Below are 144,179 nucleotides of genomic sequence, written 5' to 3'. Positions count from 1 at the left end.
GATAGATAGATAGGAGATAGATAGATAGGAGATAGAGAGATAGATAGGAGATAGATAGATAGATAGATAGGAGAGATAGATAAATAGAGAGATAGATAGGAGATAGATAGAAGATAGATAGATAGATAGATAGATAGATAGATAGGAGATAGATAGATAGATAGGAGATAGATAGATAGATAGATAGATAGATAGGAGATAGATAGATAGGTAGGAGATAGATAGATAGATAGGTAGGAGATAGATAGATAGATAGATAGGTAGGAGATAGATAGATAGATAGATAGATAGATAGATAGATAGATAGGAGATAGAGAGATAGATAGGAGATAGATAGATAGGAGATAGATAGAGAGATAGATAGGAGATAGATAGTTAGATAGATAGATAGGAGATAGATAGATAGATAGATAGGAGATAGATAGGAGATAGGAGATAGATAGATAGATAGGTAGGAGATAGATAGATAGATAGATAGATAGATAGATAGATAGATAGGTAGGAGATAGATAGATAGGTAGGAGATAGATAGAGAGATAGATAGGAGATAGATAGAGAGATAGATAGGAGATAGATAGATAGATAGATAGATAGATAGATAGATAGATAGGAGATAGATAGATAGAAGATAGATAGATAGATAGATAGGAGATAGATAGATAGATAGATAGATAGATAGGAGATAGATAGATAGATAGATAGGTAGGAGATAGATAGATAGATAGATAGATAGGAGATAGAGAGATAGATAGGAGATAGATAGATAGATAGATAGATAGATAGATAGGAGATAGATGATAGATAGATAGAGAGATAGATAGAGAGATAGATAGGAGATAGATAGAGAGATAGATAGGAGATAGATAGTTAGATAGATAGATAGGAGATAGATAGATAGATAGATAGATAGATAGATAGATAGATAGATAGATAGATAGATAGGAGATAGATAGGAGATAGGAGATAGATAGATAGGTAGGAGATAGATAGATAGATAGATAGATAGGTAGGAGATAGAGAGATAGATAGATAGAGAGATAGATAGATAGAGAGATAGATAGAGAGATAGATAGAGAGATAGATAGAGAGATAGATAGGAGAGAGATAGATAGGAGATAGATAGAGAGATAGATAGGAGATAGATAGATAGATAGATAGATAGGAGATAGATAGATAGAAGATAGATAGATAGAAGATAGATAGATAGATAGATAGATAGATAGATAGGAGATAGATAGATAGATAGATAGATAGATAGATAGATAGATAGATAGGTAGGAGATAGATAGATAGATAGAGAGAGAGAGGGAGGGAGAGAGATAGGAGCAGCAGGTTCAGGGGAACAAGCCCAGGGGCACTGAGTGCAGGGGAAGGAGGGGGGATAAGCACCATGTACAGCTGGGGGACACCTGACAGAACCCCCAGACACCCCCTCCCCGGAGCACTTACCACTGCTCTTCTCTCCCTGGTGATGCCGGTCATGTGCTCTGCCCCCTTCCTGGACCCCGGCAGCCTCCTCCTCCGGCACCAGCTCTCACTGCCAGGTATTGATACTGTATAGGGCTGGCCTTTGGGGGGTGCGACCTGTGTGGTTGGCACAGGGCACATCACTCCCGGCTAGCTGGGGTGGGGATGTACAGCACACTTAACATACAAATTGAAATTAGATGTGCTGTCTGCCGCTGCTTTGCAACTAGAACCCCCAGCATGCATGGTCAGCCGCTGCTGATATATATGGATGTAGTATACACATATATATATGCTGGATATAGTATACACATACCATACAGCCTGGATATAATATACAGATACCATACAGCATCACCCCTCCAGACTCCATGTCCACAGAAATCAACACACACACACACACATCCTCTTTAATATGACCCACGGATAGAACGCCGCCATCACGGTAAAGCCGATGCCGTGGTATGTTTTTAGAACTGCGGCCCGGTTCCCGTGTACGGCGCAGTTCTATCCACGGGTACCGTGCTAGGTCTGAAGCACAGGAGGCGGGCCGGCTTGCCCCAGTGGACGGAATCCCCCGCCCCCTATGAAGCGGCTCCATTGATTATAATGGAGCCCCGTCATAGAGGGGAGGGAATTCCCTCCCACTGGGGCAAGCCGGCCCGCCTCCTGTGCTTCAGACGCATTGTTGCATTGGTCAAGCACAGCAGAGCCGAGTTGTCGGTTACATTGGTCAAGCACAGCAGAGCCGAGTTGTCGGTTACATTGGTCAGGCACAGCAGAGTTGTCAGTAACATTGGTCAGGCACAGCAGAGCCGAGTTGTCGGTTACATTGGTCAGGCACAGCAGAGCTGAGTTGTCGGTTACATTGGTCAGGCACAGCAGAGTTATCAGTTACATTGGTCAGGCACAGCAGAGCTGAGTTGTCGGTTACATTGGTCAGGCACAGCAGAGTTGTCAGTAACATTGGTCAGGCACAGCAGAGCTGAGTTGTCGGTTACATTGGTCAGGCACAGCAGAGTTATCAGTTACATTGGTCAGGCACAGCAGAGCTGAGTTGTCGGTTACATTGGTCAGGCACAGCAGAGTTGTCAGTTACATTGGTCAGGCACAGCAGATCTGAGTTGTCGGTTACATTGGTCAGGCACAGCAGAGTTGTCAGTTACATTGGTCAGGCACAGCAGAGCTGAGTTGTCAGTTACATTGGTCAGGCACAGCAGAGTTGTCAGTTACATTGGTCAGGCACAGCAGAGCCGAGTTGTCGGTTACATTGGTCAGGCACAGCAGAGTTGTCAGTTACATTGGTCAGGCACAGCAGAGTTGTCAGTTACATTGGTCAGACACAGCAGAGTTGTCGGTTAAATTGGTCAGGCACAGCAGAGCCGAGTTGTCGGTTACATTGGTCAGGCACAGCAGAGCCGAGTTGTCAGTTACATTGGTCAGGCACAGCAGAGCCGAGTTGTCGGTTACATTGGTCAGGCACAGCAGAGCTGAGTTGTCGGTTACATTGGTCAGGCTCAGCAGAGCCGAGTTGTCGGTTACATTGGTCAGGCTCAGCAGAGCTGAGTTGTCGGTTACATTGGTCAGGCTCAGCAGAGCCGAGTTGTCGGTTACATTGGTCAGGCACAGCAGAGCCGAGTTGTCAGTACGGTAGGGCCTGGTTCAGCAGTAGCAGATTTATATACTATACCAGGATGGGGGCACACACACTCTCTCTCTCTCTCTCTCTCTCACACTCACACACTCACACTCACTCTCTCACACACACACTTACTCTATGCAGGGAAGCTCCAGGACCCATTCAGTCTTCAGTGCTCCTCACACAGCGGCTCCTCCCCTCCCCCTCATGTTCCGACCTTGCAGCAGAGACGACGGCAGCCAGAGAAGTTTGTGAGATGGAAGGAGGGAGGGAGGAGAGGAGGAGAGAGGAGGAGAGAGGAGAGGAGGAGAGAGGAGAGAGGAGAGGGGGAGGCAGGAGGGAGGAGAGAGGAGAGAGGAGGGAGGAGAGAGGAGAGAGGAGAGGGGGCCCGCTGCATCTTCCTGTCATCTGGGAGAACACACAGGCCGGAAGTCACCAGCTCCACACGAGCCTGGGAGCTGCTGAGGAGGGGGCCGGTCCATTGTGGAGGGTGGGGGGGGGGATTCTGCAGCCCGGTCCACAGACAGTGCAGGGGGGAGGAGGGCCTAATGATTTTAGTTAAGTAGAAGGGGCCCCTTACATCTGCGGGAGCTCTCCCCTCTCCCTGCACTGTCTGTATACCAGGCTTCTCATAAAAGTGAAGTGTGTGGGAGACGCGGGCCCCCCCATAGGCCGGGCCCCATACACCTGTACTGCCAGTAATGCCCTGTTGGCGGCCCTGGGCAGCGGGACACATGGGGGCTGTATCGGGACGGAGGGACATGACCCCAAAATCGGGACTGTCCCTCCGGATCCAGGACAGTTGGGAGGTATGCTAAGGGTGGGCCGGCCGCCTCCTGTGCTTCAGCCTGGGCCTGGTGGTACAGTCACTTTAAATATTAGTTGAGTGGAGCTAGGCGTTGTTCACACATGACTTTTTTCTCTACTTCTTCTAGAAGGGCCATTACTATTGAATAACTGATGGCTGATAACAGGGACAATAGACTGCACTCAATTCACAGAGTAGACACATACACACTTGTTATAACCACCCGTTCACTAGTTTGACCACTAGGTGGCAGCATCATTCCTACCACAAATACAACTAATAATAATAATAATATTTATTTGTATAGCGCCAACAGATCTCATTTCTTCCAGTACTTATCAGCTGCTGCATATCCTGCAGGAAGTGGTGTATTCTTTCCAGTCCTACTTTCTGAGAACAGTTTATTTAAAAAAAAATATTTTTGGTGAACAACTCCTTTAAATGGAATCTGTCAACTGTAATTCAGATTCCATCACTGACACCTAAGGCTATGTTCGCACACAGAATTTTTGCTCAGTATTTTCGACAGTGTTATTCTTTTTCAATATTTTAGTCTAAGGTCTAAGGGAAATAGTCTAAGGGTGCCTTTACGCGGAGAGTTTATTTGACAGATTTTTGAAGCCAAAGCCAGGAACAGACTATAAACAGGGAACAGGTCATAAAGGAAAGACTGAGATTTCTCCTCTTTTCAAATGCATTCCTGGCTTTGGCTTCATAAATCTCTCTGTGTAAAGGCACCCTTAGCTCCAGCAGATTCCGTGCGTGCCCCGCTTCAACACCCGGCCGTCCCATAGGCTCTATTCTATGCTTAGGCAGATTCCGTCATCTGCCCAAAGAATTGACATATAGAATGGAGCATAGAATGAAGCCTATGGGACGGGCAGATCGTCAAGTGGGAGTGCAGGGGGGCGAGTGCATGGAATCCGCGGATTCTGTAGTGTGAACTTGCCCTTAGGCGGCACTTCTGGTATTAAGGGCGGGTTCACACTACGAAATTCTCGTGGACAATGTCCACGGAATTCCGTCAGCTGTCCGCCCGCACGGGCACGCGCTTTTCCGCCGGCTCCATAGACACCATTCTATGGGCCGGCGTATTCCGCAATCCGCTAAAAGAAGTGACATGACACATCTTTCAGCGTATAGCGGAATACGCCGGCCCATAGAATGGTGTTTATGGGGCCGGCGGAAAGGTGCCCAGATGTGCGGGCGGACAGATGATGGAATTCCGCAGTGTGAACCCGTCCTTAAAGTTTACATATAGCACTGCAGATCCTACTGATCCCTTATTACAAACCAGACGTAATTATTGTGCCTGCTATTCCCACTAGTGGCCGCTAGATGGCGCTGCAGGAGCAGTTCCTCCAGGTTCTGCACACAGCTGGCTGTGATTAGTTTGGGGAACATTTTGAGGACATGATCATGGTGTGTGCACAGGACAGGGAGATGCACATGGCTGCCATACAGGAGCAGAAGCCCAAGGAAGCTGTAAGTCATTACACTAATAGCTGGAGGATATGATACAATGTACCAGGCTGTGTGTGTATAGGAGAACTGCTGGGGTGTGGAGTCCAGCCTACCTGAGCCTCCATGTATACAGCAGGGAGGTGCGCCCAGTGACGGGGGAGCAGCTGCGGGGAGGTGCGCCCAGTGACGGGGGAGCAGCTGCGGGGAGGTGCACCTGGTGGGGGAACAGCTGCGGGGAGGTGCACCTAGTGATGGGGGAGCAGCTGCGGGGAGGTGCACCTAGTGATGGGGGAGCAGCTGCGGGGAAGTGCACCTAGTGATGGGGGAGTAGCTGCGGGGAGGTGCACCTAGTGATGGGGGAGCAGCTGTGGGGAGGTGCACCTGGTGGGGGAGCAGCTGCGGGGAGGTGCACCTAGTGATGGGGGAGCAGCTGCGGGGAGGTGCACCTGGTGGGGGAGCAGCTGCGGGGAGGTGCACCTAGTGATGGGGGAGCAGCTGCGGGGAGGTGCACCTAGTGATGGGGGAGCAGCTGCGGGGAGGTGCACCTGGTGGGGGAGCAGCTGCGGGGAGGTGCACCTGGTGGGGGAGCAGCTGCGGGGAGGTGCACCTAGTGATGGGGGAGCAGCTGCGGGGAGGTGCACCTGGCGGGGGAGCAGCTGCGGGGAGGTGCACCTGGTGGGGGAGCAGCTGCGGGGAGGTGCACCTGGTGGGGGAGCAGCTGCGGGGAGGTGCACCTGGTGGGGGAGCAGCTGCAAGGAGGTCCACTCTGCCCAGTGGCTTCATCGCCCTTCTGTGACTCTCTACTTGATGCAGTGTGGACAATGGTCTCTGCGTAGTCTTTTATATATGCTGTCTGTTCAGCAGGATCTTCTCTGACTGTGACACATGTTCACACTGCCAGTATTTGTTTCTGACATGCAGGGTTATTTTTTTATTTGTCTTATTTGTGGTCGTTGAGATCTGAGAATTCCCCAATTAAAACATTTTTTAAAGGGGAATTAACTAGTGTCAGAAAGTGCTAGAAATGTATCATGTACTTCTATTTTAAAATCTCCAGTCTTCCAGTACTTATCAGCTGCTGCATATCCTGCAGGAATTGGTGTTATTCTTTCCAGTCTGACACAGTGCTCTCTGCTGCCGCCTCTGTCCATGTCAGGAACTGTCCACAGCAGGAGAGGTTTTCTATGGGGATTTGCTTCTATGGACAGTTCCTGACATGGACAGAGGTGGCAGCAGAGAGAACTGTGTCAGACTGGAAAGAATACAGCACTTCATGCAGGACATACAGCAGCTGATAAGTACTAGAAGACTGCAGATAAATTTAAATAGAAGTAAATGACATATCTGTATAATTTTCTGAAACCAGTTGATTTGAAAGAAAAAATGGCCTCCGCTGGCTGACCTCCCCTGTGCACGCAGCCTTACAGGAGGTCTATTGGCTGTCCATATACTACACAGACATATTGGATCCTCCAGAGCAGCCATCACTCCGGCGTCCCCCATAGCCTCCATATTGTAATAAGCCTCAGTATACATGTATCTGATTTCCTGCCTCCCTCTGCATCCTATATCCAGTAACCATGGCGATGGGTGTAACGCCTGACTGATGATGAAGCTCCGACCAGATGTCATATCTGGTGATGGAGACCGGAGGATGTCAGACTGAGAGGCTGGAGACGGGCGCCGTCCTGTCACTGAGATGTCCTAATACATGAGAATGGGATGTTGGGGCATGATGGGAGTTGTAGTCCTGCATCACCTACAGGACCACAGTGAGGCCACATTCACACCTCAGTATATTTTCTGGGAGGAAATTCGTGATCAGCATTTTTTTTTTGTGTAATCCACAAAATATCGTCCGTAGTGCGTCCGTATTTTGCGGATACAAAAAAAAAAAAGGGAAGGAATGGCGTAAAATGATGTCACAAGCCGCCCCGACCAACCAGGAGGAGCTTAAATGGTGATGTCACGGAATGGCGGATGGTTTTGCAGAGTGCTTACGTGTTCCCCACGAAATGCGGAGGCTCCCATAGGCTTCTCCATGGAGTGTCCGTGACCGCATCACAACCAGTTCTCGGGGGGAGGGGGGAGAGGGGGGGGGGTTACGTTGCAGATTGTGGATCCACAAAAATAGAGGATGTGTGAATTTTACCATAGGAATTAATGGGTTACAAAGTACTGCGAATCTGCGGATCCACAAATACTGAGAACTTATGCGGATGTGTGAATAAGGCCATAGAGGCACGGTGTTCCATCTACTGTGTCATATGCATAAATAGAGCAGAGTAGCCCCCATCATTGTCTAGTGGACTAATCTAGTGATAGTAGCAGTCAGTATACAGTCCTGTGAGTGTAACCACTCCTTAGGTAGGTACAATGATAACAAAAACAATATTCTAAACCATTGATGGGGAACCTTTGGCCCTCAAGCTGTTGCAAAACTACAACTCCCATCATGCCTGGCCTGGATAGCCTTCGGCTGTCCAGGCCGTGCATGATGGGGGTTGTAGTTTTGCAACAGATGGAGAGCCAAAGGTTCCCCATCCTTGTTCTAAACAATCCCCCTTCCCAATACCACCCTATGTCTAATATACATGTATAACTTATCTTGCACCCTTTCCCTGTTTTTTTTCTCATTCTTATTGACTTTTGTTGTCTAAAATCTTCTCTGGATCCGCTCAGCTCCCTCTTCCCCCCTCCCTTTGTAGTCACAGGACGTGTGATCTCCTCTTTGGGGGTCATGTTAGCTTGTCTATTGACTTGGTAACCCGACCCCCTGGAGACATTATCTGTATCATCTCCATGCACCTGTGCTGCTTCCATAGACTTACATGTGTCCCTGAGCAAAGGTTTCTGTAATACGAAAAGTTATAGCTCTATTTCTGCTTGCTGTCAATGAATTCAGACCTACATACCTGTATATGTGTCACAGCTCTGCATATTGTAAGTGTTAAAGATGTTCTTAGAGTCTGGATGGAACTAGAATGTTATCATTCACAGTCAGCGAGCAGAGATATAAACCTACCCTCCCCGGTAAACAGATATCTACACCATGCGCGTGCCAACTCTGCTACATGTGATGCAAAATCAGTGGGGAAAAGAACAGTCCTGTGTTTCCTGTGCAATAGTAATGACCGCATTGGGCAGGAAAGAAAGTGAGTACGCAAAAGGGCCAATCAAGGAGATGCATGATGGGAAATGTAGTTTCCAGACTGGTGCCATCTTGGATATAGATCGGCTTTTAGAAAGACTTTTAACTCAGGAATGGCAGCAGCTAGAAAGACAAAAGACGGCTCAAAAAATGAAATGCTAGCTGGACTAAGGGTCCACTTACACAGAAAGATTATCTGCCAAAGATTTAAAGCCAGCAATGGATTTGAAAAGAGGAGAAATCTCAGGCTTTCTTTTATGACCTGATCTCTGTTTATAGTTTGTTCCTGGCTTTGGCTTCAAATCTTTGGCAGATAATATTTCTGTGTAAATGGACCCTTAGTCCAGCTAGCATTTAATTTTTTCGCTCTTAGGTGAATAACCCCTTTAAACTCTGCATTGCCAATATACTGTATTAAATTTTGTAATATATCTTATCAGATTAAAAAAAGAATTCTTTCTCCTGTTATTAAAGCATTGTCCCCCTCCACCCTTATATTTATATCAAGCTATTCCTGTCAGACAGTGTTATGATTCTGCAATCCATATATGTAATGGTGTTTGATATAGAAATCAACCGTGCACCATAGAATGATACTGTGAATAATCTTGGGGGCTCGTCCGGGATCCAAACTGGATTAAGATCCCGGACGAGACCCCAAGACTGTTCTATGGTATGGGATTGAATTCTCTATAAGGTATGTCCATTGGATTGGGGCAGCCAAAGTCTGACATAGGTATGGCCCTTATGGGGTTAAACCTTACAAAACACACCATTCAATATAACCTGTGCTTTATTAATTGTGCTGAACATAAGATGTAAATTACAATAGAGTTAAATAAACACAATTTGTACTTCATATATATATTATATAGGATCACTACTATTATAGGCATATATTGTACAATTTATACCACTTTTTATATATATATATATATATATATATATATATATATATATATAGGCATTGCTTCTTTATTCCTTTTAAAGCAGTGTTCCCCAATATGTGGCTCCAGCTGTTGCAAAGTACTACAACTCCCAGCAATCTCCCAGGATGAGATCATTTATAATTTGGTCCCAAAAATAATGTTCTTCACAGATAAGACATATACTCACGAATATCTATGTAGCGGACAGGGTACAGGAGACTATAAATACACACAGACAGGTCTGCCCCTTAGCTGCTTCTCCAGGAACCCCACCCATCCAATACATGTTAACCAGACCAATAAATTACTCATAGACACAAATACTTAAAGGGCGACTCCACCCAACTCTGAAAAGTCATCTGACTAGACGAAACCCTTAGTAGATTCCTGATGACTGTGCTGTCTTGCTAGTAATATAGTACTAGTTGTTTTTAAAGGAGTCATGCTCCTCCCTTCATTTCCATAAATATAAAGTCCAGGAGGAGGAGTCAGCCCTGAAGCCCCACCTATACATATATGGAGAGCAGCAAGGTACAATTACAGTAAAAACTAGGCTGGATTCAACACTCTATTGGAGGTTTATGTTGGCAATAGGGATGGCAGTCTCCGCTGTATCCATCAACATAGCTTGCTGACAAATTCCCCCGATGAAATGGTAAAACACGGTGTGACTCTATCCTTGTCTTGACGCTTAAAGGGGCTTGCAGAATTTGAATCTTCCAGAAAAAGCGCCTCTTTTGTATTCAGTTTCTATGTGGTATTGCAGCTCAGTTCCATTGAAGTCAATAGAACAGAGTTGTAACACCGCACCCCACCTGAAGCCAAGGGTGGTGCTGTTTGTAGAAGGAAACAGCTACGTTTTACCAATTTCACATAAAGTGGGGTGGAGATCGCCTTAAATAAGATTTTTCCTGTTATCCAATTCTTAAAAATACATAGATGCGTATAGCGTGATATGCAAATAAATACTATATCGATCAGAATGTATAGCGGCAACACATGGAATAACACTGGGTAAAAAATATAAAGTTATAGTGAGATATATGAGTACTGCTGCCTCGGTTAGAATTTTTAAAGGGGATGTCCACTTTTAATAATTCCCATTTTATTAGCATGGTTTCTCGATGATCAGCAGATCACAGGTTGTGTTGCTGCCAGGACCCTCGGCTAACAGCAATGTATGGCAAGAAATCACTATCCCTGCAGCCCCACCACAGGAGAAACAATGAATTTCCATTAAAATCCCTAGGTTATCTGTTTTTTTGTTTTTTTTTCCGAATGGTCTGTTTAAGCCTCTGCCCACATTAACTTAAAGGGGTACTCCAGCAAAAAGAAAAAAATCTTTCAAATATACTGGTGTCAAAAAGTGCCAGAGATTTGTAATTTACTTTTATTAAGAAATCTCCAGTCTTCCAATACTTATCAGCTGCTGTCCGTCCTGCAGGAAGTGGTGTATTCTTCCCAGTCTGACACACTGCTCTCTGCTGCCACCTCTGTCCATGTCAGGAACTGTCCTGAGCAGGAGAGGTTTTCTATGGGGATTTGCTGCTGCTCTGGGCAGTTCCTGACATGGACAGAGGTGGCAGCAGAGAGCACTGTGTCACACTGGAGAGACTACACCACTTCCTGCAGGACATGCAGTAGCTGATAAGTACTGGAAGACTGAAGATTTCTAAATAGAAGTAAATTAAAAATCTCTGGCACTTTCTTTGCCAGAGTACCCCTTTAAAGGGGTTATCCAGGATTTAAAAAATATGGCTGCTTTCTTTCACAGACAGCACCACACCTGTTCTCAGGTTGTTTGTGAAATGACAACTCGACTCCATTCGGTTCAGCAGAACAGAGCTGCAATACCACTCCCAAACTGGTGACAACAGCGGCGCTATTTAAGCAGCTACGCTCTTTTAGTTAATCCTAGAAAATCCCTTTAAGCTTGGCTAAAGACCTGAGTAGACTTGTTGCTTGGGATGTGCTGTCTGACAACCCTGCATAAAAGGTTGTGGTTGTTAGGCAGTGAACCCTTAGCAACCAGACAGACTGTCAGTTCAAAGTTGGAATGACAAAGTACTGGCAACAGGGTGAGGCGGGTGGACGGCGGTGTGTGGCTTACCAGTAAGGACTAGCACCAAATCCATAGAACTTTCTGGGTATTTCAGTATGGAGGGTCTGATCTACGAATAATAGGTGCCAGAGATGACTGACAGCCGCGGATCTGGAGTGACTCTCTATCTGCGATGGCTGTCAGCCATTTCTGGCAGCTATTGTATTGGCAGTCACCGGTAGTCAGCCATCTCTGGCAGCTATTGTATTGGCGTTCACCAGTAGTCAGCCATCTCTGGCAGCTATTGTATTGGCGTTCACCGGTAGTCAGCCATCTCTGGCAGCTCTTGTATTGCCGGTCACCGGTAGTCAGCCATCTCTGGCAGCTCTTGTATTGCCGGTCACCGGTAGCCAGTCTACGTCCGGTCTTTGGTGACTGGCACCATTAGAGATAGGGTTATTCTCTAAGCGGGGGGAACCAATGTAAACACGTCAATGGATGAGGTTGTGCCCCCCGCTGCCGCCTTCCCAATGCACCCATGTTAGTTCTGGAAACACGTAAACCACAAGTACCATAAAACATGACCCGGACGCTGTCCCCATAGAAAGCACATGAACAACAGACTAAGACGACTGAACCGGAGACACACAGACATCGACGGACAGATTTCGGCAGTGGCGCTTCTCTATAGACGACGTTTTTTTTTTTATTTGGCACTAGCATCAACTCTTGATGAGGGTCAAGAATTCTTCTCTGGTTTTGGGGTCCTCTCGGAATACGCCGAGCATGGTGCTGGTTACAGTCTTGCTGTTCATCTTCTGTACCCCCCTCATGACCATACACATGTGACTGAGCCAAACAAAAAGAGACACGGAATTTAGATGAAGGCAGGAAAAGTAACATAACAGTAAATGTTAGTGGTTCCAAACTGTATTGTACTTCAGAGCTGCAATCCTAGTTCTACTAGCAGCTATGTTCTAGCTTTTGTCTGATTAGTTGGTTGTATAGATAGTAAGATTAAAGGGGGAGTTCAGCAAAAAGTTATTTCTTTCAAATCAACTGGTTTCACAAAGTTATATAGATTTGTAATTTACTTCTATATAAAAATCTCCAGTCTTCCAGTACTTATCAGCTGCTGTATGTCCTGCAGGAAGTGGTATATTCTCTCCAGTCTGACACAGTGTTCTCTGCTGCCACCTCTGTCCATTTCAGGAACTGTCCAGAGTAGGAGAGGTTTTCTATGGGGATTTGCTGCTGCTCCGGACAGTTGGCAGCAGAGAGCACTGTTAGACTGGAGAGAATACACCACTTCCTGCAGGACATACAGCAGCTGATAAGGTTTTTTTTTTAATAGAAGTAAATTTCAAATCTTTGGCACCAGTTGAAAGATTTGTTTTTATTGCTGATCTATCCCTTTAATATCCTGGGCTATGATGTAATGTCTGTAACAGCGCCACCCAACTACCATGGCAGCAGAATGCCACTACTACCCCCCACCATCCCTCAAGCTACATGTCTGGGTGATTGTCCCTTTGACCTGTTGGGCCTCATACTTGGCATGTAGCACTATGCTTTGAGACTATGACAACACTTCTCTGCCATCTTTGCGCTGTTTGATATAGTATTGGTTTTATTGAAGTTATTGGAAATGATACGTACGTAGCTTCCACAACCACTCCCACGCCCGCAGGCTGTAAGGCTTCTGTGATTGCAATGGCGATCTGTTTTGTAAGGCGTTCTTGAACTGTGGAAAGACCAAAACATGATGTTATTAAGTTTCCTATTCCAGCTAGATGACAATTACTATTTTTATTGTGTTTGTATTATATATATTATTGGTTAAGGACTGCCTAAGGACAGTACAGGATAAAGGAGTAAGGAGTGATAATGAGCCTAGAATATATTGTTTTCTGTGATTCATTTTCATGCATTTAATACCCAAGGAAAGCCTGCTTCCTGCCCCTAGTCATAGAGAGCCTGTGAGCCCTGCTTCCTGCCCCTAGTCATAGAGAGCCTGTGAGCCCTGCATCCTGCCCCTAGTCATAGAGAGCCTGTGAGCCCTGCTTCCTGCCCCTAGTCATAGAGAGCCTGTGAGCCCTGCGTCCTGCCCCTAGTCATAGAGAGCCTGTGAGGCCTGCGTCCTGCCCCTAGTCATAGAGAGCCTGTGAGCCCTGCTTCCTGCCCCTAGTCATAGAGAGCCTGTGAGGCCTGCTTCCTGCCCCTAGTCATAGAGAGCCTGTGAGCCCTGCTTCCTGCCCCTAGTCATAGAGAGCCTGTGAGGCCTGCGTCCTGCCCCTAGTCATAGAGAGCCTGTGAGCCCTGCTTCCTGCCCCTAGTCATAGAGAGCCTGTGAGGCCTGCGTCCTGCCCCTAGTCATAGAGAGCCTGTGAGCCCTGCGTCCTGCCCCTAGTCATAGAGAGCCTGTGAGGCCTGCGTCCTGCCCCTAGTCATAGAGAGCCTGTGAGGCCTGCGTCCTGCCCCTAGTCATAGAGAGCCTGTGAGGCCTGCATCCTGCCCCTAGTCATAGAGAGCCTGTGAGGCCTGCGTCCTGTCCCTAGTCATAGAGAGCCTGTGAGCCCTGCGTCCTGCCTCTAGTCATAGAGAGCCTGTGAGCCCTGCGTCCTGCCCCTAGTCATAGAGAGCCTGTGAGCCCTGCGTCCTGCCCCTAGTCATAGAGAGCCTGTGAGGCCTGCGTCCTGCCCCTAGTCATAGAGAGCCTGTGAGGCCTGCGTCCTGCCCCTAGTCATAGAGAGCCTGTGAGCCCTGCGTCCTGCCTCTAGTCATAGAGAGCCTGTGAGCCCTGCGTCCTGCCCCTAGTCATAGAGAGCCTGTGAGCCCTGCGTCCTGCCCCTAGTCATAGAGAGCCTGTGAGGCCTGCGTCCTGCCCCTAGTCATAGAGAGCCTGTGAGGCCTGCGTCCTGCCCCTAGTCATAAAGAGCCTGTGAGGCCTGCTTCCTGCCCCTAGTCATAGAGAGCCTGTGAGGCCTGCTTCCTGCCCCTAGTCATAGAGAGCCTGTGAGCCCTGCTTCCTGCCCCTAGTCATAGAGAGCCTGTGAGCCCTGTGTCCTGCCCCTAGTCATAGAGAGTATATAACTATGTATTATCAAGCTCAGTGTCTCCCCCTATGCAGCCCTCAGATATACACCTGACAGATCCCCTTTAAGGGCCCTATTCCACCGGAAAATTATCGTTCGCATAAGCGTTAACGATTAACGATCTCAAACGACCGCTATTGCAAGAGACCTGAAAACGTTACTCATTTCCAAGGAACGATAATCGTTACTTATGATCGTATTTGCGATAGTTTTTTACTTCGCTATTGTGTTCGTATCTACTGCAAACGACCGAACGACGTCCTATACAATGCGAACGTTTTGCGAACGAGCAACGATAAAAATAGGTCCAGGTCTTATAAGGGTCCTATTCCACGGGCCGAGGAGGGCCCGATCAACGATGTAAACGAGCGGCGATCTGCTAGATTTACTGGGCCTATTCCACGGCCCGATGATCGTTGAGCGAGGGCTGCAGGGACATCGTTACCGATGTCCTTGCAGCCCTTGCAGCATCATACATTACCTGTCCAGGCTTCTTCTCCGCGCTGTCTTCCTCCCCGGGTCCCGCGCGCTCTATCTTTAGAATGGCCGGTCAGCTGACAGGCCACACTCAGCCAATCACAGGGTGCGGCGGTCCCGGCCTGTGATTGGCTGAGCGCTCCATCAGTTGACCAGCCATTCTGAAGATAGAGCGCGCGGGACCCGGGGATGAAGACAGAACGGAGAAGAAGCCTGGACGGGTAATGTATGCTGCTGCTGCTTGTCAAAACATCGGTCGCCCGCCACGCACCGCTATTCAACTGTAGCGATTCGCGGTGGGGGAACGATGATTTTAGGTCTGGCCCTAAATGAACGATCAGCCGATGACACGATCATCGGCTGATCGTTCTCTCTATTTCACCGAACGATAATCAGCTGAATCGGGCCAAATGGGGCCGATCCGGCCAATTATCGTTACTGTGGAATACGGCCCTAAAGCGATCAACGATTTCTCTTTCGGTCATTAATCGTTAACTGCATTTCAACCGAACGATTATCGTTTAGATTCGAACAATTTAATGATAATCTGATGATAATAGTCTGGTGGAATAGGGCCCTAAGAGTGTTGTCACTTTAATGTGAGTCAGTGATCCCACCAGGTCTCCCAGCCCATGGCTGGTGGCTGTGTGTTCTCTATAATAAGCTCAATGCAGAAAGACCCCCTTAAGCCACCACTCTGTACATAATCTTTGGTTGACCCCCAACCAAGTCGTTAAATGAATCCAGAAGGAATAAATGACTATGAGAAGTGCGGTGGGATCTGTAATCTCCGGTGTACGCAGCGTCCTGGTCTCATTGTCACCACAATTACTGTCTCTATAAAGGGCAGTCACGTCGCTGTGTCCGGACCACACGGAGAACCTGCTCGGTCATTGTGACCTTTCTAAGCAGCTGCATCACCCTAACCCCTGATGATAACCAGAAAAACTGGCCGGGAGAGAGATGTCAGAAGCAATCAGGATACACCGTGACCCCAGGGGCCTTACCTTGTAGTCTTCTGCTGTATATCTCCACAATCCTTAAGAAAAACAATTCATTCCATTAGTCTGATGCATATAAATGTCTTGTCTGAGATTAGGAAAAACATGAGAAATTCTTTCTAAAACAGCGCCACACTTGTTTACAGGCTGTGTACGGTATTGCAGCTCAGCCCCTATCACCCGGTTCATATGTCTTCATAATGCTACAGGGTTAGGAGTAGCCCAGTGCTAGAAGACTCTTGTGCAGGCAATGCCTTTGTAATAAGGGGGGGGGGGCAAAATTGGGCACCCCAATAACTAGACCCCATAACAGTACAGCAGGTATGTCTGTGAAATTATAGGGTCCTACCATTTAGATGTCAACACGCTAGTTTTCGTCACATGATCCTTGAAGGGGGTTATCCAGGATTAAAAAGAGCGTGGGTACTTTCTTGCAAAAACAGCACCACCCCTGTCCGCAGGCTGTGTGTGGTATTGCAGTTAAGCTTCAATTCACTTCAATGGAAGGGATCTTAAAAACACACACCCATAAGACTATGTGCACACTATGGAATCCTGATGGAAAACCTGTTGCGGACTCCGCAGCTCGCGGTGGTGGCCGCACAAGTTTTCTGTCGGGATTTCATAGTGTGCACATACCCTAACTGATACAAGAGTCATGCTGCTTCTGGAAGAAAGCAGCCATGTTTTACTAAGCCTGGAGAACCCCTTTAACTATGACATAGGTCCAAATAAGTCTTAAATCTAACCTTGTAGGATATGAGAAGATAGAAGAAAGTAACACCTGACTGCGGAATCAGACTACACAGGGTTTGTTTGTAGTCTGTAACTATGGAGACAGAACAATCTGTATAGAAGCTGTACACACTTATCAAGGCTATCTGCAAAGTCGCTTTGTTCTATTCTGGCTCTGGAGTAATAAAAATACTTGCAAAAGTAAACACTCCCTTTAAGGTCAGCCGCTCGTATGTAAAGAGGGATTTGAATGCTCTTCCGTTCCTTATTACGTGTATTTGCGGCCTCGCGGCTACAAGTCTCCGCTGTATTAAATGTCAGATCTAATTGGAAAAAGTCTCGGTAGCGAGAGATGAAGGTGCGGAGGGGAGAGGAGAAATCTTACGCAAATAATCCTCTAGAAACCATAGCAGACGTTTGGGGATGATATCGGTGAAATGGAGAATTGGCTACAGAAGGGTTCATGTAAAGTGTCAGAGGTCGTCTGTGATCCGCCCCAGGAGGGAGATTTATCAAACATGGTGTAAAGTGAGACTGGCTCAGTCGCCCCTAGCAACCAATCAGATTCCACCTTTCATTTTCCAAAGAGTCTGTGAGGAATGAAAGGTGGAATCTGATTGGTTGCTAGGGGCAACTGAGCCAGTTTCACTATACACCATGTTTGATAAATCTCCCCCCAGATGTCTATATACCAGGGATGGGGAACCTTCACCCCCCAGAAAAACTACAATTCCCATCATGCCTGGACAGCCAAAGATTTAGCTTTGGCTGTCCAGGCATGATGGGTATTGTAGTTTGGTTTCAAAGGTGCTAAACTACTGACATCAGCTGACAGGGCAACTTAAAAGGTGGCATAAAGTTAGACTAGACAAGCTTAAAGGGACCCTGTATCATACTCATAGATACCCTGTATCATACTCATAGATACTCTTATTATACATGTAAATGTATAAAATCATGTTTTCCTTCCAAGCTCAGGAGTCATAGAGGCGGGGCTGAGCTGCAGGTTGGATTTTTGGTTGTGGATTCTGCATCCACAGTACGACACAGAACACGTAGCTGGAGTAAAACAGCTGCGGGTATATACACCCGGACACGCTGTCAGCAAGTGCCTGAGACTTATATAATAAGACGCAGTATCATGGCGGTGGTGGGGGATGATGCGTCTGGGGTTTATTCATTACAGTCAGTGCCCGGCCCCATCTCATTGCTCAGGAGCTGTATACATTATATTGATGGATGACCCCGGAGTGTCATGCTTCTCGCTCCACTGCTTCCTCCCTACGCGCCGCACTCATTTATTTCACACATTTTGATTTAAAAATCAATGAAGACACAATGTGAACTCACCTGGCCAGCTTACTGAGGCCCAGCACCTGTTTGTTTGGCAGATATCCTATGTGCACCTGTAGAGATGACAGAACAGACTCCTATGTAGATACATTGGTGGACAAGTGCTTAAAGGGGAACTCCGGAGTTGTTAAAAAAAAAATTTCAAATCAACTGGTGTCAAAAAGTTATATAAATTTGTCATTTACTTCTATTTAAAAACCTCCAGTCTTCCAGTACTTATCAGCTGCTGTATGTCCTGCAGGAAGTGGTGTATTCTCTCCAGTCTGACACAGCGCTCTCTGCTGCCACCTCTGTCCATGTCAGAAACTGTCCAGAGCAGCAGAAAATCCCCATAGAAAACCTTTCCTGCTCTGGACAGAGGTGGCAGCAGAGAGCACTGTTTCAGACTGGAGAGAATACACCATTTCCTGCAGGACATACAGCAGCTGATAAGTACTGGAAGACTAAGTATTTTTAAATAGAAGTAAATTGCAAATCTATATAACTTTCTGACACCAGTTGACCAGCTAGAGTACTCTTTAAACACCAAACACATAATATGGTTATTAGAAGAACACCCCTATTGCATGACCTGAGGAGGCGGAACATGACTGCGCCCCCTCTGACACCATGCTACGCTTTACACACATATAGTATTCCTTCAATATAGCCATTATTACTATAATGGCCTTCATTATAGCTCAGAATCCCCTGCACAGACAAAACCAACAGCATGCAGGCTACACGCAGTCACCACTAGGTGGAGCTCATTGAGTACTGAACACTCATTCAGTTAAATGTACAAGTTGTACACAGGCATTTAACTGTATAACTGCTGGATGTGGAGCCCAGACTGTTATAAATGCAAAATAAGTAATAGAACAGCAATAGTTATAATAATACTGAAACAACAGCTCACCTTCCCAATGAAAGGAACCAGATGGTGTTCACACATGGAAAACATATCAATGTCCTTCACAATCACCATCTCATCATGGTCTTCATCGAAGATGGCGTCATTCAGCACATCTGGAAGAGAAAAGAAATCATTTGTGGACTCTGCAAGCTAAATGAGAGAGAGTGTAATAAATCAAACCGTACCGGGGCAGCATTATAGTAGTTATATTCCTGTATATAGGAGCAGTATTATAGTAGTTATATTCCTGTATATAGGGGGCAGCATTATAGTAGTTATATTCCTGTATATAGGAGCAGTATTATAGTAGTTATATTCCTGTATATAGGAGCAGTATTATAGTAGTTATATAGGAGCAGTATTATAGTAGTTATATTCCTGTATATAGGAGTAGTATTATAGTAGTTATATTCTTGTATATAGGAACAGTATTATAGTAGTTATATTCTTGTATATAGGAGCAGTATTATAGTAGTTATATTCCTGTATATAGGGAGCAGTATTATAGTAGTTATATTCCTGTATATAGGGAGCAGTATTATAGTAGTTATATTCCTGTATATAGGGGCAGTATTATAGTAGTATATTCTTGTATATAGGAGCAGTATTATAGTAGTTATATTCCTGTATGTAGGAGCAGTATTATAGTAGTTATATTCCTGTATATAGGAGCAGTATTATAGTAGTTATATTCCTATATATAGGGGCAGTATTATAGTAGTATATTCTTGTATATAGGAGCAGTATTATAGTAGTTATATTCCTGTATGTAGGAGCAGTATTATAGTAGTTATATTCTTGTATATAGGAGCAGTATTATAGTAGTTATATTCTTGTATATAGGAGCAGTGCTATAGTAGTTATATTCCTGTATATAGGAGCAGTATTATAGTAGGTATATTCCTGTATATAGGAGCAGTATTATAGTAGGTATATCCCTGTATATAGGAGCAGTATTATAGTAGTTATATTCTTGTATATAGGAGGCAGTATTATAGTAGTTATATTCCTGTATATAGGAGCAGTGTTATAGTAGTTATATTCTTGTATATAGGAGCAGTGTTATAGTAGTTATATTCTTGTATATAGGGGCAGTATTATAGTAGGTATATCCCTGTATATAGGAGCAGTATTATAGTAGTTATATTCTTGTATATAGGAGGCAGTATTATAGTAGTTATATTCCTGTATATAGGAGCAGTGTTATAGTAGTTATATTCTTGTTTATAGGGGCAGTATTATAGTAGGTATATCCCTGTATATAGGAGCAGTATTATAGTAGTTACTAGAAAATGTACCCATCGCTGCCCGGGTATAAAGTGTCTTAATTAGATTTGTTCTAAGGTGCCCAAGAGGCCAAGCTAAAGGTATTGTTTCATCTGAGTTAATCAGTGGAATTAGTGTATACCTGTAGTGCATAGTTGGAGGGGTTCCGTATACCCACAATGTATAGTTTTTAGGGGTCTCCCATATCTGTAGTGCATAGTTGGGGGGGCTGTATACCTAAAGTGTATAGTTGGGGGGGGGGTCCTGTATACCTGTAGTGTGTAGTTGGGGGGGCTGTATACCTGTAGTGTATAGTTGAGGGAGGTCCTGTATACCTGCAGTGTACAGTTGGTTAAGGTCCTGTATACCTATACTGGTATAGTTCGGGGGTCCTGTATACCTGTAATGTATAGTTGGTGGAGGTCTTGTATACCTGTAGTTTATAGTTTGAGGGTCCTGGATACCTGTAGTGTATAATTGGTGGAGGTTTTGTATACCTGTATTATATAGTTCGGGGGTCCAGTATACCTGTAGTGCATAGTTTGAGGGTCCTGTATAACTGTAGTATAGAGTTGGTGGAGGTCCTGTATACCTGTAGTGTATAGTTTGGGGTCCTATATACCTGTAGTAAGTATATAGTTGGTGGAGTTCCTGTATACCTGTAGTATATAGCTTTGGGGTCCTGTATACCTGTAGTATAGAGTTGGTGAAGGTGCTGTATATCTGTATTATAGAGTTGGTGTAGGTCCTGTATACCTGTAGTGTATAGTTTTGAGGTCCTGTATACCTGTAGTGTATAGTTTGGGGTCCTATATACCTGTAGTATATAGTTGGTGGAGGTCCTGTGTACCTGAAGTATATAGTTGGTGGAGGTCCTGTATACCTGTAGTGTATAGTTTTGGGGTCCTGTATACCTGTAGTATATAGTTGGTGGAGGTCCCGTGCACCTGTAGTGTATAGTTTTGGGGTCCTGTATACCTGTAGTGTCCTGTATACCTGCAGGGTCGTATTCACCCGTATGGCAGTGTTATTCAGTCACAGTGTGTCGGTATTGGTCATGTCTGGTATAGTGGTGTTATCCAGTCACAGTATGGCGGTATTGGTCAGGTGTGGTATGGCAGTGTTATCCAGTCACAGTATAGCGGTATTGGTCAGGTCTGGTATGACAGTGTTATCCAGCACAGTATGGCGGTATTGGTCAGGTCTTGTATGGCAGTGTTATCCAGTCACAGTATGGTGGTATTGGTCAGGTGTGTTATGACAGTGTTACCCAGTCACAGTATGGTGGTATTGGTCAGGTCTGGTATAGCGGTGTTATCCAGTCACAGTATGGCGGTATTGGTCAGGTCTGATATGATGGTGTTATCCAGTCACAGTATGGCGGTATTGGTCAGGTCTGGTGTGGCGGTGTTACTCAGTCACAGTTTGGCGGTATTGGTCAGGTCTGGTATGGCAGTGCTATCCAGTCACAGTATGGCGGTATTGGTCAGGTCTGGTATGATCGTGTTATCCAGCACAGTATGGTGGTATTGGTCAGGTCTGGTATGACAGTGTTATCCAGCACAGTATGGCGGTATTGGTCAGGTCTGGTATGGCAGTGTTATCCAGCACAGTATGGCGGTATTGGTCAGGTCTGGTATGGCAGTGTTATCCAGTCACAGTATAGCGGTATTGGTCAGGTCTGGTATGACAGTGTTATCCAGCACAGTATGGCGGTATTGGTCAGGTCTGGTGTGGCGGTGTTATCCAGCACAGTATGGCAGTATTGGTCAGGTCTGATATGATGGTGTTATCCAGTCACAGTATGCCGGTATTGGTCAGGTCTGGTATGACAGTGTTATCCAGTCACAGTTTGGTATACCTGTAGTGCCCTGTATATACATGTACTGTATAGATGGAGTAGGGGGCCCTGTATATACATGTACTGTATAGATGGAGTAGGGGGTCCTGTATATACATGTACTGTATAGTTGAAGTAGGGGGCCCTGTATATACATGTACTGTATAGATGGAGTAGGGGGTCCTGTATATACATGTACTGTATAGATGGAGTAGGGGGTCCTGTATATACATGTACTGTATAGATGGAGTAGGGGGTCCTGTATATACATGTCCTGTATAGATGGAGTAGGCGGTCCTGTATATACATGTCCTGTATAGATGGAGTAGGGGGTCCTGTATATACATGTCCTGTATAGATGGAGTAGGGGGTCCTGTATATACATGTACTGTATAGATGGAGTAGGGGGCCCTGTATATACATGTACTGTATGGATGGAGTATGGGGCCCTGTATATACATGTACTGTATAGATGGAGTAGGGGGTCCTGTATATACATGTACTGTATAGATGGAGTATGGGGCCCTGTATATACATGTACTGTATAGATGGAGTAGGGGGTCCTGTGTATACATGTACTGTATAGATGGAGTAGGGGGCCCTGTATATACATGTCCTGTATGAATGGAGTAGGGGGTCCTGTATATACATGTACTGTATAGATGGAGTAGGGGGACCTGTATATACATGTACTGTATAGATGGAGTAGGGGGCCCTGTATATACATGTACTGTATAGATGGAGTAGGGGGCCCTGTATATACATGTTCTGTATAGATGGAGTAGGGGGCCCTGTATATACATGTACTGTATAGTTGGAGTAGGGGGTCCTGTATATACATGTACTGTATAGATGGTGTAGGGGGTCCTGTATATACATGTACTGTATAGTTGGAGTAGGGGGTCCTGTATATACATGTACTGTATAGATGGAGTAGGGGGTCCTGTATATACATGTACTGTATGGATGGAGTAGGGGGTCCTGTATATACATGTCCTGTATAGATGGAGTAGGGGGCCCTGTATATACATGTACTGTATAGATGGAGTAGGGGGTCCTGTATATACATGTCCTGTATAGATGGAGTAGGGGGCCCTGTATATACATGTCCTGTATAGATGGAGTAGGGGGTCCTGTATATACATGTACTGTATAGATGGAGTAGGGGGCCCTGTATATACATGTCCTGTATAGATGGAGTAGGGGGCCCTGTATATACATGTACTGTATAGATGGAGTAGGGGGTCCTGTATATACATGTACTGTATAGATGGAGTAGGGGGCCCTGTATATACATGTACTGTATAGATGGAGTAGGGGGTCCTGTATATACATGTCCTGTATAGATGGAGTAGGGGGTCCTGTACACATGTACTGTATAGATGGAGTAGGGGGTCCTGTATATACATGTACAGTATAGATGGAGTAGGGGGTCCTGTATATACATGTCCTGTATAGATGGAGTAGGGGGTCCTGTATACATGTACTGTATAGATGGAGTAGGGATCTACCAGTTATTACTGTGGATGTTGTGAGGCAGCTTCCCTAGCAACCATTGCTCCCTGTGATAATGAAAGCAGTAATCCTATTGGTTGCTAAGGCTCCAACTGCCGTGTCTGCTGCAGCTAATTATATCACCTGTGTTTGCAGTGAGGAGATTTTCCCATTCATCTCTATGGGGCGCCTCTCTTTCCCCTCCCCCTCCTCTCCTGTACATCTGGCGGGGACGGGACCTTCGCAATAACCTTCCCGGGCACCCAATGTATCTGTTTGCCAAATTTGGGGTCAAACGGTTCAGGCGTTTGGAAGTCTATAGAGGACAGACAGACAGACAGACAGAAGGACAGACAGACACTTTGATTTTTATGATATAGATATCCCTGTATATAAGAGCAGTATTATAGTAGTTATATCCTTGTATATAGGGGTCAGTATTATAGTAGTTATATTCCTGTATATAGGAGCAGTATTATAGTAGTTATATTCCTGTATATAGGAGCAGTATTATAGTAGTATATTCCAGTATATAGGAGCAGTATTATAGTAATTATATCCCTGTATATAGGAGCAGTATTATAGTAGTTATATCCTGTATATAGGAGCAGTATTTATAGTAGTTATATTCCTGTATATAGGAGCAGTATTATAGTAGTTATATTCCTGTATATAGGGAGCAGTATTATAGTAGTTATATTCCTGTATATAGGAGCAGTATTATAGTAGTTATATTCCTGTATATAGGGAGCAGTATTATAGTAGTTATATTCCTGTATATAGGGAGCAGTATTATAGTAGTTATATTCCTGTATATAGGAGCAGTATTATAGTAGTTATATTCCTGTATATAGGAGCAGTATTATAGTAGTTATATCCCTGTATATAGGAGCAATATTATAGTAGTTATATTCCTGTATATAGCAGCAGTATTATAGTAGTTATATTCCTATATATAGGGAGCAGTATTATAGTAGTTATATACCTGTATATAGGTGCAGTATTATAGTAGTTATATCCCTGTATATAGGAGGCAGTATTATAGTAGTTATATCCCTGTATATAGCAGTATTATAGTAGTTATATCCCTGTATATAGGAGCAGTGTTATAGTAGTTATATTCCTGTATATAGGGAGCAGTATTATATTAGTTATATCCCTGTATATAGGAGCAGTGTTATAGTAGTTATATTCTTGTATATAGGAGCAGTATTATAGTAGTTATATTCCTGTATATAGAAGCAGTATTATATTAGTTATATCCCTGTATATAGGAGCAGTATTATAGTAGTTATATCCCTGTATATAGGAGCAGTATTATAGTAGCTATATTCCTGTATATAGGAGCAGTATTATAGTAGTTATATCCTTGTATATAGGGAGCAGTATTATAGTACTGTAGGTATATTCCTGTATATAGGAGCCGTATTATAGTAGTTATATTCCTGTATATAGGAGCAGTATTATAGTAGTTATATCACTGTATATAGGAGCTGTATTATAGTAGTTATATTCCTGTATATAGGAGCAGTATTATAGTAGCTATATTCCTGTATATAGGAGCAGTATTATAGTAGTTATATTCCTGTATATAGGAGCAGTATTATAGTAGTTATATCGCTGTATATAGGAGCAGTATTATAGTAGTTATATTCCTGTATATAGGGGGCAGTATTATAGTAGTTATATTCCTGTATATAGGAGCAGTATTATAGTAGTTATATTCCTGTATATAGGGAGCAGTATTATAGTAGTTATATTCCTGTATATAGGAGCAGTATTATAGTAGTTATATTCCTGTATATAGGGAGCAGTATTATAGTAGTTATATTCCTGTATATAGGAGCAGTATTATAGTAGTTATATTCTAGTATATTGGAGCAGTATTATAGTAGTTATTTTCTTGTATATAGGAGCAGTATTATAGTAGTTATATTCTTGTATATAGGGGGCAGTATTATAGTTGTTATATCCCTGTATATAGGGGGCAGTATTATAGTAGTTATATTCCTGTATATAGGAGCAGTGTTATAGTCTTTATATCACTTTATACAGGAGCAGTATTATAGTAGTTATATTCCTGTATATAGGGGGCAGTATTATAGTAGTTATATTCCTGTATATAGGAGCAGTATTATAGTATTTATATTCCTGTATATAGGAGCAGTATTATAGTATTTATATTCCTGTATATAGGAGCAGTATTATAGTAGTTATATTCCTGTATATAGTAGCAGTATTATAGTAGTTATATTCCTGTATATAGGGGGCAGCATTATAGTAGTTATATTCCTGTATATAGGAGCAGTATTATAGTAGTTATATCCCTGCATATAGGAGCAGTATTATAGTAGTTATATTCCTGTATATAGGAGCAGTATTATCGTGTTATATTCCTGTATATAGGAGCAGTATTATAGTAGTTATATTCCTGTATATAGGAGCAGTATTGTAGTAGGTATTTCACTGTATACAGGAGCAGTATTATAGTAGTTATATTATTGTTGTCATTTCACTTCTTTTTGCTCCTGTAACACATTGGACGGGTTACTAAACCCTTAATATCGGTGTGACTGGTATGGCCCTTTAACAAACCATTGCCTTTTGATATTTTATGGCTATTTGAGCAGCTTGTGATTTCCTTGCTTCTATCTATGAACAGAACAGACCATGATAACAGGACAGTTTAATTTCCTGTGTCCTGGGCGCCTCATACAGGTAACCGTGGTAACACCCGTGTGCGTCATTTTGCTCCTTTCATTAAGTTAATGACACTTTGACTGTTGTTTGGTCATGTTTGCTGTGTATTGTGGCCGCACTGAATGCAGGTGATGAGTTGCGGTGACATCTAACAATTAAACTCAATTAACATTTGTTTGGATAAACTGCGCAAACAGGAACATTGATGTTGCTCATGGCGACCAAATCACCGTCATTTAGGTGCAGGATAGAAAACAATGGAAGCCCCTGACTGGTAGCCACAGGCTCATGATGTATCCCACATCATGGTACAGATCAAGGATAAGGGACCTTTAGCTGTTGCAAAACTACAATTCCCATCATGCCCCGACAGCCAAAGCTAAAGCTTTGGCTGTCGGGGCATTATGGGAATTGTAGTTTTTCCACAGCCGTAAGGTTGAAGGTTCCCCATCCCTGGCTCAGATGTGTTGGTCACATTATATGAGCAGTGTCACATCTGGTTGTTGTGTAACTCTGGGAAAGTTCATTCACACAGAATAACCCATGAGTCACACGAGTGATCGATATTATCAGTGGTGACACAGAGGTGATAGAGGTGATCCCTACATCGTACAACGTCCAGCTGATAATATCCTGAGGGCGCCATACCGCCTCTGTATCAGGATATCGAGCAAACAGCTACAGTGTGTACGGTGATCATAGTTGAATGGGAATACTCTGTGCTGAGTGATATAAGAGGATTTCTGATATTCTTTCTATCTATCTCCTATCTATCTATTTATCTATCACGGCCGATAATCATCCCGTGGAATAGAAGGCATCGATCAGACGACATTGTTCATGTCGGCTGATCGTTGCGTCGTTTGTCTTTCAAATATGTTGAAACACAGACGACTCATGCAGCAACGATCTGCTGCCGTCGCTCCGAGGAATAGAAACGTCTGCAGCAGACAGCTGCTGTATGCTATGGGCTGCCCGGACGATCTAGCGATCACCCGGGCAGTCCCCCCGCAGCTCCCCACAGCCCCTCCTACACTCACCCCCTTGCTGCTGCCATGTGTAATAGTGGTGGCAGCGATCGGGGAACGAGGAGCAAACGAGCGCTAATTGCTCTCGTTTTTCCCTGTCATTCGGCCTGTGGAATACGGCCTTTACCAAGGCAGTGCTGCTTTATCTCTTTTTTCTATCTATCTCCTATGTCCAGGTACGATGGTAGTTGTAGTTTTGCACAAGGTATATAGCCGCATCTATCTATCTATCTATCTATCTATCTATCTATCTATCTATCTATCTATGTATCTATCTATCGTAAATCCAGCTGGTTGTTGGAGTCTAGACACTGTGCTTATATACACCGGCTCTGGGCACATAGAATCTTTTATCCCTTTATCCCGCACTCATTCCTGCTATTTTGCTGAAATATAAAAAGCCCCTTAAACCTGATGCAGCATTTATACAAAGATGCCTTTTGCTTCTACAAAAACGACTATAAACCGCCTCAGATTGCTCTCACAGTCACACTGGCAAACTAAACCAGGCAATATTTTTTAGTGTATAAATTGCAGGATGGCGCACATCAGCAGTTACATTCCGCCTCTGCAGGTGCCGCCCCTTTAATTAGGGATCTCGCTCTATCTATCAGGGAACACAGTTACGAGTGCCAGGTTAATTTTGATTGCAGCCGCACAGATGTGGGGAAGGTAGACGGCTTTTCCCATTATACCAAACAAACACCAGGTGCTGGAAGAGAGAGAGCGCCCAAAGCCTTTTATGTGACCGACACGGAGCCGAGTGACAGCTAGGTGAATGGTGCAAGTGATGGGCTGCGTCCCTGAGACAGGAGATGAAACAGATCGCTATAGAAACGCTGCTCCGCCAGTGAATAAAATATTCCAGCGATAAGGTGATCACATGGGTATAAGATGGAGTCAGGGTCGGCTGAGGCTGCTAGATGGTTATTTCCGTATCCATAAGCGTTAAAGAAACACGTTCCCTTCCAGTAAATTGAAACAAATGGGCTTCTCCACTTCCCAGTGGCGGTCCCATCCCCCGCACTCATCCGACTTCTTCTGGTGTCCACAGATAATCAGAAGTCAAATCAGAATCCTGTGCCTGCTCCTTCACCCCATCCTGTACTATGTATTAGACATATACGCCCATGGCCATGTATGTTTAAGGGCGTATTCGCACACTGCGGATCTATTATTGCACCAGAATAAAATCATTTGCAGATCGGTAGCATGTGAACCCGCCTTAAAGGGGTTATTCCAGCGTTAGCCAATAAATGTTATTCCTTGTATGAATAATAATGACCATTCTCCAGTATATGATCTGTATCCTGTCTTATGGTGTGCAGGATCTCTGCTTGCTGTCATTCAATGGTGCGTCCAGTGGATACAAATCTGCCCCGGCCTTGTGCAGGGACGTTATCGGAGCTCGGATACCTGTGTATCCATCACAGGACCGGGGCAGATATGTATCCACTGGAAGTATCACTGAATGACAGCAAGCAGAGATCTTAAAAAAAACATGAAAAACTGGAATATTATGATAGTGACACAATAACTCATTATACCATGAATTATGTTTTATTCCAGTTTCAGGATTACCATTTACCATATGGCCACAGGTGGTATATATTTGCTTACCTTATAGGGGTAACCCTATTATATTGTAGAGATAGGGGATAACAGGCTGAGCGATGGGGGTCTGATTACTGGGACCCTCATTGTTCCTGAGAGTGGGGGTGTAATAAATGGTGGCCACCCCTCCCTCTATTCTCTATGGGACTGCTGAACCTTTCTGAGTTCAGCACTTGGCGTGTAATAATGAAGTGCACCATTTATTCCAGTCATAGTTGTGTTCTCGGGATCAGTGAGGGTCCCAGCAGTCGAACCCCCACCGGTCAGCTTGTTATCCCCATTGCTGAAATTGGAGGACCCTTTTAGTTCAGAGCAGTAGCAAATGCCTATAGAAAACCTCTCCTGCTCTCCATACTGGAAAGAATACACCACTTCCTGAAGGACATACAGCAGCTGATAAGTACTTTCTTTTTCATGAACTACCCCTCTAAGGGGTTATGTCTGCATCGTGCTAATGGTGCCACATGGGACCCAGACAAACCTGTATTGTGAACCAGTGGGCTGCGCCAGTATATACCCCCCAGAAGCAATGTTATACCTCCATAGTAGTGCATGCAATATGGAGGTACAGTATGGGCCCACGCTGACACTGTGTACTAGGGCAGAGTATGATAGGAGTGGATTTGATGGCATAGATCTGTATAGGAGCTGTATAGGACACAACATGGCAGGAGGCTGTATGTAAAGTTGTTATAAATTTTGTGTTATACACATGCCGGGGATGACACTCCTGCCGCCAGCTCTTCTTCGTTGTTTTTTGTGATACGCTCCTGGCAGCGTCTTTATTATCAGTGTGTCTGAACTAATCTGACCAGTCTTGTCTCCTGTCTGCCATCTGCAACGAGACACGACCCAGAGGGGCCTGAGGTGACACATCAATGTCTGTCCCTCTATTACTAATAACAAAGCCGCCGACAATGTCTGCAAAAGTGACTTCATCTGTTGCTTAGGGTTCGCTTTGTGGCAGGATTGGAAAAGGTAAACTGGCTGAACGGTGTATTGAGGTCCGGCAATAGTGATGACAACTACTTATGATGCTAACTCTAATTCAGGCTTTGACTAGGGCCTAGGCCGAAGATCTGGCCTTGTTTCCTATGGCAACCAATCCTAGCTCCGCTTTCATCTCTTAAACCGCTGTGGAGGAATGAGAGCTGCGCTGTGATTTGTTGGTAAGTGTGCGGGTGTAATAGAATGGTGGCCAACGTCCTACGCCAGGAAATTTATTTTTATTATAAAGTGGAGGACCCCTTTAAAATTATCAAACCTAGTGCAGAGCTTACAGCTTTCATTTTTAAATATGCTTCTGATTGGTTGATATGGACAACTGCTCTGCTCCGCCCCAACTATAATATATATATATATATATATATATATATATATATATATGGTTGATATGGACAACTGCTCTGCTCCGCCCCAACTATAATATATATATATATATATATATATATTTTTTTTTTTTTTTAAATAGTGTGTGTGTGTGTATGTAATGGGGCGTGAAACCTCTTTACGATTGGGAATTGACTTCTGAAACCCCCAAAATCAGACATTCATGGTACATCCTATTGGTACGCTATTCAAATGGTGAAAGGCAATGAGATGGGAGACATGGTTGCCATTTGTAGTCCAGAAGAGGTGGCCCCTCAGCTTTCCTGCTTGGTTAGTTTAGCCGTGATACATCCCCCAGCCCTGGACTGTAGTAATCTGGAAGAGCTGAGTGAGTGAGTGACAACCATCTTGCTGGTCACCCAGCTTTCCCATAAACAGATATGACGGATTCTGAAAGTCCTCGAGCTCTGATACTGAGGACTGTGCAGCAAAAGCAAAAAACACGTACTGACCAATACTGACAATGTGTTTTTTTTTTTAGTCGTCAACAGATTTTTCTACCATATAATATTACAGATAATTTGCAAAAGTTATTGTGTAAGATTTGGGGATATGTGGGGGAATTGATAAGTGGTGTGACTTTTTCGGTGGCTTTGAGCCCTGCGCTGTGATTGGTTGGTGAGCGGAGGCCTGGCGGGTTCACTCCCACCTCTTCAGCCAATCGGTGATGACGTGTATTCCTCTTATAATGCTACAGTACTATTATAGACCGCTATTAACAGTACACAATCTACATACCAGCTCAATTCTATTCAGCCATCTCTTACTGGAAACACTGGTTGACAACCAATATAGTTACCATTACAAATCCAGCTCTCCCAGAATCCTGATCAACAGGTGTCTCTATTTGTCTAATGACTCATCCCTTCCATACAGTTAAGTCACTAAGCAGTTGAGGAGTCTGGAAAAGCACCAGTGATGGTTGTCACCCACCTTCTCTAGAATCCCCCCTTTAAGAATGTTGCCATTTTAGTTCACACCAAGAAACTTGCGTCAATTGAATGGAAGTTGTGGAGGTGTCTGACACTTTCTAGAAGGCATAAGAAACATTTTGGCATGCTGAATCCTGTAGTTCCCCATAGGGAAGCACTTACCTGATATTGTCTCTTGGTAGCCCTTGGTGAAGAACTGCATGGCGGTCGCTGCCCTCCATGGGGTCTTCAGTAGTCCCTGTCTTCCGGGGTCTTCTCCCAGCGCCCTCAGGATGGTGCTGTAAGCCGCTGCCAAGGAAGGAAGGTTCATCTCATTGTCTTCCTCACTGCGAGTCCTTTCTTCCCTCCAGCTCTCCAGGGGTGGGGTGCTCACCTCAGACCTACCCCGATCCCCCCTGCCCAGTGCCGCCGGGGAGTCCTTTTTGTCTTTATCTTCTTGTAGAAATCCATTGCAGTTGACCGGTTTCTTCTCCGGCAATGGCCTTGACTTGACTGGATCCATGTCGGTGCGGTCTCCTAGGTGGAGGAATGATGGGAGTCGCTCTACTTAGAAGCCTTAGTGTTGCTGTAAACTTCAGAGAAGTTCTTAAAGTTCATCACCATACAGGTACTACCTGCTTACCATAAGCATGTGAGAGATAGCGGAGATAGTCACCTGCTCACCAGGTAGCTCCCAGATCAGGAGGTTACAATATAAGGTCTAGGACATATGACATGCAATACACTAGAGTCATACAATCTTACCCTGAACTGACATAGTGGGTATAAGCTGAGGTCTGTGCCCGGGATGGTCTGCGCTGTCAGGTAGCAGAGGCTGGCAGTGGCAGCAAGTTCCCAGAAGCATTAGGGATATGCTCCTTTAGACACGGTGCACCTTGCTCCTTGGTCTCCAGCAGTCCATTCACTTCCAAGTCTTATTCTGGATATACAGGATAGACCGTCGTCTCCGATAGATTGTAAGGCTGGTGGTGCCCACGTGGTTGGCTTGGAGATTCAGGGCACTATTGCACAAGTCTCTGAGCTTTGCTCTTCTCTCAGATCTCCGCAGGTTCCAGCTGCTTTATGTAGCTTACCGGACAGCCCATTCTCTCACACACCCCTTATTGGCTATGGCTTTGTGTGCGTCATGACAGCCTCTAAGAGGATCAGGGAGGAGAATGAGGAGGGAGCTGCAGCTATTGGGGGGGGGGGGGAGATGGAGAAAGTGCCCTGAGCGCAGGAAGGAATTACATCTATATCATAGAACATGTACCCAGGAGATCTGGGCTCTGCGCTGTCCCTTTAAATATCACACCAAGCAATGGTATATTGTACAGTCCGATCTCCTTTAAGCAGATGACTAGTGTGAGGATGATGGATTCTGGAATAATCTACAGATCGGTACAGTGATCAAATCCTGCGTATAAGGAAACCTCATGCACTTTTATTATTGCTTATTTTTTTTCTAAGATCTCTGCTTGCTGTCATCCAGTAGGACCCGTCATTGTTTATTTCCCGTAGATAATACTGCCCAGCTCATGTGATGGACACAAAGGTGCTCGACTCCTTACCAGAATGGGCTCTGATCATTGGGCTCACAGTTTTCAGTATCTCTGCTTGCTGTCATTTGGTAGAACCCGCCATTGTTTATATCCAGAGCAGCATAAGGTATGCAGGTCATGTGATGGACGCAGAGGTGCTCGGCTCCTTATCAGACCCTCCATTGTTTACTACCAGTGGATCATAATCCGCTCTGGTCTGGCGGGTACATGGTTTCTTACGTAGCTGTGATAGCTGCTGTAATGGACTCTGCCCCCCACGCGCCTATCACAGGATCAAGCACTGATTATTAGTCACTGAAAGTAACAATAAAGCAAGCAGAGATCCTAAAGCCTGTGAGGACATGATGCAAAAAGTAAGGATCCTTATACACGGTCCGACATGCGGCCATGCAAGGACGCAAATGACTGGCGACCAGCGAGTGGCCGAGCTGCACCAACCATCCTTGTATCTTGATATGTCTATATCTGTACTGTCAGTTTCCAGATGACATGACAAGCCGTGCGTACTTACCTTCTGCACTGCTGTGTGATCTGGCATCCCACTCTCCTATCTTGCTGTCTGGTCCCGCCTTCTCTGGCTGTCAATCAGTCTGGAGGAAGTTGTGGCCCAAAGGGAGAAACGGATGCCAGATCACACTGCATGTGTGATCTGGAAACTGATAGGATCGGGTGTTTTCCTGCTTCTTGGCTGATCGATGTCCTATCTACCCGGGGCGATGAATCTCTTCTAGCAACGCTCCTGGCCGATAATTGGCCCTTAGTATTTGTCATTAGGAACACTTATTGTACAGTTGATACAACACACCGTGTGAACCACGCCTAGGGATCAGAACAGGAGCCTAATCTGTACCGATTACATAATGTATATGCAGAGTTGGTTGCACATCTTCTATAACATTTTGTCTGTTTGCAGCTACCACTAGAGGGAGCTCAATACATGTGGATTTATACTGCTGGTGTTAGAGGGGTTTTCCGGGCCAAAATAGACTGATGAGCTATATACGGGATAACTGTTGTGTGGTCCGCTATTATGGTAGGTTATTTACATACTGGTTGTTGGTCTTCAAAGACACTTAAAGGTTTTGTTTTTTTTCAGAAATCAATACTACAGGCTATTTTAAGAAATTTTGTAATTGGGTTTACTAGGCAAATATGCCATTATCTGCATTCAAAGACTTTCTCCAGGCCCCCCCCCCCTCCTCCTCTCTCTCATTCACTGCTCATTATCAGGAAATTTTAACTCTTTTACACAGTCAGGCCCTGTGTAACCTATAGAGAGGGAAGGGGGAAGGAGGGAGATTAGTTGCCAGCAGAGAACAAAGGATTACACAGTGGGAGCTGTGGGAAAGACGGTATTCAGAGGTCAGAGAGGTCAGTGCTGACTTCAGAGGAGATAGCCCGGTGATGTAGCTGTAAATTAACTCTATGTTGTCCTGTTTTGGTGCCTCATCTCCCTCCACCCCTCCCCTCTCCATAGAGAACGATAAAGACAGGGGGGGAGCTTCAAACTGCTTTTTCATGATAAAAATGCATTTTTTTTAACCAATAAACCCAATTACAAAGTTTCTTAAAATCGCCTGTACTATTGATTTCTGCATTAAAAAAAAATGGGGGTCTCGGGACCCTTCTCCTTGTGATTGCTGAGGCTCCCAGTGATTGTATTCTTTCTGCCAGCCTTGTGGATAGGAGAGAAGTGTTTTCATGGGAGAAATCCTTCACCACATATTATTATCATATCTCTTATCAGCAGATGGCAGATCTACCTCTATTATACTGGTGACTGATTGCCTGACCTGTCCATGGTGCTGAACCCCATAGAATAGTCATTAGCACCTAGACCAGGGGTGGGGAACCTTTTCCATGTCGAGGGCCGGTCGGGCATTAATAAAATCATTCGAGGGCCGCATACCGTGCGCGGCAGTTAGTAGCGGGGGTTTGCAGCACCCAGGGCAAGGCAAGGTATTGTTCGCCTAGTGCCCCTGCTATTGTAGTTAACCCCCAGCCATGTCCCTGGTAGCCTAGTTAACCCCCCCAGCCATGTCCCTGGTAGCCTAGTTAACCCCCATCAGGCATGTCCCTGGTAGCCTAGTTAACCCCCATCAGGCATGTCCCTGGTAGCCTAGTTAACCCCCCCCCCATCAGTCATGTCCCTGGTAGCCTAGTTATCCCCCCCCATCAGGCATGTCCCTGGTAGCCTATTTAACCCCCAAATAAAAAAAAATAAACATCCCTCTCACCTTACCTCTGCTCCCACGCTGTCCAGGTCCTCTTCTCTCCCAGGTCCTCTGTGCCGGTCTTCTCCTGCAGGCGGCGCGCGATGAAATGACGTCATCGCGCGCGGCCCGCAGGAGACTGAAGACACGCGCCGCTTTGGAGGAGGAAGGAGCCGACACAGACAGCACGGCAGCTGTCACAGAGGATGCTGTGTGCGCCGGCTCCTTCCTTCCTCCAGAGCAGCGCGTGTCACAGGGGAGCCGCGGGCCGCATCGGGAGGTCTCAGGGGCCGGATGCGGCCCGCGGGCCGGAGGTTCCCCACCCCTGACCTAGACCATCTCTTACTACTATAACTATCTCTCTCTATATCCTCTCTATGTAATATGTATTCTCTCTCTCTCTCTCTCTCTCTCTCTCTCTCACATAAGCAATGTTGTGTCCATTTATGTATTAGAGATATATTTACCAAGGCTTCTCATAATAATTTCCTGCACTAGACCACCATATATACTGACATTAGCCCCCAAGGCTGCCATAGACCACTCCAAGATACTTACATTAACCCCTCATTGCCTGGATCCCCAGAAATATGGACTATCTTCCCGAAACAGTAGACCTGCATGTGTTGAATAGTATGTGGTTCTGTGTATGTGGTGGATTCTTGGGGCTTATTCCCACGATCTGTGAAACATGGATAGGGAAGCTCCTCAGTGGATTCTTTACCTGCCCGACATGATATATCAATATCCTGCCAGGTGTGGGGACTGTGTCATTACAGGGCCACAAATATTCAAACACTTTCTCCGCTCCCGGTATGATAAGATTGTGAATCCACTGCTGGGCTTCCCTATCTATGCTGTCCACGGAGCGTGGGAATAAGCCCTTGGTTTGCCGCACATTCTTATTTGATGGCGTTCTGTATTGCCAGCAAAGTAGCTGAAAAGTTATGGGTGGGATGTGGCCCAGGGTGCAAGACTAAAACAGAACCTACTGAGTCCATCATGCTCCCCATCAGTTTTAAAGTGTCACTGTTTTGTTTTGTTTTTACAGAAATTAATAGTACAGGCAATTTTAAGAAACTTTGTAATTGGGTTTATTAGCCGGAAAATGCTTTTTTATCATGAAAAAAAGCAGTTTGAAGCTCTCCCCCCTGTCTTCATGGATCTCTATGGGGAGGGGTGGAGGGAAATGAGGCACCAAAACAGGACAACAAACAGTTAATTTACAGCTACATCCCTGGGCTATCTCCTCTGAAGTCAGCACTGACCTCTGAATACTGGCTTTCACACAGCTCCCACTGTGTAATCCTTTGTTCTCTGCTGGTGACTAATCTCCCTCCACCCCTCTCCATAGGTTACACAGGGCTCGACTGATGTAAAAGAGTCAAGATTTCCTGATAATGAGCAGTGACCGAGAGAGGAGGGGGGGGACCTGGGGAAAGTTTTTTGAATACAGATAATGGCAGATTTGCCTTATAAACCCAATTACAAAGTTTCTTATAATCGCCTGGACTATTGATTTCCGGGGAAAAAAGTAACACTTTAGTGATTTTTTTTTTTTCTTCAAATTTATCAGTTTTTTTTTTTTTACAGTTTTTTGAACATTTGTTTATGTACAATTTTTTTTTCTTTCAAAAGACACAATCGGAAGGTGCTCTTCAGGTTTTTTTTTTTTTTTTTTAACATTATAGTCAATGAGGACGGCTCTAAATAGAAGGTATTTCCATTATCAGTTTTCAGTGCTTTTTTTTTTTCCACTGAGCATACGCAAAAGTGAGAAATCAGCCAGAAAAATAAACTGATGTGTAGACAGATGCCGACTGAAGCAAACTCATGCACAAAAGTCTGATTTTTAAAGCCAAAATGCAAACTGACCATTAACAATTTTGCAATCAGTTTGTGCTTAATCATTCAATTAATATAGATAATTAGTTACCAAATAAGAAAAAGGCTAGTGTGAACCAAGCCAGAGCTGCACCATAATCCATGAGAAATTGTCCCTGGTTCAGACATAAGAATGTTAGTAAAGATCAGAATGCTGAATTTCCATCTTGTTGTTAGCAGATGAATGTCAGCAGAGTGACAAAGTGGAAATTCAGCATTCTGATCCTTACTCCCCCTATTCAATGTCTCAGAGTTTGGGGATTTTACAGAGTTGCAAGATTCTAGGAAAAACCAGCATGTTTATTTGATAGTGTAATACCTATATATAGCCAGCAGATGGCGCTATTCCAGTGAATGGTCATAAGGAACTTCCTGGATTGGATGAATGAACAGACAGATGTAGCAGAGCTGTATTTGTTGTAGATATGGAGATGCTGTAGTCCTGGAGAGATGTAGATACCCGATTGAAGGTGAAAGGCCTTCTCGATGGGTCCGAGTGTCTGTCAAATTTTATAAATGAATAGTAAGACCTTAGAATTGCCAATTACATAGAAGAGTCACCTGAGCAGCAATATGGGGGGGTCCTGCACTTTCCAGCCCCAGAGCTCTAATACGTGAGTCAGCGCCGCCATGTCCCCGCATCTGTTTACTTGTTTATTACGGCCGCCATGAAGTGTTAATCAATAGTGTTGTCTGTACAGGCGATGTGGTATCTTAGCAACACTGTCGGGATCGGTCATTACAACCTGATTGCATCTGTGTAGAAGCGTCTTCGGCCGCCATTGTTTTGCACATATTGATATAGAGATTTGTGATTAAGTGGAGTCTGAGCCGTCTTCACGTCCAGAAGAAATCAAAGTTATTGTCGTAGAGAATGGCGCTGCAATTATACGACCTGCAGACGGCGAGATGGCAGAGGTTGTTTACTGAAGAGCGGAGAAGTGAATGTGCGTCTTTCTAAGCAGGGGGTTGCTATAAGGGTCAGAGCTTGTTTTTCCTGCATCAAGATAGATAAAACGGCATCATTTTATTTTAGTTCACTGCAGTTACCACTAGGGGGAGCTTACAGCACATTGTTCATATATTAATCTCAGTAATAACACAGTATTCAGGGAGCTCCCTCTAGTGGTGGCTGCAGGCGGCAAGAATTCTGTCATTTAAAGGGGTATTCCCCCCAAAAGCAAAAAAAATTTAATGCCCCCAAACCTAGCTATTCTTACTCACCAAGTCTCCCCGAGTATTTTGAGCCGTCTCCTATCTTTCTAGCTGCTGCCGTTCCTGAGTTACAAGTTTTTTTAAAAGATGGTCTATAATCAAGATGGGAAACTACATTTCCCATCATGCAATGCCTACGTCTGATGATGAAGTAGCAGAGTTGAGATGTTGATGGCGTAGCAGAGCTGTGATGGCGTAGCAGAGCTGAGATGGTGATGGCGTAGCAGAGCTGAGATGGTGATGGCGTAGAAGAGCGGTGATGGCGTAGAAGAGCTGAGATGGTGATGGCATAGCAAAGCTGAGATGGTGAGGGCATAGCAGAGCTGAGATGGTGAGGGCATAGCAGAGCTGGTGATGGCGTAGAAGAGCGGTGATGGCGTAGCAGAGCTGAGATGGTGATGGCGTAGCAGAGCTGAGATGGTGATGGCGTAGCAGAGCTGAGATGGTGATGGCGTAGCAGAGCTGAGATGGTAAGGGCATAGCAAAGCTGAGATGGTGAGGGCATAGCAAAGCTGAGATGGTGAGGGCATAGCAGAGCTGAGATGGTGAGGGCATAGCAGAGCTGATACGGTGCAGCAGAATTGAGATGAACGGCATTCGTGAGCTGCGGGGGGGCTGCAGGTGAGAGGGAGGGGGGGTTTCAGTGGTGGGGATGGAGCCGATAAGCAGTGGGTGATGGGGGGACAGTGAGCCGCGGCGCCGCGGGCGCTCGTGGGCTGCGGCTGACAGTAAGAGACGGTTGGGGGGCTGACGGAGCCGCGGGTGACCGAGGCGGGGGGGGGGGGGGTACAGTCAGCCGCGGGTGCCGGTGGGGGGGGGTTGACGGGGCTGCAGGTGATGCCGCCGCCAATCGCGAGTGACAGCGCGGCCCAGCATCGCGAGCCCAGCCGCAGGTGACAGGGGTACAGTGAGCAGCGGGACCGCCGGTAAGTGGGCCAGCATCGCCAGTGACGGTCGGGGGGGGGTTGCCGTTATTGAACAGAGCCGCGCGTGATGGGAGGGACAGTGAGCCGCGGTGGCGCTGGTAAGCGCAGCGGCTGTGCCACGGGCGAGCGGCGCGGGTGATGGGTGCCGCGATTGAGGGGGTGCAGTTATTGAACCCAGCCGCGGGTGACGTTACACTGAGCCACAGGGGGGGCGCTGGTAATTCACCAGTAAGCGCCGCAGGGTGCTGCTGGCGACAAGGGTGACTGGGTGCCGCCAGCTAGGGGTCACAGTCAGGGGGTGAGCTCTGGGGCTGGGGGGGGCACACGCGGTACCGGTGACTGGGGTGGCTGCTGTTAGAGGAGACAGTGACAGCTTCACTGATCACTGTCTCCCTCTCTAACAGCAGCCACCGCCGTCGTCCTTCACTTCAGATTGGCTGGGTTAGAAGCGCTATCCTGGCCCATTGAAGAGAAGGAGGACACGTGATGCCGTCTGGGAGGGTGCGGGCCAGGAGCAGGGAGCGCGTCGGAGTGGACTGAGAGCTGATGATTCTATGCAATACATGGGGGTGAATGTACCTAGATAACAGCAAAACTGTGCAGAATCCATAATAACTTTATATTGGAAAGATGGAAAGCTACGGGTGGGCAGCGTATTAATGCAAAAATAATTTTGGGGGGAATACCCCTTTAAGTCTAGGTTGGAATTTTGCAGGAAACCTCCGGTGTTGCACAATCTGCTAAAGACTGGAAAATGGAAATGCAATTTGCTTTACCCGACTGCTGTATCATGTTTCTTGGAATATTTTAAGAAATTATATTTCCTCTTTCCAGACTGGGATTATTCATGCTCTTAACTCATGGGTTATAACATAGCCGGCATCAGCCTAACCACAATGGATACAGAGCACGCTATAGATGCCATGTAACAATGTGGGGTTAGTTCTCCTAGTGTTTAGCTCACATATAGGAATCTGTAAGTTATTACTCAGGAGCCAAGTAGTATTATTGCCTGTTCTATTACGCTATAGGCCATGGTCACAAAACCAACATCATTGTGTTGTGTCACGTGACCACATTGACAATTTATAGATCTGATGCAACATGGCAGTCTTCACGTTGCATGGCCAAAGTCGATATATAGTCTAGCAAGCTGAGATTTGAGGCGCTGTTTGACGAGTCATAGGTAAATCAGCTCTATAGTCTGGGTGATGGGTGGGGTGTATGTGTGCAGAGGTCCCCACCAAGTCATTAGTCAATGTCACTTTATATAGGGCAAAGGGTCTGAAGACCTCCTGCCTCTATTAAACCACCTGTGATCACTGCGCCAATATGAGTCTACAAACGTTATGTGAATGGACACAAACATGGGGAGTGTTCAGACTCTCAAAAAAAAAAAAAACTTCTGAGATGCTGCTAATACAGGGTTAGGGAACCTTGGTTCTCCAGCTGTTGCAAAACTATACCTCCCACCATGCCCGGACAGCCAAAGCAAAGCTTTGGCTGTCCGGGCATGATGGGAGGTGTAGTTTCCCAACAGCTGGAGAGCCAAGGTTCCCTACCCCTGTTCTAGACTTAGTATAGGTGCCCTTTAAATGTGGGAGTTTTCTCAATCACAGACCTATGACTGGGGACGTTCTGTGACTTTTTCTTATTTTATGAATGGATCCATTGTGACGTCAGCCCCGTCGTCTGTGTTTGATTTATAGATTCAGCATTTGGATGATTGCTCACATTTCTTGCTGTTGATTTCTTCCGCCGGATATTGATGACCTCCAGATACTTGAAATGCGATTATCCTCTTACACCTGCCATATGCATTGATAAGAAGACAGTATGTTTAGCATCCACATTGTGCAGTTTACAAGTCACTGACAGGTGAGTGAGGGGGAGAACGCCAGACATCTCACAGTAGCCTGGCCTCAGGCTGTACGTTATTTCACTAAAAACCTGACAGTATTCGCCTTAAATGGGGTGTCCAGGCTGAGGACAACAGTTACAGAGGATATAATTCAGCCATTTCTCAGGGCTCTATTACACGGGACGATTGTGTGAAAAATCGTTAGGTCGTTCACATTTAAGCAATAATCGTTCTGTGTAATTGCAGGAATCAATTGAAAAATTGTTCGTATGTCACCGATTTAGATCTGAACCCAAAATTATCGTTAATTGTTCGCTGTAATTCCACATTTGTTCCCTAATCGCTCAGTGTAATTGCACATTGTTTTGCTGGGATCAGAAGGAATAAACGATCATAGTAACGATCGCAATAAATATCGTAACTAATGACCATCGTTCTGTGTAATATGGTGAACGATTTCAGGTTAACGATAAACACTCATTCGCAATCGTTTATCGTTAAAAATCGCTCAGTGTAATAGGACCCTCAGTGCATATATTCTTGCCCTCCACACCTTTACACTTGGAGATTGCCCGCTTAGATGCTGCATTCACTTGTTCCATTAATACGGATGACGTGCCATGGAATGGAATTCTCAACATCAATTATGACAAGAGATTTTACTGGAACTGTACAAAACTTTATTTACAACACATTTATACCGTGAGGTATGAAATACATTAACAATAAAACGGACAGACAATCTAGAGAACGTATATAACAGAGAACATGTATACAAAACCTTAAAGGGGTCCTCATGCAAAAAAAATTCTCATGTCAATTGGTAATAGAAACTTACAGATTTATAATTTACTTATATTTCAAAATATGCAGCCTTCCAGTACTTATTAGCTGCTGTATGTCCTGCAGGAAGTGGTGTATTCTCTCCAGTCTGACACAGTGCTCTCTGCTGCCACCTCTGTCCATGTCAGGAACTGTCCAGAGCAGCAGCAAATCCCCATAGAAAACCTCTCCTGCTCTGGACAGTTCCTGACATGGACAGAGGTGGCAGCAGAGAGCACTGTGTCAGACTGGAAAGAATACACCACATCCTGCAGGACATATAGCAGCTGATAAGTATTGGAAGTCTAATTCTGTTGCCAAATGAGGGTGTAACTTAAAGGAATTCTCTAGGTGTAGTACATGAAGCATTTCTAGCTGTAAACCCTTAAAATCTATTATGATTCAGTCCTTGAGAAGGACACTGGTTTGTGTATAAAACTCTATAGCTGTAATCCCAACAAGGGGCAAAATTACAACCAACATCATGACATGTCACTGCAGTTGTGGTGATGGTGGTTGTAGTTACATTCTTGAAGCCCTGCCCTACAGTATGTGTTCTTATTGGACGCATCAAAGGAAGTTTATAGCCCACAGACTCCATAGAGAAATTAGTATGACTGCAGAAATCCCACATCTGCACCATGCTTGGGTATAGGGCATTATTCTAATGTGTTTTTCATTATTTTTAGTGCTATATGTCTTCCTTAACCCAAATGTATTACGCTTGGCATGAGTGAAGGAGGATGGCACCTCTATCCCCGATACAAGATGTTAGCCAGGCTCTAAGGAAGAATTTCACAACACAATGGCCATCTGTAAATGGAGTCAGAGTGGAGCAGCATCTTCCAGACAATGGGCGACCAGCTGTCTCCTCTTTGGAAACAATTCACGGTGCTGATAGTTTTACCTCAGTCTTTCTTAAATGCAAAAGCTGAAAGTTTGTTACTGGACGACTGCTCGAAAGGTTTGCGTTTTTTAGTGGCTGCACTTTGATCCTGCGCTTCCCCATCTGGACCTTCATGCGATTCCCGATTTTCTTGTTCCTCTCGTTTCCTCTTTTTGGGGTCAGAGGACTCGTCTCCTTTGGCTTTTTCTGTCCAGATCTAAAAAAAAGAAAAACAATTAGATAGTTCAGCTTAAGGGCTCAAAATGCAGAACGTAAACACGCTCCTTGCTGAAGGCAGTCAGGGCATGACGGGAGTTGTAGTTCTGCAACAACCGGAGCCTATGGCTGCAGGGGATGGGATATTTGCAGGACGGGTTGTTACACCGCCACAATTCTGCTATGATTCGTGGCTTTTTTTTTTCTTCTTAGCCCATTTTTCCATATTGAACAGTGAAAAGTAGTGAAAAAACACAACATTGTGCAGATGAAAGGAAATGTGTTAGCGGTCTTGTGCAACTTCTGCCAATATGCACCAGGCAGGGAATGACATTCATACCTCTGCTCTGGCATACACCAAGTAGCCTTAGCACCCTGTTCCACCGGATGATTATCGTTCGCATAATCGTTAACGATCTCAAACGACCGCTATTGCGAAAAACATGAAAACATTCACTCATTTTCATTGAACGATAATCGTTACTTATGATCGTATTTGCGATCGTTTTTTCTTCTCTATTGCGTTCGTATCTACTGCGAACGACGTCCTATTCAATGCAAACAATTTGCGAAAGAGCAACGATAAAAATAGGTCCAGGTCTTACAAAGCGATCAACGATTTCTCGTTCGGTCATTAATCGTTAACTGTTATTCAAACGAACGATTATCGTTAAGATTTGATCAATTTAACGATAATCATCCGGTAGAGTAGGGCCCTTAGTGTCCCTACTAAAGAGTCAGAAGGGCGGGATACTACCCTGGCCCTGTCTCTTACTATTAATTGACAGCTCTAGCATCCAGTCAGGGAGCTGTTATTTGCAGGTGAGAGGCAGGGTCGTCGGGGGAACATAGCGACTTCATCAGCCAGTGGTCTGAACATGCACAGAGAGCACAGGGGTGTACGTCCGAGTCCCTTGGCATTTGAATAGTGGCGACTGCTAAAGTAAGATGTAGCGTGTGGGCTGCCTGGAAAACATGGATACAGTCATAGGACAAAGGTTGAGTCCATGTTTTCCAGGACTCTCACTCATCTCTAATGCATTCCTCTTCCTAATGCCTATTTGGCTTGTCTGTAATGTTACGCAGAGTTGATGAACTGTTTAGGTTTGGCAACATTCAGGCACAAACCCGAACGTTTAGCATTTGACTCCTGGAATTTGGAGAAGTTGGATGCCACCTTGAGTCCTGGAAAACATTAATTGTCTTTAGTTTTTTTTCCTCTAGCACAAAACTGCTGACAAATTCCCTTTCATAGCAAATCTTGTTCAAATACAGATTAAAGTACAGGGTAAAGTTGTCCTCAGTCATGGTGATACTACAATGTAGTCAGCGCCATGTGCACAAGTGATGTGCTATATAATACACAAACAGATCATCACTGCACACCATCTGTATACTCCAGGTGCAGAAACAACTGACTGAAGCATGATATCCAAAATATACAATGGATAGCACTATTGTTTCGTTTTTCCTGTTGAATAATAAACTTCATACATACCTGACTCGTTTTCGCTGGTATCTTCCTGCCTTCTGTCCAGTTCCGCAGCCACCACTGGGAGAAGTGCAGAGCCTGAGTGATTGGCTGAGCGGCTCTAAAGTTCTTGTGGCAGCTGTGGGACCGGGCAGAAGGCAGGAAGATACCAGGGAGCAAGGTCAGGTATGAACTTTATTTTCTTTACACAGTTGTCAGATGATTTTAGGTCAGGAACGAAAGACACAATCGTTTTCATCAGCTAATTGTTGGCTTTATCACACAGAGTGAAAATCTGCCCGATTCAGCAGACTATCGCCCCATGTAATAAGACCCTTAGTGTGCTGCCTCCATGTTTGTGTGGATTTCATAACGACATGTTGTGTGTATGAGATAAGGAAATTAGATTGTGAGGCCATCTGGGGACAAGCGTGTGATTCCAATATCTGGACAGCGAGTGGGACATGTCACAATACCACACACATCATCAGATGCTTGTTACACAGCCAAATAGGACTACTTTTAACATTATATTCATACATTTATGAATATAATATTAGCAAAAAGTTGAGCAAACAAATTTATCTGGTTTGTGATTTTTTTTTTTTTTTAATGTGTGAATGATAAATTGGGCATAAAACACAGACTTCTTTCAAATCAACTAATGTCAGAAAGTTATAGAGATTTGTAATTTACTTCTATTTAAAAATCTCCCGTCTTCCAGTACTTATCAGCTGCTGTGTGTCCTACAGGAAGTGATATATTCTCTCCAGTCTGACACAGTGCTCTCTGCTGCCACCCCTGTCCAGGTCAGGAACTGTCCAGAGTAGCAGCAAATCCCCATAGAAAACCTCTCCTGCTCTGGATAGTTCCTGACATGGACAGAGGTGGCAGCAGAGAGCACTGTGTCAGACTGTAAAGAAAACATTTCCAGCAAGACATACAGCAGCTGATAAGTATGGGAAGACTTGAGACTTTTAAATAGAAGTAAATTACAAAGCTATATAACTTTTTGAAAAAATTGAATTGAAAGAAAAAGAGGAATTGAGTTCCCATTTAGCAATGGTTGAGGAATTTTCTTCTTAAGGGCTGTACTGTACACACGATCCCCCATCAATACCCTAAGATGTATTTCACTTACCATCCTCTCTTCATTAGTCAGTGCCCTGAAACGGCTCATGCCCTCCTTAATAATTTCAGACTCATCGAGTTCAGCATTTTCAGACAATATACTCTGACGATTCTCATCCAACCATAGCTGGAAGCCAGTTTTAGATCTGCAAAGTAATATAAGATCATGACATGATGCTTAACATTGTGTACAGAAGTATAAACCTGATGTGAATGTCGCTTGTGATTGGCACTAAATGCAATAGCCATATATTGTTGCTGCAACAACAACAAAAAAAGCATATAGCATCAAAATATTATCCTTATTTAAAAAAAGGTTGTCAAACCTAAACTTGTGTATAGATTGTAGTCTGCTACATAGAAGGTGCACATACAGTATTCTAGCCAGCAGTATACACTGCAAAAACATCTACTAGAGGCCATTAAAGGGGTTGTTCACCAATGTTTTTCTTACAAATCTCTTTCTGGCACCAGTTATATAAATTTTGTAATTTACTTCTATTTAAAAATCTTCAGTCTTCCAGTACTTACTAGCTGCTCCTTGTACTGCAGTAAGTGGTATTTTCTTTCCAGTCTGACAATGCTCTCTGCTGCCACCTCTTTCCATGTCAGGGTCAGGTATGAACTTTTTTATTTTCTTTACACAGTTGTCAGATGATTTTAGGTCAGGACCGAAAGACACAATCGTTTTCATTGGCTAATTGTTGACTTTATTACACAGAGTGAAAATCTGCCCGATACAGCAGACTATTGCCCCATGTAAAATCTTCAGTCTTCCAGTACTTACTAGCTGCTGCATGTCCTGCAGGAAGTGGTATTTTCTTTCCAGTCTGACACAGCGCTCTCTGCTGCAACCTCTGTCCATGTCAGGAACTGTCCAGAGCAGGAGAGGTTTTCTATGGGGATTTGCTTCTGCTCTGGACAGTTCCTGACATGGACAGAGGTGGCAGCAGAGAGCACTGTGTCAGACTGGAGAGAATACACCACTTCCTGCAGGACATACAGCAGCTGATTAGTACCGGAAGAATGGAGCTTTTGTAATAGAAGTAAATTACAAATCTCTGGCACCAGTTGATCTGAAACAACATTTATTGTGAACTACTCCTTTAACATGATGTGAACAGGACTGTAGCGACATCCATGTAAGAGTGGATTGCACATTCCTGCTGATGCAACACATGAAAACGATTCCTAGTATTGGTCTTTGATGTTCCTGTTAGTCAGTATGGAGTGTTGCTCTACAGACAGGGGGTTGTGATTATACGCAAAACATAGCCAAAGACCTGCTTCTTATTAAAGTGAATGCAATTGTCATGTTTATGAGCAGAAGCAGAAGTCGGAGGCAGATTCATGGAAGTGAAGACCACTACCCCCAGAAGCAATGAGGATCTCCTTAACCATCATAGGGAGGGGTGAAGCAGATGCCCAAACAGACATGTTAAACTACTTACATATAATAGAATTATGCAATATATTATAGCTGAACAGGAACAACAAAGCCTTGGAGGCAAAGGTCATGAGGAGGGTCCCTCTGGGGGTGTTGTCTAGCCAATGGGAAGACAGGACTCACATCCTACTGCTTCCGGATAATTGTTCCAAGGCAAACCACATAACTGGTTTATATAGACTCAAGTAATGAACGGAGGCATCAAAGACAGTCCTTACCTTTTAGGTTCGGTTTTCTCTTGAACAGGATTTGGAGGAGTCTGCGGTGTTGGGTTTTCTTTTTCTTGTGTTTTCTTTGTGGAGGATTTAGGTTGGACATTCTGGAATAACGTTGCCTGACCCTGAAATGTACAGATTGCCACATTAAAGAACGTTTTATATACAGTCTAGTATTGCTTTGTTCTGGGTCAATATGGAAAATCGAAGTTTAATAGACACAACTTGGCAATTCAAAATGTATTCAGCATGCAATCTGTGTGTCTTGTATAAAAGTCCCAGTGATCAGCCAATGAAATGTTATTGAAATGTATTGAGTCACCAATGGCTGTGTAAGGCTACCAGGCCTGGTCCCAGAGCAGTTACTTATCACTACCACTGCTGATGCATATAATGAGCCTTATGTCTATAGGATATGGGTCACCATTAGTGCAGATATTACACTGTTTTTATTCGGTGTCAGCTGAGCTGCAGATACGGCAGATTGATAATAATCTTCCTCTCATACTGCGTGGTGCCTGCAGCACTAGTGACACAGACAGCTTCCCCCAGTGTAATATCTATTCTAATGCTAACATGTATTATATAGACATCAGAGGAGGCTGCAGCATTAGTGCAACAGACAGCTCCCCCAGTGTAATGTCTATTCTAATGGTAAGAGGAGGCTCAGTATCTACATGTGATATGTAACACATATAGGGCTTATTCAGCCCTGCAGTTCCCAACACAGTCATTGGCAGCAACAGAGGCCATGTTGCCCCCTTATTGGTGCCACTAAAACATTTTTTGTTAGGAAAAGTGTCTTTAATAAAAAAATTATAAAAAAAAAAACTTGCTGTTATACCCCTTTACCTGAAATTTAACTTTTAAAAAAAAATAAAAATAAAGTTTAAACAATGTAATATAGTATAACTTTGTTAATGAATAAATGTTTGTTTACTCTGAAATAACTATTGGGCTATTTAAAACAAAAACCTAAAAAACGGCTGATCTGGAAAGCTTTTACTGGTTATCGATCTACTCCCTATCAACAGAGACCTCTGTGTAGCCTATGACCTGTACTGGGGATCATTGCAAATTACCTGCTTAGGTTTTGCCCTTGGAGCAAGAGGCTTTATGACCAGAGACTTGCTTGCAGACTGGTTGGCAGAGGTTGGCGTTTTCTTAGTTAACTTAGTCATATTGTCAAGGATGCGGGATGAGCTGCCGGCCAGTGCTGGGCTCCTCTGACTTGCAGATACCTTTAATCAAAGGAGTAACCATGTTAAAGAATCCCTCATTATTATGATCACATCTGCATAGATTTCACGTCTGTAATATAAAACATGGCTTCAGACTAACACGAAAAGGCAGCGGATGGTGTATTTGCCCTACTGACAAGATCAGTGACGTACTTGAGCGCTTCAGTCTGAGATTTCTTTACCATGATAGCATGACTCATCCTTCCTCTGACATTATCTAGGCTAATAACAGGAGGCATTATTCCCTAGCACACAAATCCACAAGCTAAAGTTCACAATATCTGAACTCTGTCGTCTTTCCCTCTCACCCTACAATACAAGAGGAAATATATATGAAAAATTTGGAAAAAGTGATATGACCAGCTCTCATTCATTACATACAATCCCTGAACCTATGTTATGTATGATGGAATAATAATGGATAATGTATCATAAATGCATCAGACTATTGCATACATTTATACAACTTACCTGCTGTGTGTAAAAATGCAAGTACAACTACTCTTGTCTGTAATAAATTTATTGATAAAAATTAAAAGCATCTTGTCATTGGTCATACCTTAAAAGGGTTAACTCTGCCTTGGTTGCTGGAAACTATTGAACCTGTATGAAGAAAAAAAAAATGTTTATATTAAGTAGGTATAGATTATTTTCAACTAGTTCAGTGATGGCATTAAAGGAAAAGTCCAAGCCCCGTTTACAGTCTGTTGCAGCCGAGCACGCGATGTACCAGGACTGGAGCATAATATGACAGCTGGCCAGCATCAGCAGCGCTACGGAGGCACAGGGACAGGTAAGTATCAGGGCTGTGGAGTCAGTGCTAGACTGGTTGGAGTTTGAAAAAAATTTACTGACTCCAGCTTTAAAATAAAAAAATTAAAAATCTTTCAAAAGAATATAGAAGTTTCATATTAATTTTATAAATGCTATTTAGTAACATTATGTTCTATATATCTAAGGACATTTATAAAAAGGCAGATAAACACTTTCTCCTATACGTTTGGTTACATAGGATGAAGCATTTCCTCCATATATCAGTAATAAAGCACTGGCCTTATTAGAGAAGGGTGGTGAGGGGAAAGTGGGCGGTCAATATTTGGCAGTTTGTTCGGGGAGATCTGTGCTGGTCTCTTCCTGGATGCTGGATGACTGTATATGAGCAGCAGTGTAATATGAAGATATCCTATGTAATATAGAGGAGGAGACATAAGTAGTGTAGCAGTAACCTTTGCCCTTTATGTTGTATTTTCTCTCTGGTAGAAGATTGTGTGTTTTAAGCCAGTGTGCTATGGCTGCAGCAGGCTGTGTGCGTGTGCGCACGCCATGGCCGTAGCAGGCTGTGTGTATGCAAGTGTGCGCCATCGCTTCAGCCGCAGCAGGCTGTGTGTATGTGTGCACGCTATGACTTCAGCAGGCTGTGTGTGTGTGCAGGCTGCGTGTGAAAGAGGCAGAAATTAAAGGGGTATTATGGGCAACAGTGAAAATACAGGGTGGACAGGGGGTGTTGGGATCACAGCTCATGGTGTCATAATAGGCTCCTGATCCTGTGATGTCACGGCCTTCACTCAGAAATGCTTGCTCAGCCAATCAGTGAGGCGGGACACAGCTGTAGTCACTGACTGGGTGAGTGGGTAGTTCCTGTGGGGCTGCGATGACTCAGGAGCATGGACGCTAACAGAGAGCTGAAATCTTGGCCTATCACAGGTATCTGGCATTGTTAGCAGTTTTTCTTTGGGTATGGTGAATATTTAGTCTATCTAGTCTAGTTTTTTATTCTTCAGGACACGGTGGCTTTAGACTGGCTGCATCCACTATGCACAGAATTCACAGAAGGGGGTGCACAAACAATATATAAAACCTAACGTTTAATAAATACAAGTAAAAATTATACCCCACGTAAACGGACCAATATACAACACGAAACATGCAAACGTGTAAATCTGCAGTCACTGTTCTTAATGGTATATAGGAGACTTCTACCCTGGTGTTATTATTAACCTATGACCATAACTGAGGCAGTACACCGAGATAACAGTTTATGGTTCTAGGTATATACCATTAAGAACAGTGACTGCAGATTTACACTTTTGCATGTTTCGTGTTGTATATTGGTCCGTTTACGTGGGGTATAATTTTTACTTGTATTTATTAAACGTTAAGTTTTATATATTGTTTGTGTACCCCCTTCTGTGAATTCTATGATATAATTGATGGGGTGCAGCTTAACACACTCCCCGAGTGGATATGTGTACTGTGTATTCACTATGCACAGACACAAATAAGAGAATCTGCTTCATATCTTTGCCATATTCACTCAGAATTAGCTCCAGGAACTGATCTACTTTAGTTTGATAAATAACTACTCCGGTGTCTGACTGGCCACTTGTGAAGGAGCTGTCGACATTGAGAGTCAGAGAAAGCCACGTTAAAGCAAAATAATCAATAAAAATTACTTATACTGAAAAAAAGCAGGAACACTTTTTGGAAGAACATACCCTAAAAGGGGAAATATAAAGGGCCATGCTACTAGGGCACCAGAATTACAATTAAAGGCTACTTACCCAGTTTTGAGGTAGGTTGTTCAGGTGAAGTGATCGTTTTGCTGAAAGGATTTGTAGCTGTGAAAAGGAAAGAATCCAGAAGTGTCAGAGCAAAAAGTACAAAATTATATTCATATTCTATAATAACTCAGGTACCCATGATAAACACGACTGGAGGATTTCTTTTAAGAGCTAAAATAATTAGATGGAAAAACACAACTTTGCCAGGATTAGATGGAAAAACACAACTTTGCCAGGAAAATGTACAGAAGAAGCCCAAGTGTATGCAAGGAGCATGGAGGTCAAGTGTAAGCAAGGTTTTCTACTGCAGCATACAAATGTAACAGCGCTCTCCCACTACTGCCCTGTTCTTACCCATCAAGTATTACTGTCATTTATAAAATTTATATAGTGTCGAGACAAACTATTTTTAGATATAGCCTGGAGAAGTGCTTACTGCAGGAGTCAAACTCCATAGACCTACAATGGAGTCAGTGTCCTGCAGTGAGTGTTAAAGAGACTCTGTACCCACAATCTGACCCCCCCCCCCTAAACCACTTGTACCTTCGAATAGCTGCTTTTAATCCAAGATCTGTCCTGGGGTCCGTTCGTCAGGTGATACAGTTATTGTCCAAAAAAAAATACTTTTAAACTTGTAGCCCGTGCCAAACGGGAGGACCTGTGCCCTAACTTTGCACCCCCCTCCATCCCTCCTCCCCTCTTCATCATTAGGAATGCAACTGGAACATTTTCTTCATTCTGAACATTGCACAGGTCCTTAACGATCCAGCCCATGTTCCGGCCTGCCACAGGTGGGGAATAGGAGGCAATCTGCCTGGAGCATTCCTAATGATGAGGAGGGACGGAGGCGTGGTGCAAAGTTAGGGCACAGATACTCCCGTTTGGCACGGGGCTTCAAGTTTAACAGTATTTTTTTAGGACAATAACTGCATCACCTGCCGAACGGACCACAGGACAGCTCTTGGATTAAAAGCAGCTATCCGAAGGTACAAGCGGTTTGGGGGGGGGGGGGGGGCAGATTGTGCGTACAGAGTAACTTTAAGCATGCTGTTGGGGTTGTCTGGAGTATTATACAGGATGTAACTCAGGATCAGTAATGTAGTGTATGTACACAGTGACCTCACCAGCAGAATAATAAGTGCAGCTCTGGAGTATAATAAAAGATGTAATTCTGTTTATACCTGGAGTATAATAAAAGATGTAATTCTGTTTATACCATGGCACTGTGCTTGAACTTTCTTTGTGTTTAATGTTATATTGTAAAATATGAAATGGAAAAATAAACAGTTAAAAAAAAATGTAACTCAGGATCAGTACAGGATCAGTAATGTAACATATATACACAGTTACATTATGTTATATGGACACATATTAAATGGGTAGTGCAGCTAAAAACTTTTTCTCCCATTCCCTCCCCACATGAAAAGTTATATAGATGCATAATATACATTGGTAGCAAATTAAAGCCCCTTAACCGACTTTTCCTGGTCCTGCTGGCTACCGGAAGTGGCTTACTTCCGGGTTCGGCAAGGACCATGTTACAGCCCATCTGTGGTCGACATGTAGGGCCCATACGTCACAATCTGGGGCGTTCTTGGGGCTCCTGGCACTCCCCCCTGCCTTGGCATGCCTCCCCTGCTCTCTGCTATTGGTTATTCTCTAGCACAGTAATTCCACTACTATTAGTACTACAAGTCCCAGTGCACCCGATGGCCATACACTGAACTGACATGTATCTGGCTATCGGGTGCGCTGGGACTTGCGGTACTAATAGTACTGACATTACTGTAGATAGCGCGGCAGGGTAAAGCAGGTCATACACTGACTAACAGTGTACAACCTGCTTTACCCTGCCGCACATTACCCCATATCCACCTACATGTGCCGCCTTTCCCATACATTATACTGTATCTCCAGTGGGGGAGGGCAGTCCCCAGAGCTGACCCGGTCCTGCTATCCTCCCCCTCTGACCGTCTCCGTAATCCACCCCCAGCAGTGCCACCGGCCCGAACAGCCCAGCAGTGTCCACCCCTCCGCCTCGCTCGGTTATCCACTTCCCGGGAAGAGCAGAGAGCATCAGTGGGACGATCTGAGCTGCGTCGCCGCAATCACAGGGGGTGCAGTGGCCAAAGGCGGGCGGTGAGCAGCGCTGACAGCTACCGAGCCCCGGACACATTGAGCCCATCTGCCGCTCCTGCTGACCGGTAGACGCTGGAACGGCAGATGGGCTCAGTGTGTCCGGGGCTCGGGAGCTTTCAGTGTGCTCACCGCTCGGCTTCGGCCACTGAACCCCCTGTGATTGCGGCACCGCAGCTCAGAGCGTCCCACCGATGCTCTCTGCTCCTCCCGGGAAGTGGATAGCGGAGGGGTAGACGCTGCTGGGCTGTCCGGGCCGGTGACCCTGCTGGGGGTGGCTTACGGAGCCAGTCAGAGCGGGGGATACGGAGCCAGTCAGAGCGGGGGATACGGAGCCGTTCAGAGGGGGATACGGAGCCCGGCAGAGGGGGAGGATAGCACATGTAGGTGGATATGGGGTAATGTGCGTCAGGGTAAAGCAGGTTGTACACTGTTAGTCAGTGTATTACCTGCTTTACCCTGCCACGCTATCTACAGCAATGTCAGTACTATTAGTACTGCAAGTCCCAGCGCACCCGGTAGCCAGACACATGTCAGTTCAGTGTATGGCCATCGGGTGCGCTGGGACTTGCAGTACTAATAGTAGTGGAATTACTGTGCTAGAGGATAACCAATAGCAGAGAGCAGGGGAGGCGTGCCAAGGCAGGGGGGAATTGCCCAGATTGTGACATATGGGCCCTACGTGTCGACCACAGATGGCGGCCCTGGGCTGTAACATGGTCCTTGCCGAACCCGGAAGTAAGCCACTTCCGGTAGCCAGCAGGACCAGGAAAAGTCGGGTAAGGGGCTTAAATTTGCTACCAATGTATATTATGCATCTATATAACTTTTCATGTGGGGAGGGAATGGGAGAAAAAGTTTTTAGCTGCACTACCCCTTTAATGTAAAATTATATTAAAAGTAATCAAATCTTATTTGCACGGATCTTACCATTCTTTTTATTCAGGACAGGCGTTTCAGGTTGCTGAACATCTTCTGTTTCCTCATCCCCATCTTCACAATTCATTTCGACTTCCTGTTCACAAGCCGCTGTTTTGGAGTTCGGCCTTCCCCATTCTGTGTCAGTCCTGCTGTATCTGGAACAAAGCGCACATCATATCACTCCGTCCATCCTCCTCATCTCTTATTGTTTACAGTTATAGAAAAGTATCTATAGTTATAGAAAGTATCTATAGGTGCAAATCCAATCCAATCACAACTAAGCTTTCATTTTAACAGTGCATGTTTAAATCTGATGTTATACGTTTTATCCCCATAGGAAATAACAGTGATGAAAATGAAGTTTAGTCATTTACAGTTTTCTTCTTCACTACTATGCTGAAGCTTTACTGCAGCAATATTGTCTGAATATCATGCATCAAAAGACTGTAAAACATGAGAGCTATCACTCTTATCTGGAAGATAAAGGGTTACATAGGGTGCAAGGATAATGGACAGACAAGGATAAAACAGTCCATAGTGACATTACTGCTGAGGGAATGTGTAGTATGCTTTGAAGACCCAGAATGAAAGATTACTGTCAGGTCTCCAGAGATATACACCGGTGACAGACATATTCGGTATACTGGCTCCACCTAGTGGTGTAATGACAGGACTGCTAGGAGTATAGTGTATAATGTTGGGTCTGTAGCTCTGTTACAGTCTCTATTACAAAGTAAGAATGTATTCAGTATTGTCCTGTGTTCTCAGCCTGCGCTATATTACACTATATAACTGTTAATAAAGCTTATTACTACAATGCTACTAAATGTAAGACACGAGCGATGGATTCCCGGGGATGAAGCCGCTATTGCTTTGATTAAGGAGAATTTAAGTGTCCAGTGTTGACAAGTGAGTACAGATTATTCCTAATCCCCAATCTCCTGAAAGCAGGACCATGACGCCCGTATGCATGCTAAGTGGAACAATACCCTTGCTGATTGTAGATTTAAGAGGAGTTAATCTAATAGCCTAATCTTATCAACCGTATTGGTGGATTTCTGCTGAAATCCTTATAAAACCTACAGATTTTTCAGGAACCAAAGGGGCCTTTTACACGGGTGGATTGTTTTCCCTCCCAACACAGACCCACTATACAGCTGCTTGTCATGTTTTTGTCCTTAGCTTCTAGAAGCCGTAACTTTTACTTTCCATCCTACAGACCCATATACGAGAGTTTTTTTTTTCCTGCATTCTAAGACGAGAAAAAAACCCCCACATACAGTGAAAGAAGAAACTTTACAACTTTGCGGGGCTTTCATGCACTTATCTGCATCTGGGGGGTGTCTGTAAAATTACAATCATACCCAATTTATAGACTTTTTTTTTAATTTTACTCCTTTTACATCTTAAACTTATTTGCTTAAAATTGCCTTTCTTCTGCCTCTTCTAACTGTATATTTTCCACCTATAGGCATAGGTGTAATTTTTATCAGTAGCATCTTGGAGTAGATGAGAGTTTTGACTGCTTTTTAACTTTTTTTTCTGATATTTTTACAGAATGGAGTCTATGGAACGGGCAGAGAACCACACGGGAGAAAGCGACAGAATCCGCAGCGGGTTATCTGCTTGGATTCCATAGTGTGAATGCACCAAATATTTTGATATTATGTGACCAAAATTAGCAATCTTGGCATTTGGATTTTATTTGTACTTATAATTCTGCAATACCAAATGTTTATTTACATATTTTATTTTGAACATCCATAGGGGGGGGGTGTTTTTTTTTTTTAAAACATTTGTATTATTTTTTCCCAGTTTTTAAGTACCCCTAGTACATAGCACTTCTTAGTTAGATTGGTGCTCTGCTGGTACAGACTCACTCAGCACTAGGGCTGGCACAGAGGCCTAATAAACAGTCAGCACCCTCTAGCTGCATCAGTTACAGCTTAACAACGACATCTCCTCCTGGTCACAAGTCGACTTATTGTCTGCTGAGGCTTGGCATCCCAATGTTCCTAAAGAATGGGCCTCAGGTCACTCAGGTTGTGGGGGTACAGAGTTACCAGCCTCTACGTGGTGACTCAGCTTTTCTATCAGATTTAGGTCTGAAGAAAGTAAAGCCACTTCATGTGGGGCCCCCCAGTCTCCAGTCTGTGATCTTTAGGAGATAGAGCATTGTTGTTCATGATTAAATAAGAACTGTGTTGTTCATGCTGTGCCATTAAAAGTTTGGGAACGCTGTGCGACAACCCTATGGAAGGGCTATTGCAGCCGTATTTTTACACAACCTACCCATGTAATTGAGACACGGCAGCACATACTAAAAGCATAATGAATCAGGCAATTATATCTACAGGTTATATCAGCGTTCAGCCCTTATATTCTTAAAAAAGCTAATTGAGTCGTTGCTACGGATAGAAAGTCACTTTTCTTAAAGGTGAAGTCCGGCGAAATTAGTTATTTGCAAGCAGGTGGGGGGGGAACATAATAAACAAGCACTGCTTGCCTCTCCCCGTGCCTCTGCAGCGCCACGCCATGAGCTCTGGCGGGGGACCTGGAGCCTATTTTCCTGAGTTGCAACGTTGTCATGATTCGTGGGGAAAAACACCTGACCCGGCTAATGGATTGCCTGCTCAGCCAATCAGTGACTGCAGTTAAGTCGTGACTTTGGTACAGAATGAGATCCAGCAGTCTGGCGGGAATCCCAGGGACGTAAGACGGAGCTGTGGTGGCACAGGGAGAAGTAGCGCTTGTTTGTTATGTTCCTCCCTGCTTTTAAGATGTTTTTTTTACTTTACTTCCCCTTTAAGATCTGACAAGCTTCTCCACATCTCATCATCAATAGGATAGATGAACAGCAGCAGCAGCAGCTTAGTAAAATGACACTGTATAAATCAGGGTACTCTACAAGGTTAGCAGACCCTTTTATATTTACCCAGCATTCATCCTGCTCCGGAAATCTTCCTCTTCCTCCTCATCTTCCTGCTGTTGGGCAGATGCCAATTCTGCTGCTTTCTCCAGAGCCATTTCACTGAGCCGCTGGGCCAGAATTAGTCTCTTGGAGCGCGAGGCATACTTAATAGCCAGGTTCATCACGTTCTGAGTCATGAGCTCGGCCAGCTCCATGCAGCGGAATTCACGCTCCAGTTTGCAAGACAACTGCACAAGTTATAAAAGAAAAGTAATAACATGTACACGTGTGTATATACCCTTCCCCTCAGTTTTGTCAGCTGCATCTAAATGGATAAATAACACTGAGGAGTTGTTATGTATGGAGCGGGCTCGAGCCTAGAACTCTTCATACCCCCTTACCAGCCCAATGAGGAAAATACACGTCACAGGTCATTAAGTATGCATGTTTTCAAGAATTTCATAGCTTTCTCCTATTTTACTATGTAAACACATATACTCACCGCAAACATCTTCATTAACAATTCCTGCTGCTCCTTTTCGGCGTCAGTCTTGACATTTTCGTCACATTCGTAACCATTCTTAGCTAAATAATCAAGGTGATTGGTGAAGATTTGAGACCTCCAATATTGCTCCTGGGAAACAATGGTTCAGACATCAGCATAAATATACATACAAGCTAACAGGGTATCATACAATGGCCCCAAACTACTTATGCAAGTAACACAAATTAGATTTAGGTTTCAGGGACCAAATCTCAAAAAAAAAAAAATCTCTATTCATTTTATCATCATTAAATCCACTTAAAGAGGACCTGTCATCCCTGTTGCCGGGGTGACAGGCTCCTAACCCCCCGCTAGAGCCCCTCATACTTACTTGATCGCGCTGCTGAGATGAGTCCGACGCTCATAGAGAATGAACAGTGAGTCCGACGCTCCATTCATTCTCTATGAGCGACGGACTCATCTCAGCGGCGCGTGCCGGGCTTCCCGCAGGGATATCTCCGCCAGGGACCGGCCGAAGAAGCTGGACCCGGCGCAATCAAGTAAGTATGAGGGGCTCTAGCGGGGGGTCGGGAGCCTCCAGGGGTGACAGGTCCTCTTTAAGTCTATTCATTAGTGGTAAAAAGTTACATCCAGCATTAAGGTGGCCATACAACTTCAATAACGGACTGAGTCTTGATCAATCGTTCACCTGTGTGTTAATTCTCCCACCCTTTGCCCCATACACAAGTGTGTCCAGCTCGGCAGAGCTTTCCTGCATTCTCTATGGGGAAGAGAGAAGTAAGAGCTTCGGCTTCTCCTTATGAACTAAGGGACTGCCTGTGATTTTCCATTAAGGACGATCCCTTTCATCACCGACTTCTGTCAATAGATGTTCAGGACAGCCGAATCTGCCACAAGCGGTGGGTTCGGCCGACAATAGCCTAAAGTGTATGGGGGCCTTTACACTGATCGCCTTTCGATATATTATATAAGGTATACCCCCACCACTAAACTATTTTTAAGAGCCATGGTGCTCATGTGAGTGCTGCAGCCTCTAGCATGTTTATAAGTACTTTTTCATGCAATCACATTACTATTAGGAGTAAGGACAACATTGCATTACCTTGCATTATCAGTAAAATGCAGCCATACAAGGAGAAACAAAAGTAAACATTCAAAGGGTTGCAGCTCTAGGACCCCTGACGATCTATTATTATATCAATATTAGATTAGTAGGATACCACTTTAATGACTGATCTATAACAGCACACCCCACCTTGTAGCAAATGGTCTGAAGTCAGAATTGCTTACCTCCATCTGTCCTTTCTCTGTGGTAATTTGACAGTAAGGAAGTTTGAAAGGCAAAATTGCCACCGCTGGACGTGGAAGTGTTGGTGGAAATCTTGAACCTTTGCAAGGGATACACCTTTAAATGCAAAATACGTATGAAAATTTTCAACAATTCATCTATGATACTAATACATTTAGCTTATGCAAGATTCAGTGATAGTCAACTCTACCCATATAATTCTTGTATTAGGTAGAACAGCTACCCTCATAATACCATCTAAGGCCAGCAATGATACCCCTTGTTGATTGGCAAGCTGCCAGGGGACCTACAAACACAACCACATGAACATTACGCAAACCCTTCACACAATGCTGGTGCTAACCCAGCCTCATATAATAAACTATTACCAACCTTAACTGCTGAGGGTTCTCATGGACACCAACCACCCAATAGTGATCTGACTTTCCTTTGCAATGTTCCTGGGTGTTGCACACAGGGGTCCAAGTATGTCCAAGTGATCTGTTCAGCAGTCGCACAACCCCCTCTGAATCTACGTAACAGGGGCTCCCTGATAAGAAAATGCACACGTTTCCGTCAAACAGGTCATCGCATTTAGTCGTATGTATAACAGGGTGAGGGTTATCAGGCTTGTAAAACATGGCTGCATTCTTCTAGAAACAGCAATACAACAAGCAACCTGAGGACAGGGGTAGAGCTGTTTTTGCAAGAAAGTAGCTGTTCTTTGTCTAATCCTGGATAACCCCTTCTAACCCAAATAACAAGGCTACATATCACCTTCAGTCAGTTGTCATGGGTAGTGCTTGAGATTTACTTCTCTACACAAACTTGTCATTGTTTCAAGTTGCAGGTCCAGGATGCAGTGAAGCAATTTGTGGTGACTCCCAAACACTAGCTGGAGTGGCTAATATTGCATTTAAGACCACCCTTATAGGAAAGGCACCTAGTTATGTGACTGCTGGCAAATAGGCCTCACAGCAAACACACTGCGTCCTAAAATCGTGACAAAACCCCAATGTGTGAACGCAGCCAAAGGCATCCCATGCCCCCCACCCTACCCCAGCCTTTTCCGGTCAGCCGAATGCTCCTGGCTAATCAAATATATTAATATATCAACATCTGCATCCCTTTCCCACTGAATAAGTATCAGGAAAAAAAACTGTAGGACTAAGGAGGAGATTTATCAAAGGGTGTAAAATTTAGATTGGTGCAAACTGGCCACAGCAGCCAATCACAGCTCAGCTTTCCTTTCACCAGAGCTGGAAGCTGGGCTGTGATTGGTCGCTGTGGCCAGTTTGCACCAGTCTAAATTTTACACCCTTTGATAAATCTCCCCCATAGTGTACATCTCCAGACGGTTTAATGGAAAACTAAAACAGAAGACAAAAGCAACTTTGTAGCAAATAAATAAATAAATAAAAACAAACAACTGATTCATAATCTCTTGCGTTATGATTTCACAATTGTGGTTTTACATGGAAAGCTTCATCACACGTCCATCTATAATTTTAGGTCAAGCTGTTAAAGGATACCTGTCACCCCCCGTGCGGGGGTGACAGGCTCCCGACCCCCCGTTAGACGCCCTATACTTACCTAATCGCGCCAGGTCCCGCTTCCTGATGCGGTCAGGTCACGGAGATTTCAGCTTCCGAAGCCCGGCGCACACGCTGACAGGAGAGTCCGATGCCCATAGAGAATGACGGAGCATCGGACTCCCCCATTCATTCTCTATGAGCGTCGGACTCGGGACGCGGACGCGCGCACCGGGCTTCGGGAGCTGAAATCTTCGTGACCCGACCGCATCAGGAAGCGGGACCCGGCGCGATTAGGTGAGTATAGGGGGATCTAGCAGGGGGTCAGGAGCCTGTCACCCCGGCACGGGGGGTGACAGGTCCTCTTTTAATTCCCTGCATATGCTTATGACATATAAGTGAGACAGGAAACGCTTTAGGTGTGTGAACTGTATCCATGTGCCATCTAGTGACAAAATGCAGAACTGCACTTTTCATGGACATTCATCACTACTATATGAAGATAACTTATGATGCAGTCTGTACCCATGATCGCCAAAATGCTAACAATCTTCTTAACCCCTTAAGGACAGGGCCTGAAATGGCCGTAAGGACCGAGACAAATTTTATGAATATGACCTGTGTCACTTTATTCATTAATAACTTCGGGATGCTTTTACCTATCCAGCTGATTCTGAGATTGTTTTCTTGTGACATATTGTACTTCACATTTCTGGTAAATTTGAGTCGATACTTATAACGAATCTTTATGAAAAAATCCAAAATAACGTGAAAAAATGCAAAAAAAATGCATTTTTCCAACTTTGAAACTTTTCTGCTTATACAGAAAATGGTTATGCCACATAAATTATATATTAAATAGCATTAGCAACGTGTCTACTTTATGTTGGCGGCTTTTATTAAACTATATTTCATTTTTTTAGACAATAGAAAGCTTAAAACATTAGCAGCAATTTTCCAAATTTTCAGTAACATTTCAAAATCAGATATTTTTAGGGACCTTTTTTCAGGTTTATAGTGTATTTGAGGGGACTGTATGTTAGGAAGCCCCACAAAGCACCCCATTTCAGAAACTGCACCCCCCAAACTCTGCAAAAGCAGATCCAGAAAGTTTTAACCCTTTAGGGGAGTCACAGAAATAAAAGCTAAGTGTTTAAGAAATTTGAAAATTTTAATTTTCTTTGCAGAGATTTTATTGTAATCCAATATTTTTCATAATTATAAACCTATTACCAGAGTAATGCCCCCCAATATTGATTGCCCCGTTTCTGCAGTTTATAGAAATACCCCATATGTGGCCCTAATGCGCTATTTGACGCAACCACAAGCCTCAGATATAAGGGAGCACCTAGTGAATTTCAATGGCTCCGTTATATTTGGTCATTTTTGACTGTACCACTTCAGGTTGGCAGAGGCTCTGGGGTGCCAAAACATAAGAAACACCCCTAAAGGGACACCATTTAGAAAACTACACCCCTAGAGGAATGTAACAAGGGGTGCGGGGAGCATTTGGACCCCACAGGTGCTTCACAGATTTTAAGAACAATGTGGTGTAAAAAAGGAAAAATTCTATTTTTCACATTAAATTGTTGATCTAGCCTTCAATTTTTAATTTTTACAAGGGGATAAAATGAAAAAAAAAAAAAAAAAAACACCAAACGTGTAGCGCAGTTTCTCCAGAGTACGGAAATACCCCACATGTGGACATAAAGTGCCAAGCGGGCGCAGGACGAGCCTCCAAAGGGAAGGAGCGCCAATTGGCTTTTGGAAGCTGAATTTCACTGGAATGGATTTCAAGGGCCATGTCGCATTTACAGAGCCCTCGTGCTGCCAAAACACTGGAAACCCCCCACAAGGGACCCCATTCTGGAAACTACACCCCTCAAGGAATCTAACAAGGGGTGCAATGAGGATATGGACCCCACTGGTGACGGGCACAAATGTGGAACAATGTGACGTGAAAGGGAAAACTTTCATTTTTTCACTTTCACGGTACAAATGTGCCTGTTATCAAGGGGTCCATATCCTCACTGCACCCCTTGTTAGGTTCCTTGAGGGGTGTATTTTCCAGAATGGGGTCACTTGTGGGGGGTTTTCACTGTCTTGGCAGCACGAGGGCTCTGTAAATGCGACATGGCGTTCATCACCCATTCTGGCCAAATCCAACCTCCAAAATCCAAATGGCGCTCCTTCCCTTCGGAGGCTTGCCCCGCGCCCACATGGTGCTTTATGTCCACATGTGGGGTATTTACGGGGGAAATTGCTCTACACATTTTGTGTGGTTTTTTTCTCATTTAACCCCTTGTGAAAATGAAAAATTTAAGGCTAAACCAACATTTTAGTGTAAAAAATGTAATATTTCATTTTCACGCCACATTGTTCCACATTTGTGCCCGTCACCAGTGGGGTCCATATGCTCACTACACCCCTTGTTACATTCCTTGAGGGGTGTAGTTTCCATAATGGGGTCACTTGTGGGGGGATTCAATTGTCTTGGCAACACAGGGGTTTTAAATGCAACATGGCCCTCGAAATCTATTTCAGCCAAATCCAGCCTCCAAAAACCAAATGGCGCTCCTTCCCTTTGGAGGCTTACCCTGCACCCGCATGGCGCTTTATGTCAACATGTCGGGTATTTCTGTACTCAGGGGAAATTGCTCTACATATTGTGTTTTTTTTTTATCTTTTAAGCCCTTGTGAAAATGAAAAAATCAAGACAAGATCAATGATTTAGTGTAAAAATTAAAATTTTTTTACAATAAATGTAGATTTTTTTTCCATTTCCACAAGGGGTTAAAAAAGAAAATGAACACAAAACGTGTAGGGTAATTTCCCTCGAGTACGAAAATACCCCACATGTGGACATAATGTGCCATATGGGCAGAGGGAAAGCCACCAAAGGGACAGAGCGCCATTTAGAGGCTGGAATGGAGGATGGAGGCCATGTTGCAATTACAAAGCTCCTGTGCGGCCAGGACAGTAGAAACCCCCCACATGTGACCCCATTCTGGAAATTACACCCCATAAGGAATCCAACAAGGGGGTACAGTGAGCATATGGACCCCACTGGTGACGGGCACATAAGTGGAACATGTGCCGTGAAAATAAAAAATACAATTTCTTTCATTTTCACGTCCCAAATGTGCCCGTCTCCAGGGGGCCATATCCCCACTGCCCGTCTTGTTAAGATTCCTTATGGGGTGTAGTTTCCAGAATGGGGTCACTTGTGGGGGGTTTCTACTGTCCTGGCCGCACAGAGGCTTTGTAATTGCATCATGGCCTCCTCTAATGCGAATGGCGGCCATACCTATTTAGCTGGGGAAAAGGGACAATTCTAATTTATTTGGGGGTATTAGGCCAATTATTAGTTTATAAGGTTGAAAATAACAGGTGTCCATCAAATTCAACCTGTGTTGATCCAGAGGAAGGCAAAAAACCCTCGTGAGGCAGACGACAGTAGCCTCCTCACAGGGAAAAAATTCCTTCCCGACTCCATATTGGCGATCAGAATAATCCCTGGATCAACGTGACCCATGAAATAGGAATAAGGGACAGAATTTAGAAAATGTAGAACCCCAATGAGGTGTGGTGCACCTTGAAGCGATCCTGTATGCAGAGGCCGGGGTGATCAGGACAGGTGTCACACTGGAAATGGTGTCCTTCCTGATCCCCCTGTTACCCCACATTCTGCACTTCTTCTGGGGTCTCCTGTTTTCCATTGTGGGGGACGTCACCTGGAAAATATTGCCCTGGTTCGATACGGGGTCCTTCATATCCAGAAGCGCAGGACAGCACCAATCGCCATTGCTTTCCGGGTCACCGATGACCCGGAAAGCTGTATTCAGCTGCTATCAGCTGATCTGTATTGATCAGCCTATAGCAGCGATCGTTGGCACGGGGAAGGGGGGGGTTAACCACCCCTCGTGCCGACGAGCAGAGATTGCCTGCTATACATTATAGCAGGCCATCTTCCCCGATCGCTGCGTGTGTACACACAGCGATTGGGGAAACCGTGGGCGTACATTTACGCCCTGTTGCCTTAAAGCCCAGGCAGCGGGGGTGTAAATGTACGCCCGCGGTACTTAAGGGGTTAAACTTCATGAAACACAAAAAACAAAACCCAATTCTCTGCATCAGACTTGATCTTACCTTCAGCGCTGAATCCGAGCCAGGAGAGGAAACTTTTCTTCGACAAGGGAAGAGGATTTCCTTGCAGGACTTGCCTCCTTTGTTTACCTAGCTCAAGAAGTTGTACTCCAAGACACTGGTCTCCATCAAAGCCAGTACCTGAAACATAGCAGGCAGGGTGGTTTACTACACCAGTGTATTAGTATTCAAAGAGACCCTTCCCTTTAAAGCCATTTTGCTGGCTCAGTTTCGAATGACTGTGGCAAGGGCTTATTGTAGGTATTGAGGCATTAAGTATTGTTTCTTTTTCTCATTGGATAATGGACCAACCTCTGTGATAGACAATAAGAAGTTGCTCTCCGTGACCTGACATGCAGACAACTGGCCCAAGGAGGCTGAAGATCTCCTTCTGAACTCCGCCCACAGTGAAGATGCGAACTAGCAATGCACTAGTGGCACAGGCTACCCATCCCTGGCCCAGGCACACTGCTTGGATGTCCTCTCCTTTAGGCATGTCCACCATCCATTCTTTGCTGTTGTCCCATGAGCTGAAGTGCATACACTGGAGTTTGCTGTGTGAACAATGAAACTGTTAAGGTATGTTTCAAGTTTTAACTGTATTGATTTACACAGCATAAAAATCTGCAGGGCATACAGGACATGCGAACATGGGCCTTAGAATGACACTCAGAAAAGCTGGTGTGATTGTCCACAATGGGGCCAGTCTGTCATCTATGGAAGAAAAGAGAAGGACCTGGCTCAAGTAGAAAAAAGTGGCCTAACCTAATAGTTGTAATAATTTTTATTTATATAGCGCCAAGTGATTCCGCAGCACTTCACATGCCCGGATTAACCCTCACCTTGCCAGCTCTTCAGTGCTTTCACATGCCAGCAGTACAGCTTCTTGGGACAGGTCTGCTATAACGTAGTTAAGACTATTAGTCAAGTGGATTGCATGATGTATGGATGTGTCATGAAACTCTACATCAATGGCATTGTCTTGTTCATCATTGTAGCAGCGTATAACACCGATGGAGTTCCACATCTACAGAAAAAAAGAGGTTTAGAAAGATGTCACTAAAATAGTAAGATAGTAAAATATACGTAAAAAGTCTTGTGGCCGTCCCCAACGCTCACTTTTACAAGTTTCTGCAGCTAAGACATGCGCTCTAGACACAATTCTTCAATAATACCCTTCCCATCTCCTCCTATCCACTTATTGGCATACTTCGCACCCAAGGACCCAGAGGTCTGATATCTATGCTGTATTCCCATCTGATCAGAGCAAAAGCAGAACACACACCAGTGCCGGCCTAGAAAAATGTAAAGCACTGATACCAGCCATGTCTCTGAGGCATATGAAGAGATGCTGGAATCCCACCTTCATGTATCCCCATCCATTAACAATAAGCTCATTCAGCTTTATTTTCTCCACCAATGTTATCTCACTCGGGTTAGGCTACACTGCATGGGAAAAATACCCACCCCTGCGTGCCCTAAGTGCCTGGCCAAACCGGCTGATTTTTGGCACATGGTGTGCCCTAGAATGGTTACTTTTTGGAATGATATTGTACATTTTCTGTCTACTGTTTGTGGGGTCCAGGTGCCGTTTGACCCGACGGTGTGGACTCACCATGTGCGCATTTTCCTCAGGGAAACTCTTTTCCTAACTAGAAAAGCATTGCAATGGATCGATAGAAGCCCTCCTGACAAACAGCAATGGATGTCTTTAGTTAACACTATTGTTTCCTATGAACGCATTGTATATCTGCATAGGCACTGTCCCACCAAATTTCATAAGATCTGGGACCAATGGTGTAATTCCCCTATCACTACGATCTCCCCAACAGATCTACCCTCCCCTTGAGGGATAAGTACATTGGCTGACTCCACACTTTCCTCTATGACCTATAACGCTATTTCTGGTACTGTTCTATTGGTTTTGATGGTAGAAGTTACGTTACCTCTGCACTATTGTTTATTGAGTGTATCATTATTTGTGATGTGTATTACTCTTGCCGTAAGACTTATTTCCACTTCCTCCTTTTTTTTCACAATTGTATTACTAGCCTTACCCTGTGATGTTTTACACTTTAATAAAACTGAGTTAAAAAAAAAAAGTTTTGTGGCCGTCATAGAGGGGCGTCCATTACAAAGATCCACGTACTGCATGTTCTGTCATGAATTCATTCAACAGGCCATTTGAAATACCACCTTTCATCTATAGATCTTAAGTGAAGACCATAGATATGCACTGATTTCTGCTTTTTTATCAGCATATATCACTACAATGTATCCAATGTTTTTAAATAATTTATAAAGCCGGTTTCTACTGACACTTACCATGAAGCGGTGTAATAGATGTGAGGGGGTAGAGCCAGGCTGGAAAGGCTTTTGTGGAGGGGTTGGCATTGGCCCACTATAAGAAGGTTTGGAAGGATAAGGAATAGCTTGCGCTTTGATGGACTGATCATCCTCTTCTCCTTGTGGTTTCTCTGTATCATTTGCTTTCAAGGATAAAATATCTGAAAACAGTCAGGAAATAGACAGCTATAAGTAGCTATAAGTGGACCTGTCAGCAGGCAGGGTACAAAACGGCTTCTTTCCCCTAATCAGGAGATATAACTCTTATTTCAGTCCTTCACTCCAGTGCTGAGATGTTAGCTGTAGAAATTTAATGCAAAACTAGGAGATCATAGGGCAATACCACCAGCTGCAAAAGACCAACAATGTTTGCTGCACTGAGTCCTGGTAAATTAGCATATACAGTACTGATTGACTATGTTCGGCTACTGAAATGAATGGCATCTGCTACTCTCCGCCACAGTATGTCAGCATCCTGTCCTCAACAGAATGCTGACTGATACCTGTGACAGAGGCACAAAATGCAATGTACACCTAAGATATCTGTTAGGCGTCAAATGGTTTGTTGGCAACTGTCCCTCCCAGCATGCAGTTGTGTCTGTACATGCCTGGTGTCACATTGTGGGAGGGTATATCTGGACAACCCCTTTAAATATGTAAATGTTCCTTCCTTTGGCTGACATGATATATTCTCAGGCCAATCAAAGGCTGCAGCTGTGCCCCGCCTCAGTCACTGATTGGCTTGGCAGACCTGCAACGTTACAGCCCCAGATGCTGCCAAACGACAGGATGGAGCGGTAAGATAGTGATCCAGGAAGATAAGTGAGCTTTATTATTTTTACACAAACCATCCCCAGGTATATCTATAAATAAAGTTAAAAAAAATGTCCCTGGCCTGAAAATATAGTAAGATACCAATGCACACTAAAAAATGCTAATTTAGGGAGAAACTGTTGTTTCTATTTAATGCGTGTCACCTAAAGAATTGTCATCGTCATCCAAGATGGTTCGTTTTTTGGCATGACCGGAAACAGGAGTGAAATTGTCATCGTCATCTTCATTTCCCACAGAAGCCTGATGATCAATCATATCTCCATTTAAGAAGTCTTCATCATCGTCATCACCATCAAAGAGTGCATCGTAGTCTTTTTTTGCAGCACTTTTCGCCTATTGAAAAGAAGGTTAACACAAACATGTTGTAGCTTAGACAGCGCGTAGTATGGCTCAGTGTTTTACATTTTATCCCCATCACAGAAAACGTTTTCTTCACACTAGAAAATTGAAGCAATCTAATACCCCCCTCCCCCCCTTTAATCATTCAACCTGAACAATGTAATTCAGTAACACTTACCTTGGTGCTGGCTGATACAGCATCCTCTTGACAGACATTCTCAAGCACTGCTACGTTGCCCTCGTTGTCAGTGTAGGCGACTTGAGGCTGCGTCGGGTGCCAGCAAAGACAACAGATTGTAAACCCCTTGTCATGTTGTTCCCTAGCATTAAAAAAACAGACAAAACTGAGAAGATGGATACACAGCAGGTATGTACCTATTCAATACCACCACAGCTGTATGTGCCATATTCCTCCCCCCTCCCCTTTTTTTTTTTTAAATTCTTTATTTACTGAGTACGCGGGGGAGGCACGGCAACATGCCCAACCAGACCCAAACATGACATCCAAATGCATTCCTAAGTGCACACTCATACACTCATAACAACCAAACATATGATGGAGTAAAAACATTTTTTCAATAATAACATGAAGGCACAATTTAAGTAAGGCAGAGTAAGTTAGGGATAGATAATGTCTCAGAGGACCGGAATCCAAACAAAGAACTTCGAAATAAGTGAAGGGATTAGGCAGAGTGCGTAGAAAATGGCACAATTGCGCACCTCGCCACGGACCCAGGGGGACAGGGCCTGACAGGTTTTGCAATGTCATAGAGGATACCCACTCGACGTCAGTCAGAAAGGATTCTCTACACTCTACACTCTACACTTAACTGCCTTGACCCAGGCCCAAAAAGTCAGGTCCTCTAGTCTGGGGGCGAACATAGGATTTCCCAGGATAGGGAACGAAGCAGAGTGCGTCGGGAGAAGGTATGATCAGCTAGTAGATTTGGCACATGCCAGTAGAGTGGGGCCTACAGTTGGGTGTGACCGTAACCTGACCAAATGCACCAGATGTATCCAAGGGGCACATTTGAGAGGAGTGCTGGTGAAGGACTGTTCCAGGCCCACCCAGGGCTTAGTTTCTGTGTGATGACACTAGTCAATGGCACGGGTTAACAAAGACGCCGTATGATAGACATGAAGGTCGGGCAGGCCTAAACCACCACTATGTTTAGGGGGATGTAGGACAGATCTCTGAAGACGGGAACATTGGTTGTTCCATACAAACTTAATCTGTAGCAAAGCCAGTGTTTTAGAAAAGGAAGGAGGAATATGGGTTGGGATGCACTGGAAGGAGTACAGCAGCTTTGGGAGAGTGGTCATTTTGAAAATCGAGCATCTCCCGAACCAGAAAAAGTACCCCCGGGTCCACACCACGCTTTGCTCCTGTATTTTGGCTAGAAGGGGAGGGAAATTCAATAAGTACAACTCTTTTAGGTCTGCAGGGAGAGCAATACCCAAGTAACGGATTGTTTTCCCCGCTTTTTAATTCTGTATGACTAAAATAAAAAGAAAAATATTGAAGGATGTCCACTTACTTTACTGGAGAATAACTACAAAATACAGCGGAACAAATTCTTTATGCCTCTATAAACCTGTGTGCATGAGACCTTACAAAGGGGTGTCCGAGCCATCACATTCAAGGATCTGTGTAACATATGGAGATGAGCAAATCCGAGCGTGCAGCATTTGATTACCAGTGGCTGCAGAAACTGGATGCAGTCCTGGAAAACATGAATACAGCTATAGGCTGTATCCACATTTTCCAGGCAGCCTTAGGGCTGCATTCAACTTCGGGCACCAGACATCAAATTGTGCACTCTCCAGTTAGGAGGAACCCAAGCATGCTTAAGATTCACTCATGTCTAGTAATTTACGCTTTTTCATATAAAACAGGACAATTCTTAGTTGCAAAAAAATTATTTTCTTGTATTAGAATAATTATTCCAATTAATATAACAAGCATGATAAGTATAAAGCAAGTCACCACAGTGAACAGGACGTCAGGTATCCAATCTTTGCACCACTGCCGCAAAGCTGGTCGGTATCCTCGGTCCTTAGAGACTCTCACTCTCTAGATCAGTCATGTCAAAATCTGGCCCGTGATACCATTATTTTTGGCCCGCCAGGCAATTCAGAGTTTTAATTACATCTGGCCCGCCATGGCTACTATATGAGACTATTGGGGAGGGCTGGCTACTATATAAGAGACTATGGGGAGGGCTGGCTACTACATGAGACTATTGGGGAGGGGTTTAATCATCTCATAGCAATTTATCATGTCATGTATCATAGTGAATGGGGCTGGGAGACACACACCACTGACCGTGTCATGAACAACGCACGCTGCTCTGACAGTGCCAGCACTCACGCTTCAATGATTATCATGGTTGGCCCGTATCTTTATCTAATTTTTAATTTTGGCCCACTGTGTATTTGAGTTTGACACGCGCTTGACAAAGGGGATTGTCCCCGAAACGGATGTAGCTTACCGACGTCATCCATCTATCTAGAGAGTGAGAGTCTCTAAGGACTGAGGATACCGACCAGCATTGCGTCAGCGGTGCAAAGATTGGATACCTGACGTCCTGTTCACTGTGGTGACTTGCTTTATACTTATCATGCTTGTTATATTCATTGGAATAAATATTCTAATACAAAGAAGGTTTGGAAGGATAAGGAACACAAATAATTATTTTGCAACTGAGAGTATTCTGTCCTGTTTTATATGAAAACATTATAATGGACACTAAGTTGGGCATCTTGGTTACAGGACTGAGTCACACAGTGCATGATACCAGTCATGATACCTTTTCAGTAATTGACTCTGCATATAAAGGCTCAGCAGATGAGATCAGTATTTCAGCCATTACAGCACAGTTACCTTTCCAAGCAGACTTTACTTAACACATTCCAAGCCACAATGCGGCCATCGATACTTCCAGCGATGATGAACTTTCCGCAGGGAGACCAGGTCACCGCATTGAGAGGCTGAGGACACGAAAAGATAGTCTTATCAAGCTAAATCCAATGTGCAAATCACAAGCAGCAAACTGTGCACTTCACACAAGGGGATGTAGAAAGAAAAGTAACATAACGTAGTAACATAGTAAATAAGGTTGAAAGATGACAAGAGTCCATCAGGTTCAACCTAGGGAAACCCTACTGTGTTAAAGGGGTTGTCCGGCGATAAAAAATTATTCACAGAATAACACACATTACAAAGTTATACAACTTTGTAATGTATGTTATGTCTGTGAATGGCCCCCTTCCCCGTGTCCCACCACCCCCACCCGTGTACCCGGAAGTGTGGTGCGCTATACATTACCTGTCGCGTGCCGACCACGGTCTCCGATCGTCAGCAGTGACGTCTTCTTCGGGAGCTTGGCGGATCTTCCCGAGTGCCGGCCGCCCTCTGCAGCGTCATCCGAAGCTCAGCCGCGATTGGCTGAGCATAACTGTGCTCAGCCAATCGCGGCTGAGCAGCTGATGACGTGGCCGCGTCATCAGCCGCGATTGGCTGAGCACAGTTATGCTCAGCCAATCGCGGCTGAGCTTCGGATGACGCTGCAGAGGGTGGCCGGCACTCGGGAAGATCCGCCAAGCTCCCGAAGAAGACGTCACTGCTGACGATCGGAGACCGTGGACGACACGATATGCGGTGAGTATAATGCACCACACTTCCGGGTCTAGCGTGGGTGGGGGGAAACACGGGGAAGGGGGCCATTCACAGACATAACATACATTACAAAGTTGTATAACTTTGTAATGTGTGTTATTCTGTGAATAATTTTTTATCGCCGGACAACCCCTTTAATCCAGGGGAAGACAAAATCCCCTATGAGGCAGATAACAATTGCCCCATCACAGGGAGAAAATTCCTTCCCGACTCCAATGCAATGATTGTAAGGCCTCATTCACACGTTCAATAATTTTTCTGGACCGCAAAACCTCCCTGCTGTTTTTACTCTGTGGTCCGTATAAATTCATCAGTATTTGCATCTGTTTCCATAAAATTTAAATAGTACTAGTTTACATAGATTTGATCCGTGTTTTTTATGGACGTCGCAGATGTGACATACGTAAAAAAAAACAGATCCCGTAGACTTCTATTGGTAATGTGTACCAGAATACGAAACGTATCAAAATTAAAACAGACGGTGTGAATAGCCCAATATAAATCAAAGTGCTCTAAGTTGAACCTTGATTACTGATCTGCAATTACAGACAACTTTACTGAATGTGTGAATAAGGCCTAAGGCCATATTTTATTTTATTTAGCTTCCTGAATGGCCAAAATGCCTAACAATATCTTACCACAAGTTAATGACATAACGGCCATCACTCAGCGAACAATGAATGCTCTTGGTGTAATGATGTGTGAGATGACAGAACACAGCCTATCATTATGCTACAGATACCTTAAAGGAATAAATAGCTGCCCTGGAAAATCTATTTTGACTCCATAAGCACCCACAAAGAAAAGATACATTATGGGGGACTGTCAGTTCCAGCACAATATACAATTTCCTATGGTGCTGCCCATGCACCCATGATGGCAAAAACAACCCTCAGCACACTAATTCACCCCACTGCGCCCCTCCTCATGAATATTTTGGCGGTGCTCTTCAATGACAATGAATATTCATGAGAAAGGAGATGTGAGATTGGTGGACTGATGGTAGTATTCCCCCACCCCCGGTGCACGATCAATACGCATAGTAAATTGAATCAAAATTTGCCGAAAACTGTGCAGAGGATCGAGGTATAAAAATGACCTTCATTCTCAGCATCCTGGGTCTTATGGGTACATACCAGCAGGTGAGTCTTGTAACCTGCAGTTAGTTTCCATTTAATACGGAGATTAAGAGCTCAGCTTACAGACTTACCTGAGTGATGAAGTCATCCGATAAGGAGAAACTCATCATCCAAGCATCCCGCTCATAAAACTGAATTGTTTTATCAACTGGAACAGCAAGCAACTGCGGAGATAGTAATGTGAATACTAAGTAGGAAAGCCACTCTACTTACACACTGCGGTAGAATCAACTATGAAGAGATCAATAATGAAATAACAATTTAATATCTCACTACAAAGAGAACATAAAAAGATCTATGGTCATTTTCTGTCAGCTCACCTTCCCATTCTTTGGTTGCCATGATAGGCGGCAAATGGACTTGGCAGTAATAACATCATTGCATTTTGGTAGAAGGGACAGGTTTACTTCACAAACCTTAAAAAAAAAAAAAGTTAAGTCACAATTTCAGAATTTTTTAGCTGTGAAATAATGATATTCCTGTGGCCTCCAAGCCGACCTGTTCTTCAATGTTCCATATTCTTACTGTTCCATCACATCCTGCAGAGGCCTGTAAAAGAAGAACAACATTCTGAAGTCTAGATCTAAACCATTATATAATACACAGTGGAGCAGCTGCATTTAGTCTCCTACTAAAACAGAATCCACTTCTAGCCATAGTAACAAATATGGATGTAACAGTGATATCTTTCAGAAGCAGCGTCTCCCCTGTCCTCAGTTTGGGTGTGGGTTTTGCAGTTCAGTTACACTGAAGTGAATGTAGTGACTGTAATCCCACACTGTAGACAGGGGTGGCGCTGTTTCTGCAAGAAAGTGTCTGTGCTTTTCTCTAATCCTGGATAACCCCTTTAAATTCTCTGGATGGCTAGAAAGGGGCAGAGGCAGCATGACGTCAGCTTCACGAGGGCTGGAAATTAACAGGTCGTACAGTGCTGGTTTAGTGTGCAGAAAAATAACACAACTTACCAAATACTCATCCTTGGGATCAAACGCAACGCTTAACACAGGAGCGCTATGTCCACGCAGAGTCTTCTGTACGCTACTGTCCTCCACCTGCACAACTTTTACAAGGAAATCCCTGCAATGCAAATACAAGGACAGAGATTTCAGAGCAGGGAAGATTTTTCTATATATGAAGCTCTCTGGCTACAGATGATGGATTGAGGATTAATTTTCTTAAAAAAAATAAAAAAAATAAAAAATCTCAACTTATTAAAGGGGTCTTCAGATATATGTTTAAGCCACCTCCATCTTTTTAGGGGTGTAACTCAGCAACCAGCAGTTCCCCTGACTCAGTAACTGCATCCATTCTTCCCCAATGCCGTATTACTTACCCTGAAGAGTCTGCTAAGAAAATCCTGAGCCCCAGTAGAATGATTGGCTGCAGTGAATTCAGGTCATCAGCAGAGTGGGGTCATGTAAAGATGGGTACTGGGGCAAAGTGCTGGACCAGGCCAGGCCAGGCTGCTATTTTACAGGAATACCCCTTCAGGGTACAAACCCACTTGACGTATTTGCTGCGTGAATCAGTCTTAAAAATAAGCAGGCAAAACGCAGGTTGGCTTTATACAATTGTTCTGTGTTAAAATACGCAATTGCGTATTTTTGAAGTGTAAAGCTACATGCGTTTTTCGCACAGGTTGTTAACAACTGATGCTTTGCTAACAACAAGCTTCATGCTTCAAAAATACGCAATTGCGTATTTTAACACAGAACAATTGTATAAAGCCAACCTGCGTTTTGCCTGCTTATTTTTAAGACTGATTCACGCAGCAAATACATCAAGTGGGTTTGTACCCTCAAACTAGTCAGTTTCAGCGTTGTGAATGATATGTATAATCTAATCTCCCGTGTATCGTGTATAATGTAAGAATGGTCGGCCCTTACCCGGAACCAGCTGCAATTTTAGTGCCATCAGAGTTAAAGACCACATGGTTGGCATTGGTGGTGAAGCGTGTCAGAATACCATCCGGGTCACCATCTGGAAACGAATGCATCTGAACTGCATTGTTGGAGGAGGCAGTGACAACTTTTCCATTCTAGTAAAGAATAAAAACAAATATTTTAATGTATAATACTAATATTGTAGAAAGTAACAAGAACCCCTAATTTTTACACTGCTGACTTCTAATGGGGATGGTCATGTCCTGACGCTGTGTCTGTTGTGACAGGAATATTATGGACACCTGCTGCACTGTTCTTCCTGTCACATATGATGGAAACTCCTGGGGTGGGATGACAATTCCACTTCAAGTATGTAATTGTATCGAAAGTGACAGTGAAGGGATCCACTGTGGATTTAGTTGTGAACTCATAGCGTGAAATCTGCTGCGGATCAGTTACACATGAACCCTCCCTTAAAATCTTTATCGGGTTTTAACAAAGGAGGATTTTTTACTCACCGTAAAATCTCTTTCTCGTAGTCTTCATTGGGGGACACAGATACCATGGGTATAGGCTGCTGCCACTAGGAGGCGCTGACACTAAGAGAAACAAAGGAAGTGACTCCTCCTGAGCAGGATATACCCGCCCACAGGCACTGAGCTAAACCAGTTTGTACAAGAGCAGTAGGAGAAGTCAAGAACAGGTAAAGTAGGAATAACACCAAAACGGAGAAAACTACCATACCGAGGAAAAAACCCAAAACAAAATGGGTGGGTGCTGTGTCCCCCAATGAAGACTACGAGAAAGAGATTTTACGGTGAGTAAAAAATCCTCCTTTCTCGTGCGTCTTATTGGGGGACACAGATACCATGGGACGTCCAAAAGCAGTCCATGGGGTGGGAAAGATAACCGCTAGACAAGAGCGTTCAGTGACGAGGAACTGAATAGCACCAACACAACTATCAACTAGGAAGAGAGCAAGGGATGATGCTGAATGTAGTCTAAAAAACCCCTACGGATCCGCCGCAAAGGAAAGAGGGTCTAGTCCCTGGAGCAATGTGCTGCACTGCAGACAGAGTGGGTTGTGGCCTTCCTGTAAGCCAGCGACATGATGTAACATTGAGTCGAACAGAACTAGTAGGCTAGATGTGCAGAAAAAAAGCAGACGCCCAGCCAAGTAGGCGACCACAGGCGGCAGGGACTTACTCTGAGGTAGAACAGAAAAAAGGCAAATACAACCATGACGGGAGAGACTGGAAAGTGTTTTATGGCGCATAGAGGCCTAAGGCGTCAAATAAAGGAGAGAGGACTGAGCGTCTCTCATAGAAGGTGCCACATGAGATGCAGGAGAAGCTGCGTCCCTGACTATGGAGCAGGGAAGAATGGCCAGGCTGAAAGCTCCATGGGCCTAGGAGAACAGTCTTCACTGAGAAGACAAAGATCGAGCACAAGAGAAGTATGGCAATCTAGGAGAAGCCATGGCCTATGACATGAGTAACCCCATCTGAGAAACACATAGATGGTAATATGAAGAATAAAGCTTTCCAAGCGTAATGCAGCCCAGGGAAAGGAAGGAACAGGAGAAGGGAAAACCACGATCAGAATCCTGTGTAAGTTGACCTGGAAGGAGTACAGTAGTACCTGGTACCCCGCAGTGCCCGACAGAAAAGAGGAGCAGAGGAAAGCCGGTAAGCTGGGAAAAATCATCTCCATGGGCTGTTAAAGCCTTAGAAAGGAGGTCGATCATCTAAAACACTCTGCTCCCAGGAGACTAGAGGAGCCCGAGAGCCTGGAGTCCCAGAAGAAAACTGTAGAGGGAGGTCAAGGTAAGGCTGATGGGCACGGGAGTTGTCACATGGCAATGGGCACAGCAGTTAATAGATAGACTAGGGCCCATATGTAGACTAGATCTAGAAATCAACGCCTCAAAATGTGAGAGAGGGAGAGTTGCCGATGGGAATAAAATGGCGGCCTGGGAGGGTGGGCAGGGGGAATATACTCACCAGGTAGGAGCCCATACTCACCATTGTAGTCTTCAGCCGGTGGGTGCCTCACCTTACGCGCCAAGCTTTGGGGGGCGAGGCGGGAAGGGGCTGTGCGGATACAGAGTCCGCAGAAAGGCGACCAGACTGATCTGGGGCCCTGGTGTCACGTTGCCGGCCGGTGGCAACCGAGGGGTGACAGCCCATTTACATTTATGGTCTGTTCCCTGGTCGCATAGTGGGGGGATCAGGGTGAGTTTTAGATAACCCACCGTGCCCAAGAATCCATAGGACCTAGAAGGAAAAAGAAAATCTAACTAACTAAACATAAAGGAAGAAACTGGTCTGGAGAACCCAGACCTGTGTCTGCCTCCTACTGACACTAAGCTAAACTGGTTTAGCTCAGTGCCTGTGGGCGGGTATATTCTGCTCAGGAGGAGTCACTTCCTTTGTTTCTCTTAGTGTCAGCGCCTCCTAGTGGCAGCAGCCTATACCCATGGTATCTGTGTCCCCCAATAAGACGCACGAGAAATAAAAATTCTAAAGGCCTGTCTATAAGATTTCCATGTCTGATCCATATCCGCTCGCTTTAGTGGGAGAGAGCTGAGTTTTCAGGATCTTGAACTTGAAGACTACTAAGAAATAAAAATATACCGCACTCACTTTTAATGCAAAAGAATACGCCTTTTCTGCAACATTGATGGACTTGGGGTCATCATCTTCAATATTTTCCCAGATCCTAATGTCTCCATCACTGCCGCAGGTAACCATACAGCTGAGAAATAAACATATCAAGGTTATTTGCAGCGTCCAATTCTACTACAACGGACCAAGGCCAGATTCACACTGCATACTACAGTCAGTCTCTGCTTGACACCAGCTCTAATATGCAGCCAACATGAGTGTAACTTCTTATCCTGTACATTTATATAGTGACCAAAGCCTCTAAGACTGGGGCTACATGGTAATTCTGTCCCTTAAATGTAAAGAATCCACACCGCAGGAGGGCAGCGAGCACCCAAAAAAGAATCATTGCTGCTGAATAATGGCAGGAAAAACCTGTCAATCATGGGCAGACGGGCGGACATGGCAGCAGGAATGCATCACACCTGGCAGCTCATGACAGGTCAATCCAATGGATCTACACCATGTATCAGCATAAGGGACAGACTGCTGAAAGAAGCCTGTGTGTCCCTATGTTACACTGCACTCAGCGATGACAGGATAACACAGCTGACAAATTCCCTTTACTGGTATAAAAATCTTTACCTTCCAGTGTCATTGAAACAGACATCGGTGTGTCCTTCCAGGTGAGCATATCGCATGGGCTTCTTTGTGGCAGGCATATCCTAAGAGATCAATGCAACATATCAGAATAAAACAAATGAAGTTTATGTCTCTGCCCTCCCCCATCTCCAGCACAGGCGGCCCCTCTATTACATCTCTTGTCTCTGCCCTCCCCCCATCTCCAGCACAGGCGGCCTCTCTATTACACCTCCTGTCTCTGCTCCCACCATGTCCAGACACAGACGGACCTTCCATTACACCTCCTGTCTCTGCCCCCCATCTCCAGACACAGGCGGCCCCTCCATTACACCTCCTGTCTCTGCTCCCACCATCTCCAGACACAGACGGACCTTCCTTTACACCTCCTGTCTCTGCCCCCCATCTCCAGACACAGGCGGACCTTCCTTTACACCTCCTGTCTCTGCCCCCCATCTCCAGACACAGGCGGCCCCTCCATTACACCCCCTGTCTCGGCCCCTCCGTTGCACCCCCTGTCTCGGCCCCTCCATTACACCTCCTGTCTCTGCTCCCACCATCTCCAGACACAGGCAGCCCCTCCGTTACACCCCCTGTCTCGGCCCCTCCGTTACACCCCCTGTCTCGGCCCCTCCGTTACACCCCCTGTCTCGGCCCCTCCGTTACACCCCCTGTCTCGGCCCCTCCGTTACACCCCCTGTCTCGGCCCCTCCGTTACACCCCCTGTCTCGGCCCCTCCGTTACACCCCCTGTCTCGGCCCCTCCGTTACACCCCCTGTCTCGGCCCCTCCGTTACACCCCCTGTCTCGGCCCCTCCGTTACACCCCCTGTCTCGGCCCCTCCGTTACACCCCCTGTCTCGGCCCCTCCGTTACACCCCCTGTCTCGGCCCCTCCGTTACACCCCCTGTCTCGGCCCCTCCGTTACACCCCCTGTCTCGGCCCCTCCGTTACACCCCCTGTCTCGGCCCCTCCGTTACACCCCCTGTCTCGGCCCCTCCGTTACACCCCCTGTCTCGGCCCCTCCGTTACACCCCCTGTCTCGGCCCCTCCGTTACACCCCCTGTCTCGGCCCCTCCGTTACACCCCCTGTCTCGGCCCCTCCGTTACACCCCCTGTCTCGGCCCCTCCGTTACACCCCCTGTCTCGGCCCCTCCGTTACACCCCCTGTCTCGGCCCCTCCGTTACACCCCCTGTCTCGGCCCCTCCGTTACACCCCCTGTCTCGGCCCCTCCGTTACACCCCCTGCCTCGGCCCCTCCGTTACACCCCCTGCCTCGGCCCCTCCGTTACACCCCCTGCCTCGGCCCCTCCGTTACACCCCCTGCCTCGGCCCCTCCGTTACACCCCCTGCCTCGGCCCCTCCGTTACACACCCTGCCTCGGCCCCTCCGTTACACCCCCTGCCTCGGCCCCTCCGTTACACCTCCTGTCTCGGCCCCTCCGTTACACCTCCTGTCTCGGCCCCTCCATTACACCTCCTGTCTCTGTCCGCACCATCTCCATAAATTTATCATAACTAATACCTATAGGAACAGACCGGCCGTCGCCTCACACATCTCCTCTCAGCGTTGCATACAGTCTCTATGGCATGGCATCCATGTTGATCAGGTTTTGCACAGTTATGATGTGTTTTATTTCTATATTATATGTAAAACTATCACAAAGATGGAAATTTATGTACATAACACAATATAACAGTATGTGTTCTCCTCACAAAAACCCACTGTGTGACATGAAGCAGCTCTGACACACATAACACCCGGACTGAGGGAGAACCGGGCGCCGGTGCTGGTAAGATGCCACATAACACATACAGATGACATAATTCACACAATAGTAGTAAATAAGCCATAAAACGGCTCCACAGAACACGTACCGGGCGGCTGCGGCTTCTCTCTCCGCGTTTTCAACTTTCGCGGGTGAATTTGCAGCTGTTGGCGGGAACCTGTGTGACAGGGAGGCGGAACCGGAAATGCGTTCCACGAAGCAGCTAGAGGAAGCGTTCCAACCCTCGCTTTCAGAAAGCACGTCTTATGTATGAATACAGTTGTTTTTGATTAGGGACTTTTATTGTAGTCGCTTTTTTCAGGTAATAGTCTCGGATTTTGTATGACTGCTCTTCCTTATTTAACGCCAACGATGGTGACTAAATATGTAGTAATTGTTATTTCCTAGTGGACCAAAGGACCTTTCATGGCGTCATGCCCATGTGACCAGCCTCTTGTGTGGGCGGAGCTATGGGCAGTCAGCTGTGTCTGTTATGTGATGTTCTGCAGGGACAGGGGCTGTACTGTTATGTGATGTTCTGCAGGGACAGGGGCTGTATTGTTATGTGATGTTCTGCAGGGGGTCTGTGGCTGTACTGTTATGTGATGTTCTGCAGGGACAGGGGCTGTACTGTTATGTGATGTTCTGCAGGGACAGGGGCTGTACTGTTATGTGATGTTCTGCAGGGACAGGGGCTGTACTGTTATGTGATGTTCTGCAGGGACAGGGGCTATACTATTATGTGATGTTCTGCAGGGACAGGGGCTGTACTGTTATGTGATGTTCTGCAGGGACAGGGGCTGTACTGTTATGTGATGTTCTGCAAGGGGTCTGTGGCTGTACTGTTTTGTGACGTATACCAGGGTCCACTTACTGGGGTCTTTTTTCAGGTGAACAGTACAACTTTTCACTACTTACATACAAAATTGATGCTTATTAGTGGGAAAATTGTAAATTTTTTCTCTTTCCCCGGCCCTTTGAAATTAGGTACAAAGGGGGTGACTGCCCCAGTAGTATATAGCCCCTTGTTGCTCCCCCAGTAGTATATAGCCCCATTGTGTGCTCCCCCACTAGTATATAGACCCCTTTGTGCTCTGCAGTAGTATATAGCTCCCCTGTGTGCTCCCCCTCCCATATAGCCCCCCTGTACGCTCCCCCAGTAGTATATAGATCTCAGCTTTGTGCTTCCCAGTAGTATATAGATCCCCTGTGTGCTCCCCCTCCCATATAGCCCCCCTGTACGCTCCCCCAGTAGTATATAAATCTCAGCTTTGTGCTCCCCAGTAGTATATAGATCCCCTGTGTGCTCCCCCTCCCATATAGCCCCCCTGTGCACTCCCACAGTAGTATATAGATCTCCGCTTTGTGCTCCCCAGTAGTATATAGATCCCCTGTGTGCTTTCCCTTCCTATATAGCCCCCCGTGTGCTCCCCCAGTAGTATATAGACCCCTGCTTTGTGCTTCCCAGTAGTATATAGCTCCCCCTCCCATATAGCATATAATATAAAAAAAAACACATACTCACCTGGGTCCAGGCGTCTCCTCTTCTCTTCCCCTCTTGTGGCCACACTGCAACGGTCACAAGAGGCCACTCCCCCCTTGTCCTGGCACAGCACCAGAGACAGAGAGCAGCCATTGGCTCCCTCTCTGTCAGTGCTGCAGGGTAACTATGAGCGCTCGTTACGAGCAGTGGGCAGAAGGGGGCTATATACTACTGGAGGAGCGCACAGGGGGACTGTATACTACTGGGGGGACACACAGGGGTCTATATACTGCTGCAAAACCACAGTATAAACCTGGCCTAATCCATGTATTTTCTTTTATAAGTTCTCAGTATAGTAAGTTTTCAGCTTGGTCTATTTTATCTTATCACTGGTCTGTTATGTTTTTATGCCCCCTCCCATGTACTATTTATTAGTCATACTTACCTAATTTCTCTCTTGTCCTCAGGGTGATATGTATCAAGAAGGTTTACGTCTATGTCTACATCCCTGCGTCCAGTGGCTGCAATGTCTGGAATATTTACCGCACCGCCTTCTCTTGTTTCTGCGCTCTGACTACATCTACTGCTTCTTAGTCACTGACTATGATTTTTTGGCTCAGAATAAATCTAATTGCAAGGAAGTCTGCTTTTGAGTGTTCCATTTACTATTGGTACTATGTCTACTACTATGTTACTATTGGTACTATGTCTACTACTATGTTACTATTGGTACTATGTCTACCCCTAACTTTGATCTTTTGTAGTCCTATGTATATACCAGGTGGATAGATGGATGACGTGGAGCTGGCTGAGGAGAAAGAGCTGGGTGTCGGGACAATAATAATATTTATATAGCACCAACAGATTCTGCAGCACTTTACAATTCTGGGGTACAAACATAGACAAAAATCTGAGATTACAGAGATCTACATATAATTATCCATACATGGGGAGTGAGGGCCTGATCCCAAGAGCTTACACACTATTAGGAGGGGGTTTGAGACAAAGGTTCACACCCCAGTCTTTGCTCCTTGCAAATAGTATCCTAATTTCCCTGGTTGGGACTCCAAATAATATATGTATAGAGCGCCCCCTGGTGGGAATTAGTTTAATTAAAGAACCAATCAGAAGATTTGTGCTGACAACCCCCCAGGGATGCTGCACAAACCTGGCAGACGGGTCTCCTATCATGTCAGGGGCTGCTGGCTCCAGATGCTTCATGCAGGCCCGGATTGGTAATCTGGCAAAACGGGCAAATGCCCGCTGGGCTGCCAGTATTACCAATCCGGGGGCCGCCGTTCCTGGCCCCCATGTGCACCGGCCCTCAGCAGTGGCTGCAAGAATAGCGCAGCCGGCCGCTGCGCTATTCATTCAGCCTCTGCAGAGGGCCGGTGTCCTGGCCCTTTAACTGTGAGCGTTCAAGATGAACGCTCACAGTCTGCAGCGGCCGCACTCTGCCTCTGACAGAGCCAGGGAGCCATTGGCCCCCGGCCCTGCCAGTCACTCCTGTGGCCGGCCAGTCTTCCTAGCTGGAAGGTGTCAGGGCCGGCCCGGGGCTGCAGACGTGCCACGCGCAGGCACGTCTGCAGGCACCTCTAACAGGACCCCAGCGGCTGACGTCACTTCCCTGACGCGCCGCTGAGGACCTGTGAGAAGAGACGCCGCCGACGCGCTGCAGCAGCAGGGAGAAGAGGCTGCAGACTGAACATCCGGGACCGGGAGGAAGAAGCTGCCGAGAGCGAGGTGACAGGTGAGAATGTGTGTTTTTTTTTTTTTTTAAACCCCTTAACATGTGGCCATGGTGGGGGGGAGGCACAGGGGGGGGGGGGGCTATTCTATATTGGGGGGGATGCACAGGGGGGGGTATTCTATGTTGGGGGGGAGGCACAGGGGGAGGCTATTCTATATTGGGGGGAGGCACAGGGGGGCTATTCTATATGGGGGATGCACGGGAGGGCTATTCTATATGGGGGGATGCACGGGAGGGCTATTCTATATGGGGGGATGCACAGGAGGGCTATTCTATATGGGAGGATGCACAGGGGGGCTATTCTATATTGGGGGGGGGCTATTCTATATTGGGGGGGATGCACAGGGGGGGGCTATTCTATGTTGGGGGGGAGGCACAGGGGGAGGCTATTCTATATTGGGGGGAGGCACAGGGGGGCTATTCTATATTGGGGGGATGCACAGGGGGGGGCTATTCTATGTTGGGGGGGAGGCACAGGGGGAGGCTATTCTATATTGGGGGCATGCACAGGGGGGCTATTCTATATTGGGGGGATGCACGGGGGGCTATTCTATATTGGGGGGATGCACAGGGGGCTATTCTATATTGGGGGGATGCACGGGGGGCTATTCTATATTGGGGGGATGCACGGGGGGGCTATTCTATATGGGGGATGCACGGGGGGCTATTCTATATGGGGGATGCACGGGGGGCTATTCTATATTGGGGGATGCACGGGGGGGCTATTCTATATGGGGGATACACGGGGGCTATTCTATATTGGGGGATGCACGGGGGGGCTATTCTATATGGGGGATACACGGGGGCTATTGTATATGGGAGGATGCATGGGGGGCTATTCTATATGGGGGGATGCACAGGGGGGCTATTCTATATGGGGGGATGCACAGGGGGGCTATTCTATATGGGGGGATGCACAGGGGGACTACTCTATATGGGGGGATGCTCAGGGGGCTATTCTATATGGGGGGATGTTCAGGGGGGCTAATCTATATTGGGGGATGCAGGGGGGCTATTCTATATTGGGGGATGCATGGGGGGGCTATTCTATATGGGGGGGATGTACAGCAGGGGGGCTATTCTATATGGAGAGATGGGCAGCGGGGGAGGGGAGGCTATTATATATGGAGGGATGTATAGATGAGGATGTATAGAGGAAGATGTTGCTGGAGCAAGAAGCCTAAAATGTCTGTCTGGCAGATCCCGTGGAGAGGAGTCATGGCCAGAGAAGCCTTCATGATGGCCGGAGCCAGATGGAGAAGAAAAGGAAAAGTGGACGTCTCTTCATGCAGAGAAGACGCCTACTGTGAGTTACAGGATGTAATTGCACTATAATCACCTATAAGGTGTGCAGAACCTTTACACAGCTGGGATGTACATCTGTATCAGGGTGTCAAATTCAGGCCCTCCAGGTGTTGCAAAACTACAATTCCCATCATGCTTTAGCTGTCCAGTCATGATGGGATTTGTAGTTTTGTAACAGCTGGAGGTCCGGAGTGTCACTGCTTTGGGAGAATATTGGTCTTTATATAGTGGCTGTTATTTGGTGCCAGTATAGTGGTATCCAGTCACCGTATGCTGAGGGTAGTGGGCATGGTGTGATGGTTTAGTGGTATTATCCAGTCACCGTATGCTGAGGGTAGTGGGCATGGTGTGATGGTATTACTCGTCCTGTGTATTCTGGTATTATTGGTAATACTAGTGTTTTATATAGTGGATTATATTCAGTCACAGTGTAGCGGTATTAGTCACTATGTGGTGGTATTGGCCGTGCTCATGGTGTGGTGATATTATTTGTTACTTATATACTGGTAGTATAGGAAATATTGGTGGGTTTGCTTAGTGACAGTATGGCAGTAACGTGTACAGTATGGTGATAGTATTTGCTTACTGGTGTTATTAACTATGACTATTATCATGCACAGAAAGTTCTAGATAGATAGATAGGGAGGGAGATAGATAGATAGATAGATAGATAGATAGATAGATAGATAGATAGATAGATATGAGATAGATAGATAGATAGATAGATAGATAGATAGATATTGGTGAGATAGATAATAGATAGATAGATAGATAGATAGATAGATAGATAGATAGATAGGAGATAGATAGATAGGAGATAGGGAGGGAGATAGATAGATAGAGATAGGAGATAGATAGATAGATAGATAGATAGATAGATAGATAGATAGATAGATCGGAGATAGATAGATAGATAGATAGATAGATAGATAGATCGGAGATAGATAGATAGAAAGATAGATAGATAGATCGGAGATAGATAGATAGATAGATAGGAGATAGATAGATAGATAGGAGATAGATAGGAGATAGATAGGAGATAGATAGATAGATAGATAGATAGATAGATAGATAGATAGATAGATCGGAGATAAATAGCTAGATATCCAGTAGGAAATATCTATCTACCAGCTTATTATGTAGCTTTGATTACACATGAGATCACAACCAGACACATTTTAATAATTAAAACCTTACTACTTTTACCGCCATTATATGGAGTGCAGACATAGTCAGGATAAAAGGGATTAAAAAAAATATAGTAACTTTTGTCCAAAAACAGCACCACCCCTGTCTTCAGGTTATGTGAGGTATTACAACTTGGCTCTATTCACTTCAATGGAACTGAGCTGCAATACCTCACACAAACTGAAGAAGAGTGTGGCGCTGTTTCTGGAAGAAGGTGGCCATGTTTTTCTCCTTTAAAGGGAATCTGTGAGGTCCATACCAGGTCTAGGGCTGTAGATCTCAGCAGACAGATGTGAGGGAGATATCACTGACAGAACCTTTAATCCAGTGTAAACTTTTATAATTGTCCTTTTCATTACCAACTAAAGTTTCACAACAGCAGCCGCAGCAGCAGCACCCTATACGTCCATCAGTCAGGGCAGGAAGGGACGGGGGCAGAAGGTTGCTGTTTCTCCACATATGTGACACTTCAGCTGGTAATGGAAAGAATGATTATAAAGGTTTACACTGGACTAAAGGTCCAGTCCCTGACCTGTACGCTGGGATCTACAGCTGTGCACCTGGTATAGACCCCACAGGTTCCCTTTAAGGGCACGTTCATACCTAATCCAATGCAGATTTGATGCTTCTGATTTAATCAGTTGAAATAAACACATAAATATGCCGCATTAAATCCACAGCAGATCATGTTATAGCATTATTTTTAGGTGCTGATGGTGGAGTTCACATGTTTAAAGGGAACCAATCAGCCCGTTTGAGCTGATATGGTTCCCTTGAGCATTGTATAAAGCACCTGGAGCGGCCCCGGCACGTACCGCCCACGGCCGCAGCAGGAGCTTTATAACGCAGAAAATGACTTTTATTCCCGGCTTGTGACTAGATACAAGCGGGGAAGTAGTCATGGTGGTCGGCTCCCCGCTCGTATCTAGTCACTGCCCTCTGTCTGTGCGTTACTGGCCTCTCTGCCTGTCAATCATCCCGCCGAGCGCGCTGACAGGCAGAGCGCAGTGACTAGATACGAGCGAGGAGCCACCCACCATGACTACTTCCCCGCTTGTATCTAGTCACAAGCCTGTGAATAAAAGTCATTTTCTCCGTTATAAAGCTCCTGCTGCAGCCATGGTCGGTACGTGCCGGGGCCGCTCCAGGTGCTTTATACAATGCTCAAGGGAACCATATCAGCTCAAACGGGCTGATTGGTTCCCTTTAAGGGAGTAGTGGGGGACATGGCTAAATGAAGCAGAATTGATATACCATGATATGGTATGTGGGCTGCTGGGGTTTGATTGCCAGGGCTGATTTTAAGTCCCAGTCCGGCCCTGGCTTCATGTCCTGGTAAAATGCTGTTTAATTCCATGAGCGAAGCAGAGCCGGGAACTTGTCTTCTGGGCGCGCGTGCGCCAGAAACCCGTAGACATACCTATATGAGAAATGGTTGATGTGTCCATGATCTTATGGGTCCACAATAAAAGTTTCCTGATTCACTTGCACACGCTGGTCCTAGTGTCGTGTTGAAGTATCTGAGCACTGGCTGGAGTGTTGGACCATGTGGGGCAGACGAGGAGAGACCGTGGTGAGCTGGCCTTCACTTTACTGCACACACAGTGTTCACACATTAGCGCTATGTTCACACATGTTGGAGTTTTATTGCAGTACTGCAGCGTATTCACAAAAATGATGCAGTAACACAATTAAATGATGCTAAACGGCAGAGTGGATCAGAGCCGGTACTGCCAATCCCACCTGGAGAAAAAATGAGGCATAAAGAGTATATCCCATGTAAGATAACAACAGATAAAGTACTTATTGTGGGGCTCAACCTCAAAGATAAAAGATGCTTGATCATAATATGTGCGGAGATGAAAAGATAAAAGTTTTTAATAAATTTAAAAAGTTCTTTAGTTTATTCCAATATCAGCGTTACAGGTAGAGAATACAGCGTGCTATGTGGTGTTACAGGTAGAGAATACAGCGTGCTATGTGGTGTTACAGGTAGAGAATACAGCGTGCTGTGTGGTGTTACAGGTAGAGAATACAGCGTGCTATGTGGTGTTACAGGTAGAGAATACAGCGTGCTGTGTGGTGTTACAGGTAGAGAATACATTGTGCTGTGTGGTGTTACAGGTAGAGAATACAGCGCTGTGTGGTGTTACAGGTAGAGAATACAGCGTGCTGTGTGGTGTTACAGGTAGAGAATACAGTGTACTGTGTGGTGTTACAGGTAGAGAATACATTTCTGTGTGGTGTTACAGGTAGAGAATACAGTGTGCTGTGTGGTGTTACAGGTAGAGAATACAGCGCTGTGTGGTGTTACAGGTAGAGAATAAAGCGCTGTGTGGTGTTACAGGTAGAGAATACAGTGTGCTGTGTGGTGTTACAGGTAGAGAATACAGCGTGCTGTGTGGTGTTACAGGTAGAGAATACAGTGCTATGTGGTGTTACAGGTAGAGAATACAGTGTGCTGTGTGGTGTTACAGGTAGAGAATACAGCGTGCTGTGTGGTGTTACAGGTAGAGAATACATTTCTGTGTGGTGTTACAGGTAGAGAATACAGTGTGCTGTGTGGTGTTACAGGTAGAGAATACAGCGCTGTGTGGTGTTACAGGTAGAGAATAAAGCGCTGTGTGGTGTTACAGGTAGAGAATACAGTGTGCTGTGTGGTGTTACAGGTAGAGAATACAGCGTGCTGTGTGGTGTTACAGGTAGAGAATACAGTGCTATGTGGTGTTACAGGTAGAGAATACAGTGTGCTGTGTGGTGTTACAGGTAGAGAATACAGTGTGCTGTGTGGTGTTACAGGTAGAGAATACAGCGTGCTGTGTGGTGTTACAGGTAGAGAATACAGTGTGCTGTGTGGTGTTACAGGTAGAGAATACAGCGTGCTGTGTGGTGTTACAGGTAGAGAATACAGTGCTATGTGGTGTTACAGGTAGAGAATACAGCGTGCTGTGTGGTGTTACAGGTAGAGAATACAGTGTGCTGTGTGGTGTTACAGGTAGAGAATACAGCGTGCTGTGTGGTGTTACAGGTAGAGAATACAGTGCTATGTGGTGTTACAGGTAGAGAATACAGCGCTGTGTGGTGTTACAGGTAGAGAATACAGCGTGCTGTGTGGTGTTACAGATAGAGACTACAGTGCTGTGTGGTGTTACAGGTAGAGAATACAGTGCTGTGTGGTGTTACAGGTAGAGAATACAGCGTGCTGTGTGGTGTTACAGGTAAAGAATACAGCGTGCTGTGTGGTGTTACAGGTAGAGAATACATTGTGCTGTGTGGTGTTACAGGTAGAGAATACATTTCGGTGTGGTGTTACAGGTAGAGAATACAGCGTGCTGTGTGGTGCTACAGGTAGAGAATACAGCACTGTGTGGTGTTACAGGTAGAGAATACAGCGTGCTGTGTGGTGTTACAGCTAGAGAATACAGTGTGCTGTGTGGTGTTACAGGTAGAGAATACAGCGTGCTGTGTGGTGTTACAGGTAGAGAATACAGTGTGCTGTGTGGTGTTACAGGTAGAGAATCCAGCGTGCTGTGTGGTGTTACAGGTAGAGAATACAGTGTGCTGTGTGGTGTCACAGGTAGAGAATACAGCGTGCTGTGTGCTGTTACAGGTAGAGAGTACAGCGTGCAGTGTGGTGTTACAGGTAGAGAATACAGTGCTGTGTGTTACAGGTAGAGAATACAGTGCTGTGTGTTACAGGTAGAGAATACAGCACTGTGTACACAAGCACCAATCAGTGAGATTGTTCATATTTAGAGCCCATGGAAAGCTGCGCAGCACTTTTAGGGTCAGGGTTGGATCATGGAATTTGCCCTCCTGTTGCCACTCCAGACTATCTGACCTGCAACTGAAGCATGCCTTGATCCAGCACTTGACTGACTTCGTCACATTGCGTCAGCACTGCCTGGTTCTTAGTACCAACCACTATCCACACGGGGACCATGCTTCTGAAGTGACCTGGAGTCCTCTAGCTGCAGAAGTATCCTGGAGTGGGATAAAGGGTGAAGACCTAGCAGGCACTAAGACTTTGCTCCCTGGAAAGGCCCAAAAAGAAATTGGTTCGGTAGCACAGCAGGGCATATCCGCTGCCCATTACAGCCGGTAATTCCATGTGCCAATTAAGACACTGCCAGAACTATTAGAAGCAAGGAAATCCAAATTTTTTTTTTTTTGGCAATCTAGCTCCTGCCTGAGATAATTAGTTAACAAATAAATAAATACTCTATGGAAAACCACTTTATTGTAGTAGGGTAAAGCTGTGTGAGGACGGCATTTTAAGGTAAAGACTTGAGGGGACTGCGATGGGGTCCCTATGAACCCCAGATTATGTAAATAAATGTTTATGAGTCAATTGCAAAAAGGAAACAAAGGGTCAGGTTTGTGGATGAAGATTTCCTGGCATGGGATGGGACGGAGGAGCCATGAGGTGAATTTATTACTCATGTAAATGGTTGTGATGATAGAAAATTCACTTTTAAGTGGGATAAAAACACAATGAATATTTCAGATGTGAAAACAATGAATTGGGAGGAAATATTTAGACTACATTATAACCACCAAAGGTACTGACCACAGTAAACTTCCCCATTAAAGTCATTTTCAGATTTTAAATCTTTTTAACTCATTGAGGACCGGACATTACTCAAGTTTTTTTTTTTGTTGTTGTTTTTCTTCTTCCAATAACCATAACCTTTATTGTACTCAGGGCTCCGTTATGTTACCATATATTCTAGTAGGAGCCAAAAATCTAAATATTTTTTGTCGCTGAGATCTCACAGATGCACAATGAGTGACAGGAGCCGATCGCCACAATTCACACTCTAGATGCCGCGGTCAATAATGGTTGAAGCATCTAGGTAGTTGTACATAGTGAGGACGCTCCCTCTCACATCTCATCAGCTCCCCTGTTACACAATCATGGGGGGCCAGGTGGTTGCTATAGCAGACAGGAGCTGTAACAATGGCCTCTGGGTAAGGTATAGGAGTGCACCCATTAGGCTCTGCCAGATGCAGCCCCTTATAGGAGTCCGGTCAGACATTATACTGACATATTACAGTGTATTATACCGGCGATCAAAGGATCACAAGACAAAAAAATAGTTAAAAAATAAATAAATAAAAAATAGAGTAATAGAAATTCGATAGGAAAAGTAATGTTTTAGTCATTAATGCTTCCCAAATAATGGGATTAAAAACCCATTAAGGTTTAGTGCATTCAGCTCATACCGGCATCTTATTATTAACCTCTAGGACCACAACTCCATATAAAAGCCTGGGTGTGATCCTCCCTGCCCAGATCTCACCATCACAGACACAGAGGAATCGGTCAGCGACTAATACAAGGTAAAGGAGCGAGATTTACAGTAAATAGAGGCGGAATTCACAGCAGCAGGAATAGAAAACCTAAAAATATGATAAATCTGGATACATTGGATGGTTGTGTGTGTTGTGTTACTGATCCTATTCCTAGATAATTCTCATGTTTCTGACCCAATTTTCCTCTTCGTAGAGCTGAATGCAAAGGATATTATTACAGATTATGCAGAGCTGGAAATGTCATATGTAGCCGAGCTGAGTATGTCGTATGTAGCCGAGCTGAGTATGTCGTATGTAGCCGAGCTGAGTATGTCGTATGTAGCCGAGCTAAGTATGTCATATGTATCCGAGCCGAGTATGTCACATGTATCCGAGCTGAGTATGTCACATGTATCCGAGCTGAGTATGTCGTATGTATCTGAGCAGAGTATGTCACATGTATCCGAGCCGAGTATGTCATATGTAGCCGAGCTGAGTATGTTGTATGTAGCCGAGCTGAGTATGTCATATGTAGCTGAGCTGAGTATGTTGTATGTAGGCGAGCTGAGTATGTCATATGTAGCCGAGCTGAGTATGTCGCATGTAGCCGAGCTGAGAACAAATCATCCTAATATCACTATATGTTATGTTTTACATAGCACTTCATTTTCACTTACTGACCCTGATTTATCAATCTGGATGGATTTTTGTCTTCCACAAAAAAACAACCAACCAACCAACCAACCACAGCCCATTCCCAGAAATTTGCTGCTTTCTGTCACAAAAAAATGTATCCAATTTTTCTCTTCTACAGATTGATAAATCTTGGCCGCTGTGTAATGCTGAGATGAAAATTAGATTGCAGAAAATTAGAAATTTGAATGACAAATCCAGCTCTGCTGCACCTGTATCCTCATTTCTCATCTCAGACCATATCTTTCTGTGATCAGAATTGAGAAATAATGCAAATAAATACTTGTGCTGTGGCCGGGGTACTGGACACTGGCGTGGAACCAGACGGTGGGCTCTGGTGTTTTGGAGCAACTTGTCACGATGACCAGGAGTGGTAACAACGCACCCCCAGTAGAAGTGGGACACTGCACAATGCTAGTAACTTTACTAAGAAAAATATTTTCAGTGCTTAGGTACGTAGTGCAAAAATATAACAGTAACTTGAAGAAAGCTAGAAGTGTAGTGTCCCAGCACATGTGTGCCACTAAGTTCTCTATGCACCGGGACAAAGTAACTCGCTCAGGTTCTCATAAAGGTGGACGAAGGAAAACTGGTGGAAGGTCATCCTCTGCGGAGAACCTTGTCAGGGATACTATCTACACGACTCAGGGCAGCATACCTAAGTTAGGTACTGACCCCAGTAGGACAAAGCTGCAGATAACGCCTATGTGTGTGAAGGGAAATCTTGAAAGAATTCTCATACGTATGTACAGATAAGTCCTCATAAGATACTTATCTGACGACCTTCTGCCTCTCAGTCTCGGTGACTGCCTTAAAGTGAGTTGTACGAGTCCCAGGTCTCTGTCTCTGGAAGAAGCTAACTAGTAGTATCCTTCCTACTTATTTGAGCAAAGTTAGTAGAGAGCGGCTTACTTGCACTGTGCTCTACTGCAATACAGTCCCTTTTGTCTCTCCTTCTTGAGGGGATGACTGTCCTGAAGTTAGGATCCACGGCGTAGGCAAGGGGGTTACTTCTGTAACTCCGGTTACCCTGAAGTCAGGTCTAGCAGTGCATAACTGCTGTTGTCTGTAGTACTGAAACAAGTGTGTGTGTAGCTAACCTTCCTGTTGAACTGCAGCTGTGTCCTGGGGGAGTGTGACACCTAGTGGTTGGATTAGTGCACAGCAAACTACATATTTCAGCTGTGACACCGGAAAGAATTGCTTTTACCTAGGTGTATAGGAAAACCCGTAGTGGGACACTACCCACTATACAAGCAGCAGCTGTAGTCACAAGGAAGGTATCTGAGGTCCAGCCATTACTCTCTATACATGTACAGGTGATCTCCATTATGCAGTGATCACACCATTTTCCCACAATTCCTTCTACGTCTTATCTAACATCCATGGTTACTATGTACAATTACCATACAATGTATATAGGAATATGCAGCTGTTTACACCAGGCCACCGCCCCATATAGCATTCTAATTTTTCTACATCATATGTGAAGTTTGATCCCATTTTTAATGTTTGTTTTTTTTACGATGTTGTTGTTGGGCATTACTTGTTTTTTTTTTGTGCTGACACAATTGATTGAAATTATAAAAACATCCATTTTTGTGTTTCCGGCAGGAATTCAAACATCTAGAACACAAGATGGAGGGCGAAGAATGGAATAGAACAATGACAGCGTTGGCTAATAGCACAGTGACTCCAGCACATGGATGTACAGGCTGGGGAAACATCAAGTGGCTCTTAACCTACCAGCCCTACTACATGTGGATCGTCTTCATCTTGGGCTTCATAGAAAACTTGTTTGTCATCTCCGTCTTTCTCCTTCATAAGAGTCGCTGCACAGTGACTGAGATCTTCCTGGGGAATATGGCGGCTTCTGATATGATATTTGTTATTGGCCATCCATTCTTGGCTATGTATATCTCCAACAATTACTACTGGCAGTTCGGAGGCTTTATGTGTTCCGCTCTCACCTCCTTGCTTCCTCTCAACATTTACAGCAGCATCTACTTCCTTATGATGGTCAGTATTGAGCGATATCTGGCTCTGGTGAAGCCCATGTCCATTGGTCGCTTGAAAAGACCTTGGTGGGCAAAGGTGATCTGTGGCATTATCTGGGCGTCTTCAGCTTTACTAAGCGTGCCCGATGGGGTGTTCACTGAGTTGAAGTACATAGAAAAACTTAATGCCACTAAGTGTGCTTATAGATATTCTGCAAACTTGCACAGTGCCAAAAATATCACTCTAAATGTTCTCGGCTTCTTGGTCCCGCTGGTCGTCACCACCTTCTGTACATCCCAAATGATTCGTGTTTTGAGAAGAAAAGCACCACAGAAGGTTAAGAAGGTCAACAAGGAGAGAAAAGCCACCTGGCTGGTCCTGACCGTATTCTTGGTCTTTATAGTGTGTTGGCTTCCCTACAATATCTCCACCTTTATTTACTCATTGGTTCAACTCAACGTCCTCCTCCCATGTACGGTGAAGTCTGTGAATCGTATTGTTTACTCTATTTCTCTTTACCTTGTCCAAAGTAACAGCTGCATCAATCCGCTCCTATACTGTATGGTTGGGAATAACTTTAGGCAAAAGGCCAGAGAGGTCTACCGTAGGCTTCTATGGAAAGGAGCTGATAGATGGAGGCCATCATTACGAACAGATGAATCTGTCAAGTCAACTTTAAATTCTTTCTCCATAGAACCAAACAAGAAGGAATCAATTGTTTAAACCTACACTTTGGACAACTATTGGGTTTGTCTGCAGTAATCTCAGCCCCGACACCTCACCAGTACAAAGGTCAGGCTGCCATCCCACCTGGACGACCTCTCTAAGCACCATGGCCACCAGTCCAGCCTGAGTGTATGAGCACAATAGCGTCATGTATCCCCTCTAAAGTCCCAACACAGTAAAAGAGCAAAAACCTACATAGTATTAAAACACTTTACCAACATGGAGACGTGTATGACCTAATCTTCTCTATTTACCCCACAGTGTAATCGCATTATTATTAGTCAGCAGTAATATTCCCCAGAGCTGCGCTCCTACCCACTGGCTCCAAATATCGCTGAACAACCGACCATTTATCAATCAGTCTGAGACAAACATGAGACTGAAATTATAAACCCACTAAAATACAGGGAAATGCAACAGCTCGCTGCAATGGCAAGATACAGACCCAATACAGATATGAAAACCACTAAAGGCACCCCCCCACCCCCGACCCAACTGCTAAAAAAATCTTCATAAAAATAATGAGGCTCTTGGTTACCATTTGCAAATAGTGTAAACCGTCTCATCCACGATAAGGTGGCCTTGTCTCCCTTGCCCGGATCATCCCGGATGTTCTTTCCGTCCGCAGAGCTCTGATGCGGGCACATCAGTGCGCGCCTGCATCAGAGCTTCCCCCTGCACACTATGGAGCGAGCGCCTGGAGCGCTTCATAGTGTGAACTGACAGGGTTTCCTACAGCCGCAATTCATTGAATTGCGGCCGCAGAAAACTGACATGTCAGTTATTTGCAGGGCGTATACAATGTGTGTACGCTCCGGTCAGAATCCCATTGAAACGAAGGCATTGTTCCACCCCGCAAAAACTACGGCCGTTGTTGCCATCGGCGGTTATGTAGTAGTAAGGAAAGCGTCTGGTGTCTGTGACACCTCTCACCTGTCCCGATGGAGATACAGCAGCAGGAGCGATCAGGGCCGGCCCGTGGCAGTGCGTCCTCGTGAAGTGACACTAGCGGTTTGCACACTCTGCGCGGTCTTGTTCTGGATGCTCTCGCCGTCCTGTCAGTTTCTGATGCAGCAATAGTCAGGTATAACCAGCAGTTGTGGGAGCAGAATATTTAGCTATACGTGTTTCAGAGTGTCAGAGTATTCCTTCATCAGTGGCACGGTATGTATGTATGGTATAAGGTAACATGGTACATCATATTAAGAGCATTGTTATTAAGGTTTTCTGTTGTTGACCATCAGCCCTCATTTATGTTAATCTCCTTTTTGTACTTTGTATTTTTAGTGTTGATCTCCCATTTATCATCTGTATATGTACTTGGCAGCATCTGCTCCCTGTTTAATCTTAAAGTGTTCTGACTGCGGCTCCCTATGTACTCACTGTATATACTGACACTAGCTCCCTGTGTACTCCCTGTATATACTGACAGCAGCTCCCTGTACTCACTGTATATACTGACAGCAGCTCCCTGTGTACTCACTGTATATACTGACAGCAGCTCCCTCTGTACTCACTGTATATACTGACAGCAGCTTCCTGTACTCACTGTATATACTGACAGCAGCTCCCTGTGTACTCACTGTATATACTGACAGCAGCTCCCTGTACTCACTGCACTTACTGACAGCAGCTCCATGTACTCACTGCCCATACTGTAGTGTATAGTTAGGGGTCCTGTATACCTGTAGTGTATAGTTGGGGGGCCTGTATACCTGTAGTATATTTGGTGGAGGTCCTGTATACCTGTACTGTATAGTGTGGTGTTTCACCACAAGTGTTGCTATTGGTTACACCCTTCGTAAAAGCCTGTACTTTTAAGATTAAGTGGTAATGTAGTAGTACCAGAGTTTTGCCACAAGATGTTGTTATTGCAAGTATGTATGCCTAGATATTGCACGGCTGTAGTACCCAAAGGGTTTTTGTTTGTTTATGTACCACATGGATCTGTACGCCAATGAGAGTTCTTTCTTCTCACCTCTCATCTCTCTTTAGTTTTACTTTCGCGCTCCTTACTCACTCACAGCTCACCTTACATGCACTGTAGGAAGGAAGTCACATGGGTAGAGGAAGTGTAGGGTTTTTTATCTTTAGACTCTGTAGAGGTAGGACGCTCCCTACAGTTTCTTCTCACTATGCAGTGTTAAGCTTCCACTAGAGAGGACAAGTCAGGGATCATCCTAACCCACGCTGTGGACAAAGAGGAACACAGTGCAAGACAGTATCCATAAAGAAGTAAGGAACTGATCCGGATAGAGCAAAGTTGCTAGAAGCCTAGGAACTCTATCTCGCAGTGCAGGTGTGGGCAGGGAACCCTCAGTATACCACTCATCCCAGGTAACAAGGTCTGGGGCTTGTGTCACCCTCTAGGACGGGTCACTCGACACTGGTGGCAATAGGTGGTGTAGGCGCAAAGACCAAAGAGTCAAAACACAGGCACAAATATTCTCTCTACTCTCAAGTATTCTTCTCTTTCTACCTCCAAAGTTCCGGCAGAGCACAGTACTACTTTAGTTGGGACTCTCTCAACATCCTCCCCTCTACTCTTCCGATCTTCTTCTCTATCACTCATCACGCTACTCAGTCAGCACGACTGTATCACTCCTTCTACTCTCAGTACAGATCTGGAGTGCAGCGTATTAAGTATCTTATCAAGTGTAAAGTATTGTATCAAGGCAAATCTGTATTATCTGCTGCCTACCTCAAATGTCTTCAGAGTAAACAAGATTATATTTATGCTAAAGAGACTCTGTGATTCTTTGTCAAGCACCAACACAGTACACACACCTTCCTTGGGTCATCTCCCCTTTCTGTGGGTGGCAGTGCCAATAGTCATGGTGGGTCATTACTCCACTCCGGACCACCGTGATAAGTACCCAAGGGACCCCGCCACAACCTGTAGGTCACTGACCACAGGGGAACAAGGTATAGCCAGCCCATTAAAATAAAAGAAGTTGTGCCACCATACCTGTGTGCCCAACCGGCACTGGCGTCACGACAAAATACCACCGGGCAAGGCTGTATCTCGGCCAACCACTACAGGACTGGCGTCACTCTTAACCATCTGCCAAGTGACCGGTCGTACCTCCACACCGGGGGTCACCACATATAGTTTGGGGGGTTATGTATACCTGTACTGTATAGTCCACTTACGGGGGTCTATTGTCAGGTGAAGGTCCGAGCTGAACATCAGTACAAAACGTGTTTTGTTACTTTTCACAAATGTTGCTGAACTATTTACATACAGAATTTGCTGCTTATTAGTGAGAAAACTGGCATTTTTTCTCTCACCAGCCTTATGAAATTAGGTACAAAGGGGATGACTGCCCTAGTAATATATAGACCCCCTGTGCGCTCCCCCAGTAGTATATAGTTCCCCTGTGCGCTCCCCCAGTAGTATATAACCCCTCTGTGCGCTCTCCCCCGATAGTATATAGCCCCCCTGTGTGCTCCCCAGTAGTATATAGCCCCCCCTGTGCGCTGCCCCAGTAGTATATAGACCCCCACTTTGTGCTCCCCAGTAGTATATAGCCCCCCCTGTGTGCTTCCCTCCCATATAGCCCCCCTGTGCACTCCCCCTGTAGTATATAGACCCCCTGTGCTCCCCCTCCCAAATAGCATATAACATAAAAAAATAAACACTTATACTCACCTGGGTCCGGGCATCTCCTCTTCCCCTCTTGTGGCCCCACTGCAGCGTTCAAAAGTGGCCGCTCTCCCTTTGTCCTGGCGCCGGCACTCCAGTGATGTCAGAAAGTGGCCTCTTGTGACCGCTGCGGCAAGTGAGGGGTCACTGACAGGGAGGGAGCCAATGGCTCCCTCTCTGTCAGTGCTGCTGCACGGTAACTATGAGCACTTGTTACGAGCGCTTATAGTTACTGTGTAGAGCACAGCTCAGTATACAGGAATACTGAGCTGCAGCAGGGGTCCGGACAGCTGGCCTCCACAGTCTGTATTTGGACCGCGGTCTCCCAGTTGAGGACCCGTTATATGGTCATGATGTGCCAGTATTAGTGGTTATGTTGGTAATAGTGTTCTGGATTTTGTTTATTGGTAATATGTACGGTGATAATATTTGCAGTAGTTTTTATTTAGGTTTAAAGTTTATGAGGGGGAGATTTATCAAACATGGTGTAAAGTGAAACTGGCTCAGTTGCCCCTAGCAACCAATCAGATTCCATTTTCCAATCAGATCTAATTTTTCAAAAAGTCTGTGAGGAATGAAAGGTGGAATCTGATTGGTTGCTAGGGGCAACTGAGCCAGTTTCACTGTACACCATGTTTGATAAATCTCCCCTTATGTGTTTTTTCCACTTTACTGACAGACTGAAGATTTTCTGCACTCAAACCTGCTGCAGAAAATCTTCCGTGTATCTGCCGCTGTATAAAGAGACCCTTGGTGTGGAGGTTTATGTGGTGGTCCGCAAGTGTCCTAAAATAAGCAAAAAATAAAAACAGTGCTCAGTTGTATCCCTTACCAATGCAGTACAGGTGTACACAGCAGCAACCAATCACATCGGTCACACGACCATCACCGGAAAGGCAAGGTATCATGGCTCACATCGGTCACATGACCATCACCTCAGAGGCACATCGGTCACATGATCACCTCAGAGGCACAGTATCATGGCTCACATCGGTCACATGACCATCACCTCAGAGGCACATTGGTCACATGATCACCTCAGAGGCACAGTATCATGGCTCACATCGGTCACATGACCATCACCACAGAGGCACAGTATCATGGCTCACAGCGGTCACATGACCATCACCACAGAGGCACGGTATCATGACTGCTGTGTTACCTATTACACGTAGCGATGCGCGGTCGGTGGACGGTGATTTTAGGCCAGGACACAAAGACACGATTAGTCAATGATAAAATCCGCCGTTCCCAATCCGTCTAATAGGGCTCTTGGTGCATCTCTCCTGGTTCTGTCTTGTGGTCAGTCACAGCCTGAACACTCAGATCTCTACTCCCTTTAAATCCATTTTTAGCTTTTAAAACTGCATGAAAACCTGAAAATGAAAGTGCAGCCTTATGAGAACCGGAGCGGTTTCTTGGAAGGGAAAATTCCCCTGGCTGTCCAGTGAATTGACTATAAGATGTAATAAGCACAGTGTCCACAGGGAGGCGCTGTGGCGTAGTGAATTGACAATACGATGCAACAAGCACAATGTCCACAGGGAGGCGCTGTGGTTGTGGAGAGCTGAGCGGGTGACGTCACGGGCCGGGGAGATGGAGGTGACTGGCGGCTGGGAGGAGCGGGGCGGTGTCGGGCAGCGCTCAGGTGACGTGTCTCTGCCCGGGAGAAGGAAGTGTCAGCCCCGCAGCCCATGCTGAGCGCTCCCGTGCTGACACCTGCCGCTCCGCTGCTGTACAGAAGCCCCGGACATGTTCAGCTGGCTGGGGAAGGAGAGCGGCTCCGGCCGCGGCGCTCAGGACGTTCTCCAGACGGTGACCGGCGGCCTGCAGTCCCTGTACACCGGGAAGCTGCTGCCGCTGGAGGAGCACTACCGCTTCCATGAGTTCCACTCCCCGGCGCTGGAGGAGGCGGACTTCAAGAACCTGCCCATGGTGCTGCTGGTGGGGCAGTACAGCACGGGAAAGACCACCTTCATCAGGTAGGGGGGTCCTGGGGTGTACCATCTATGCCAGGTGGGGTGGCCTGGTGTGTACAATGTATATCAGGTGTAGGGGGGTACTGGTGTGTACCATGTATATCAGGTGTAGGGGGGTACTGGTGTGTACCATGTATATCAGGTGTAGGGGGGTACTGGTGTGTACCATGTATATCAGGTGTAGGGGGGTACTGGTGTGTACCATGTATATCAGGTGTAGGGGGGTACTGGTGTGTACCATGTATATCAGGTGTAGGGGGGTACTGGTGTGTACCATGTATATCAGGTGTAGGGGGGTCCTGGTGTGTACCATGTATATCAGGTGTAGGGGGGTACTGGTGTGTACCATCTATATCAGGTAGGGGGTGTCCTGGGCACTGCCATCTATATCAGGTAGGGGGTGTCCTGGGCACTGCCATCTATATCAGGTAGGGGGCGTCCTGGGCACTGCCATCTATATCAGGTAGGGGGCATCCTGGGCACTGCCATCTATATCAGGTAGGGGGCATCCTGGGCACTGCCATCTATATCAGGTAGGGGGCGTCCTGGGCACTGCCATCTATATCAGGTAGGGGGCGTCCTGGGCACTGCCATCTATATCAGGTAGGGGGGTGTCCTGGTGTGTACCATCTATATCAGGTAGGGGGCGTCCTGGGCACTGCCATCTATATCAGGTAGGGGGGTGTCCTGGTGTGTACCATCTATATCAGGTAGGGGGCATCCTGGGCACTGCCATCTATATCAGGTAGGGGGCGTCCTCGGCACTGCCATCTATATCAGGTAGGGGGTGTCCTGGTGTGTACCATCTATATCAGGTAGGGGGTGTCCTGGGCACTGCCATCTATATCAGGTAGGGGGTGTCCTGGGCACTGCCATCTATATCAGGTAGGGGGCGTCCTGGGCACTGCCATCTATATCAGGTAGGGGGCGTCCTGGGCACTGCCATCTATATCAGGTAGGGGGCATCCTGGGCACTGCCATCTATATCAGGTAGGGGGTGTCCTGGTGTGTACCATCTATATCAGGTAGGGGGCATCCTGGGCACTGCCATCTATATCAGGTAGGGGGTGTCCTGGGCACTGCCATCTATATCAGGTAGGGGGTATCCTGGGCACTGCCATCTATATCAGGTAGGGGGTATCCTGGGCACTGCCATCTATATCAGGTAGGGGGTGTCCTGGGCACTGCCATCTATATCAGGTAGGGGGTATCCTGGGCACTGCCATCTATATCAGGTAGGGGGTATCCTGGGCACTGCCATCTATATCAGGTAGGGGGCATCCTGGGCACTGCCATCTATATCAGGTAGGGGGCATCCTGGGCACTGCCATCTATATCAGGTAGGGGGCATCCTGGGCACTGCCATCTATATCAGGTAGGGGGCGTCCTGGGCACTGCCATCTATATCAGGTAGGGGGGTGTCCTGGTGTGTACCATCTATATCAGGTAGGGGGCATCCTGGGCACTGCCATCTATATCAGGTAGGGGGCGTCCTGGGCACTGCCATCTATATCAGGTAGGGGGTGTCCTGGTGTGTACCATCTATATCAGGTAGGGGGTGTCCTGGGCACTGCCATCTATATCAGGTAGGGGGTGTCCTGGGCACTGCCATCTATATCAGGTAGGGGGCGTCCTGGGCACTGCCATCTATATCAGGTAGGGGGCGTCCTGGGCACTGCCATCTATATCAGGTAGGGGGTATCCTGGTGTGTACCATCTATATCAGGTAGGGGGCATCCTGGGCACTGCCATCTATATCAGGTAGGGGGTGTCCTGGGCACTGCCATCTATATCAGGTAGAGGGTATCCTGGGCACTGCCATCTATATCAGGTAGGGGGTATCCTGGGCACTGCCATCTATATCAGGTAGGGGGCATCCTGGGCACTGCCATCTATATCAGGTAGGGGGCGTCCTGGTGTGTACCATCTATATCAGGTAGGGGGGGGTCCTGGGCACTGTGCCATCTATATCAGGTAGGGGGGGGTCCTGGGCACTGCCATCTATATCAGGTAGGGGGCGTCCTGGGCACTGCCATCTATATCAGGTAGGGGGTGTCCTGGGCACTGCCATCTATATCAGGTAGGGGGTATCCTGGGCACTGCCATTTATATCAGGTAGGGGGTATCCTGGGCACTGCCATCTATATCAGGTAGGGGGCATCCTGGGCACTGCCATCTATATCAGGTAGGGGGGGGTCCTGGGCACTGTGCCATCTATATCAGGTAGGGGGCGTCCAGGGCACTGTCATCTGTATCAGGTAGTGAGCACTGTGCCCCCTTCATCAGGTTGGAGGACCACTAACATGGTTTGTCACTGTAATTTAGAAGGAGCATCACTTGTATGGGGGGCCCCATTTGGGAGGTAGCAGGAACACTTATTCCTTTACCTTTATGTAGCGCCAGCTTATTCCGTAGTCCTGTAAATTCCCTGGCATCACTCAACTTTGTCCCTGTCCCCAATAAGTTGTACAATCTAATATGAGGATGGTGTATACAGTGTCTTTGGTTCAGGAGGTGGCAGGGCCGCTTGTATGGGGAGCCCCTTTAAGGAGGTGGGAGTGCCTCTTGTATGCTGTGCCCCCTTCAGGAGGTGGCAGGGCCGCTTGTATGGGGAGCCCCTTTAAGGAGGTGGGAGTGCCTCTTGTATGCTGTGCCCTGTTCAGGAGGTAGCAGGGCCGCATGTATGTGGTGCCCCGTTCAGGAGGTGGCAGGGCCTCTTGTATGGGGGGCCCTGTTAGGAGCAGGCATATCATTATTGTTGCTGTTGGGATACCTCCCTCTCTGTAGGGCCCTATATACCTCGCTGTACACTGTCACTTGGTGTGGGTATTGTTTCCGGCCCGGACCCCGGTGACGGCTGTGCAGCGTACTTACCTCTCTATCACATTGTTTTGGCTCTGTCAGCTTTTTGAAGCAATGCATTCACGTGGGGTAATAAACATAGGGCGGCCATGTTGGACTGGTCGGACGACTTCTTCCCGCGAGCTCCGTGGGGTGGTGTCCTGTGATGTCCTCCCGGCTTACACATGTATCACATGCTTAGTATGATGGATGTTGTTGTGGTGTCACACTGGGCAAATAAAGATATAAACTACTGGGCTCTAATCTATTGTCCCTTCTGAGCCAACAATTCCAGTTGGGTAAACTGGATCCACCATTGATGTTGTCGTATGTGACTGCCGCTCTCTGGCCTCAGTGATGGGGATGAGTTTGGAGGGAACTTGCTGAAAGTTCTGGTTTTAGCGACATTCGTCTGAACCCAGACAATCTGCATTTGCCTCCCAGTGTCTGGGGAAGTTGGATGCTGCCCTAGAGAGTCCTAAAAAAACATGAATGGATCGGCGCCGGCCCCCAGCGTCATAATCCCCACTTTGTGACGCGCCTCCAGTGCTTCATGCTGGGATGGTGCTTGGGAATAGAGCGAGCACCATTCAAAAAACAGGACCGTGGTGCCGATCCATTCATGTAAAAAGTTATACTAGATGGTAGATTCACTGTAAAAAAAAAAATATATATTTCTCCCATTGACTTCAAGGACAGGCTATGAAACATGCAAAGAAGTGGAACCATGTGATTTCTTGAGGCATACATCTATATGGTTTGTGTCACAAGTTACACGGTTAGGATGGGGACGCGACCTTTACCAGTTTCTCTTTGATTGATAGGAATGAGTGGCAGCTGCTCACCAGTCCCGCCCTGCATCAGGTGTGAGTTCTCCATGTGCTGGTAAGCCGGTGGTTAGGTTCACAAGCCTACATTCTCATAGAAGATATTAGGGCAGCTTCACATGTAGCGGAATCCTCATCATCTGCGGGTGGTGCAGACATCAAAATGAACAACTGAGACACCATGTTGCTGGTATAACCGTAAAAAGTGTTATCCAGTGCTTACAAGTACATGGCCGCTTTCTTCCAGAGACAGCACCACCCGTCTCTAATTTAGGTGCGATTTACAATTAAGCTCCATTCTTTTCAATGGAACTAAGTTGCAAAACCAGCGCACAAACTGGAGACAAGAGCGGTGCTGTCTCTGGAAGAAAGCGACCATGTTTTTGTGGTGCTGGATAACCCCTTAGGTAACTTCACAGATAGTGGAATCCAGCGCTATAAGTACATGGCCGCTTTCTTCCAGAGACAGCACAGCTCTTGTCTCCACTTTGGGTGCAGATTTTGCAACTCAGTACTATCGAAGTGAATGGAGCTTAACTGCAAATCGCACATAACCTGGAGAAAAGAGCGGTGCTGTCCCTGGAAGAAAGCGTCCATGTACTTGTAGCCCTGGATAACTTCTTGTACGGTTAGACCAGCAACATGGTGTCCTGGTTGCCCATCTTGACGATGAAGATGACGATGCCTCCATTGCACCGCTGCGGTGAGGAGGTTACGGCCTTCTGCTTTATTAAAGGTTTTCGGCCCTTTTGATTCAGACAAATCTGCTTGTCCTCCCTTTGCGGCTGTTACCCATATCCTTCACACCAGGTAATATCACTTTGTATCCTACGCAAGGAGTCGCCTTGGCTTTTCCTCGGCTCATATTACTCCACCTTTCTTCAGACTTTATTTTCTGCTTGTGACCTTCCATGGACCCCGGACAGGAATTCTCATTGTTTGGTGTGACAGGAGTCGGGATTGTTTGGATTGATGGCGTTCGGCTTTATCACGAAGCGGAGGAAGACTGATCTTATGGAGAGTTCAGGCTCAGGACATGTCGCTTCACAGGATTCTAACCTTTTTTTGGTGGTGGAAGGAGAATTGCTTGGATCTGCAGTTTTAAGGCTGTCCCTCCCTATAGTGTCTGTGGAGTCAGAGGTCACCAGAAGGTGACTTGTTGTAGAGCTTATAGCCCCTATTTCAGAGGAGCAAACGAGCGCACATGAAAGATGTCGGCTGATCGCTGCCTTCTATTCCACGGGACCATTATAGGCCGAATACGGCAGATAATGGTTCCGTGGAATAGGGCCTTTAGCCTTGGGATTTGCTATTCTCATTTGTCTTTTCTGGGTGACCACCTCTCCATCTCTTTCAGGCATTGTCACTCAGCTTTTCTAAAGTCCTGTATGGCAAATGCATCTAAACAAAATTGAGCATAAGAAATTAAAGTGGACCTGTCATAACAGCCCGCTGCCGGATCAGCGCAAGTTCCTCTGTAATGCTATGTTCACACTACGTAAAAGTACAGCCGTACTTTGTATGGTGTGGAACACTGCCTTTTATATGCGATCCCGTTCAGAGCGTATACACATCGTATACGCTCCGGCCACGATCCCATGCGGCGCCGCAAAGAGCTGACATGTCCGTTTTCTGCGGCCGCATTTCAGTAAATTGCGGCTGCAGAGGAGTTCTGATGCATCTGCATCAGAGCACTGCGGCCGGAAAGATCTGGCTGGTACTGCAGTAACGGCTGGGATGATCTTTGCAGAGAGCAGCCGTTCTGTGACCCGGTCACGGAAAGGCCGCTCTCTTACGTAGTGAGAACATAGCCTTAGGGTGCGTTCACACGTACAGGATCTGCAGCGGATTTGATGGCCCACATTAGATTCAAAGCAAATCTGCAACTTCAAATCTGCTGCAGATCCTGTACGTTTGAACGCACCCTTAGGCTGAGTTCACACTACGTATATTTCAGTCAGTATATGTATATTTCAGTCAGTATTGCAACCAAAACCAGGAGTGGCTGCCATTTAATGGCAAATATTTGCTGCTATTTTAGAACAACGGCCGTTATATTGAAATAATGGCCGTTATTTACTGTTATATGGCGGCCATCCATTCAATTTCACCATTGTGTGGACAGATCCTTTCTGTGTTTTTAATCCACTCCTGGTATTGTTTGCAATATGAGGACCACAATACTGACTGAAATATACGTAGTGTGAACCCAGCCTTAAAGTGTATCTGTTATCTGGAAAAACTTTTGACGTGTCAGAGCCATTTAAAGTGCTTTAATTTGTCCGGGTCTGGTACCTCTTATGCTACAGCACCTTCTGCTTCCCGCTGTGTCAGTGAGAGTTGGGCTCCATAGACTTACATTTGGATCCTGACTGATCACATGACCCAGAGCCGGGAGAGGATCCGTCTTAGGGTCCTATTTCACGGCCCAATCAACGAAGTAAAAGAGCGCTGATTGGCGCTCGTTTACTGAGCCTATTCCACGGCCCGATGATCGTTGAGCGAGGGCTGCAGGGACATTGTTACCGATGTCCTTGTAGCCCTTGTTTCATACATTACCTGGCAGGGCTTCTCCTCCGCTCCGTCTTCCTCTCCAGGTCCCGCGGCACAGCATCAGCAGCTCCGGACTGTGATTGGCTGAGCAGTCTGACTGCTCAGTCAGGCCGCTCCGGTGCTGCTGATTCTGCGCCACGGGACCCGGAGAGGAAGACGGAGCGGAGGAGAAGCCCTGCCAGGTAATGTATGCTGCTGCTTCTCTAATCGTTGGTCGGCCGCCACTCACCGATATTCCACCGTAGCAATGCGCGGTGGGGGACTGATGATTTTAGGTCTGGCCCTAAATAAATGATCAGCCGATGACACGATCATCGGTTGATCTTTTTCTCTATTCCACCAAGCAATAATTAGCCAAATCGGACCGATTCGGCCGATTATCGCTCTCGTGGAATAGGCCCCTTAGAGCGGTCCTCTCCTTGCTTATTCTCCCAATCTGTACGCGTCTGAACACTCAGACCCTGAACAATCAAAACTTTTGACGTGTCAAAAATTTTTCCAAACGCCATTGACTCTTTAATCTAAAAGTTCAGGTTTCCGTGAGTACAGACATGCGATGAGACAATGCACGACCCCATTGGGATCCCATTATGGAAACCGGAACATTCAGTTTAACAGAGGAATTTGTCACTGATCCGGCAGCGGACAATCGGGACAGATCCACTTTTTAACTTTTTTTCTTCTTCTCCAGTCTTGTAAGTTGTCACGTTAGCCATTCTTTTATCCCATCTCTAGCCTTGGCTCTGGGGGTCTGTGCCCAATGCGTCCATTGAAATCCGAGCACTAAGACCTGTCATAAATGGATCATACAAAACAAGGCTTAACAAACGCTAAGCTAAGATACAATAAACTTTTGATAAAACTTTTCACGTGTCCTAGAGATGCATCAAAACTGTTCCTTGTGCAGGTAGTCAGAGCCTTACTGATCTCTAGGTCACTTGGCCAGGCGGCTCACTGCCTTCATGGTCTCCATGTAATATATATATACATATATATATATATATATATATATATATATATATATATATATATATATATATATAATATTGCAGCGGGGAGTGAAGCACTTAGCTGCGTGATCGAGTGACGGGTAAAGAAGTAATATATAGAAACATAATAATAGAGTAATAGAAACCCTTTAGAAATAATTCCAAGAATGGTCTATTGAAGTGAAACAAAGTGTGAACGGGTCCTAAGCCCCAGATAACTGCAGCATCCAGGTGACTTCTAGTTCCGTATATAACTTGCCTGTAAAGCCTTTGGTCCCTAGTGTTGTTGTCCCTTGCAGATAAGTGTATACTCTATAGTCTTCATGTACTCAGCCCTGCTATATGAGTCTCTCCACTTCTCCCCCTGACCCCTGCACAGTACTGTGTGTGACCGGTTCATTATTCGTAATCTTTGATTATTAGTCGGTAATTGTTCTCTCTTGTTTCCCAGGTATCTGCTAGAACAAGACTTTCCCGGAATGCGGATTGGGCCGGAGCCGACCACAGACTCATTCATCGCTGTGATGTACGGTGATAAAGAAGGCAGTATACCTGGAAACGCGTTGGTGGTCGACCCTAAGAAGCCTTTCCGGAAATTAAACAGCTTTGGAAACGCCTTCTTGAACAGGTGAGGTCCATGATTAATAAGTTCTCATTCTCTGCTGTTAGAATACTTACAGAAGGTTGTACATAGCGGCCCCATTGCATTTGTGTTATACCGTGGTGGGTCTGCTAATGACTGCATGTAGTATTTACTTAGAAACATCAGGGGAGATTTATCAAACATGGCGGAAAGTGAGACTGGCTCAGTTGCCCCTAGCAACCAATCAGATTCCACCTTTCATTCCTCACCGACTCTTTGGAAAATGAAAGGTGATTGGTTGCCGGGGGCAACTGAGCCAGTTTCACTTTACACCATGTTTGGTAAATCTTCCCCATTGTCTCTCCTGTCCTGTTCACTCCTGAAATGAATAGAGCTGAATTGTAATACCACACACAGCCTGAGGAGAGGGGTGGCGCTGTTTTTTTTGCAAGAAAGTAGCTGTGCTTTTTGTTAATCCTGGATAACCACTTCACGTTTTTTTTTTTATTTGGAAAGAGACCAAACGTGTCATTTTGGCTTCTTCGTGGGCGGTTGATCACATTATTCTTAAAGTTGAATGATTGTGTAGTTATTCACTGACTTTTATCAAATTCATCAGCTGTTGATTCCTTTAAACCAAGCATTTGTCGTCCGTATTTGGCCACTTTTCACACAATGTTAGATGATCATCGTCTTTCAACATGTTGAGCACAAACGATGCTGATAGTGACGGTCTGCTGGCCGTCGCTCTATGTAACAGGAGTGGTGGCAGCGGACAACCACTATCTTCTATTATCTAATCATCCGGACAGCCCCTCCTGCTGCCTGCGTGATCGCTGGATTGTCCGGCCAGCCCATAAAGGATAGCGGTGGTCTGCTGCTGGCGCTCCTATTCCACGGAGTGACGGCAGTAGATCGCTGCTATGATAGTCGTTTGTCTTTCAACACCTCATTCATGTCGGCTGATCGTTGCTTTGTATTACACGGGACGATTAACAGCCGATATTGGCTAAATACGGCAGATAATCGTTCCGTGGAATAAAGTGTTCTGGTTTCCAGAGAAATCTGGACTTAGACAGAGCAGAGTCGTCTCCTTCCACTTGACGACCTTTACAAAGACTAATAAATCCGCCATTGATTCCTTTAGATTCCGGTCGGTGACTCCTCCTGGAGACTGACGCAACCATAGTTAGTGATTCTACCAGTTGTATAGGCGATGTTCATTGTCGCAGAGGTCGGACCCCCGCTCATAAAGTGAAGACACATAACAGCGATAATTCCATCACTTATCAAAATGGGAAATGGAAACAAGAGCGGAAACCCCCTTTAGTGTTTTTATAGACAAGTTAAATAAATACAGAAGTGTTTTCAGATGTGCTGCCCATCGCTGTATCGGTAAGATGTCGGGAAACGTGACATTTAGGAAATCACATGATGACCAGAAGAATGTGCGTTAGATTTGCTGATCTTCTAAAAAGTGAAAGTTGGTGTAAGCAGTGGGTGTCTGCAAGCCGTATACTCAGCTGAATGTAAGTGGCTGTCCGGGCATGATGGGAATTGTAGTTTTGCAACGACTGGAGGGCCGAAGGTTCCCCATAACTGTTTTAGATTGTCGGCTGATGCCACTGAAGTCATTGTAGTCTTAGGGGATCTTTACTTGAATTGTAATTACATGTCTAAATGTGACTTTTTAAGGTTTTTTTCACTGACAAATAACACATGTCCTGTCAGTGTGGTTCCCACTACAAGGAATGCTTGTCTCCCTTTCTTTTCCAATATAATCAGCTGATATTGATGGATGAAACTGTGCAGTATAGCATCCATATTGTATTACATTTAACCCATTTGGTGTGGCACAATGACATGTATGTTCTGGGTCAAGAAAGGTTATCCTTGTCATGTTCTTCTGCCCTTAGTCATGTTACATAACTGGGTATATACCGTACTTGCCAGTGGAGGGGTGTGTGTGTGTAATAATTACTATCATAATTACATATTGCCGGATGGCCTGACTGGGTATGTAAGCGATGTCTAAATATGTCCCATAAGTTATATGCAGCACAATGTAGAATAATAAGAAAGGATATACTAAAAGGGTGGACTAGATGGACCAGGTGGTCTCTTTCTGCCGACAATCTACTAGGTTACATTCAGAGTTACAGGATTACTGCAGGTGAGTCATGACGGGAAGCATTTCCGTGTATTTACAGTATATGTGTCAGTCAGGTGACTACTGGAAGGCGATATGCGTCATCGTACTGAAACCTTACACTCAGTATCTGTATACAGTAACTATTTAGAGAGTCCGCACACCTTTTCTATCTCTTGCCATCCAGCCATGTGTTAGCCCTGATGACTGTGTATAGTTGTCACCATCTGCTTACACCTATAGACTGGGTTCACACTACGTATATTTCAGTCAGTATTGTGGTCCTCATATTGAAACCAAAACCAGGAGTGGATTAAAAACACAGAAAGGCTCTGTTCACACAATGTTGAAATTGAGTGGATGGCCGCCATTTAATGGCAAATATTTGCTGTTATTTTAAAACAACGGCTGTTATATTGAAATAATGGCCGTTATTTACCGTTATATGGCGGCCATCCACTCAATTTCAACATTGTGTGGACAGATCCTTTCTGTGTTTTTAATCCACTCCTGGTTTTGGTTGCAATATGAGGACCACAATACTGACTGAAATATACATAGTGTGAACCCAGCCATAAAGCGTACCCATAAGGGTATGTGCACACAGCAGAAAGACGCAGTGAATTAGGGCTGAGGGTGTTCTCCTTTGGCAGGTCCCTAGAATGAGCGCCAATCTCTGATTATTGGCTTCATATAGCTCCATTCATTGCGGGCTGCGTAGTTTGTGTAGCCCTTAAGGCCGCATTGTTTTTGCTGTGAGATTCCAGTGAAATTCGCAGCAAGTAAGATATTGGTGAACGCTCCCTGGGATAAAACGTCCTGAGCTTATGTGAATTGTGTACACTAGCACCTATCTGCTGGTTCAGAGCTGACGGCTTCCCTTTAAAGGGGTTCTCCAGCGCTACAAAAGTATGGCCGCTTTCTTCCAGAGACAGGACCACTCTTGTCTCCAGTTTGGGTGCAGGTTTTCTAACTCATTTCCATTGAAGTGAATGGGGCCTAATTGATAACCACACCTGAACTGGAGACAAGAGCGGTGCTGTTTCTGGAAGAAAGTGGCCATGTTTTTGTAGCAATGGATTACCCTTTTAAAGCAGATTGATATCCTTAGAATATCCTTGGATATCCTTATAAGTTCCTGCACTGTCAGGGGTTGCATTGAATTTTGTTGTTGTCTTTAGCTGGTTGGGGGCTGCAGGAGGCTGTGGTGCCCCCCCCCCTGTAGCTGCAGGAGGCTGTGGTGCCCCCCGTGGCTGCAGAGGCTGTGGTGCCCCCCCCCCCCGTGGCTGCAGGAGGGTATGGACCCCCCCCTTTCCCCCCCAGTGGCTGCAGGAGAGTGTAGCGCCCCCCGCGGCTGCTGTAGGTTGTAGCGCGCCCCCCCCCGTAGCTGCTGGAGGGTATGTTGCCCCCCGTGGCTGCTGTAGGTTGTAGCGCCCCCTGTGGCTGCAGGAGGGTGGGCCTCCCGCGTGGCTGCCAAGAGGAACACTACCTTCCACTTTCTTTGTACACCACCTCCTGGTGGACCCTGGCTCCTCACCTAGCTAACGTAGAGCATAGTACAGTATTAGTTTTGACATTGTAGAATGGAAAACCTCATGGAGATGGTATGGTCCTGGAAGAATTCAAGGTGCCACATTCTTAGACCATCAGATAGAGAACAAGTATTTGCACATTCCTTGGCCGAGGCCTGTGTATGGCTTCACCCTCTCCTGACCCTAGAACAGAACAGCCTTACGTCTTTCACTTACATGTACTGATACGTTCCCTGAGTTGTAGGAAATAGGAAAAACACATGTAAAGACTAAGACTCTGCTTGGCTTCTCATTTATAGGGCGTTACTTCCTCATCCTGGATAGGGTTAATGAGTCACTTCTATGGCTTTATGTATTGGCAGAAAGCGGCTTGACAAAAGAACAAAGCGGTGGAAAAAAAATCTAAATTCCCTCTTGTGTCAGTTTCTTAGAAAGCCGTCCGACCACTGATCTGCTGGGCAGCCCCAGAAGCGGAAGGATCGGCTGCACGGCTCTCTGAGCGGCGTCTACTTTCTGCACATGTGACGGGCGATGCTGCGGAGGTTCAGGGCGCGTCTTGTACCTGCATCCATTCCTCTCTATAAACTAATCCTTGTACACGCTGAATGTGTGCCTTTTTTATGTATGTGTGATGATGGGGAACCTCACTCTTTGGACCCAACTCTGGAGGCAGTGACATAAAGTTGTGCAACCAGGTATACCACTGTGGGAAATAGCACTCTTGTAATGTAGACTTAAAGGGGGTTGACCAGTCATGAGTGAATGGACCATCCGCACCCATGCTTAACCACTGCTCGATTCACTTTATATGGGTCGAAGATTGCCAAGTGCTATGTGACTTATTTCTTAGCTAGGAGCAGGATCTGTGCTTCCCAGTGTTCTGGGATGGAGGACATAATGGCAGCTAGTCTCCACCACTCTTGGAGTTGAGTTTAGACAAATACATATGGTAGCTGCAATGGGGACAGTTGGTAAAAATGTCACTTACAGCACTGCTCTATAATGTCCTCCATGCTGCTGTTTCTTAGTGTGTGCTATGGGTATATAGGGAAGCAGGACCTCCTTTCCTGTGTATGGAGACATTATACGGTAGCAGCTACTCTCCACCCGCTAGCTTTTAGACAGATAATGGAGCCCGCAGAGGCGTTTTATTATGGATCTACCAAAAAGCATGTGTGAGCACATGAAATATAAGTGATTTTGTATGGATAATTTACTTAAAGGACAATACAATATATACAATTAAAATGTATGACGAATAGACCCTATGTACGGAAAGGATACCATCACAGCTCACGATCATGAAAACCTTAAAGGGGAAGTCCTGTGAAATTGAAAAACAGAAGATGGGTGGGGGGTGGGAGAATAATAAAGTATTCTTACCCATCCCCGTGCCCCCTAGCTATGCTTCCGGGACCCGTTGATGGCTGCCGGCCACCTGGCATGTACCCGGGTGATTATTTCTCTGCCTTTTTATTTAATAAGTCCCATGAAATAAAAAAAAAACTGAGTTATTTGATTTTATGGGACTTCTCCTTTAATAAAAAGTGCCATACCACTGATATGCTGGTGTGTGTGTGTGTGTGTATATATACTTGTACCATATATTCTATCCCTGAACCATTGCAGACATGTCATCTCACCGACCTATTAAAAAAGATCAACTCCTACCCACGATGGATGCCGTCACAGTGTCTGTGTTATATAACGGACTGGAACAGTGCTACCCCTCATGTACACACATAGACGAAAAAGAGACGGATGCAGAAAATACTGAGTGTTTCCTTGGCCGTCCTGTACTGTGATGTTCTGCTCGTCGTTGCTGCCCGGCCGGCTGTGACCTTCTTTCCCGGCATCCATCAATTACTGGTGGCACATGTACGGAGAACAAATCTATATCACCCGATTAGGGTCATTACGGTCTAGAAATAGAAGTGGTTGAGGGGTGCGTGAGAACAGCGTCTGCCAAAATATCTCCAAAAACCCATTTCAGAAAATGACCCTTTTCCGAGGAGATGCGGTAATTACGGCTGATTCACGTCCGCTTCTCCGAATAAAACCAGACCTGTCCTGTTACATTCTCTTGTGGGCTTTGAAATGTAATAAGCTCCAGACAAAGGAGCCGAATGGGTAAATGTTATTACACGGCGTAATTACAATGTATGGTTCAGGTTACGCAATAATTGCTGCATGCCCTGTGCCTTGTGCTTCACAGCGTACAGACATGGCTACCAGTCTACAATCCAGATCACTTTATACTGATACTACTTGTGCTGTGTTGCTATATACTTTAAAGTGACACTGTCCCCCCTTTGTGCATTCTGACTTCTCTACATAGGTGTAAAGGGTAAATTTAGCGGTTTTCATACCTTATTTTATATCATACGTCATGGTGCTTGTTCAAGTAAGTAGTAATCTTTTATCAACTGCAGATTGTGTTAAGTGGGTGGGGCCTCGCGGCATCAGCGCCACTTAACCCCACCCATAACGCCACCGTTGGCCCTGCCCCCTTGATGCCAATTGGTGGGCCGACCTAGAGGGGGTGGGGCCAAGACCCTTAGGCCAGCCTGTTCCAATGGCTGGCGAGGAGGTGGGGCCAACTGCGGCATTGTGGGAGGGGCTAAGTGGCGGTAATGCCACGAGGCCCCGTTCGCTTAACATAATCTGCAGTTGATAAAAGATGACTTTTTACTTGAACAAGCACCATGACGTCTGATATAAAATAAGGTATGAAAAACGCTAAATTTACCCTTTACACCTGTGTAGAGATGTCAGAATGCAAAAAGGAGGTCACAGTGTCACTTTAAGTTATAACCATTTAAGTGGCCGGTCTCAGACTTGGTAACACTCCCCACTTTTAGGTAGGAAAATCCTGCAAAGCCGTATACGGAGGGGGGTGTGGGGGGGGGGGGGTATTATACAACCTCACCCAAAAGTGGGCTTTCCTTGGAGGGGCTTTAACATTGTTATTTCACCATTACAACTTTACATAAGTCCATAATACTAGCAAACATACAATAACATTTGTAACATATCTTATCAGAAAAAAATGCCTTGCCTCTTTCTCTCCTAATTGGACTCCTTTCTTAAGCACCTTTTAGGGTGCGTTTACACAGAGAGATTTATCTGACAGATTTTGGAAGCGTCAAAGATCTTTCAGATAAATCTGTCTGTGTAAACGCACCCTTACACAGGCTGATTATCTACAAGGAGTGTTGCCAGAAAAGCTCCTTTGGCCAATAATTGGGGTGTGTAAAAGTGGCCGTGATCAGCCGAGGAGCAGGAAAACGCCCGATCCTCGACTGATCGCAGAGGGCGGCAAGATTTCGTCCGATAATTGCTTGGTGTAATAAGTAGTGTTTAAAGGCAACGATCAGTCAACATGCACGCTCCATTGCTCCAGGCGGTGTAACATTGGCCCATCTTTCAATCCCTTAAAGGTGATATCCAGAGACCGGGGAAAGGTCCTACCCTATCTTTTTTCCGGCTCTCTCTCATCTGCAGAAGTATCAGCACAGACGGGCAAAAGAGGGAAGTGGAGACCCTTTCCTGCACTTTGGATATCCCCTCTAAGGGCCCTATTAAATGGGACGATTATCGTGCAAAATATTGTTTCTCTTTAAACGATAATCATTTCATGTAAATGCAGGCAACTATCAAACGACCTAACGAGAAACCGTCCAACGTTCGTTTGGTGCCGACGCCACAATGATTGTTAATCTTTGCTGTAATTCCGCATTTATTCTCTAATCGCTCAATGTAATTCCACATTGTCCCTTCATTTTCTGGGATCAGATGGAGTAAACAATTTCAGGTTAAAGATAAACGATCTCGTTTGCAAACGTTAAAAATCGCTTCAACTAATAGGACCTTAAGACTGCTGATATTTAATAAATCAGACTAAGGGCCCTATTACACAGGACGATTATCATGCAAAAAATCGTTATATTGTTTGCATTTAAACCATAATCGTTCTGTGTAATTGCAGGCAACAATCGAAAAATCGTTTGGTTGATTTAGATCTGAACCTAAAATTATCGTTAATCATTCACTAATCGTTCGCTGTAATTCCACATTCGTTCGCTCAAGTTCCGCATTTGTTCACTAATCGTTCAGTGTAATTGCACATGGTTCATTGTTTTGCTGGGATCAGAAGGAATAAACGATCATAGTAACGATCACAATAACAATCGTAGTAACGATTGTAACTAACGAGCATCGTTCTGTGTAATACGGTGAATGATTTCAGGTTAACGATAAACAATCTCGTTTGCGATGGTTTATCGTTAGTCGTTAATCGTTAAAAATCGCTCCGTGTAATAGTCTAATGCTGCGTTTACACGGAACGATTATCGTGCGAATTTGCACGATCGAATTCGAACGATAATCGTACGTGTAAACGCAGCGAACGATCAAACGACGAGCGAGAAATCGTCCATTTTGATCTTACAACATGTTCTTGTCGTTCGTCGTTTGCAAAAAAATTGCAAATCGTTTTGTGTAAACAGTCGTTCACCGATTTTAACCTATATGCGAGATAGGCTTAAGCGATCGCAAAACGAATTTTCAATAAGAATATCGTTTTGTCTAAATGCTGATCGTTATAAAAAAAATCGTTACTTCGAAATCGTTCATCGTACGATCGGGCGAGTTATCGCTCTGTGTAAACGCAGCATAAGTCTCCATCACTCGTCCGTACAACAGCGTATGGTATTAGTGGTCTGTGACCAATGTGAATGTTCTCCCTCGTATACGACCGGCTCTCTATTAGTCTCAGTTGTTATTACAAAGTGCTGTGATAGTGGCGTTTAATGGACGGGCCCTGTCGCCGTGTTACTTTATTGTGCATGTGTTCTTTATGGGATATGAAGCATTGTGACCTAAACAAAGCGAGCAGTGTATATAGTGTAACCCATGTCGAGAGAGCGGTCTCACATGCCAGACACGAGGAATCTCTTAGAAAGAGGTCGGAGAGCTGGAACTGGTATAACATAGAAGGAAGGGAAAAAAAACTTTACTCACCCTCATCCCTCAGGGATGGGGAACCTACGGCCCTCCAGCTGTTGCAAAACTACAACTCCCATCATGCTTGGACAGCCGAGGTTCCCTACCCCTGCTGTAATTCCTCATAGCTCCATGTAAGCATTGTTTATTTCACCTTTGGTGCTTACTATCCTGTCCCCGCTCCCCTCCTGACACTGCAGCTTTTCATTGAAGTGCAGGAGACCCTGTGACTGAGTTATTGTTGGGGGATCAGGGCCAGCTTTATGCCTGAAAACCGTTAAAGGGACAATGTCATCAGAAAATGACTTATTGCTTACATGTTTTTTTGTTAAAAAAAAATTTTAAAGAATTTTTTGTGAATTTTTTTCCTAATTTTCCATTTTTCTCTGTATTAAATAATCCTTATATCTTGCCGTTTTCAATTTCACCACTGGGGCTAAAACTAAGCTAAGACTTCCTCATGTGTCTGTGGTGATAAGAGGAGGCTGCTGTAAAGTGATCTGTACAGCATTGCAGCGTCATGTGACACCAATAGATAGAGGAGACAATAACAGCTCCCCGTGGAATGACCTCTTCACAGGTCGCAGAGCGCTCTGATATCTCTCACATTAATCTCAAGGGGCCAGTGTCTGTCTATTGTCGTCTATGTCCATGAGTCTTGCTGTTAAAGGGGGCTGTTAAAGCGCTACAAAAACACGGCCACTTTTTTCCCCTACTGTTGTCTCCAGTTCAAGTGCGTTTTGCAATTAAGCTTCATTTACTTCAATGGAAATGAGTTTCAAAACTCCACCCAAACTGGAGACAACAGTAGGGGGAAAGTGGCCATGTTTTTGTAGCGCTGGATAACCCCTTTAAGCATGTCACTAAGTGATGTTAAAAAAAAAGCCCAGGCAAGATGGCCGCCCCCATAACAATGTATAAATGGTGAAATAAATCAAATTAAAATCGGAAAATAGAAACTGATTAGTATAAAAGAACAAGTTTTAGTATGTGACTCTAATCAATAAAAGAAAATTTAGGTGACACATTCCCTTTAAGGTCCACAGCGATCATGACCATTCGGGGGGTACGCTGTTTTGCTGTTGTTTAATATACTTGCTATAAACCATGATCAGAAGAACCTTGATGTTCCATACAATATGGAAGCAGGGAATCTGACTATAATATGTGATGGAGTTTTTGGTTGTGTTTTTCAGGTTTATGTGCTCACAACTTCCCAATCAGGTCCTGAAGAGCATCAGCATCATAGACTCGCCCGGTATCCTGTCCGGAGAGAAGCAGCGCATTAGTCGAGGTTGGTTACGTGGCGATGTATAGAGGGTGGCACAGCTGTGTACTCACATTTTGCTGTCATGAATGAGCACATTGACGTTTTCATCTGACTCTTTCCAGTAACTTCATGTGACAACCCCACCGCCCGCTAGGATTATTGTGGACTCTGTTCCATGCTTTTGTATTTTCATACGAGGGCAGATCTGTGCTGTTTTTGCCATCAAATCTGATGGAGTTTGCAATCTTTTAACCCTTTAATGGTAGCTTCACACGTACAGAATCGCAACGGATTTCACGCTGCGAGTTGTGTAGCGAAATCCTCTGTGATCCTGTGTCCTGTCATTCTGTATGGGTTTACATACTCGCAGCTGATATTTTTATTTTCCCGCGAGTATGTCAAGCTCTTGCCCACACTTAACCAATTGCTGCCCAGTGAATACTTTACCCGTTCCCGCTTCAGCCTGCTTCTGTGTTTCCCGGCTGCCTGACGTCCCGCTCAGCCAATCAGTGTGCTGTTCCTCCGCAGCCACTGATGGCCTTAGCGGGACATCACAGAGCCTGGGGGGGGGGCACAGAAGCAGGCGGGAAACTATAAGCAAACTATCCCCTGCATGGGCCCAATCCCTTCTCCATATAACCATGCATGGGATGTTTGCCTTTATAGTGGATACCATGTGTATGTGGCTATTAAAGTTTTTAAAGGACTTTTCCCATCTTGGATGTTTTATAGTCAGTGCTGAGGATGTGCCATAAATGTGTGACAGAAGTGACTCCCACTTTTTGGACCTGCACCAGTGTTGAGCACGAGGCTCCCAGTTATGTCCACCATATCTAGCAAGTGAATGTAGAGGCTCCCAGTCCTGTCCGCCATATGCAGGAAGTGAATGTAGGGGCTCCCTGTCCTGTCCACCATGTCTAGGACCTGAATGTAGGGGCTCCCTGTCCTGTCCGCCATATCCAGGAAGTGAATGTAGAGGCTCCCTGTTCTGTCCGCCATGTCTAGGACCTGAATGTAGGGGCTCCCTGTCCTGTCCACCATGTCTAGGACCTGAATGTAGGGGCTCCCTGTCCTGTCCGCCATGTCTAGGACCTGAATGTGGACATGGTCACTTGCTCGGTTGTTTAGGTGTCCATGATTAGACTTTTCTTTCTATCCTGTTATAAATAGGTTAGACTGGGACCACTACAGGCCTCCTGCCTTATAGCTGCTACATCTTTGAGTTTCTTTACAGTCGAATTTACATATAACTTTCATGCAGCTGCCACACAACTAAAAATAACCTTGTAGGTGAATGGGTCATGCAGTTTGTTCTCCGTTCACATCTGCATCACCAGTTCCCTTTTTTCCGTTCGAGAAAAAAACACAAAAAACACAAAAATGACTAAGAACCATATCAGAGTCCTATCAGACACCCAAGTGGCCCCATTGCTGTATGTGGGATCATCACACTCCGTTATTATGTCTGCCATTGTAATGTAAAGAATACCGCTCCATGCCAAACAGCTGCCAGCACAAAATGAGAACGCATTCACGACTGTGAAAAACTGAGGGATGTGTTGCAAAAACCTAACTGACCGACCAAGCGGGATTATAAAACTATAATGTAATTGCTTCTAGTTCTATATGGTTCTGTATGACTTCTTAAAGGGAAATGTTAAAAATCCAGAGAGAGCAACAAGTGGTGGGAACTTCACAATCAAGTGATACTTACCTATCCTGGTGCCCCCATAAAGTGGGGCCATTATTCATTGTCACACACTGGTCTCCCTGTATTCTTACCGGCCCCACAGGAAGTTTCCTTTGTCCCGCCTTAGTCACTGATTGGCTGAGCGAATGTTTCTGGGTGGGTTTGTGACATCACAGGATGGGAGATACAGGAGACCAGCAGGTAACCATGTGCCGTGCTGCTGTGCTGTGGGGGCACCAAGACAGATAAGTATAATTTAATTATGTTTTCACCACCCCCTGCCCTTCTGGATTTTTAAGTTTTGTCTGGAGTACATTTTAGACTCTTCTCCCAACGTCTAATAAAAGCGGTGTCATCTTTGGCTTACTAGAAGCTTTACTAAAGATCTTTAGGTCTGAAATGCGAAACTTTGTGTCAGAACAATGGCACATGGTGTGGTGCAGCCAACTAGTAGTTTGTTTAATCTTAGACAAGACTGTCTAAAAGAGGACAGATTTAAAGGAGAAGTCCGGCTCCAGGATTTTTTTTTTAAACTGCAGGGCACAGAGGGAAATTACCAACCGGTACTAAGTCAACTCTCTCCGTGCCTCTTCAGCACCGAGATCTCCTTCAGAGCCGATGTCATGACCCAGCCGATGGACTGCCTGCTCAGCCAGTCAGTGACTGGGGGGACACTGCTGCAGTCACTGATTGGTTGAGTGGGCTGTCCATCAGCCTGATCTACTGTGATAAATCTGGCGTGTTCTTCGACTATCTAGTCTAAGTTTATACTTGGACTAGACAGTACATCTGGGCCAGCACGTTTTTGAGCCATTGGTAGTTAGGATGGTGGATACTTTTATAATAAGTCTTGGTAATTGTTACCTTTCCAAAAGTTTAGAAATCTTTTTGACTTGGGTGATAGAGGTTGTGTAAGATCCTGAGAACGGCGGCTCTGGGCAGTTTTGCTTTGTCCTGTTCCTGTTTTATTCCCTTGGAAGTGCGATCTCTGCAGTTTCCGTCCCCTCTGACCCTGAGTGTATCTGTATGGCTGGTTATGTATAAGCTGTGGCCCCCGCACCCTCTTCATGTTGATGTTTGGGGAGCAATGTTCTGGACTCCTCAGGATTTCCCTATTTAGGCTTTGATTTCCTGCCTATGAATAAGGTCGGGGGACAATGACTTTATTAGGACCTTGTTTTCAGGAAATACTTTATACTGTATTTAGTTTTTCTTTTCAGGCTGCGGCCAGGAACAGATTGTTGGCATCAGGTGAACTCTGGGTTTTTCCTTCTCTATGGTGGATGTAAGGTACATCCATATGTAGTTTATTTTATCATTTAGGTTCCATAGCTTTGTTACGGAGGAGTCTGATCTTGGCGCAAAATGTCTGGCACCGTACAAATCTGAATGTTAAACGGATTTGTAAATTATATCTCAAGTGTTCCAATATTTATCAGCTGCTGTATGTCCTGCAGGAAGTGATCAGAAGCAAAGCAAACAGCAGGAAGGGTGGAGAGGTAATGTAGTGACTTCTCTTTTAAAGCTAGGGCTGCACAGACATCGCTAACGATATATATGTGTATTTAATATACAGCCCTTGCTGCAAAATAATCTAGACTTTTGATACGGCCTTAGAGCAATATTCTGCCCAATCAGGCCAATTTAGCAGATTATCGCTCTGTGTAATAAAGCCAACGATCAGCTAAAGAATCATCGGCTGATCGTTGTCTGAAAAATCATCGTCCGCCGGCTGATGTGTAAAAAACAAAACAAAAACCACAACAAACATTTTATACATACTTGTCCACTCTCCCTGGTGTTCTTCTCACTTCTGCCCGCTCCCTGCCGCCGATCTCTGAAGTGACAGCGTGCTCAGCCAACCACTGCCCGGGACGGGACAGCATCGCTGCCAGTGATTGGCTGAGTGGCCTGTCACTTCAGAGACCTGCTTTGAAGTTCCGGCGACGGCTGCGGGGAGTGGGCAGAAGCGAGAAGCACACGGGGGCGGGGAAAGGTAGTGTATACAATTCTACATGTAAGGCAAGGGCTGCATGGACATCTCTAACTAATATATATATATATATATATATATATATATTATGTATAGCACATTTATCGAGCTGTGTAATAGACTCAGTAAGCGAGCGCCCATCTAGCAGATCGGCACATTTATACTAGGCATCGGCCCATCTAATATGGCCTTTACAGGAAGCCTCCGCAGATCAGCGGGCGTGTCTATATGGTTGGGGGAGATTGAGGTTTTCTAAATGAAACCAATGAAGAACGGCGAGTCCTGTATTTTCCCCGCCGGGCCTGTTCTGCGGAGATAAGAAGTCTTCGCTTTCAGTGAGACAAAAGGAAAGAGGAAGTTTATGCAATACATGGCGACATTTTTATTTTATTTTTCTGCAGAAATCTTCCCGGCTTCTTTTCTCTTTCTTATTTTAACTGAAGTTTATAAAAAGATCCTTGTAAATTTTTTCTCTGCCGATTATCATGTCATAACAAATGTAAGTGCCGTGACCGGTTACCGCTCTGTAATGGAGTTTTCCATTCGTAGTGTCATCGCCCTGCACTGCTGTATATGTAGCTGTCAGTCACACGTCCCCTTTCCACCATGGTCTTGAAATACAGGGTGTCTTAAGCGTACGGAAATACCAATCTAAAATGAGAACGATTTCGCACCGGAAAGAATCCACCACTTCCTTCCACACAGCAGCTGATAAGTACTGGAAAACTGTAGATTTTTCGTATATCATTGTGTCATTCCATGTAGGCCCGTATTCCCAATGAACGTTTACCGTTCTAGCACAAGCATCAACAATTCTCTCCTTTAAGATGTGTAACATTCCATATGTGAGGCCGCCTATATAGCGTGTGTACACTGGTAACCGTATGAAAGAATTCTTACCTGGAGACATTGCTTCTGGGGGTGATATCTGTCATCATCCGGAGCTCCATACGCAGATGCCGGATGGCTTCTCTCCTGGACGGGCTTTGTCCCATACACCATAAGCTCTTAGTAGGATTGACGTCCTCTGCCCATCACTGCATGACGGGATCCCTGTTATCTGCTTAAGGGCCCTATTACACGGAAAGATTATCGTGAAAAAAATCGTTAAATTGTTCAAATTTAAGAGATAATCTTTTATTGTGTCGGTAATGATCAAAGCACTAACGGAAATTTTTGAGCCGATCAAGAAAATCATCGCTAATCGCTTGCAGATCTTTCGTCTGTTCATTATAACGAGCGGTCGTATACTAGCGTGTATGAACTACGATCATAATTGCGATTTTAACAAACGACTTGTGTTACCTGTATTATGGTGAATGATTTCAGGTCGTTTGCAATCGTTAGTCGGACAAAATTAGGAATTGCTTCGTCTAATAGGACCCTTGGCCTCATTTTCCAGGACCGTGATTTAGTCCCGCCAGCTAGATCCATTGAAAACCATCCGTCATTGCATCCGCTTTTACATCTGTGTCCGTGTTTTCCATTCATGTGCATCATATCACCCCAGTATCTATTTCACCATGTCTAGGCGTCATGCTGAGCCGTGTTGTCCCCACTCCTGTCATGCTGAGCCGTGTTGTCCCCACTCCTGTCATGCTGAGCCGTGTTGTCCCCACTCCTGTCATGCTGAGCCGTGTTGTCCCCACTCCTGTCATGCTGAGCCGTGTTGTCCCCACTCCTGTCATGCTGAGCCGTGTTGTCCCCACTCCTGTCATGCTGAGCCCTGTAGTCTCCTCTCCTGTCATGCTGAGCCCTGTAGTCTCCTCTCCTGTCATGCTGAGCCCTGTAGTCTCCTCTCCTGTCATGCTGAGCCCTGTAGTCTCCTCTCCTGTCATGCTGAGCCCTGTAGTCTCCTCTTCTGTCATGCTGAGCCCTGTAGTCTCATCTCCTGTCATGCTGAGCCCTGTAGTCCCCTCTCCTGTCTTGCAGAGCCCTGTAGTCCCTGACACAAGTTGCCCAGATATCCTTTCTGTGTTTGCACAATTCTACACTAATATATACAGCACAAGGCTAACCCATTCCCTGGTGGAAATAACCAGCTACTTAGCTGCTATAGACCTACCCACTCTCTCACAGGATTTCTGTACCTTACTAGAAGCCCCACTTACATTTGATGAGCTTAAGGATGCAGTGTCCTCCATGGCCAAGGGCAAGGCTTCCGGCCCTGATGGGTTCCATATAGAACTCTACACCTAGTACCCAGATACTCTCCTCCCCCCTCTTCTGCATATTTTTCAAATCTCCTTTGAGCAGGGCGTCCTTCCTACCTCATTCTATGTTTCTCCTTCTCTAAACCGACAAGGACCCACGGGATTGTGGCACATATCATTGGTAAATTCCGACTACAAAATCCTTATGAAACTATTAGCTAATAGACTAAATATTGTGATCCCCTCGCTAATTCACTGCGACCAATCGGGATTTGTCCCTAGGCGTAGCACATCCGATAATCTGGTTGCTCAGCGAGGTGTACTGGAAGACAAGGATTGGGCCTTTGCCTCACTTGATGCGGCCAAGGCCTTTGATTCTGTTGAAGTCCCATACTTATCGCTGTGCTGGAGCGGATGGGATTTGGCCGTAAATTTATTAACTGGATCAAAATCCTATATAAAGACCGCAGAGCGACCATAGCACTAAATGAACTAATCTCCCCCTCCTTCCCATTGTCCAGCGGAACCCGTCGGGGATGTCCTTTATCCCCCCTGTTATTTATTCTATCCATTGAACCCTTGGCTTCCCTTCTTATACAGGATCAAGGCCTATCTGGCATACCCCATTCCCCCGGGTTGGCCTCTACGCTGACGACTTAATACTTTTTCTGTCAGATCCAGAGGAGTCACTATCTAGGGCCATTGACATTTTAGATGACTTCGGTATGTACTCCGGTCTGTCCATCAACTGGAGCAAGTCATCCCTGCAATTTCTTGGCTCTGCCCGGAGCCACATGATTGGTAGTGTAGTAAGCGGCTTGAAAGTGGTCGATCATTTTAAATACCTTGGGGTCCCCTAATGTTATCCCTGAATGTAGACCCACTGCTTCATCATTTTAAAGATAAATTTAGGTTGTGGTCTACCCTACCGCTCTCAGTGGCTGGTTGAGTCAACTTAATTAAAATAGTATTTTTACCCAAATGTCTTTACATACTTTAACAAGTCTTCCATCCGATTCCTAAAATTTTCTTCCGGGACTTGGACTCAGCTATGATTTCCTTTATTTGGGGATCGTCTAGGTCCAAGCTCCAATAAGCCAAATTACAACGCCCCAAACAAGAAGAGGGCATGTCGTTGCCTAACATGTATCTTTACTACCTAGCCGGGCAGCTTAAATACCTTAGCCCTTGGACCTCTGCACCCCCGGTGGTACAGCCCGAGGTACATGCCGCTGACCATATATCTCCGGCCTCTCTGTGGTCTGTCTTAGAAGCCCCAGAATGCCCACGAATTCCATTGTTACCGGCTCACAGGGTGGCGCGCAGGATTTGGGAAATTACGCGCAGGTTGACCGATTTTCAAAAAATCCCAACTGAATCACCCATTTGGGACAATGTGGCATTACCCCAGATGGCCACGTTTGAAGATGCCCACTATTGGTCCCAGAAGGAGGTCTATAACTTTACCGACTTATATGTGAATGGTTCCTTGCTGCCGTTTGAAACAATTAGAGACACATTCTGTGTTCCCCGAACGCATTTTTACCGCTATCTCCAATTGCGGCATGCATTATCAGCCCAATTCCCTTCCCCCTTTGACGATCTATCCTCCTATCCATTAATAGGGATAATTCGCTCACAGGGCCCGGGAGGCGTAATCTCTTCCCTCTATGCTTACCTGATCCAAGCGGTGGTGGCGTCCAATCCTCTTCTAGCGCTTGAGAAATGGAAAAGGTTAATACCTGACCTAGATGATGAGGACTGTGAGGCTGTTTTGGAGTCACATAAATGTATCGCCAGCCGCCAATAACAAACGTACCCAATTGTACTTCTATCCATCAAGCATACCTCACCCCATTGAGACTACACCGTATGGGACGTATGGCGGCCCCCACCTGTCCCAAATGCCTATTTGAATCGGCGGATTTCTGGCACATGGTGTGGTCATGTCCCTCCATTGCCTCCTTTTGGTCTGAAGTGATTCAGCTACTCACATTATTAGTTCATATCCCAATTCCCTTAACACAATCAGTCTGCCTATTTGGGCTACTCGACGAGGAGGAGTGAGCGCCCCACACGCGCATAATGCTAAGAGAATCCTTATTTATAGCCCGAAAATCCATTGCTATTCGTTGGATGGACCCCCACCCCCCTAACACCACAATGTGGGAGTGACAGATAAATAAAATTACAGTCTACGAAAAAGTTATATACAAACACAGAAGATACCCCAAAAAGTTGCACAAAGTGTGGGACCCCTGGTGCCAATCTCCACTGACATTAGCTTCCGAAATGGTCGATCCCTCCTAAACTGGGAAATATAGTACATGACACCTACAATACTCTATGGTATGAGTATGCTAACCTTGTATTACCAAGCCGTGCTGCCTTAATCTATGTACCCTGACTCGCTATTTTGTATGTTATAACACCTTGTTCCGACGAGACGCGGTTGCGTCTACAGTTCCTGTAATTTGTATTGGATATTTTTGTATGTTCATGACTTTATTGTACATCTGCTTACAGTATGCATTTATACTTACCGATTTATGTGCATCCTTAATAAAACCGAGTTTAAAAAAACAAAGACAAAAGTTTTACTTAAAGTGGCAGTGGGGGTAATATCTTTACAGCCGGTCCTTTTTAGCGCCGGTATTCCTTGTTGGTAATCAGTATATTTTTATAGGATGACACTTTTCTGGCAGGGGGCTCCGGGCAGCACTGGGGTCAGTTTAGGGGCTTCCTGCGTGCAGAGGGTCTGGAACAATGTATTAGCGGGATGAAGCAAAGCCCTGGCCACTAAAGAGATATATTAGGAAGCAAATCACCTCCGTATAAGCTGGTTAGTGCGGTGACTTAGAGGCTTACACCTATGGGCGGCCGGCAGCTAAAGCTTTTTTATCATATAGTCACATGATTTTCCCTTTTTTATGCAGCATTTCGGCTTCATTTATTCCCCGTTTTGGTTTCTATATTTTTATATATTTTTTTTTTCTTTCTTTTCCTTTCCAGGCTATGATTTCTGCCAGGTCCTGCAGTGGTTTGCTGAACGCGTTGACCGGATCATTCTCCTCTTTGACGCTCATAAACTGGACATCTCCGATGAGTTCTCAGAAGCCATCAAAGCTTTTCGGGGTCAGGATGACAAAATCCGAGTGGTGCTCAATAAGGCGGACCAGGTGGACACCCAGCAGCTGATGAGAGTCTACGGGGCCCTCATGTGGTCCTTAGGGAAGGTGATCAACACCCCCGAGGTGGTGCGAGTCTATATAGGCTCCTTCTGGGCCAAACCTCTGCAGAATACGGAGAACCGGAAACTGTTTGAAATGGAAGCTCAAGATCTGTTCCGGGACATTCAAAGCCTTCCGAGGAACGCTGCGCTCCGCAAGCTGAACGACCTCATAAAGAGAGCCCGCTTGGCAAAGGTAAGATAAATGTGTGTATATATAGGGGGAGATTATCAAACATGGTGTAAGGTGAAACTGGCTCAGTTGCCCCTATCAACCAATCAGATTCCACCTTTCATTCCTCACAGACTCTTTGGAAAATGAAAGGTGGAATCTGATTGGTTGCTAGGGGCAACTGAGCCAGTTTCACTTTACACCATGTTTGATAAATCTGACCCCATAGTGTATATTACACCCATGTGTCTTTATCCAGAGTACAGTTGTTGACACTGTACTAATTCCTGGAATTATCCAATATGTCTAGGTTTGAGGGTCATACTTACACACCTTGCCTTGCTTTTCTGCATTAGAGATATACCAAGTGAATGAGCAGAGGTGGCCACCATCAAATACAGTAAAAACCTCTTTGACAAGACTATATATATTTTTTATTATTATTATTATTTATATTTTTTCAGTCTTTCAGTACTTAACAGCTGCTGTATGTCCTGCAGGAAGTGGTGAGTTTCTTCCAGTGCTCTCCGCTGCCACCTCTGTCCATGTCAGGAACTGTCCGGAGCAGCAGCAAATCCCCATAGAAAACCTCTCCTGCTCTGTACAGTTCCTGACATGTACACAGGTGGCAGCAGAGAGCACTGTGTCAGACTGGAGAGAATACACCACTTCCTGCAGGACATACAGCAGCTGATAAGTACTGGAAGAGCTGAGATTTTTAAATAGAAGTACATAACAAATCTATATAACTTTTCAGGTACCAGTTAATTTGAAAGAAAAAAAAGTTAGAGTACCCCTTTCAATTCAGAAGTAAGAAAGCGGGATTGGGCACTTCAACAGGGGCCACTACCAGACCCTGACCAATCCACACTACAAACTACATAGAGGGACGGGAGTGGTGACATCCTATTATTAATACCCCGGGCTGATAACAGTCCCGCTCGCCGCTGTGTGTCTTGGCTTCTCTCCGTGAGGCAGACAGGCGGTTTCCTGTTATAAAGCTTTCTGTCATCTGACTGGGCTTGGAAACCTGGATAACCTGTCTGGGCTGTGTACTTCATAAATCTCCAAGAATGGAAAAACTACAACGCCCTCCGACTTCCATCATGTAGGAGTACTCCGGCAAGTGATGGAGGAACACGAGGGAAGTGCAGGGGCGCCCTGTCCGCTTGTGCTGTATAAATATACAACAACTGATAAAGGGCTCCACTTGGACTTCACTAGGATGTCATATACTATTTTATAAGAAAATGTTTTCTGACGTCTCACAAGTGACCTCATGTGAAGGAGAGATGTATGTTCATTATCTACTAATACATTAGGACGTGTATAAAAAACTAGGTTATTGCTGTAAATCCACTTAAAGGGGAACTCCAAAGGAAAAAAATAATTGTCAGAAAGTTACACAGACTTGTAATGTACTTCTATATGAAAATGTCCAGTCTTCCAGTACTTATCAGCTGCTGTATGTACTGCAGGAAGTGGTGTATTCTCTCCATTCTGACACTGTGCTCTCTGCTGCCACCTCTGTCCATGTCAGTCATAGGGTTGTATCTGTATAAAGACTATTAGGAAGATCTCAGGCCACTATTTGCTCTTTATATGTAATGGCAGAAACTAGTCATAGTTTACAATACTTACCTGTTACTGCAGCATCTAATATGGCTGCTAACAAGTGTGCAAAGCCTGAATACACACCAGCTCACTACAAGAGATGTGTCAATAGAGAAAAGATGTAGTTAAGCGCCTGACCCGATCTAATGATCAGTGGGGAACTGAAAACCTGGATTACAACCGATCAAATCCAGGCATGATGGGAGTTGTAGTTTTGCCACAGCTGGAGAGCCAAGGTTCCCCAACCCTGATCTAGAAAGACGGAAGCTGCTGAAAGTATGAAGTCTTTATGGATGACCTCTATTATTGTGTCTCAGTTCTGCCTATTCGGTTGTCTACACAATATGAAAAAGACCGTATCACCTCTCCAAGTGTCTAGAGAGCGATGTCTACGACAAGACGTGTGAATGTCGTTATGTGAACCCCTCACATCTAGGCCCGCGTTTATCGGGTTGAATACCGACCATTGACCTTTAGGCGTCTCATAAAGGAAGATAATGGAGGTTCTGCTAAATATTCCCCCGAGTATCCGCGCTACGGAGAAACACTATGTAAGGAACGCGGAGAAGAATGTGTCCCTATCAAGGACGCCGTTCACACTCTCTCTGAACTTTGTATGATAGGGAAAGGAAATTTTAACTGTTTATGGCCTGATGGTTATGTCCTCAGTAAAAGTGAATGAAACTGAATTGTAATACCGCACACATCCTGAGGACAGGGATGGCACTGTTTATGCAGGAAAGTAGTGTTCTATTTTGTTTTGTTCCCTAAAACCTGGATAATCCCTTTAAAAACAATACACGTGAGCACATGAAAAATAAGCCTGAGCCCTTTCTGTGATAACCACAAAAATTCTTTACACAGGAAAAAAAAATAGTCGAATAAAATAAACCTTATTGTGAAAGATGACGCTAGGTGGAGTAGTCCCCTTTATGGTTCATTACCGTGTCCTCCATGTTCCTCTTGTTGTGGTTGATCTACTTGGGGGCCATCTTCTCTTGGCTTGATGCCCCTATAACAGCCGTGTAGCGGTGTCGGTGGGATGGCTTTGGCACTTTATATACTTGAGTACAGTATGTGCTGGCGAGATCCTGATGGGAACTGAAAAGGAAAGTTCCACTCTGGTCTCCATTGTTCTTTTGTGGCTGGAAGGAGAAACAAGGAAATGCGAGTCGGTGAGACAATGCTGCTTTACACGGCGCCTTGTTGTGCTTTATTACATGTTTATTTTTTTAAGATTTTAGCGTGAGATATTCGCCCATTAGGTGATTGACATTACAGGGACAACACGTTGTAGATGGAGTTTCCATGCAATTACATAATTGCTTTCACATTCACATTGAGGTTTTGTTGGGCGTCATCCAAGGCCGCAGGAACCTATGGGGAATGGGCATCCACCTGTTAGAATGTTACATGCAGTTTATATACCCTGCTTCCCTAGTAGAGATTTTGCTGGATTTCTAAATATAAGGCCTCCCCCAAAAGTAAGACCTAGCAAAGATTTTGTTTGGAAGCCTGCCCACTGAACAGAACACCAGGGTATGGGGCTCTGAGTCTTTTTAGCCACCTCCACTGTCCCCTACCTTTTACTGTCCGTTGCAGAGCAGCTGCATGCAGGACATGAAGACCGTCACCTGCCGCCATCCCAGATGTTCTCTTCCACGGCTGTAAATATGCAGGCAAGGCATCAAGAGGCCTATCGCCTGCCACCATCCCGGTTGTCCACTACCGCCAGATTTAGAGCTGCACACAGCTTGCTGTTATCCCATTGCCTGCCGCCATGCCATACACTGTCTCTGTTGTGCTGTACAAGTGTGCTATGATGAGCTCTTCCTGATGGCTGAATGCCGCCATACCGTACGCTGTCCCTGATGTGCTGTACGAGTTTGCTTTGGTGAGCTCCTCCTGGTGGCTGAATGCCGCCATACCATACGCTCTGCCCCTGCTGTGCTGTACGAGTGTGCTATGGTGAGCTCCTCCTGGGCGACAGAAGCCACCATACTGTACACTGTCCCTGCTGAGCTGTACGAGTGTGCTGTGCTGCGCTCCCCTGGTGGCTGGAAGCTGCCATACCATATGCTGTCCCTGCTGTGCATGTGACATGAATCTTTGAGATCAAAAATGTATATGACACTTTTGGGGAAACACAGTAGAAAGCAGGTGTCAATCGTTTTTTTTCTAAGAATTAAAAATTCTGTTTTTGTTCCGATTTTATATTCAATGTACCACTGACCTCATGTAGTACTTTAAAGGGGTTCAGGCAGCTGAGGTCTGGGGTGCTGTTTACAGTAGAACTACACCACCATCTGTTTCCTCCCAGCTCAGCTGTATCCAACACTGCATGACTATACCAGCACAGCATCATTATAGAGGAGGGTCTATTAGCTTATTAGCATTGGTTGGGGGCTGAACACACAGAATATAACTGATTAAAAAACCTCAAAACTTTTTACATGTTTCTAGGATATTTTTTAAAGCGACACTTTAATGTGGTGTTTGTGTTGTTATTTTAGTCTTTTTAATCTCTCTATAGATATATGCCTTCTTATTTTTAGATGATTGGTGCAGTAAAGTGATCCTTATATAGTACACCTGACACAGCAGCCCTGTAACTTGTTCTATAATCTCTTATGTCCTAGACTCCCGCTATATGTCATGCTTGTAAAGACGCCCCCTGCTGCTGAGTCAGGCTCTGGTCACCCGGAAACATTGACTTTATTCAGGGCGCTTTATCACATGCTGTTTTGCTGTACTTTTAGGAGCAAAAATTAGGACTTGATAAAAAAAAATCTGTGATGATCTTTTCCCTCTTTGGGTTTGAGACCTGCATCAATCTGCATTGACTCTACATAGAAACTTTATAGATATGCGTGCTAAAAGCACATGTGCGCCATCTAGTGGCTATATAGGAACATTATAGATATGTGCGCCATCTAGTGGCTATATAGGAACATTATAGATATTAGTGCTATATGCTCATGTGTGCCATCTAGTGGCTATATAGGAACATTATAGATATGCGTGCTAAAAGCACATGTGCGCCATCTAGTGGCTATATAGGAACATAATAGATATTAGTGCTATATGCTCATGTGCGCCATCTAGTGGCTATTTAGGAACATTATAGATATTAGTGCTAAAAGCACATGTGTGCCATCTAGTGGCTATATAGGAACATTATAGATATTAGTGCTATATGCTCATGTGCGCCATCTAGTGGCTATTTAGGAACATTATAGATATTAGTGCTAAAAGCACATGTGCGCCATCTAGTGGCTATATAGGAACATAATAGATATTAGTGCTATATGCTCATGTGCGCCATCTAGTGGCTATTTAGGAACATTATAGATATTAGTGCTAAAAGCACATGTGTGCCATCTAGTGGCTATATAGGAACATTATAGATATTAGTGCTATATGCTCATGTGTGCCATCTAGTGGCTACTTTAAGTCTGGCTTTAAGAAGGTTATATGGTAACTTATATAGTAACATGTCATGGTTTTTCCCATTCCTTAGGTCCATGCCTACATCATAAGTCACCTGAAGAAAGAGATGCCTGCAATGTTCGGGAAGGACACAAAGAAAAAGGAGCTGATAAGTAAGCTGCCTGAAATCTTCTTGCAGATTCAGAGAGAACATCAGATTTCACCTGGAGACTTTCCTGAGGTCAAGAAAATGCAGGTACGGATCTCTTTAAGATTTAGTATTACATTCCTGCTATCTGCCGCCCTGCTCTAGGATAAGGATTTTGCCCTTTTTAGTTGTTTTTTAAAGGGTTTTGCCTATAGAAGACTTTTGGGACCCCATTATGTCCTGCCTGGTTGTAAGGAGTGCTGGTCAGACATGTACACTGCCGCTCTGTACAGCTCTATGGGCAGCAGAAAGATAGTTGAGCATGTCTGACTGTCACTCCACTCATGGGGGGATCATTCTTGTGAATAGTGGGGATCCCCCCCCCTCCTACCCACTAATCAGACACTCATCTCCTATTGTGAAGATAGGGGATGAGTGGTGGTTTTTGTTTTTAATATGAGATCATCTATAATGTTGGTGATTTCGAGTATAGCCATCTTTTATTAACAACATATTATGTTACTTAGGTTAACAGATTAGAGCTATTGCTTGAAGCCAAGTCTTAGAACATTACCATCATTTGTGATAACTTTAGACAGGTCATCAGACTTAGCTAAAGTAACTAATAGCCAGAGTAGTGTGCACCATTGCGACCCATCTGACTTGCTGTATAGGATGTAATGTAGTGAACGTGTCTGGTTTTATTGACAGCCAAGGAAAGACTCACTACCTCCCCCCCCCCCCCCCCCCCCCCTTAAGCTCTATCTCGAGTTTGCAGACAGCCTCAGGAGTGAGAACTTTGTAAAGCAGAATGTTCTGGGGAAGCATGCAGGAATAAAATCCGTCGTAATACTCTTTACTGTGCATTTATTTTATTAGTAATTCGTCATTTTGAATATTTCTGGATTTTTTCTTTTCTCTCCTCAGCAACAATTGGAGATGTATGACTTTTCTAAGTTCCACGCTCTGAAGCCGAAGCTGATCGAGGGTGTGGACAACATGTTGGCCAATAAAATCGCCCCCCTTATGAGTATGATCCGGGAGGAGGAGAGCAGCATGCCCCCAGCCATGGTCCATGGGGGAGCATTTGAGGGCACCATGGAGGGTCCGTTCGGCCAAGGATATGGAGAAGGAGCCGGTGAAGGCGCTGATGATGAAGAATGGGTGGTGGCCAAGGATAAACCGCTCTACGATGAGCTCTTTTACACACTGTCTCCAATCAACGGCAAGATCTCCGGAGTCAACGCCAAAAAAGAGATGGTGAATTCCAAGCTGCCAAACAGCGTGTTAGGAAAAATCTGGAAACTGGCGGATAATGATAGGGATGGCATGCTGGACGAAGAAGAGTTTGCTTTGGCTAAGCATCTCATTAAGATTAAGCTGGAAGGCTTTGAGTTGCCCAATGAGCTACCTCCCCACCTGGTGCCACCCTCTCAGAGGAAGCCGATCCAGAACTCTGATTGAAGAGCCGCGACTGTCGGATAGGGAGAGGAGTCATGTATAGCAGAACTGCAGGGTATAAATAATGGGGTTATCCTAAGATGTACAGGATAGGGGGTAACTAGCTGAATGTTGGAGGGTCTGAATGCCGATCGAGAGAGTTGTCCTCAGATTGAATCTATGCATACCCAGCTCCATTCATTCTCTATGGGGCTTCTGAACCTTGCCAAGTGCTGAGCTCAGCTAGATCTGGAACGTCCATAGATCGGAGTGATGGTGGAGAATTCACAACTCCGTTTCTGGTCTAGCGGTCGGACGCTTACCCATCAGCTCCTTAGCCCCTATCCTGTGAAAAGGGATTCTTTCAGGATAACCCCTTGAACATACTTTTAAAACATAGTCTCAACATTTTTAAATGTACAGATTTGCGCTGTATGTATACTGTATTAATGCTTTAAAGGTAACCGGCCACCATCTCTTACCTGCTTGTTTTAATGTACATGCGATGCCCACAAAATAACAAGTCTGGATCTTCTGTCCTTTATAGCTCTGTGATGGGCCGTTCATCCGTTCTTGATGGAATAACCAAGTGGGTGTTACCAGGAGGGAGGCACACCCAGTTGGTTATTTAGTCCTAGATTTTGAATAAGAATATCAGAGGAAAGTCACATGGCAGATCTATAAGAATAGGCGATCCCGAATTTTTGTTTTATTGGCATTGTGGTTATGTGCTAAAACGACAGGTCCGGATTGGTGCCCGGTCCTCTTTATGTTTACTGATTGAGAATGGCGTCCGCTTTGTTGAGTTTATTATCGCTATATAAGACCATGTTGTGAACGCAGGGTGGACTACTGATCGGCATTGGGTTCCCCATCCCTGATCTAGAACAAGAGTTAGACTTGACATTGATTTTTCTTTGCTCTTCTAATATTGGTTTACATGCACTGTGTGTATTAGGGCTTACACATCCTCTATACTGATTGTGGATTTATATAAGGGCTTTTTATTTTATTCCTGTTGCCTTAGACCAGAGATGGGGAAAATGCAGCCATTCAGCTGTTGCAAAACCGTTCCCAAAGCTGTGGCTGCCCGGGCATGATGGGAATTGTAGTTTTACAATCGGGAAGATTAATGTGTCACAAATGTGGTCACAAAAAAAAACAACTTTTGACATGTCGCAGTGTTCAGACCTGGACCAATCAATAGAATGAGCGGAGATCGGACCATGCACCGTTTCCTCAATGTCAATGACAAGGACATGCCCCATAGGCTTGCATTATGAGGCCGTCTTGTCACTTGACACAGACCCGGGGGAGGAATGCACTGAGCGCAGCTTCCCCCGACTCGTTGTCGCATTCAGTCAGGATATGAACACTCAGACCTACACAGAACCTTTTGACATGCCAAAATTTTCTTTTTTTTTATTTGGTTACAGTGCCTCTTTAAAGGTTCCCCATCCCTGTCTTAGACTGTAAAATGATTTCCAGGCCCCTCTATAAATCTGTCAGAAAATGAGATTATTAGTTTGTATAATACTAGATTCTTTCTTATACTGAGACTACATTTTAAAGGGTAAATATTGTTTTCAGAATGACGTCTGTCAGAGAAACTGGAGTGTAACTGGAGATTCCTGTCTAGAACTGGAAGAAACTTTAACGTGTGTTAGTCATATATGTGAAGTTTGTGCCCTCTCAGAGTAGCCCAGAGTGCTCCGTGTATATAGCAGATGTGTTATTTTACTTATACTAAATCTATATAGTTGTGCCATTAGCAGCATACCTTAAAAATGCCTTAAAAGGATATATATGTGTATACATATATACACACATACACAGCTCTGCTATAATACCTGTCGGTGTAATGCTGCAGGCAGTCCCTATTATACCTGTCAGTGTAATGCTGCAGGTGGTCCCTATTATACCTGTCAGTGTAATGCTGCAGGTGGTCCCTATTATACCTGTCAGTGTAATGCTGCAGGTGGTCCCTATTATACCTGTCGGTGTAATGCTGCAGGCGGTCCCTATTATACCTGTCGGTGTAATGCTGCAGGCGGTCCCTATTATACCTGTCAGTGTAATGCTGCAGGCGGTCCCTATTATACTTGTCAGTGTAATGCTGCAGGCGGTCCCTATTATACCTGTCAGTGTAATGCTGCAGTCGGTCCCTATTATACCTGTCAGTGTAATGCTGCAGGCGGTCCCTATTATACCTGTCAGTGTAATGCTGCAGGCGGTCCCTATTATACCTGTCAGTGTAATGCTGCACGCAGTCCCTATTATACCTGTCAGTGTAATGCTGCAGGTGGTCCCTATTATACCTGTCAGTGTAATGCTGCAGGCAGCCCCTATTATACCTGTGAGTGTAATGCTGCAGGCAGCCCCTATTATACCTGTGAGTGTAATGCTGCAGACGCTCCCTATTATACCTGTCAGTCTAATGCTGCAGGCGGTCCCTGTTATACCTGTCAGTGTAATGCTGCAGGTGGTCCCTATTATACCTGTCAGTGTAATGCTGCAGGCGGTCCCTATTATACCTGTCAGTGTAATGCTGCAGGTGGTCCCTATTATACCTGTCGGTGTAATGCTGCAGGCGGTCCCTATTATACCTGTCAGTGTAATGCTGCAGGCGGTCCCTATTATACCTGTCAGTGTAATGCTGCAGGTGGTCCCTATTATACCTGTCGGTGTAATGCTGCAGGCGGTCCCTATTATACCTGTCAGTGTAATGCTGCAGGTGGTCCCTATTATACCTGTCAGTGTAATGCTGCAGGCGGTCCCTATTATACCTGTCAGTGTAATGCTGCAGGCGGTCCCTATTATACCTGTCAGTGTAATGCTGCAGGCGGTCCCTATTATACCTGTCAGTGTAATGCTGCAGGCGGTCCCTATTATACCTGTCAGTGTAATGCTGCAGGCGGTCCCTATTATACCTGTCAGTGTAATGCTGCACGCAGTCCCTATTATACCTGTCAGTGTAATGCTGCACGCAGTCCCTATTATACCTGTCAGTGTAATGCTGCAGGTGGTCCCTATTATACCTGTGAGTGTAATGCTGCAGGCAGCCCCTATTATACCTGTGAGTGTAATGCTGCAGGCAGCCCCTATTATACCTGTGAGTGTAATGCTGCAGACGCTCCCTATTATACCTGTCAGTCTAATGCTGCAGGCGGTCCCTATTATACCTGTCAGTGTAATGCTGCAGGCGGTCCCTATTATACCTGTCAGTGTAATGCTGCAGGTGGTCCCTATTATACCTGTCAGTGTAATGCTGCAGTCGGTCCCTATTATACCTGTCAGTGTAATGCTGCAGGCATTTCCCATAAGAGCGGTGCTGCCTGCAGCGATGCCCTTGCTGAAGATGGCGGGGTGAGAATCTTGCTGATCTATTGCATTCTCCAATTCCCTGCAGTGTCCTCAGTCTAGTCTGTCGTAGAGAAAAGATGGAAAGATCTAATGATATGAAATGACTATTTTATTTTTTTTTAGCAGAAAATATTTTGCCATTTGGTAATGTTATGTGGACTTCCGGACATACTCCATAGAATCCCACCGATCCCGTCAGGCTCTTGCTTGTCCGGTGGTATAATCATCTGTGCTGCTTCTATATCAGGTTATAGCAATGGCTTCTTGTATATAATAGTTTACATGGACGTCTATATGAAGCCGCGTACAGATGACAATTCTATGTGTATAGGTGAGTCATGTCCTTTAGTGAAGAATAAAGTAATATATTATTTTTTTTAACATAGAAATATCAAGCACTACCAGGACTCCTATAACACCTCCATTTTATTGAAAATGTATTATATATCTTTTTTTTTCCTCTTCCATTGCAATCATCATGCATCGCTCTCTGCGCAAGGCTCTGGTTACGCTAGGGTTAATGGTTTCTTTTATAGTCCTATGTCTCTTTATTCCATGAATTCTATCTGGGTTCAGACATAGAACCTGTTCCTATATTCTGTACGTATCCTGAAAGTGTGAACATGGCCTCGGGTTATTGATACCTACTATTATGTGTTTTGTTATGTTTTTTGGGGGGTAATATGCATTCCTTCTGATGATCACTAGTGACCATTCCACTCACACAATATATACAACATTTTTTATTTTTGTGCTTTAGTATCCAACAATTTTTTTAAAATTTCCTAGCAGCCAAAGTTTGAGCTGATCCCGAAAGGGTCTTGGGCGGTTGTCACCATTTTTTTCCTAACAAATTTATAGGTGATGTCCACGGTCACTGTCGGCACGAATCCACCCAGGGACGTTCAATATCCATCAGTTACAATGAGCCGGCCCTGTTTCAGCCAGTGTTGTATCCTCACACACAGCTATACCCAAACCATCTACTGAGTGCAGATCTGGACATTTTGGAGGAGCTCCGTATTTAAAGTTTTATCAGGAAGAACTCTTATCTTTGCTTTGCACACTCGTATGTAAATTTCACATTGTAACATTATGTTGATTTTTTTTTTTTTTTATTGTACTTTTTTGTTTGACTAAATAAAAGCTATTTCCTGAATGTTTGTGGTTCATTCATGTTTTTGTTTTTTACGGCTTCAGGTTATGTAACAAAACACATTTTTTTGTATTTATGTTTATAACCTTGTATATTCTTTGTATTTGTATGCTGATGTCTCATTTATTATAGTCGCCCAGCCATTGAGTGTCATGCGCAGTGTTTCCCAATATTGGTTCAGTGGAAGAACTATCCCTTTATACCAGGGTTGGGGAACCTTTGGCCCTTCAGCTGTGGAAAACTACAATTCCCATCATGTCTGGTCCAGGCAAAAGCTGGAGGGCCGAAGGTTTTCCATCCCTGCTTTATACAGAAGAAGTGGCAAACTGATTTGTGCCGGTACATGGGGCTGCCCTAAGTTTAGGTATAAGAGGTATGGGTTTCTATGCAGCTAACACATTAAAGGGGTTATCCAGCGCTATAAAAACATGGCAACTTTTCCCCCTCTCCTCTCCAGGTCAGGTGCAGTTTGCAATTAAGCCCCATTTACTTCAATGGAACTGAATTTCAAAACCTGCACCCAATCTGGAGACACCAGTAGAGGGAAAGTGGCCATATTTTTGTAGCGCTGGATAACCCCTTTAAGAGTTAGGCTGGGTTCATGCTGCATTTTTGCAGTCTCTTTATCGGATCTGTTTTTAAATAGTTACTTGCACAAAAATGACGTCAACCATGTTTTTGTGTATGCGTTTTGATGCTTTTTTTTCTTAAATTATGGAAGTCAATGGAAAAACCAACGGATTGCACACAATTGCATCCTTTTTTTAAACTTTTTTTTTTTTCCCCGTAATTCATTTTATTTAGAATTGTGGAGAGAACATAATTTTCGCACACAGTTGCATCCTTTTTTTTTTTTTTTTTTTTTAATCCGTAAGCCCTATATACCGCCAGTTGTATGAATGTGTGTCGGGTCCTAGTAACACAGCTCCAGGAAACCACTGACTACGTGTTACACTCCTGTACATGCTGCTATGGGGCATATAAAGCCTTACTGTCATGTTACACGTCCACAGATGTTGAGCAGCTTTCAGTAGTGGAGAAGTTGTCAAAGTTTACGGAGTTGTCCAAATACATATGTGCAAAGTTTCCTCCTAGAGTCTTGTCAAGCCTATGTACTCAGGTGGTGCACTGTTACCTCTTAGGGGTGGTAACATTGCATATGTATTAGGACAACTAATTAAACTTTGAGGATTTCTCCACTATCAGTCGTTCTTGGACTCTTCAACTCTGCACATTCAGCCCTCGGATAACAACCAACCAAAAACCGGTCCGCATACTTGACGCCAAACGGTTACTCTCTTCTTTGAGCACGAAAGAAACGACCCTGGAACTCCCTTGAAATTTGTTCAGTTCTTTATTCATATTTTTCTAAAAAGAAAGTGTTTTGTACCTGCTGGTCCTTATTCATGATTCTATAGAAAAAGAAAAAAAAAAAGTTTAGATATTTACAAAAAAAAAAAGTAAACTTTAAAGGACACCTGTCACCCCCCGTGCCGGGGTGACAGGCTCCGGACCCCCTGTTAGACCCCCCTATACTTACGTGATCCCGCCGGGTCCCGCTTCCTGAGCCGGCCAGGTCACGGAGATATCAGCTCCCGAAGCCCGTGCAGAGTCAGACGCCCATAGAGAATGAATGGGGAGTCCGATGCTCCGTCATTCTCTATGGGCATCGGACTCATCTCTCAGCGCGTGCCGGGCTTCGGGAGCTGATATCTCCGTGACCCGGCGGGATCACGTAAGTATAGGGGGATCTAACAGGGGGGCGGGAGCCTGTCACCCCGGCACGGGGGATGACAAGTCCTCTTTAAGTCTATGTTCCCACACAGTATTTTGGTCAGTATTTTTCAACCAAAACCAGGAGTGGAAAACCCAGAAAGGCTATGTGTGTGTATGTTCGCTGTGATGCTGTTTTTGCAAGAAAGTAGATGTGCTTTTTCTAATCCTGTATAAACTTTTTGGGGTTGTCTGTATAAACTCTGACTATGTTGACATGTTCAGTATTGCTTGTATCAGTCATATGGTTTGTCAATATTTCTGTTTAACTTGTGATTACTGTGAATGTGTGCTGTGCCGAAAAGACTGAGCTGCAGAGCCAAGTGTGCGTTACAGGAAATAGCCATGGATCTGCAATGATGTTATTAGCGGCAGCCATTAGAGAAGAGCATGCTGAAGTCCCATTGTGCAGCATTTAAATATCGGTGAAGAATTCGGATGCAGCTCTAAGCAGTAAAGGGAAAAAAAATATATATCCTAAAAAAAATAAAAATTATATATATATTTATATGAGATATTCATGTGCCCAGAATATAACTTCCTCCAAAGAAAAGGACATGGCGTCCAGTAGATGTGAGAACTTATAACGGCCCATGGGATGTTGAACTGTCTGATCAAATTCCTCGAAAGACAATCCATGAATCTGCAAGAAGGATGGGGGGACTAAGAGTAGATGAGGATATAGAAAGGGGCATGGATCCTTATTTCTATAGTTTGTAGCTACAGCAGATGACGCATTTGCTTCCATGTTGGAAGAAGATACAGCCTGCAACTGGTAAGGAGATATAAAGATGACCGTTTCCTCCTAAAGACCATCAGAATGGCTTCAGAGATGGACCCCGCTGCATCATAATGGAAAACTAGCTGCACTGATGTCATCTGAATGAAAAGCAAAAGTAGCCAGATGGTTTTACACTGGCAGTAAATGTGGAACTACAGCGCCACCACAGGAGAAATAGAGCATTACACCTTATACATTTGCATCATTGAGTTGTCTGTAACAGCTAAAGTTCTCCAGAGCAAAAAGGAGATAGATGCAAGTCTGGCTAATACTATAGACCAGGTTTCTGAACACAGTCCCCTGGCATGGTATATAAAATGAGCTTTATAACTGGGAAATCCCTTCTTACCATCTCTTAAAGGAGAAGTCCAGGAAAAATTTTTATGTAAGTGTATTGTATTGCCCCCCCAAAATTATACAAATCCCCAATATACACTTATTACGGGAAATGCTTATAAAGTGCTTTTTTCCCTGCAGTTACTACTCCATCAAGGCTTCACTTCCTGGATAACATGGTGATGTCACTTCCTGGATAACTCTGTGATGTCAGTTCCTGGATAACGTGATGTCGCTTCCTGGATAACAGAGTGATGTCGCTTACTGGATAACTCGGTGATGTCACTTCCTGGATAACTCGGTGATGTCAGTTCCTGGATAACATGGTGATGTCACTTCCTGGATAACGTGGTGATGTCACTTCCTGGATAACTCGGTGATGTCAGTTCCTGGATAACATGGTGATGTCACGTCCCGACTCCCACAGCTGTGGGGCTGTGGCTGCTGGAGAGGATGATGGCAGGGGGACACTGAGGGACACAGGGCACTGGAGACACAATGAGCATCCCTCTGCCATTATCCTCTCCAGCAGCCACAGCCCGCACAGCTCTGGGAGTCGGGTCGTGACATCACCATGTTATCCAGGAAGTGACATCGCCATGTTATCCAGGAAGTGACATCACCATGTAATCCAGGAAGTGACATCACCGTGTTATCCAGGAAGTGACATCACCATGTTATCCAGGAAGTGACATCACCATGTTATCCAGGAAGTGAAGCCTTGATGCAGTAGTAAGTGCAGGGAAAAAAGCCCTTTATAAGCATTTCCCGTAATAAATGTATATTGGTAATTTGTATAAGTTTTGGGGGCCAATACAATACTTTAATAAATTTTTTTGCCAGACTTCTCCTTTAATATCCAACAGATTTATCAGTATGTACGCCAGTGTGTCTGCAGCCCCTGTATCAGTATTGCGGCTGTGTGCCCACCCTGAATTGCAGCCATCTTTATCCCTGTGTACTGTCACAGATTATGCACTGTAGTAGATGGTGCAACAATTATTTTTGCATTAACATTAGGTCTTCAGAACTAGATGAAAGCGATTGGATATATTTGAAAGCATTTTTCTTAAGTTTTGGTACTTTAAGTTTTTTGTGTTTATTTGCACCATAACAATCCTCTCAGTCTCCAGCCCCGCTCCCTCCTGTCCTGAACGGTATTCTGTACTTATTATCATTTACTTTCTGATGAAAGGCCTCCACAATCCGAAGGTTTTCTTGTCTATGAACTGAGATCCTCTAAAATATAATGTCCTCCTACCATTAAGGATGCAGACACTTCTAGGTACACCTTATAAAGCCCACTTTCATCATTGTAGGTTACACAGCAATGTTATGAAGTCTTTTTCTCTAGTAGTGTATTATAGGCATGTTACAAAGTTAAAGTAGTTACAGGTGAAGGTCGTTAAAACTTTACTTTTATTTATTGTTAACTTTGAGTGTTTGTCTTTTTTAGGGGGAAGTTGTTATGATGTTTCCAGACACAAGGTGGCAGTAGAGTCCCATGTATCTATCCCCTGGTAAGAGTTGTGTGGGTTTTGTCTTTTGGGTGTCACTTTCACGGAGGGCCACATCAGACTTCTGTCTTCTACCGGCCATTAGTTCTTAAGAAATACATTTATATTATTATAAATACAGCCACAGCAGTTAATGTGTCCATAAGGCTGTTAAATAACATGAACTGGGTTTGTATACTTACCTATGTCTGGTTCGAGGTCTTGTGCTGTAACAATGTACTATATGCGCTTAATCCCCCCATCATTAAGGGCCTGCTGTCACAAAATTACCCCCCAGGTGAGGTAAGTACCCTCTTGGAGGACCTGCTGTCAGATAGCTAACTCCGCCCACCCCCACCCATGGGTCTGCTGTCACTTAAGTACCCCCCAAAAGTGCCTGCCATCACAAAAGTACCCCCCAAGAGGGCATTTCATCACAAAAGTACCCCCCAAGAGGGCATTTCATCACAAAAGTACCCCCCAAGAGGGCATTTCATCACATAAGTACCCCCCCAAGAGGGCATTTCATCACATAAGTACCCCCCAAGAGGGCATTTCATCACATAAGAACCCCCAAGAGGGCCTGCCATCACATATGCCCCCCCCCCCAAGAGGGGCTGCCATCACATATGCCCGCCCTCAAGAGGGCCTGTCATCACATAAGTACCCCCCAAGAGGGCCTGCCATCTTGCACAGGAGACACAGAGAAGGAAGGTATCTCTCTGACCTTCCTCCTCAGTGCCGTTTCGGTGCAGTTAGTGTGCTCCATAGTGCAGCAAGACCGTTGGGAGCACTGCCCCACCCCCATAGCTGGCCCGCTCCATTCATTATCATTAGAAAGGATCAGGCCGGCCAGGTGCAGATCGGCACTATGGGGGCGGGCAGTGCTCTTAATGGTGCCCCCAGTGCTCTTTCACCTGTAAGGGACAGAGTCTAAAAGAAGATCCAGATAATCACATTTTATAATTTTTAAATAATTAGTTTTCATTTTATTGCATGAAATAAAGGACACAGACAAGTGTTATACAGGTATATAGCGGATGTGCAGCCTCTAAGCGTGTGCATGGTGCAGAGAACCTCAAATAGAGTAAAGAGGGGTGACTATCACTATCCTCCTACTCTGCACTCATTACCTGTATTTATTGCACCTGTTTGAATTTGTTACCTGTATAAAAAAAAAACACAATCAATTACACTCCCACCTCTCCACCATGGCCAAGACCAAAGAGCCGTCTAAGGACACCAGGGACAAAACTGTGCACCTGCACAAAGCTATGATGGGCTACAGGACACTAGGCAAGCTCAGGTTTGGATGGGCCCAAGCATGCTCATCATCTCTGTTACTTATTACAATGGCGTCACAGTATCTAAGTTGTTAAGTAGTTGGGACTTGAGTTCTCCTTGATCAGCAGAGTGCTCCTGATCTCTCCCTATCGATCAGCTGCAGGGGGAGCCCACAGCTCATGAGTACTGAACACTCCAAAGTACATGTAAAACCCTGGAACCGCTGTGTCCGTCACTACTGCGCCCTGTCCCAGCATGAAGGAGTGACGGGTTCCCTTCAAACAATTGATTTATCTCTTCTAATTTTACCTATGTTTATCAGGTTGACGTCAGCGTTCTGGTACTTTTGCCCTTTCTTATGGTATTTATGACTTTTTTTTGTAATCTGTCGTCCATAACCGGGGTGTTTCCTGTTCTTCGAGAGTCCTTTAGCCGTCTGCACTTTCCCAGGATTGGGCGATTTACCCTGTAATGGATATTACTCAGAACGCTGATGCTTATACAGTTTACTGCTGTGCTTTATGCGGTGGTTTTCTCTGTTCTTTTAGATATTTTCTGCAGCATTGAATAGGAAGCCGGCTAGGACGGGTGTCCGTGTTCTGTAACCCACTGAATACATGGAGGGAGATTTATCCAATTGGTGGTAGAACTCACCCAGTTGCCCCTAGCAACCAATCAGATTCCACTTTTCTT

General features: G+C 45.2%; 5 protein-coding genes across 8 annotated transcripts in view; 2 read left to right on the top strand and 3 right to left on the bottom strand.

The window, feature by feature from the left end:
- The window catches only part of GMFB (glia maturation factor beta), a 129,530-nt gene extending 126,100 nt beyond the window's left edge, over positions 1-3,430 (bottom strand). Inside the window, exon 1 of one of the 2 annotated variants that reach the window (XM_069950622.1) lies at positions 3,242-3,430. In XM_069950622.1, coding sequence (XP_069806723.1) covers positions 3,242-3,268 — 27 coding nt within the window. In that variant the 5' untranslated portion in view covers positions 3,269-3,430. Of the gene's footprint in view, positions 1-1,449; positions 1,498-3,241 lie in introns of those variants that run through there. The other variant, XM_069950621.1, reaches the window with a different exon arrangement.
- A 5,874-nt stretch (positions 3,431-9,304) lies between these two features.
- GCH1 (GTP cyclohydrolase 1) lies at positions 9,305-32,377 on the bottom strand. The gene is made up of 7 exons (XM_069950620.1): positions 32,063-32,377; positions 31,481-31,834; positions 19,059-19,168; positions 18,158-18,213; positions 16,079-16,110; positions 13,159-13,243; positions 9,305-12,348 (listed from the first exon to the last, which is right to left on the bottom strand). Exons 1-7 carry the CDS (start codon positions 32,160-32,162, stop codon positions 12,222-12,224), a joined length of 864 nt encoding a protein of 287 aa, XP_069806721.1. The 5' UTR covers positions 32,163-32,377; the 3' UTR covers positions 9,305-12,221.
- A 9,669-nt stretch (positions 32,378-42,046) lies between these two features.
- On the bottom strand, positions 42,047-98,588 carry WDHD1 (WD repeat and HMG-box DNA binding protein 1). Of its 3 annotated transcripts, none has more exons than XM_069950614.1 (26): positions 98,535-98,588; positions 77,859-77,938; positions 77,253-77,364; positions 74,611-74,762; positions 73,690-73,801; positions 73,223-73,273; positions 73,045-73,140; positions 72,796-72,888; positions 70,791-70,897; positions 68,085-68,226; positions 67,711-67,900; positions 66,713-66,894; positions 65,230-65,414; positions 64,700-64,941; positions 64,391-64,528; positions 59,103-59,259; positions 58,712-58,826; positions 57,419-57,550; positions 56,941-57,164; positions 54,015-54,160; positions 50,949-51,005; positions 48,947-48,990; positions 48,229-48,387; positions 47,150-47,271; positions 45,495-45,630; positions 42,047-42,883 (listed from the first exon to the last, which is right to left on the bottom strand). In XM_069950614.1, the coding sequence occupies exons 2-26, from the start codon at positions 77,933-77,935 to the stop codon at positions 42,689-42,691; spliced, it is 3,366 nt and encodes a 1,121-aa protein (XP_069806715.1). In that variant the 5' UTR covers positions 77,936-77,938; positions 98,535-98,588; the 3' UTR covers positions 42,047-42,688. The 3 variants fall into 3 exon arrangements, with proteins under 3 accessions (XP_069806715.1, XP_069806713.1, XP_069806714.1); XM_069950612.1 differs by lacking the exon at positions 98,535-98,588 and adding an exon at positions 79,728-79,831; XM_069950613.1 differs by lacking the exon at positions 98,535-98,588 and adding an exon at positions 79,375-79,492.
- On the top strand, positions 89,106-94,053 carry LOC138770595 (B2 bradykinin receptor-like). Its single transcript, XM_069949698.1, has 4 exons — positions 89,106-89,131; positions 89,176-89,345; positions 90,854-91,242; positions 92,947-94,053. The coding sequence occupies exons 1-4, from the start codon at positions 89,106-89,108 to the stop codon at positions 94,051-94,053; spliced, it is 1,692 nt and encodes a 563-aa protein (XP_069805799.1).
- A 698-nt stretch (positions 98,589-99,286) lies between the features above and the next one.
- Positions 99,287-137,819, top strand: EHD4 (EH domain containing 4). Its single transcript, XM_069950572.1, has 6 exons — positions 99,287-99,684; positions 107,343-107,519; positions 117,356-117,453; positions 126,278-126,690; positions 131,801-131,965; positions 132,785-137,819. Exons 1-6 carry the CDS (start codon positions 99,455-99,457, stop codon positions 133,319-133,321), a joined length of 1,620 nt encoding a protein of 539 aa, XP_069806673.1. The 5' UTR covers positions 99,287-99,454; the 3' UTR covers positions 133,322-137,819.
- Positions 137,820-144,179: the final 6,360 nt, after the last annotated feature.

This window comes from Dendropsophus ebraccatus, chromosome 13 (genome assembly GCF_027789765.1).
Source record: "Dendropsophus ebraccatus isolate aDenEbr1 chromosome 13, aDenEbr1.pat, whole genome shotgun sequence".
Taxonomy (NCBI): domain Eukaryota; kingdom Metazoa; phylum Chordata; class Amphibia; order Anura; family Hylidae; genus Dendropsophus; species Dendropsophus ebraccatus.
This window is presented reverse-complemented; position numbering and strand designations above follow the sequence as displayed.

What these genes read in the sequence shown, in the direction of transcription:
- WDHD1 (XM_069950614.1), bottom strand. Translation starts at nt 77,935, where the DNA reads ATGCCTGCCACAAAGAAGCCCATGCGATATGCTCACCTGGAAGGACAC. An exon ending in GCTCGGATTCAGCGCTGAAG is followed by an intron (nt 59,260 to 64,390) that starts GTAAGATCAAGT and finishes TTTTCTTATCAG; the next exon opens with GGAGCCCCTGTTACGTAGAT. An exon ending in GCAGAGTTAACCCTTTTAAG is followed by an intron (nt 48,388 to 48,946) that starts GTATGACCAATG and finishes CTTTGATTAAAG; the next exon opens with GTATCTGCAAGTCAGAGGAG.
- LOC138770595 (XM_069949698.1), top strand. Translation starts at nt 89,106, where the DNA reads ATGGAAAGCTGCGCAGCACTTTTAGG. An exon ending in ATCCTGGAGTGGGATAAAGG is followed by an intron (nt 89,346 to 90,853) that starts GTGAAGACCTAG and finishes TCCTCTTCGTAG; the next exon opens with AGCTGAATGCAAAGGATATT. An exon ending in CCGAGCTGAGTATGTCGCAT is followed by an intron (nt 91,243 to 92,946) that starts GTAGCCGAGCTG and finishes TGTTTCCGGCAG; the next exon opens with GAATTCAAACATCTAGAACA.
- GCH1 (XM_069950620.1), bottom strand. Translation starts at nt 32,162, where the DNA reads ATGCTTCTGGGAACTTGCTGCCACTGCCAGCCTCTGCTACCTGACAGC. An exon ending in ATACAGCAGAAGACTACAAG is followed by an intron (nt 13,244 to 16,078) that starts GTAAGGCCCCTG and finishes GTCTTTCCACAG; the next exon opens with TTCAAGAACGCCTTACAAAA. An exon ending in GGAGTGGTTGTGGAAGCTAC is followed by an intron (nt 12,349 to 13,158) that starts GTACGTATCATT and finishes TGTTTGGCTCAG; the next exon opens with TCACATGTGTATGGTCATGA.
- EHD4 (XM_069950572.1), top strand. Translation starts at nt 99,455, where the DNA reads ATGTTCAGCTGGCTGGGGAAGGAGAGCGGCTCCGGCCGCGGCGCTCAG. An exon ending in GGAAAGACCACCTTCATCAG is followed by an intron (nt 99,685 to 107,342) that starts GTAGGGGGGTCC and finishes CTTGTTTCCCAG; the next exon opens with GTATCTGCTAGAACAAGACT. An exon ending in GAAGCAGCGCATTAGTCGAG is followed by an intron (nt 117,454 to 126,277) that starts GTTGGTTACGTG and finishes TTTCCTTTCCAG; the next exon opens with GCTATGATTTCTGCCAGGTC.